This window comes from Schistocerca gregaria, chromosome 1 (genome assembly GCF_023897955.1).
Source record: "Schistocerca gregaria isolate iqSchGreg1 chromosome 1, iqSchGreg1.2, whole genome shotgun sequence".
Classification (NCBI taxonomy): domain Eukaryota; kingdom Metazoa; phylum Arthropoda; class Insecta; order Orthoptera; family Acrididae; genus Schistocerca; species Schistocerca gregaria.
Window position 1 is genome coordinate 132,688,140 of NC_064920.1, and position 144,179 is coordinate 132,832,318.

A 144,179-nucleotide genomic window follows, 5' to 3' on the forward strand; every position below is an offset into this window, starting at 1 on the left:
CCTTCAGTTTAGAGATCTAGTTGAACTCACTAGGGCTTAAGTCGGGGGAGTGCAGTAGGTGGTATAGCACTTAGCAGCCCCATCAGTCAAACAAATCAGTAACAGCTTGCACTGTACGTGCTTGAGCATTGTCCTGCAAAATGATGGTCAGGTCCTGCAGAAAGTGTCATCACTCCTGTCTCGTAGCTGGTCTTAGGTTATATTCCAAAAATGAACAGCATAGAAAAAGAAGTGATGACACTCTCTGCAGGACCTGACCATCATTTTGCAGGACAATGCTCAAGCCCGTACAGTGCAACCTGTTACTGATTTGTTTACTGTTGGGGCTCCTAAGTGCTGTACCGCCTACTGCACTACCCTGACTCAAGCTCTCGTAAGATCAGCTCGATTTATAAACTGAAGGAAACACTTCACGGCATTCGCTTCAGAACTGCTACAAATTCGTCGGCAATAGACAGCGCCGCTCGAACTGGCAACACAACTGGCACTACTAAGAGTATCATACGACTTCCATGTAGCTGGCAACGGGCTATACACAATGCTGGTGACTACTTTGAAGGTCAGTAAAACTTTGAGACACGTATCTATTTTGTATGAGCTGTCAGTAAATTGTTGCCACTATTAAAGTTCCAACCCTCGTATTTAATTTGGCCACTATACGCAAAGGATGACATTGTAACAGCAAAGCATAACTTGATGGCATAGTAGATTATGTTTCTAGTACCTAACCAGAAAAATTTAGACTCTTGCAATGGGAGCCAGTTCTACTTTTAAGAAAATCTGTATTTATTCTAAAGTTGAATGAGAAGATTCTGCTACGGTGGTCACTGATGGCTTCATGCACTAAACTGTAGCAGTTTGGGCTTTGAAGTTATTTGAACAATAATTGTAGTACACCAAGCAGTTACTGAACTTTTACGTGGTGAATTTTTTATTGTATATTGTCTCGATTGCACTGACTGACCTTCCTAATTTAATTCAGTTTCTCTTATTTGTTTCACTGCATAATGCTATTGGCTTACATTTGATATTGGGTGCGGAAACTGTGGTTACAGTGCTACGTCGGCTAGTAAATTTCTTATTGTTTCACTGTATTTAGATATTAGCCTGTGTAAGGTTACCATTCGAAGTAACTTTGTGAGTGATCTGAAAAAACTGATAGTGAGCTTTAACCCCGTAGGTAGGTTACATCGTTAGCCTTAGCGATCATTCGTTTTTTATCTCCTTTATTTAAAAATCCATTCATTTACTTATATTGCTTCATAAAATTTTCAGTAATTTTCTGCTGAGTATGTTATATGAATAATTGATGCGTCTATAATAGCTCAAAGAAACAGCGCATGACGCAGCTTGTGATCTGCAGACGAGACATATACAAATTGACGTCGTGTACTCGCGCTATAATGGTTAGGTAGCGACAAGTTGATTGCCACTGGCGATTAATCTTACAATAGTTAACAGTTGTCAAAAACCCCACTGATATTGCATGCTCAACAAAATAAATTATGTCCCGTCCAACCTCTGCTTAGTCAGTATTCTTCTTGTCAGCGTTTTTGACATCATTAAGGTTTCTTTCATATAGTAGCTGCTACAATAGTTAACGATAATCGCGATTACGCAACTCTCTGAAGCTGATGTTGCTATCCTTACTTTTAAAAACCTGTAACTGTGGTGATGAAAAGCTATGATTTTGCAAGGTTATTCTTCATATTACTCATATTATACATGACCTCCGCTCTCGCAGATGCAACCTGCTATGCCCGCGTTCGGGAGTGAGGGTTCTCTTAAAGCTGGAAGCGATATGAGATACGCTTACTGACCTATTCTCAAAAGGAAACAGATTTCTCAGTGTTAAGCTACCACTTCGCCCTAGTTTGTTCAGTACATAAGAAAGGAGTGAACTGCAGAGGGCAGCCATATGAGTTTACGCCTCATGACGGGTGTGGCAAAATGGTTCCGTTTTTGTGCCTTGCTCTGCAGCTGAGACCGCAAAGTGTTCAGTGCACCCACAGGGCAGACGCAAACGCAGCGAGCTGACCGCCGAGGGACGTGACTGTGAGGAACCGTTGCTGGGACGTCTCCCCCTGAGGCAGGGTGGCGACGCACTCGTTCGCAAGTTTTTCATCTTGCGATAGTCTGTTCTCATCTCTAGAGTCGCCCTAGTTGTGTAGTGAAAGGGGGATGTCCTGGTATTCAAGACAAACGACATTTTCTATAAAGACACTGCTACTGTATGACTGTATGCAATGACTTTACTGAATTTCAACAATGTTTGAAAAAAAAAAAACGAGCCAAAACATTCACACCAAGTTCGTAACAGAATAACATGAACCATTTGAGAAGTTGGAAACCCGTCTCTACGCTATTGCAGAAAGATATCACTATTGAGAATTGAGGGCAAAGAAATTATACACTACTGGCCATTAAAATTGCTACACCACGAAGAGGACCTGCTACGGACGCGAAATTTAACCGACAGGAAGAAGATGCTGTGATATGCAACTGATTAGCGTTTTAGAACATTCACACAAGGTTGGCGTCGGTGGCGACACCTACAACGTGCTGACATGAAGAAAGTTTCCCACCGATTTCTTATCCACAAACACCAGTTGACCAGTGTTGGCTGGTGAAACGTTGTTGTGATGCCTCGTGTAAGGAGGAGAAATGCGTACCATCACGTTTCCAACTTTGATAAAAGTCGGATTGTAGCCTATCGCGATTGCGGTTTATCGTATCGCGACATTGCTGCATGCGTTGATCGAGATCCAATGACTGTTAGCAGAATATACAATCGGTGGGTTCAGGAAGGTAATAAGGAACGCCGTGCTGGATCCTAACGGCCTCGTATGACTAGCAGTCGAGATGACAGGCATCTTATCCGCATGGCTGTAACGGGTCGTGCAGCCACGTCTCGATCCCTGATCCACAACTACGTGCACGAACAGTTTGACGACGTTTGCAGCATCATGGACTATCAGCTCGGAGACCATGGATGCGGTTACACTTGACGCTGCATCACAGACAGGAGCGTTTGCGATGGTGTACTCAACGACGAACCTGGGTGCACGAATGGCAAAACGTCAGTTTTTCGGATGAATCCAGGTTTCGTTTACAGCATCATGATGGTGGCATCCGAATTGGCGACATCGCGGTGAACGCACATTGGAAGCATGTATTCGTCATCACCATACTGGCGTATCACCCAGCGTGATGGTATGGGATGCCATTGTGTAGATCACCTCTCGTTCGCATTGACGGCACTTCGAACAGTGGACGCTACATTTCAGATGTGTTACGACCATTGGCTCTACCCTTCAATCGATCCCTGTAAAACACTACATTTCAGCAGGATAATGCACGACCGTATGTTGCAGGTCCTGCACGGGCCTCTCTGGATACAGAAAATGACTGCTGCCCTGGCCTGCAATTTCTCCAGATCTCTCACCAATTGAAAACGTTTGGTCAATGGTGGCCGAGCAACTGGCTCGTCACAATATGCCAGTCATGACTCTTGATGAACTGTGGTATGGTGTTGAAGCTACATTGGCAGCTGTACCTGTACACGACATTCAAGCTCTGTTTGACTCAATGCCCAGGCGTATCAAGGCCGGTATTACGGCTAGAGGTTGTAGTTCTGGGTCCTGATTTCTCAGAATCTATGCACCCAAGTTACGTGAAAATGTAATCACATGCCAGTTCTAGTATAATATATCTGTCCAATAAATACACGTTTATCATTTGCATTTCTTCCTGGTGTAGCAATTTTAATGGCCAGTAGTGTATATTAACTAAATATAAACACCTTTGTATGTATAAAGGCTCAGAAATAAATGAAGGAGCAAGTACGTTCATCGGCGACCTTAGGTAGCTGACACACTTCGGTCTTCAGAAAGTAAACACCAGTGGTGAAATATGGAATGAGAGCTTTTTTAAAAAAAATATGTCACTATTAAGGCAATTTTGAAGCTAGTACTACGACAACTGGCATTTGGCACCTCGGTCAGTAATTAAGAAATACGTGTTCCAACATTTCTGGAAGTTTAACCCCTACAGGGGTGAAAAAGTTGGTGAAAGTGTGTTTTAAAAATAATTCATTATTAGAAAACTACTAAGGCATTTTTATCGCTACTAGTATTTGACTTCTCAGGTATAAATAAAAAAAAACGTGTTTCAGTGTTTTCGGAAATTCATCCCCTAAGGGAGTGAAATAGGGCATGAAATTTTTGAAGAAAATATTTTGTTATACTAAAACATTTTTAAAGCTAAATGTATGACAACTGGTATTTCACTTCTCGGTTTGAAATAAAGAAATGTTTTAGGGAATAGAAGATTCCATGTAAACATCACCACAAGGACTTAAATTAATTATATTATTTAAATGGCTCAAATGAGAATCTGATGATTACGTGAATACTGGTACCTGAAAATAACTAACATTAACACTCCTCAAAGTGGAAAGAACAGGCTGCAAACATTGAAAAAAAGGCTTAATAGAATTCACGATATCTATGACACTTTTCTTCCTCACAAAATACATCTCACCACGTTCATGGGTTTATCTCATCACGTCCATGGTTAAACTTTTTGGATACTGGCTGGCATAACCAAAATTTTGGTTCGAAACCTACGTTTTTGTCATGCTAACGTAAAGTGTAGTTAGGACCTGTGCAGTACTAGATGAAAGTGGAAAATCTTCTAAACAACATTCAAATTGGGCGTTAGCATCGACTTTTAATGTCCTAGGGTTGTCTGCAGATTACCGGTGAAATTGACACCACGTCAAGAAACAAGGATAATTTCTCGTCAACGACGTGAAAGCCAAGGAAATCGCAAGACAGATGGCCTTTGCTAAATTCGTAGTACTTCCTGCTGTGCGTGACGAAAAAATGCTCATCAGCAGTGCAGTTGGTTCTTAGATATACTTCTGGTCAAAGTCGAGATAATGCTATAACACAAACAACAGAAAATGGTTCAAATGGCTGTAAGCACTATGGGACTTAACATCTGAGGTCATCAGTCCCATAGACTTAGAACTACGTAAACTAACCTAAGGACAACGCACATACACGCCCGAGGCAGGATTCGAACCTGCGACCATAGCACCCGCGTGGTTCCGGACTGAAGCGCCTAGTACCGCTCGGCCATCGCGGTCGGCACACAAATAACATGTAGGATCAGATTATTATAACTTGACTACGATGAAATACTCAACTGCATTCAGGAGAACGACGCGTCAAGAAACGCGTCCGGGCATCCTCATTTAGGTTTTACGTCATTTCTCTAATTCAGGCTAATGCCGGAATGGTTCTTTTGGAGACTTCCTTCTCCATTCTGGTCTAATCCGAGGGGACTGATGACCTCGCTGATTGGTCCCGTCCACCAAACCAACCAATCAATTCCTAACTCTGTAACAATGTATGGCCACAGGAATGTCATGTGCATTTGTTACTGTCACTGAACGCTAAGAACAAGACAATAATCTCTCCTCGCAATGTACAATTGACTGTAACTTTGCTACAGGGTTCTGTCTAGACGAAACAGTGATGCGATGGTGTCGTCTTCTGCGATTTTCGTAGATTGGGTTGAGAAGAACCCCGCTTTCACGTAAGTAAACATGCTGCAGCGGTGGCGTATGGAACTGCTGAGAGAGGATGGGAAGGGGTGGGGGGTGGGGGGGGGGTGGGGGGGCAGGTACCAACACCGTCATGGTACCTCATTCTTCGGTCGGCACCACAGTCCCCACGGTGACAGGAAATGTAGTTCTCCAGTTAAGTAACGTCACAGATTGTCAGTCATTGTTAGAAATTAGAGAGAATTTTGTAATTAATAAAACGTCAGTGCTCATATTCCAGGAGGGGACAACTGCTCTTGCGGAAGCCTATGTGCGAACACACATATCAGTTACTTTTAGAACGTTTACCACAGAACTCTGATTCGGTAAATCGCTTAAAAATCGAAATAAATTTTTAAAAAAGAAAATAAAACTGTTTGTACGTTGTCCTGGACGACAGCTTTCGAAGCTTTTAAAGTTAGATAGCTGAGTCTTGGACGCTGTCTTGCAGTGTTGTGTACGATGGCGTATTATGTTCATAAACATATAGTAAGAACATTAAATTTCTTGTGAAGTCTAAATAATTAGTTTGGCAACTACAATGTTTTGTGGCTGTTCCCGCGAGATAAATGCTGAGCTGGAAACAGCCACTACCGCCGTCCTTTTATGCCTGCACTTGTAAAGTACATTTCCGCCAAGTGAAACTATTACACTGGTCACCCTCGCTCTTTTGGTGAATGCAGAATCATATTAACTGTAGGTAGTATGCGGAAGTCACCGATTTATTTCTTCCCTTATGTCACCCTAGCACCCAAGTATAGGAACAACTGTCACACTGTCTCTACTCAGTCTCAGTCAGAGAGTCTACTATCCGATCATCGAATAACGATGTTTTGCCATCTAGAAGAGTAGATTACGTACGTATTACAGTCATTCTAACTGTAGGTAATATAAATATGTACAGGAAAAGCAACACCGTTCACCAGGGACCAAAGAATGAACGTGTTGGTAATACCAAACATATTTCGAAGCATAAAGAAAACTGTTACTACTAAACAACGTATAAACTGACAACGATATACACGTACCGTAATAATTAAATGCAATGATGCCAAAGGATAAACAAAGACAAAAAGACTTGTGTACCTATTATATTCATCACACAATAAACGTATTAATAACACCAAAGATGTTGCGTAGCATAAAGAAAGTTATTATTGATAAAGTAAGTATAAACTGACAACGATATATATTTTGTTAGCTAAAAGCGGCGATGTAAAAGAATAAATACAGACGAAAAGATAAAAATATTGACAACAGCACCTTCGCAGTTAGTGCCAACCCTTTTGGCGTACGAAGTAAAATCTGTGAGGGAATTAACGTAGAAAAGCTGTCCCCCCCCACGGATGCTACCATCATGATGCTGTAAACAGAACTTGGACTCATCCGAAAAAATGACGTTTTGCCATTCGTGCACGCAGGTTCGTCGTTGAGTAACACCATCGCAAGTGCTCCTGTCTGTGATGCAGCGCCAAGGGTAAACGCAGACATGGTCTCCGAGCCGATAGTCCATGTTGCTCCAGACGTCGTTCGCGTAGATGGTTGTCGTCTTGCAAACGTCCCCATCTGTTGGCTCAGGGATCTAGACGTGGCTGCACGATCCGTTACAGCCATGCGGATATGATGCCTGTCACCGCGACTGCTAGTGATACGAGGCCGTTGGGATCCAGCACGACGTTGCGATTACCCTCCGGAACTCACCGATTCCATATTCTGCTAACAGTCATTGGATGTCAACCAACGCGAGGAGCAGTGTCGCGATACGATAAACCGCAATCGCGATAGTCTACAATCCGACCTTTATCAAAGTCGGAAACGTGATGGTACGCATTTCTCCTCCTTACACGAGGCATCACAACAACGTTTGACCAGGCAACGCCGGTCAACTGCTGTTACTGTGTGAGAAATCGGTTGGAAACTTTCGTCATGTCAGCACGTTGTAGGTGTCGCCACCGGTGGCAACCTTGACTTAATGCTCTGACAAGCTAATCATTTGGATATCACAGCATCGTCGCGTCTGTAGTACATCATCTTCGTGGTGTAGCAATTTTAATGGCCAGTAGTGTAATACACAAAAGAGTTGTTCCCTGAGCTGGTATTGAAGTGCTGCTTCCAAACGTGGGCGTGGCAGGGGGGGCGCGCCACACTTTTAATTAATTTTCAGGAACTTCGGATTCGATTTTAACATTGAAACTTTGGGAATTTATTGTCCATGAGTTGTACTAACAAATAACAAATAAATCGAAAATTGACATTTTGGGTAAATTTCATCAAGGTCCCCCCTTATGTCCCATAGTGCTTAGAGCTGTTTGATTTGATGTCGCTTGAATAACGTATCCATCAGGGACATTTCGGCCCTTCTAAAGCTGCGCAGTTCGATTGTTGGTGAAGTGGAAATATGAAGGAACAACCACAGCTAAACCGACATCACGTAGACCTCATGTACTGACCGGCAGGGCATATGATCATTTCAGCGCGTGATTGAAAAAAATCATATGAAATCAACTGAAGAAAGCTGTCTTGAGTTCCAAAATGGTACCAGCAGTCCAGCTAGCGCAACGGTGGGGAGTCATAAAGAATGGGTACAATGGACAAGCAGTCCCTCATAAGCCACACACGTCTGTAGTCTGTGCTAAACCGACTCTTGGGGTATTTTAAGGACAGACTCCACTTGACAGTGGATGACTGGGAACGAGTGATTTGGAGTGACGAATTACTCTGTACAGCGTGGCAATTCGATCAGAGGATTTGGGTTTGGTGAATGCTTCGAGAACGTTACCTGTCATCATGCGTAGTGATAACAGTGAAGTATGGAGAAGAAGGTGTTACAAAATTGTGGTGTCTCTCGTTATTAGTTTGTGGTCCTCTTACAACGTTTCAGAAAACGCTCAGTGTGGTATGATAGCAACACATTTTAAGCGTTGCGTATTGGATACAGTAGAGGAACAGGTGGGAGATGACGATTGTTTGTACACTTCTGGAAATTTAAATAAGAACACCGTGAATTCATTGTCCCAGGAAGTGGAAACTTTATTGACACATTCCTGGGGTCAGATACATCACATGATCACACTAACAGAACCACAGGCACATAGACACAGGCAACAGAGCATTCACAATGTCCGCACTAGTACAGTGTATATCCACCTTTCGCAGCAATGCAAGCTGCTATTCTCCCATGGAGACGATCGTAGAGATGCTGGATGTAGTCCTGTGGAACGGCTTGCCATGCCATTTCCACCTGGCGCCTCAGTTGGACCAGCGTTCGTGCTGGACGTGCAGACCGCGTGAGACGACGCTTCATCCAGTCCCAAACATGCTCAATGGGGGACAGATCCGGAGATCTTGCTGGCCAGGCTAGTTGATTTACACCTTCTAGAGCACGTTGGGTGGCACGGGATACATGCGGACGTGCATTGTCCTGTTGGAACAGCAAGTTCCCTTGCCGGTCTATGAATGGCAGAACGATGGGTTCGATGACGGTTTGGACGTACCGTGCACTATTCAGTGTCCCCTCGACAATCACCAGAGGTGTACGGCTAGTGTAGAAGATCGCTCCCCACACCATGATGCCGGGTGTTGGCCCTGTGTGCCTCGATCGTATGCAGTCCTGATTGTGGCGCTCACCTGCACGGCGCCAAACACGCATACGACCATCATTGGCACCAAGGCAGAAGCTACTCTCATCGCTGAAGACGACACGTCTCCATTCGTCCCTCCATTCACGCCTGTCGCGACACCACTGGAGGCGGGCTGCACGATGTTGGATCGTGAGCGGAAGACGGCCTAAAGGTGTGCGGGACCGTAGCCCAGCTTCATGGCGACGGTTGCGAATGGTCCTCGCCGATACCCCAGGAGAAACAGTGTCCCTGATTTGCTGGGAAGTGGCGGTGCGGTCCCCTACGGCACTGCGCAGGATCCTACGGTCTTGGCGTGCATCTGTGCGTCGCTGCGGTCCGGTCCCAGGTCGACGGGCACGTGCACCTTCCGCCGACCACTGGCGACAACATCGATGTACTGTGGAGACCTCACGCCCCACGTGTTGAGCAATTCGGCGGTACGTCCACCCGGCCTCCCGCATACCCACTATACGCCCTCTCTCAAAGTCCGTCAACTGCACATACGGTTCACGTCCACGCTGTCGCGGCATGCTACCAGTGTTAAAGACTGCGATGGAGCTCCGTATGCCACGGCAAACTGGCTGACACTGACGGCGGCGGTGCACAAATGCTGCGCAGCTAGCGCCATTCGACGGCCAACACCGCGGTTCCTGGTGTGTCCGCTGTGCCGTGCGTGTGATCATTGCTTGTACAGCCCTCTCGCAGTGTCCGGAGCAAGTATGGTGGGTCTGACACACCGGTGTCAATGTGTTCTTTTTTCCATTTCGAGGAGTGTATTCGCACGAAAATGCACCGCCGGACGGAGTGACCGAGCGATTCTAGGCGCTTCAGTCTGGAACGGCGCGACCGCTACGTCGCAAGTTCGAATCCTGCCTCGGGCATGGATGTGTGTGATGTCCTTAGGTTAGTTAGGTTTAAGTAGTTCTACGTTCTAGGGGACTGATGACCTTAGATGTTAAATTCCATAGTGCTCAGAGCCATTTAAACCATTTTTTTTAATATGCACGCAGACATAAAGCAGCATCTGCGAGGCGAAGGTTTGTTGACAATAACATTCCTGAGATGGACTGTCCTGCTCAGAGTCCTAACCTGGACTCAATGTAACATTTCTGGGACGACTTAGAACGTCGACGTCTGTACAGATCTCTGCGTCCACTTCAGTCCCCCTCTGGGTTCGTCTCTTGAGAGTGAATAGACAGTCTTACCTACAGAGACATTCGAAAACCTTGCTGAAAGTGTCCCCAGCAGAATACAAATCGTCATTAAGGCGAAGGATTGTCACACTCGATATTAATCTCCACTTTGTTCGGATAGTTTTCATCAGATACTGTAATTGTTCGGAGCGACATCATAAAGACATGCCACAAGTTCATCACACGCCCATAACCGTAGTTGTATTTACGGTTACTGCTCCTGCAGCTGGTGCTATTGCACAACAGTCATGGTCTTAAGGCAGACGTAAAAGAAAACTCTTTTTGTACTTATTCTCATGTGTGAACTGTTACTAGGAATCAACACTTACACAGTCACGTTCTCTAATGCAGAAATATGATAAACGTAAGCTCCTGTAATTGCATGAAAAAGTTAAATCCTTTTGGGCGTTAACTTCTCTCAAATTCCCATACGATGATTTCAGAAGTGTGTCTAAAGTGCGGTATTTCCGGCAATTGGCGTTGGCTGCAAAAATGTTGTAGTATGTTGCTTGCACACAGTAGCCCTGTGATGTAATTTGCTCTGAACATACATCACGAATATTTTATTATGCCTGTTAGTTATTTTAGATTACAGTACAACTATAAAGGTTGAAGACATTGCAGTAATTGCAGTTAAATAAGAAACTATACATTAATACGAACGACAGACCAAAATAGCAAAACTCTTTATCCAATTGATTATTTGTTAATAGTGTTGTACGTAATTTAAAAGTGAGAATGTTCTACGAAATCCGGAACTGCGCAACACACGCAACGGACTAAAAATTTATCTGGTCGTAAAAACTCAGTTACATTCAGAAAAGATCCTAAACAATTTAGAAAGCTCTGCACTAAAAAACATACTGGAGTTACTAAATATGGAACAACATGTGCAACGGCAATGAGACAGCATTATGATACAGTATGACTTACGTGCTGAATATGCACACTACCTAAACCGACATAGGTACATGAATATCACTGTCAAGTTCAATACTTAAACACTTTCTCACTAAAAAAGAAGAAGCAACGCAGGAATTCTGCCCAATGGGTTAACATTGAACAACTGCATCCAATAAAATCACAAACATAGAAAAAACTTTAAAAGTTTATTGATGGGAAACAATATATTTCAATTAATAAATTCTATTCGTTCATCAGCAGTACTCAGACTGAAGGCCTATAATTCATTTAAGGCACTTATGAACCTAGTCAGAGGTCAAAACTATTGCTGTTTATTTTCCAGCCTTCATCTGCATATGCATTAGACACATCCATTGAACACTTCTCCTCCTCCCCATCTCTGTGTCCACCACTTCCTCTCCCTGTTTAGCTGATCTTCCCACCTCCATCCGCCCATCTTCTTCTCCCCAATCTGTCTGTCCATCTTCCCTCTCCCTCACTTCGTCTATTTCTTCCATCCCCTTCCTCTGATCTTATGTTCCCTCCACATCCCTCTGACAATATCATCCCACACCTCTCTCTTTCATTATCCACTCCCCTTCCACCTTTACCACCTGCCCACTACCCCTCTACACCCTCCAGCTGCCTCATGCATTTCCCTATCCATCCTTCTTTCTGTCCATTTCCAGCTCCCTCCTCACTATACCAATTCTCTCCTTTGTCGATCGCAACCTGTCCCCAACTGTTCTCATTAACACGTTTCGTTTCAGCAATGTAGTTCAATAAAGCAGGCTCATACTACTCCCACAACACACACAGGCTACATAAAAGGAGCTTCAAAATCATTTATTTGCTCCTGACATACAGGCTGCCATACAGAGCAGGGTGCTAAAGCAAACTAATACCATTCCAACACAACATGCCTGTCATGAAGTGCAGCATATATATTGCAGTCCAGAAAACCATTTCTTGCCCCAGATATGTAGGCATCCAAGCAAAGTAGGTTCTTTGGCAGGCTGATACTGTCCCCAAATAGTGTGCCTGTCATGCAGGGCACCATATATGCCAGGGGCTGGGGATAATAATGTTTTTTTTTCTTTCCAGTATCTCTGCTCATATTGGAGCTAGGGGGTTATAAACCCTATAGCGCTGATACTCATGACGCCTGCTATTTCTGCACAAACTTTAGTTGAAATCGATCCAGGGGTTTTGGAGGAGATCCCAGACATAGAAGATACACTCTGATTTATATGCCTAACAAATTCAATCGTTTTTTTTGCACACAGAAAGGAAAAACATAGGATATAGAGCATAATATACTGAATACAAAATCTTAAAAAGCAACATCTAGGGCATTTATGTATTCTAGTGAAATTGGAGTCTCCAGCAGGACGTCTTCTGATGTAGCATCGTATAATCACGTGGAAAATTCTTCTGTGATGTGTCTGATTGTCTGTACTTACCTGCAATCACGAACTGGGGATGGGTGCAACTGAGTACTGAATAAACTAATAACATAAATCAAAATGTCCAGATATAAACTATGGTCGATGTCTGAGTAGCAACTAGACTGAGTTGTAGCTGCTCACATACATTCAAGCTGCTGTTAACTAAGACCACATGCCTCTGTTGGTGAATTACTGAGTGTAGCTGTAATTGCTCTGCTTCACTATATCGCTAACATTTGCATGTCGGGATATTAAATTCCCCCCCCTCCTCGCCCCCCCCCCTCCCAACAGAAATCGGCACATTGGGCAAAAGGACCTGGCCTGTTCCAGTGATGTGGAGGAAGCCCTCACCACCAGTGGAACAATGACCATGACTCGAGGTCTGCTATGTCAGGAGGTCCAGTTGAGGGCTGTGGAAGTGGAGAAGGTGGTAGAGAGCCTCCATCTTGAGATAGTTCCTGTGCCTTTGGGGTGAGGGATAGTTGGCATAGAGGGAGCAATTAGCTCTCCATAGGTTCCCAACCATAAACCCTGTCACTGCCCTGCCTTCAAATGTGGGTATATGGGTATATATCATACCACTGTGCATGACATATTGGAGGGGACTGCGAAACCTGGCTGGTGGTTACCCTGGTGTGTGGTCCCATGAGGCAGAGGAGGAGGCAAGGACAGAGTAACGATGGCGATGGCTGTTTCGTCGCAGTCAGAGCAGGTAGAGGTTATGGAGTAGGTGACTTCCCCGGTCTCATCGTCCAATAGCTGATAATATCTAATGACAGTGGCGACCTCTTCAGTCCACCCCTAATGCTAGCCAATTGTGCGAACACAGTCCCAGGCGCCTTCTGCAGTGGTGGGCCTGAATGCATGATGGGCTTGTTGCACATAATGCAGGAGGTGCAAGCCTGTGCCCATGCAGAGTTTCGGCTGGACTAGCCCTGTTCTCGTGAGTGGAACAATATGTCGTGAGGAAGATGTGTAAGGCATCTTCAGCTGATGGTGTTTCCAAGGCATTTCGCAACTGAGCCTTGAAGGTGTGGATCATCTTTCAGCCTCTGCACTAAAGACAAGGTGGAAAGAGGCGATGGTTCAATGGCGTTGTGGTGACAGAAAGCCATGAACTGAGGCGACGTAAATCGAGGCCCATTGTCTGATACCAGAGTGCAAGGCACCCCCTCAATAGCAAAAATCCTTTCAAGATCTTAGATGGTTGCAAAGAAGGTATATGACTACATGCGTGCCACGTATCGGAAATTGGAAATGGTCACTGTTAACACCGATGCCGGACCAATAAACGCGCTGCCGAGCCTGCAGCTTCCTGTGCGTCATCCCTCAATGTGACTCTTGAGTAAGCTGAATTGTGGGGGGTCGGAGATGGGATGAAACGACGACCCAGCAGGCACAGGCTTCCATGGCCAAGTCAAGACCTTGTTAAAACCAACGTCTAGCACTGAACACATAGTGTTGTTTTTCCAGGAATTTAGGCCTATGCTTGAACAAGAAAACCAAAGGTTTGAGGTTACTCAACAGGTGAAATTTGCTTCTATACAAATACAGGTTACGTGAAAGTTTCGCCACCATAAATAATCGCTAAAGACTCTTTCTCAATCTGGGAGTAGCTGAGATGTGTAGATTTTAACGTTTCTGAGATTTTAAAGTTTCTGAGATGGAGGCTATTGGGAACTGCGAACCAATCGAGCACCTGTATCTCAAAACCGCTTCATGCCATACTGGGACACCCCCGTCGCCAACAGTAACGCCAGACTCTGCCTGTTGACAGGTAGCCAACCCCGTAAGTTTGACCCTTTTCTTGTACACCTGAATGAGAGGGTGCGCGATCTGTTCGACTTGGGGGATGAAATTGGCATCGTACGTGATTTGACCCAGAAAAGCTTGCAAATATTTACGTTGGAGCTGGCACTCTGATAATAGAATCAGATGGTCGCGAGTGGGTGTGATACCCTTATCACTAACAGTGTGGCCCAGGCATTTGATGCTGGGAGCAAAGAAACCGTGCCTTCCCCACCGAAGGTGTAAACCGTATTACTGGAGTACTTCAAAGGGGGAATAGAGATTCATTTAGGATCCGCATCGCTCGTCCGATTTACACAGTGCGGAGCACCCTGATTCAGTTGTCTTGAGTAGTCGATGTCGGATGCAGTCGCATCCCCAAAGAGTAAACAATAGTACCTATGTAGACGAAAAGGCAATTTTAAAACCAGTAGCTCACAGGCAAGCTCATCATACAGCAGTTGAAGGTACGCGTCCTGTAAATCAATCTTCGAGAAATATTGGCCACCAACTAACTTAGACAACATCTCTTGGCGAGGCAGTGAATATACAGGACAGTCACAAACAGCCTGAGAAACAGGTAAGGGTTTATGAAGGGAGGTTGTGCCGAAAAATGATTGTTAAGAAACAAATTCGGAACGTTACGCCGTTTCCAAGTTAATTAGCAAAAGAGATCGCTGCGGGCGAAATTCAAGCTCCCTGCAAGTTGTTCTCATAACGTAGATGATTGCACACGAGACTGCTCAGCCTTTTCTAGGGCTCCATCCTTACTACCATCCCATGTCTAATTTTTCTATCCCTCTCTTGTTCGGTTTTGAAACGAAATGAAAAATTCGTTTGACGACACACTCCCTGGTGGTCAGTTTGAACTTGCGGGCGCTGCGGCCTCATTAGCTAACTTCAGAAATAATAAAATAAAAGATGGTAATGTACCAGAATGCTGCTATAATTGCTAATTGATAGACGCTTTAGATTAGCAATACGCCTATTTCGGTATAATCATCATCTTCACGTTATCTATAACCAAATACGCTTTGTGAAAAGTGGTGGAATGTATCGAATTTTTTTCTTAAGAGTTTTTTCTCAGCACAACCTGCTCTGAAACACCCTTACAAGCTTTTCAGACTGGTCCTGGTCACACTACAAATCAATGTTTGACTGTGAGTCAACAGAGTACTTAAAATCAGTACCGTTCGGTTTTTTGAATGACCACCACAGATGTTGCACACTGACTGATGGAAACTGGCGAGGTAATACGTTGATCCTAAACTTTTGCGATTTCGACCTGAACAGCCTCGCGAACCACAGACGGAAGTGGGCCAGCTCAGCAAATCTTAGGCACCACAGAAGGCTTTACGGAAATACGAGCCGTAAAGTTACGGACACATCCGAGAGCTTGTACACCAATTTGTTCCTCTACTGTGTAACCAAGACAAGCAATGACGTCTGAGCCAGAAAGTGTTAGTAGCCGTAGGGGAGGGGAGGGGGTGCCCCACTAAAATTGCTCTTACACGTACAAGGTGTTTTTTTACTTAGCCGCCTGTGACAATTCGCCGAGCAGAGGAATGGTCTCGCGGCAGTAAGAAAGGACTCGTAGCGGAGGCCGTTCCATCAGAGGCGAACCGAGCCGTCAGTATGTCTCCTCGTTGATTAAGGAGGCGGCAGCACCGGTATCCAGCTGGACTTCCACGGACTAACCGAGTGTCAACAAGTCCAACGTGAGCTTCTGTGGCAGTAGAGAAACTGCCGGCCTCGCAGCCGTGACGGAATGTACGGCAGTGTTGCCTCTCACGCCGCAGCGTACGTACGTGTCTGGCGGGCTATTTGTTGACAGACGACTGCCAGGTGACCTCGGCTGCCGCAGGTCCAGCAGTTCGCAGGATGCGGGCATCAGCTTCTGGTATGCCCGCTGCAGTATCAGGGAAAACACTGTAGTTTCGGTGACGTGCGTAGCTGACAATGCGACGCTGAGGAGGGAGGGCCTTTCTGACCCTCTCGGTTATCATTAAATAATAGGTCATGCGATGCTGACGAGACCACAGAGTGACGTATCTAAGTCTCTCGCGAGACGCAAGTGATCCGCATGCCCATGAATTCGAGTGAGACTTAGTAGCCAGACTGGAAGATAAATAGTCAGAGTCATTGGGTGATCACAGCTTACGTATGTGAGAACGTGATAAATTTGAATGTCACTTGTAAAAGTATGCTGAGCTGCCAAAGTAAATTTTACCAATATTAAGCACTACACGAAGGTTAGGATCGGACTTGGCCATAGCTTTAGCTGTGAGATCACTGTCGGGGAGAAGGTCAAGGCTTACAACCAAATCACAAATTAATGATTCCATGTATAGAACGTTGCACTTCTGGCACTTAAAACTGGTGAATAGGCTGCCTAAGCTGCGTAGGACAGCAGTTAAACTGGGGCCGAGCAACATCTTGGTGCGTCTGCCGACCGTAGTCTTCGGTTAAACCATCACAGAGATGATAGAAAGGCAATTTACTGGGGTCCGAGAGTCGCCACGATTTCTGCACCATTACGTACAAACAACTACTAGAAGAGGAAACCAAAGTTCTTTGATGCCCACCAGCGATTTTGTAAGCAAAACAATGGGATTTGGAATGACAGAGGCAGACTTCCCATTTCTACGGTAACGAGTCGATTGTAGCGAGCGGCGGTAGGGGCGTGGCTACAGCCACCGACTGATGTGTTCGTGGCTGCCGAGACTCCTGCTGCAGGACAGCGGCTTGCTGTTGTCTGTGCAGCTGCTCTTGAGATGCAATTTGTAGCTGTTGTAGCGACAGCTGTTGCTGCCTCAGCTCCATAAACTAGGGGTCAGTAACACAGGAACCGAGTGCGAGTACAACGCCGTAAACACGAGGGGGGAAGAACTCATCGCCACTAAAGAACACTCACGTAATCCCAATGCGGCATCCGTGAACAAAGACCAAAATTATCGTAAGCAAAGTACGGAACAGACATCAAGACCGTAAACCAGAATATGCAAGTCCGAGGCGGTGTAGAAGTAGGGACGATACATCTGAGCGTATAGGGCGCTCGTATACATCCAGGCTGCTGTGGGGTGGGAACATGTGACGGCCGGTGACATCACTAGGGAGGGGTAAGTAGGTCTAACTGAAATACCTGTGCACCGCTATCGCTTATGTCCGTTGGCGGAAATATAATGAGAGCTTGCTGAAAAGTAACGCTCCGACTTTTTTTGTGTGGAAACTCTTAAAGCTTTTCAAATAAAATAAACGCCGCTACCATTCTACATCTTTAATCCACGTGTCTCCATGTTTGCAGGTCTGTGCTGCTAGAGGATTACGAATTCTGTCGTTTGACGTGGCGGTGTGTAACGCAACTAAGGGTGACAATTATTGAACTATATGATAAAGAACACGTAAGTTAGTTGCAGACAACGGCGTACACACATTTCATTCAGTATTTAAACGTCACTACAGATATTCAGATTCCGGCTAAGACATGTTTGATATGCCTGTAATCATTGGCGATGATGTGGCGCAGACGAATAGCGAAATTCTCCATGAACCGCTGAGGTGTCGGAATATCGATGCTGTCGGTGACCTCCTGAATGGCTGGTTTCAGCTCATCAATGGTTTTGGGGTTATTGCTGTATAGCTTTGTTTTAATATAGCCCCACAGCCAGAGCCAGAGCCAGAATGCGGTCACCAAAGTGCTCCTCCAGAACATGAAAACTTCTCTTGCTTCGATAGGGTGAGCTCCGTCTTGCTTGAACCACATCTTGTCGAAATCAGAGTCACTTTGTGTAATGGGGTTGTAATCATCTTCCAAAACCTTCAAGTACCGTTCGGTAGTCACCGTGACATCAAGGAACATCACACCGATTATTCCGTGACTGAAGATTGCGCACTACATAGTCACCTGTTGAGGGTGGAGGGACTTCTCGATCGCGAAATGCGGATTTTCAGTCCCCTAAATACGCCCATTTTACTTGTTGACGGACCCATTGAAATGAAAGTCGGCTTCGTTTCTAAACCAAACCACACACGCGCATGCTGCGAGTACTTTCCATCATACCACGTGTCCAAGCAAGCAGTTTGAACGTCCTAACGCAAACCGTTCATATGTTATTACGATTTTATTTATTATAGTTCAAAATGGTCAATCTGTGTGTTGGTGCATGAGAAACGGCGTGCTGTAATCGAGTTTCGAGTTCTAAGAGTTCGTCCACACGTGGAGCACCATGTCCTTCACCATGAAAATGCCACACAGTACACAAGAGCGCTGCGACGTTTGCGACAAATCGATGCCTTTGTCTCACAGACATCGATAATCCTCCTCACTGACCGGTCTTGGCCCCATCCGATTGTCATGAGCTTTCAAAACCTAGAGAACAGTTTCGAGAACTTCGCTTTGATAGTGATGAAGCAGTGCAAGAAGAGATGAGTTATGTGAGTCCTTAAAGAAAGTCAACCATTCTACAGTTACGGTATCAACGAACTGCTCTCTCGTTGGGAGAAATTAGTTCTCCGTTAGGGAGACTGTAACTTGACTAAGCAGTAAAGCAAGTCAAGGAGAATTATGGAAAGACAATCAAAGTTCAGCTAGAAGAAATAAATGTTTTGAGATTTGACGGTGTCACTGAACATATGTCACAGATGGGAAAGAACGCAGTGGTAACACCGGTTCCTGTCAGATCACCGAAGTTAGGCGCTGTCGGGAGGGGCTAGCACTTGGATGGGTCACCATCCGGTCTGCCAAGCGCAGTTGGCACGCGGGGTTTACTCAGCCGTTCTGAGGCAAACTGAGGATCTACTTTATTGAGAAGTAGCGGCTCCTGTCACGGAAACTGACATACCTCAGGGAGAGCGATGTGCAGACCATATGCCCCTCCATCTCCGCATCCAGTGGTTCAAAAATGGCTCTGAGCACTATGGGACTTAACATCTGTGGTCATCAGTCCCCTAGAACTTAGAACTACTTAAACGTAACTAACCTAAGGAAATCACACACATCCATGCCCACGGCAGGATTTGAATCTGCGACCGTAGCGGTCATGCGGTTCCGGACTGAGCGCCTAGAACCGCTAGACCACCGCGGCCGGCACATCCAGTGGTGATACCTATGAACTAAGGATAACACGGCGGCCAGTCAGTGCTTTTCGGCTATCATAGCCTGTTCGGGTGGAGTTTAGATTTTTTAGTTTAGATGGGAAAGAGAAAAATACAGTATCGAAAAGAGATTATTAGATTAACATCAACAAAAGTAAAGCAAGGAATGCTGAAGGGACTACACGTTTTACGTAACGAGACCATAAAAGCAACAGACTTATTTAGCTATGCTGCCTGACAAAATAGTGAAAAACCCAGAAAATTTGGTCAGTTGTCAGTGTAACTTTGTGCACCTACCCACCATCAGCTGTTACGCAAATGCAGTTGCAGTTCTCTGAGACAGATATAGAGGAGCCACCAGATTGCATTCGTGCTGTTCGTGGCCACTGTTGTTAGCAGTTTTTGCAGGGTATATAAACGTCGTGAACAGCGTCAGCTGTTGAGTGAGTCGCGGTGAAGGATAGGGAGGCCATGCATACACGTGTGAGATAGCGTCATCAGTGCCTGACATAGTTTAGAAAGGCCCATATTGTAGGTTAGGGCTGGCATACTCGTCGTCAAAGTTCTGCTCTCCAACGTCTGTCCACCAGAAGGGAGGTTCGCCCTATTCTGCCCAAAACATTTCATAACCGCTTCACATCTGCACCTACTATCCGAGAATAAGCAATGGAGTCCCTACACAGTCTGGGTCATCCCGCACCATTGTAATTTACCATCCAATGCCCAGTAAGTAGCCTGCTGTTAAAACAACAATAGAAACAGCTGCATTTGGGATGGTGCCTTGACCGGAAAAATCGACTGCTGATGAAAGACGTCGCACAATGCTGAGCGATGAATTGAAGCTCAGCGCTAGCTAAAATGTCCGTAGTTGGTGACTTTCGCGACAACGTTGAGAGAGGACCGATTCTTCCAGTGTTTTGGAGAGGCACATCCCGGTTCCTCCAGGCGTTATCGTCTGCGGCTACATGAGTTATGACTGTCGGCCACGCCTGGTAGTGATTGAAGGAACTGTGACGACACAGCGATACATCACGAACACCCTTCGTCCTCATCTGTTACCTATCGTCATGCCATGTTTCAGTAGGATAGTGCTCGTACACACATGGAATGTGTCTCTGTGACGTGCCTGCATGATGTTGAGGTGGTCACAGATTCATCAAGTCCGTCACTGATGGAACATGTGAGGGATTTGCTCGGACGTGAACTTCGTTTTATTGCCATTACCCATGATATCAACGGTCGTTTGCACCACTTTAGGCCAGCTTACCTCAGGTTTGGATAGAATGGCTTGATCACAACTACTCAGCCAAGTCAGTGGGTGCATCCAGGGCAGAGGGCGTGCAACGCCGTAATAATTCTGACAGGGTCCATTTTGTCAAGTACTTTGCAAATCTGACTGAAATGACGTCAAACAGCTTCTCTGGCCATGTAGTTTCATTTCATTTCTTCGTTCCCTTCTGGATGCTTAAGTTCTTTGTCAGGCACTGTATACGCCGTTATTGCAACAGGTTTGGCAAAACAGGTTTGGCAAAAAGCGAACTGAGTTGGACTATCCGTCGAAATACCAATGGAAGTCCCACTGAACCACAAAATTCTAACCCCAATTCTGGTAATGCGAACGGCTGAACCCAAGGGGAAACTACAACCGTAATGTTTCCCGAGTGCATGCAGCTCTACTGAATGATTAAATAATGATGACATATTCTTGGGTAAAATGTACCAGAGGTAAAATAGTTCCCCTTTCGGGACTCTGGGCGGGGACTGCTCAGGAGGGCGTCGTTCTCAGGAGAAACAAAACTGGCGTTCTACGGATCGGAGAGTGGAATGTCAGTTCTCTTAATCTGGAAGGGAGGATACAAAATTTAAAAACTGAAATGTATAAGTTAAAGTTAGATATAGTTGGAAACAATGAAGTTCGGTGGCAGGAGGAACAGGACTTCAGGTGATGTGAATACTTTGTTACAAATACAAAATCAAATAGGTGTAATACAGAAGTCAATTTAACAATGAATAAAAAATAGGAACGCGGATAACCTGGTATGAACAGCATAGTGAGCACACTATTGTAACCACGATAGACACGCAGCCCACACCCGCCACAGAAGCACACGTTTATATGTCAACTACCTTGGCAGATGAGGAGACGATAGAGGAAACGTATGATGAGATAAAAGAAATTATTTAGATAATTAAGGAAGACGAAAATTTAATAATTATGGGGAACTGGAATTCGATAGTAGCAAAAGGAAGAGAAGGAAAAGTAGTAGATGAATATGGACAAGGAAAAGGAATGAAAGAGGAAGTTGCCTGGTAGAATTTTACACAGAGCATAACTTAATCATAGCTAATACTTGGTTTAAGAATCATGAAAGAACTTTCTGCTCGTGAAAGAGACCAGGACACACCGGAAGATATCAGTTTGATTAAATTATGGTAGGTCAGGGATTTCGCAACCAGGTTTTAAACTGTAAAACTATTCCAGGGGCATATATGGACTATGACCACAATTTACTAGTTATTAATTGCAGATTAAAACTGAAGAAACTGCAAAAAGGCAGAGGTTTAGTTAGATGGGAGTTGGATAAACTGAAAGAACTAGTGGTTCAGAGGGAGCATTAGGGAATTATGACAAGAACAGGGGAAAAGAGTACGATAGAAGAAGAATGAGTAATTTTGAGAGATGAAAAGTGAAGACAGTAGAGGATCAAGTAGGGAAAAAGACGACGGCTAGCAGAAATTCTTATGTAATATAAAAGATGTTAAATTTAATCGATGAGACAAATGTAAGGATGCAGAAACATTATCACTATGGATAAGATATATGCTGCCACAGGAAAATTAAAGAGAAATTTGGAGACAAAAGAACCACCTGCATGAACATCATGTGCTCAGATGGAAAGCAGAAAGGTGGAAAGAGTATATAGGGGGTCTATACGAGATAGATGTACTTAAGGACAATATTATGGAAATGGAAAACGATGCAGATGAAGATAAAATGGGAAATATGATAGCGCCTGAAGAATTTGACAGAGCACTGAAAGACGTAAGTCGAAACAAGGCTTCAGCAGTAGACAATATTCCATTAGAGCTACTGATAGCCTTGGGAGAGCCAGCCTTGACAAAGCTCTTCCATCTGCTGAGCAAGATGTATGAGACAGGCGAATTACTCTCGGACTTCAAGAAGGGTACAATAATTGCAGTTACAAAGAAAGCAGGTGTTGACACATGTGAAAATTTCCGAACTATCAGTTTAATAAATCACTGTTGCAAAATGCTAACACGAATCATTTACAGAGGAATGGACAAACTGGTAGAAGCCGACCTCTGGGAAGATCAGTTTGGATTCCGGAGATATGTACTTAGAGAAAGCTTTCGAGAATGTTGACTGAAATAAACTCTTTCAAATTATAAGGATGGCAGGGGTAAAATACAGGAGCTAAAAGCTATTTACAATTTGTACTGAAACGTCAGTTATAAGAGTCGAGGGGCACGAAAGTGAAGCAGTGGTTGACAAGGGAGTGAAACAGGGCTGTAGCCTATCCCTGATGTTATTCATTCTGTATACTGAGCAAGCGGTAAAGGACACAAAAGAAAAATTTGGAGTAGGAATTAAATTCCAGGGAGAAGAATTAAAAACCCTGAGGTTTTCCGATAACACTGCAATTGTGCCGTAGAGAGCAAAGGACTTGGAAGAGCAGTTGAACGGAATAGACAGGGTGTTAAAAGGAGAATATAGGAGATGAACATCAACAAAAGCGAAACGAGGATAACGGAATATAGTCTAATTAAATCCGGCGATGCCGAGGGAATTTGACTAGCAAATGATAAACTTAAAGTAGAAGATGAGTTTTGTTATTTGGGCAGCAAAATAACTGATTATCGTCGAAGTAGGAAGGATATTAAATGTAGACTGACAGTGGCAAGGAAAGCGTATCTGAAGAAGAGAAATTTGTTAACATCGAGTACAGATTTCTGTGTCAGGAAGTCCTTTCTGAATGGATTTATATGGAGTGTAGACATGTATGGAAGTGAAACATGGACGATAAACAGTTTAGACAAAAAGACAATAGAAGCATTTGGAATGTGGTGCTATCGCTTTTAGGGGCCATTTGGTTGACGTTCCTGTCCATAGATCCTGACTAGTGGTTTGGTGTCTCTGTGACGAGCTTCATGGAACTGGAAATGATTCATGTAATAAGGTCACAGCATATCGCCGCATTATCTCAATGTCAATGATACATTGAGAGCCGGTCACTACATTAAACTTAAAACTTTGAGATCACAGTATACTATTACCGCAGTTTTAATGCCCTGAAACATCTCCCTTTAAATGAAATCTGACCCATAAATGAACAACAACGCGATGTGACTAACTTTCACCGTGTATGAAGCAGCGACCACCACCATTTTTTTATATCGCAACCGAAAAATAAAAGGCGAAATTAACATAGCCTAAAGCATGCTAACTTTAAACCACATCCTTCTTCCCAACAAATTTCATCTAGATACTCCCTGTAAGTGTTGTTGAATGACTGCTGGTAGGAATAATTCGTGCAATGCCGATGGACTTGCACACGGTATCGTACAACACATAATGAATTGAAAATGCAGCTAAATACGAGTATCGCTGTCGTCGTCACTGCACATACGTTACTTGAAGCTCCACAGCGACACTCACTTACTTTGTTGTATGAAAATTACATCCAGGCATATTATAGAGATGTATGTATGTATGTGTGTATGCTCGCATCCGCTCCTGAACCACTGAGCAGATTTTAACCGAACTTGGTACACATATCCCTTGCTGTTCAAATATTGAAATGTGTGTGACTTCGTAAGGGACCAAACTGCTAAGATAATCGGTCCCTAGACTTACACACTACTTAAACTAAGTTATGCTAAGAACAACACACACACCCAGGCCCGAGGGAGAACTCGAGCCTCCGGGCGGAGGGGCCGCGCAATCCGTGACATGGCGCATTAAACCTAGCGGCCACTCCACGTGGAGCTCCCTTACGGCCTGGCAACAATCGTTGTTGGGGTAACAACAACCTACCTATCATACTTCATGAGATGTGACGTAATGAACAATGCGATACAAAAAAGAAATGTCGCATCATGTATGAAATTTTAACACATTTATTCTTTACGACTGAGTCATTCCTACAGCCGAGTCAACTTAAGGAAATCCCTGACATCTGACAGCGCTTTTGACAGCTTTCAACTGTGAACCACAGATGGTTGTAGGTGAAAATTATGGCCGCCTTATAGAGCTGTGAGAGGTGTTACAGTAGAGAGATTTACAAAATAGTGTTGTAGACGTACTAAGCGACTGCTCCCAGCGTACAGAAACTGTTTCATAATTTCAAAATTGTTTTCACAAATGCATGGAAATGATCATGCAGAATCTGAAGCAATTAATTAAAACTTGTGCAGTAGTCAGGACCTGAACCCAGGTCTCCCGCTTACTAGGCAGGTGTGATAAACACTAAAACACCATAGCACCGTGGCTGCCACAGGTGTTTGGATTACTTTAGTCCAACATATGAATATATGAATATATGAAGATGGTTTCTGCTCTTTCGGTTATGTCTGAAAGAACAGATACCATTGGTGATGTTACAGCTCTCGAAGAATTAAATTTGATTTATCAACGACTGTAAGCAGCTAATGGTCTGGATTTCATTGTAATTTCACTTTTGTCCTATGTCCTCCCTAACACACACTTCAAGTAACACCTTCAGCCCATTTTCCCCTTCTTAAATTGATATTACACTACAAAAACAGTTCATTTTTTGTTTTCGTTTTTAATAGAAAATTGGCAAAATTAGTACCTGGGCAAACGAGGGTTTGTCAACTAGCTGAAGAACAAAACAGTACCCTGCGAAAGGCAGATCTTTCTCTTTCTTCCTGAAGTATAACGAAACAAAATGTAATTTTCTAGTGAATGCACTCCTTAAGTGTGCACATTTAAGTATTTACGCAAAGATCAGAGAAAGCAAAATGACTTCGCAAGAGTCGAAAATTAGAATACCCAATAACCTACACATGATACGCAGAGAAAGATACAAAGCCTCGTGTCCTAAATACAGACCACATGAATTAATGTCACCACTTAATTACAAAAGCTAGGGAAACAATCCTATATTCATTTTATTTAATGAGAGGAGAAGCAATGGTATATACTACCTGCAGGCTCGGAAGAATGAACAAAAATAAGATAGCATTTCCCACGTGTTACAACCAAGTTTGGACAGAAATAGAACTAGCGTTGCTCACATAAATTGTAGCCGTAAGGGATCTCGTATGAATTAATCTGGAAATAGCATAAGTGATTATTACTCAAGGGCACCACAGGCAAGCAATGACCTCGCCACAATCATGGCCAATGTTGCTACAGTGTGCCCATTTCATAATCACAAGACAGAAGTCTATACTAAATACTTTGACGCGTCCAACCAACTGGAAAGCAGAGCGTGCTTCACTGCAGCAGATGGAAATCCGGGCCCCTTCGTGCCACCAGCCATGCAGGACCTCGCTAACCAGTGTCTGCTCAAAGCAATACTATTCGTCGACTGATGTCAGAGTTTAAGCAGCGTTCAGAGTTTAAGCAGCTTGCTTTATAAGTGCCTTTGCGGTTCTCAATCAAAGGGGAAACTACTGTGCCGCAGAATTTTAGCCCAGAGACCCAGCACGCTTCTGGGGCTCCCTACAGCAGTCCTCTCCACCAGTCAGTGTCACTAACATCAAGAAGGGTTGCGCTCTAAGCAGCTATCTCGCCGACGCAGGAGATCCCTTGCTGTCTGCTTGATCACAGCGTCTGCATTACTCGATGTGAGCTACTTCTTCGATCGGTATTCCCAGTCACCCACAAGGTGGGTGCCACGTTGCGGACAAGGAGCTACCATCGGCTGTCGTTCCACTCCCTGTCTCCTCATTTAGATTCTTAATCGAGCCTCCCATTCACAGTTGTCACGTGATACAGCAATACAGGAAGAGGCTGCAGACGTTTCGAGAGAAAGAAGAGGTATGTCATCCGAAGAACGAGGTCCCAAGGCAAGATTTGTATCTTCCGAAAGAACCACAGTTGGCGCCAGACGCAACGAGAATGAACGAAATAGGTGTAGACACACCCTCATGAGTTCCACACGCCACCACTGCAGCATAGTTACGTAAGAGTAGAGTGCTGCTCAGTACAGTCTGCAATAATCGCCGAAAGCGACAGCCTCTTCTCACTACACCCAGCAGAGCGTGAGTTATATTAGACAGAATAATGTAGCAAAATTTGTATTCTTTTATACTTTGTCACAATAGAGTGTTATCTTTAATCATCTTGGAGTTGAAGCTCTTTTCTCCGTGTTTGCTTTAACAATACGTAAGTTTTTATGTATTTTTTTCAAATACATGTAATTACTCTTTAAAAACTAATAGTTACATGTATACAAACACTATAGAACATTCTTTATCTTTAACAGCCGTAAAATAAAAGCCCACTGAAGATGCTGCAATTGCAGTGAAACATGTTTGGGTTAAAAAACAAAATTGTGTTTTGCTAAAGGCGGACCCTATCCAAAAACATACATAGTGTTATCTTTGTTGTATCGTACAGACATTGTGTTCGCACACCAAAGGTGGCATCTGAACCGATACCACGGTATCAGTGACAGCTCGCTGAAACCCTCATCGACACATGGGCGGCTTACCTGAGTACCCCACCTGCCCTATCAGCTGTGCAGCGCACTCATGCTGAGCTGATTAGTTTCGAGCTAGCAAGAGCTCGGCCCTGTTCGAGACCTGAGCTTCAGCAGTCAACATCATTGAGTAGGACAGTGATATTTAAAGTTTCTGATGAAATGTTGTGTTGTAAATGTTGCATATCGTACTGCCAGTGAACAGATTGTTAATTAGTGCATCAGGGTAATACGTTAATAGTCAGTAACACTGGCAACAGACCCAGACATCCCGAGGCAAGAAAGTTTGTCAAAGTTAAGTAAGTCTTCTATTCATTTATGTAATTAAGTGAACTAATATCTCATATGTGTTCTAGTGTGATGAGCCATCCCCTACAACAATCAAAGGACCCACAGTTGTCGACACACAATAGTAGTTTCACGTGGACACGATGTTGTACTGTACCAATAATACGTTAGTGTTCAGTTCAGTAAAGATACACATGACATTCTTGTGGACACCGATTGTTTCAAAATTAGGTATTTCATCTTCTTAAAATTAGTATACAGTGATTCAATATTTTGTGTGTATGTTGTAGTAACCCCTCGGCCTCCTATACAGATAGATCAGAGAATCCACGACAGTGCCGACGAGTGTCTTTCCCTCTGGCACAACAATGGTAAACCCTTATATTCCTAGCCACGCGGTCTGAGGCGTCTTGACACGGTCCGTGCGGCTGGCCCCATCGGAGGTTCGAGTCCTCCCTCGAGTATGGGTGTGTGTGTTGCCACAGCGTAAGTTAAAGTTAAAGTAGTGTGTAGGCTTAGGGACCGATGACCTCTGTAGTTAGGTGCCATAAGACCTTACCACCAGTTTTTTACTTTATATTTGTTCGTTCCTTTTTTTTAAACTTGCTCTTTAAACTGTCGCTGAAGTCTACTAGAGTCTACAATAATGGCCAACTGCTCTGAGCGCAGGAAGTTGTGTCCAGTTGTATGTCGTTATTGTCGTCATAAAGAGAACAGGCGTAAAGGGAGACTTTCACCTCAAGTTTGCAACAGCGATGAAGATATATGACTGGGAACAAAATTGCGGCAAATTAATTTACCATTAATGTCTCGACATCGCGTGTACCTTATGGGTTGCAGAACACCCAAAGTTCGTACTTGCCTCACCCGCGGCGGTGTGGGCGGGCAGGAACTAATTAAGGACCTCAGTAAAAGAGGCCAAGCACGACAATTAACCCGGGAAAGGCAGTTCCGCCGGGAATTAATCTGCGGCGTCATCGCTGACAGCCACTCCGTCACGGCGCGCGATGCGGCCGGCGACGTGGGGAGAGGGATCAAAGGCTCGTGTCTGGCCGCGCAGGCCCTAACAATCGCTGCTGCAGCTCGGAGATCCGTCCCAGACAGGGGCGCGGCGTGCCCTGCCTAACCGCAGGCTCGCGGCGTCGTGGAGGGGTGAGCAGCGGCCGGCCGGCTGAGTTATGAGGGCGACGTTAGAGACGTCAGCGACGTCCTCCGGCTCTGACGTGGACTCTGCCGCGACCTTTGCGGTCAGCCGTCACAAGAGAAGACGGAACGCACTACACAGCGTAGAATAAGGGGTTGATTCAAAAAGAAAGAACAGATTTCAGTTGTTTTTTGCAGAGATACATTCGGCGCCAGCTTTCTGAAAACATGGGGGGAAAGGGGGGTGGGTGGGTGGGGGGGGATGGGACATCATCACGTTGGGTCGGCCGCTGTGGCCGAGTGGTTCTAGGCGCTTCAGCCGGAACCGCGCTGCTGCTACGGTAGCAGGTTCGAATCCTGTCTCGGGCATGGATGTTTGTGATGTCCTTAAGTAAGATAGGTTTAAGTAGTTCTAAGTCTAATGGACTGATGACCTCAGATGTTAAGTTCCATACTGCTTAGAGCCATTTGAACATCACTCAGGTTTTAGCCGTGAAGCTCGGCACAAGTGTATGCGAACTGAACAGAAAAAAAATGAAAGTGCTCACTAGCGCCGTAGATAAAATATCGGTGTATCGATTCTTTTCCAGAATCTTGCCGATACACATGGGTGGTATATATTCCACCGCGCTATCGATATATCGACATAAAAACGGCAATACCGATATTTGTATTCTATACTACAGTTTTTCGCAATTTTCGCAAAATATTTGAAGTGTTTCTTTTGAAATTGAAGTAGGACATAATCCTATTCTCACTGTGTGAAGGAGTCTTACTACGTTTTGAGCTTTCGTCACGTCCAATCTTCCTCTTTGACTGTGTGGAGCAAGTATATGTGGCAGAAAAGAAGTCTGATTGCACTGGGGTTGGCGGTGTGCATGGAATAACAAGCTTTCCGACGTGAAGAAATAGCATACCAGTTGCGTTAAAAAACTATTTGTAACTCAACTAGTGTGGTGTTTCTTCAAAACGCAATTCTTGAAAAACAATTACTCAAAACGATGAGCAAAAATCTAAATCTTATTGTCATTCGCTTATGTCATATTTTATTATATTTTGAGGTGACTCTTCCCATTCTACAAGTATATTTTTGGCTCAGTAACGAGGGGTTCGGGCAATAAGTGGTGTGAGTTCACGAACCTCTTGTCGACCTCTGTTCACGAGTCTAGATATTATGACATTGGCCTCTCAATACGTTTATTCCTTATTGTCGTTTATTGTTACCAATGTTAGTTTAATCCCAAGAATTAGCATCTTTCATTCGGTTAATACTCGGCAGAAATCAAACCTGCACTTGGAATCTGACTTCCTTCACTCTACTGCAAAAAGGAGTGCAATATATTGCTGCATCCATTTTCAGTAAGCTGCCACTGGCATTCAAAAATCTTGGCAGTAATCCGCGCTCTTTCAAATCTAAACTGAATAGTTCCCTCATCGGTCACTCCTTTTATTCTATCGAGGAGTTCCTTGAAAAATTAAGCTGATTCTTATTGTATTGCTGATAGCGTTTACTTAAACTTATGGACTGAATTTTTTCAGGCTCATGAACATTTATTTTTATCTGTTATTACTTTTATGTTGTAATTTCATGTACTGACACGTTTCATAACCTTAGAGAGTTGCTCCTCAATTTGGTCCTACGGAACTTGTCGTGTAAATAAATAAATAAAACGTAACAAGACTGGTCTTTGCAGTGGGTGGGGAAATGCTGACGTATTCAGCACTCCGCGCTGCCAATAGAAACTGCAACGTTTAGTTTCACCAAGCTATTTTGACACTACGACTGGTAGTTGGCTGCCGTTTACAGAAGTGAAAAAAACAAGAAGTCGACATGAAGCGTTCCGGACGAATCCGATACTTGATGAAGGTTGCGAGAAGATCGATAATAGGCGCTGGATAAAGCTCACCTATCAGGAGAGAGGCCAAAGACAAACTCACAAGCAACGCGCCGCAAACGTGCTGTCGACTGGAAGCTTTAAATCGCCGCCACTCACCGGAGCGGTCACTGACAGTCACAGTTGCAGTCAGCTCAGTCACTGTTCTAGACGGCGTTAGTCAGTTCACGCCACCAGTTATGAGAGTGTAGCGTTCATAGTGGGACTTTTACTTCACCAGCAATGAGGGTAACGTGGACTATTACGGAAGAGCTTGTACCAAACACATTAACTAGCTTTAAGATTAATAGATTCCTGTTCTGGTAAATAAAGAACCAGTTAATAGATGTGTGCAGTTGTATTGTTGACAGAAGATGCCAACCACCAACAACATCCTCTCCCTTCCTTCCCCTAATACAAAAGTGCACATTGGCAATGTCGGCACAAAAGATATTTTCTTAACTATCGATATGTCGGATTTCCAATGGTTTTTAGAAATACCAACAGTCGTAGTGCTCACCTTCAATCACTCTCAGGCAGCACAAATACTCCTTCCAGTTCAGCATCGTCTCCAGAGTGAGACTCACCTAATCACTTCCGCTGTCACTAACTACGCCACACCCATACGTACACTCCTGGAAATTGAAATAAGAACACCGTGAATTCATTGTCCCAGGAAGGTGAAACTCTATTGACACATTCCTGGGGTCAGATACATCACATGATCACACTGACAAGAACCACAGGCACATAGACACAGGCAACAGAGCATGCACAATGTCGGCACTAGTAAGTGTATATCCACCTTTCGCAGCAATGCAGGCTGCTATTCTCCCATGGAGACGATCGTAGAGATTCTGGATGTAGTCCTGTGGAACGGCTTGCCATGCCATTTCCACCTGGCGCCTCAGTTGGACCAGCGTTCGTGCTGGACGTGCAGACCGCGTGAGACGACGCTTCATCCAGTCCCAAACATGCTCAATGGGGGACAGATCCGGAGATCTTGCTGGCCAGGGTAGTTGACTTACACCTTCTAGAGCACGTTGGGTGGCACGGGATCCATGCGGACGTGCATTGTCCTGTTGGAACAGCAAGTTCCCTTGCCGGTCTAGGAATGGTAGAACGATGGGTTCGATGACGGTTTGGATGTACCGTGCACTATTCAGTGTCCCCTCGACGATCACCAGAGGTGTACGGCCAGTGTAGGAGATCGCTCCCCACACCATGATGCCGAGTGTTGGCCCTGTGTGCCTCGGTCGTATGCAGTCCTGATTGTGGCCCTCACCTGCAAGGCGCCAAACACGCATACGACCATCAATGGCACCAAGGCAGAAGCGACTCTCATCGCTGAAGACGACACGTCTCCATTCGTCCCTCCATTCACGCCTGTCGCGACTCCACTGGAGGCGGGCTGCACGATGTTGGGGCGTGAGCGGAAGACGGCCTAACGGTGTGCGGGACCGTAGCCAAGCTTCATGGAGACGGTTGCGAATGGTCCTCGCCGATAACCCAGGAGCAACAGTGTCCCTAATTTGCTGGGAAGTGGCGGTGCGGTCCCCTACGGCACTGTGTAGGATCCTACGGTCTTGGCGTGCATCCGTGCGTCGCTGCGGTCTGGTCCCAGGTCGACGGGCACGTGCACCTTCCGCCGACCACTGGCGACAACATCGATGTACTGTGGAGACCTCACGCCCCACGTGTTGAGCAATTCGGCGGTACGTCCACCCGGCCTCCCGCATGCCCACTATACGCCCTCGCTCAATGTCCGTCAACTGCACATACGGTTCACGTCCACGCTGTCGCGGCATGCTACCAGTGTTAAAGACTGCGATGGAGCTCCGTATGCCACGGCAAACTGGCTGACACTGACGGCGGCGGTGCACAAATGCTGCGCAGCTAGCGCCATTCGACGGCCAACACCGCGGTTCCTGGTGTGTCCGCTGTGCCGTGCGTGTGATCATTGCTTGTACAGCCCTCTCGCAGTGTCCGGAGCAAGTATGGTGGGTCTGACACACCGGTGTCAACGTGTTCTTTTTTCCATTTCTAGGAGTGTATTATTATTTTATCTATTTCATCATCGGAAGAGATTTTTTTCTTTTATGTACTCACTTTGCCAGAAAAGTTATATGAAGGTGTTTTTAACAATAGAAAATTGCATCTACCAAGTAATGATCCGAGCTCCTATCGAAGTAGTCGCCTTGGCTATCTGTACGCAATTGCCAACGTCTCTGGGGGTCTCGGAAGCAACCACAGAAATCTTTCACCTGCGATGCTTCTAAGCTCATTTGTCACAGCATGTTAAATGTCTGAAATATCTTGATGAAGCTTTCCTTTCAGTCGCCTCTTTATTCGTGGAAACAAGAAAAAATTCGCAGAGTGGTAGATCAGGTGAATGCGGCGCATGTGAGATGGCAATAACAGAATGACTGGCCAAATGCTCGGTAACAGAAGAAGCAGTTGGGGATCTTCCACTGTCATACAATAAGAACCACTCCTGAGAATGGCACAAATCAGGGCAGCGACTTCCAACTGCTTGTCCAAACATTTTGAAGCTTCCATATAAAGACTCAGGTTCACTGTTTCACCTATGGTATAAAGACTCAGGTTCACTGTTTCACCTATAGGAACATACTCGAGATGTACTAGTCCTTCACAACAGTTGATGCCTCAAACTAGGGGCTATCAAGTACGGGGTCCCACAGGGTTTGGTCCTAGGTCCTTTACTGTTCTGGATATTCATTAATGACTTAACATTCCATATTTATGAAGATGCAAAGTTAGTTCTTTTTGCTGACGATACAAGTATAGTAATAACATCCAAAAACCAAGAACTAAGTGATGTAATTGTAAATGATGTTTTTTCACAAAATTATTAAGTGGTTCTCAGCAAATGGACTCTTTTTAAATTTTGATAAAACACAGTATATACAGTTCTATACAGTAAATGGTACAACTCTAGTCATAAATATAGACTTTGAGCAGAAGTCTGTAGCTAAGGTAGAATTTTCAAAATTTTTAGGTGTGTCCATTGATGAGAGGTTAAACTGGAAGCAACACATTGATGGTCTGCTGAAACGTCTGAGTTCAGCTACGTATGCTGTTAGGGTTATTGCAAATTTTGGTGATAAGAATCTCAGTAAATTATCTTACTATGCCTACTTTCATTCACTGCTTTCGTATGGTATCATATTCTGGGGTAATTCATCGTTGAGGAGAAAAGTATTCATTGCTCAAAAACGTGTAATCATAATAATTGCAGGAGCCCACCCACGGTCATCCTGCAAACATCTATTTAAGGATCTAGGGATCCTCACAGTAACCTCACAGTATATATATTCACTTATGAAATTTGTTGTTAATAATCCAACCCAGTTCAAAAGTAATAGCAGTGTGCATAGCTTTAACACCAGGAGAAAGGATGATATTCACTATGCAGGGTTAAATCTGACTTTGGCACAGAAAGGGGTAAATTATGCTACCACAAAAGTCTTTGGTCACCTACTAAACAGCATCAAAAGCCTGACAGATAATGAACCAACATTTAAAAGTAAATTAAAAGAATTTCTAGATGACAACTCCTTCTAGTCACTGGCTGAATATTTAGATATAAATTAAGGGAGGGAAAAAAACTAACCTAAACATTAGTGTCATGCAATATTTTGAGTAATGTAATATCTTGTACAGACATCTTTCATTAACCTGACACGTTCCACATCATTACGAAATGTCGTATTCATGATCTATGGAACAAGTAATGATCTAATCTAATCCAATCTATCAATGATTACGATCGACATTGTCTTTGTTCTCGTAGGTTATCGTTTCGAGGCTGGTGATCCAGGACTCCGCCATTCAGCAACAACATTTAAACCCCGGAATGTGGAATGACGTCACATAAATTCTTCGTCTTTCCTCTTTCTGCTCGTCTGTCAGTTGTGTGAGAGAAGAGTTTTGCATTAAGTGTCCATTTCCCTAAATCTTCGAGTAAAATCTTATGACACAACTGACGATTCAAATTAAGTTATTCCAATTGTGCGCACAGTTACATGGTGGCCTTTCAATAACTGCCTTAGACGTTCCACGTTTGCATCGGTATGTGCTGTAGACGGGCTACTAGCTCTGGGATCTTTGCTTGCACGGAGGGTTTGCGGTGGCTGCCATCCCGGTACTTAGTCGGTTAAGGAAATCTCGGATACGTTCGACATTTTCATCAGACATACATTAACCAGTGCTCTTTCCTTTGCAAGATTTTCGTATGCCAGATATAAACCTGCCTTGCCAAGACTTGTGTATGCCAGGCATAAATCTGCTTATGCACATTCGGTGTTTTTCTGACTCGACATCGGAACGTACGTTCCACTTGAACAATGAATTGGCTTCGCGTAAATTGCATCACACAAAACGATTTCTCTTGTCGTGCAGTTGGCATGTTGGTGCTAGCAAACAACAGTGCAGCTCTGTCAAAATTTGCAGTCTTCCTCTATTCAGTGTCATGCGGAATGTGTTTCTGTCTTTTACAATGATCAACCAGAACATTATGACCATCGACCTACTATCGATGTGAACCCGACAGCAGCGTAACCTGGCAAGGAATATGACTGCTAGGCAGACAGACGCACGGTACATGTAGTACCAGTGAGCATGCTGTCCATGTATAGAATGGGGAAGACCCAAGATATATCTGAGTTTCACCGAGAAAAGACTGCGGCGGCTCGGAAGTTCGGTGTGAGCATTTTGGAAACTGCACTACTTGTCGGGTATTCGTGGAGTGCTCTAGTAAGTGTCTTCAGCACGTGGCGAAACCGAGGTGAAATAACGTCCAGAGCTCATGGAGTTGTGGAGCCACCCTTCATTACAGGTGTCGCATGTTGTAGGCTGGACAGACTGGTAAAACAGGACAGGCGGCGAACGCTAGGTGAACTAACATCATACTTTAGTACTGAGTGGTGTACAAGTGTGTGCCGGCCGCGGTGGTCTAGCGGTTCTAGGCCCTCAGTCCGGAACCGCGTGACTGCTACGGTCGCAGGTTCGAATCCTACCTCGGACGTGGATGTGTGTGATGTCCTTAGGTTAGTTAGGTTTAAGTAGTTCTAAGTTCTAGGGGACTGATGACCACAGATGTTGAGTCCCATAGTGCTCAGAGCCATTTTTGAGTACAAGTGTGTCTCAACACATAGTGCACTGAACACTCCTAACGATGGGCCTCTGCACCCGACGACCCATGCATATGCCAATGTTAACGACACGTGACACGTGATCACCCGCACTGGACGTTGGCGCAACGGTAGAGTACTACGTAGTCTGACGAATTCCGACATCTTCTTCATTAAGCCGCAGGGAGGGCGTGAATCCGTCATCTTCTAGAGGAACAGCTCCTTGACACCTATACTGCGGGGCGGAGACAAGATGGCGGCGGATCCATTATGATCTGGGCAACATCCACGTGGACTTCCATGGGTCCAGTGGACGCGATCGAACACATCTGTGATTGAAAGTGGCGTCAGATCTCATTGTCCCCCTCACCGGAATTTACGGGAATTAGGTGACTTGTGTATGCAGATGTGATGCCACCTCCCTCGAGCGACTTACCGTGGCCTCATTGCATCCATGCCATGACAGGTCGCCGCTGCTATCAGTCCCAAAGGTGGACATACCGGCTGTTATGTAGGTGATCATACACTATGTAATGAAAAGTACCTGGATACCTGTCTGAAAATGTCTTACAAGTTCGTGGCGCCCTCCATCGGTCATGCTGGTATTCAATATGGTGTTGGCCCCATTCTTAGCGTTGATGACAGTTTCCACTCTCGCTAGCATACTTTCTATCAGGTGCTGGAAGGTTTCTTGGGGAATGGCAGCACATCTTTCACGGAGGGATGCACTGAGGAGAGGTATCGATGTCGGTCGGTGAGGTCTGGCACGAAGTCGGAGTTCCAAAACATCCTAAAGATGTCCTACAGGATTCAGGTCAGAACTCTTTGGAGGCCAGTCTATTAGAGGGGTGTTTTTGTCTTATAACCACTCCGCCACATACCGTGCATTACGAACCGGTGATCGATAGTGTTGAAAGATGCAATCGCCATCCTCGAATTGCTCTTCAACAGTGGGCAGCGAGCAGGCACTTAAAACATCAGTGTAGACCTGTGCTTTGATAGTACCTCGCAAACCAACAAAGGGTGCAAGCCCCCTCCATGAAAAATACGACCATACCATAACATCACCACCTCCGAAATTTACTGTTGGCACTACACACGCTGGCAGATGACGTTCACCCGGGATTCGCCATACCTACACCATGCCATCGGATAGCCGCATTGTGTACCGTGATTCGTCAGTCTACAGAAAGTACTTCCACTGTTCAATCATCCAATGTTGACGCTCTTTACACCAAGTGAGGCGTCGTTTGGCATTCACGGGCGTGATGTGTGGCTTATGAGCAGCCGCTCGACTATGAAATCGAAATTTTCTCACCTCCCCACTAACTGTCATAGTATTTGCAGTGCTTCCTGATGCTGTCTGGAATTCCTGTGTGATCGTGTGGATAGATGTCTGCCTATTACACATTACGACCCTTTCAACTGTCGGCGGTCTCTGTCAGTCAACAGACGAGGTCGGTCTGTACGCTTTTGTGCTGTACGTGTCCCTTCACGTTTCCACTTCGCTATCGCATCGGGAAGAGTGGACCTAGGTATGTTTAGGAGTGTGGAAATGTCGCGTACAGACGTATGACACAAGTGACACTCAATCACCCGACCACGTTCTAAGGCCGTTGGTTACGCAGAGCGCCCCATTCTGCTCTCTCAAGATGTCTAAAGACTACTGAGGTCGCTGATATGTGGTACCTGGCAGTAGGTGGGACCATAATGCACCTAATATCAAAAACGTATGTTTTCCGGGTGTCCGGATACTTTTGATCACATAGTGTAATATTCTGGCAGATCAGTATATAATATGTCTGCTATAAACAATTGAAATCTGTTCTTTCCTTTGAAAACGCGCGGTACTGAAACTGCGGTATCAGAGGACGGCAAAGCAGACTAACCTTGGAACGCTCTGTTCGGAGGTAGCTGCCTCGAGTTCTGAGGATGGAATAAACCTTTATCATTGGTATCAGGCTTGCAAATGAAGGTGGTCGCGAGCAGTTCATGATCACCAGACCACGTTAATGTTTCGGATTAAACCCCACGCACTTTCATAGTGTCGTTTACTGTGAAGAATACGAATTTACCGAGAGAAGGGCCAGATTTGTCATTGTATTCCAGACTACGCAACCCATGGGATGCAACATTTCATACTCAAAAGGACGAAATCGACAGATATGAAAGTAACTTTTGGAGTTACCTCGTGAGAGTGTTCTAATGTCAGCGCAGGTTGCTACGATCATCAGTCCAAATACAGGTTGGTGCACTCAGCACGTTGCTGCACCCACACATCACTCCATAGATACTGCAACCTACATCCGCATGTAACTGATTTCTGTAGTCAAGCCGTGGTCTCAATGTACAACTTTTACTTCCCACAATTCCCTGTATTACCCTACTCAGTATACATTGATGCCTTGACATGTGTCACATCTACCGACATCATCTTTTTGTGAATCTGAGCCTCAGTTTATTTTCTACCCAGTCTACTCAGCTATTGTATATACGTGATGTTTAGCATTCTCCTCTAGCTGTTCTGTTCTCGTCTTGTCTGTACTGATCACTGCTCACGTTTCACTGCCGTACAAGACTACAAAATGGTTCAAATGGCTCTGAGCACTATGCGACTTAACGTCTGAGGTCATCAGTCGCCTAGAACTTAGAACTACTTAAACCTAGCTAACCTAAGGACATCACACACATCCATGCCCGAGGCAGGATTCGAACCTGCGACCGTAGCGATCGCTCGGTTCCAGACTGTAGCGCCTAGAACCGCACGGCCACTCCGTCCGGCTACAAGACTACACTCCAGATAAATATACCGTTGAGTTACATTAACGTGACCACCTGTCAAAAGCCTAAATACCCACCTTTTGCAGCGTGAAACACCGTGAGACGTGCAGGAAGAGAGTCACTGAGGTTCTGGAAACTACAAACAGGGATGTGGAGTCATGTTGGCACCAATGCCGTGGCCTGTAGCAGTAAGTGTCTCGGTTCAGGATCCATGGCGCGAACAACCCGATCGAGGTGGTGCCACATATTGACGACTTGGTTTCGGAGCGTTTGGTGGCCAGAGAAATACGTGTACATTAAACTCGTCATGGTGCTCCCCGAACCATGCACGTACCTTGCGAGCTGTGTGCCACATCCTGTTCTCCTGATAGTAGACTGTAGAGCCGAGGAAATTCAAACTGTATGTAAGAGTGGACATGGTCCCCAAGGAATGATGCATACATTTGTTGGTTCATTGTGCCTGTCCAAGTGACGAGATCACCCAGGTAATGCCACGAAAACATTCCCCAGACAATAACGCTCCCTCCGCCCGGGACACTTCCGACTACTGTTGCATGGTGTTGTCTTTCAGACATTTCATGCCGTACACGGCAACGGCTATCTGTACGATGGAGCAAACACAAAGGCTATTCATCTGAAAAGATCACTTGTCACCACTCAGCGGACGTCAATTTTCGGTACTGGCGTGCGAATTCCGGCCATTGTAAGCAGTCAGCATTGGTGCATGAAGCAGGCTCCTTCTGTGGAGGCTGAACGAATGATCGTTGAGGAGAAACATCTTGTAGCCCCTCGATTCATCTGGGCGGGCAGTTGCTCAACAGCACCCCTTCTATTCTCCAGCTGACATTTTCGCAGCCGTCGCTCATCCCTGTCATCTATAGCCGTGGAACATCACAGTTGAGTCGGCGTAAGTTTCGCATAGCGTCATTTTGCCATGCACGGTACACATTCAACACGGCGCCCGGGAGGAGTGCCTATACTTAGGCGTTTCGGAAATGCTTCCATCCTTGGCCCGATTGCTAATGACCATATCCTCTTGAACATCAAATAAATCGCTCCTTTTCAGCATTACGACAAAGACAGCACTGTTTCCTGCGTCTTCCCGAAACACGTTATATACCCTCCACTGCTAGTTGCAACTCGCCGTCTGTTAGTGGTCATTGCACGTTGACGTCCGTTATAGGTGATGGTCACATTAGTGTGACTGGTCCGTGTACGTACAAAAATTATTTCTCAAAATTAAATTTATATTAAGTGCAATTATACACACATGTACAGAAAATTGGAATAGAGATCACCACAAACATCGTTTCCGCCCTTTCTATTACTCATGAAGACCACACATTGCACATTGTAGCACCATACAGCGAGACTTTCAGAGGTGGTGGTCCAGATTGCTGTACACACCGGTACCTCTAATATCCAGTAGCACGTCCTCTTGCACGGATGCACGCCTGTATTCGTCGTGGCATACTATCTACAAGTTCGAGAACATCGAGTTCGTCACAACAGCTGGAGACAAGAAGAACCGCATACCAGTTAAGAGTGTTGCTGCTACTGCACTTATCGACGGACCGTGTGTTTTCTGTGGTTGCAGACTTAATTTTGGTATTGACATAAATGATACCTTTGATCATGGTAATGGTTGGCTCACTGTAGCCATTGCACGTGGAGGTACGGGAGTTCCTAACGTACCTGAACTTGAAAGTTTCGTTGATAGAGTCATTGTCGCGTATCGTACCTACCATGTGGCAGAAATTGCAAATAAAGACTTTGGTAAAGGAGCTTATATCCCCCCTTCGGCATTGTCTTTGTATACTCGTAGTAAGCGAAAATTATCTGTAAATGAGTCTGTATTCATTTGGATTAAAAGTAAAGAAGTATGTGAATATGTAAAGTTTGTTGGTGACTGTACTTTGTATTTTCATAAATAAATTCATCTTTATGCAAACTGATCTGTAGCGTCAGCCATTAACCGGACAAGGGTACATCACGAACCGGGTGGCACAAGGATCCCACTCCTAAACGGCAATTCGGCGTAGATCCCTTATTCAAAATGATGGCGCTGCTGTCAGGGTTCCTCCGAGCCATAATCCGTAGGTAGCGGTCATCCACTGCACAGTAGCCCTTGGGCAGCCCGAGCGAAACATATCATCGACAGTTCTTGTCTCTATCTCCTCCATGTCCGAACAACATCGCTTTGGTTCATTACGAGACGCCTGGACACTTCCCTTGTTGAAAGCCCTTCCTGGCACAAAGTAACAATGCGGACGCGATCGAATAGCGGTATTGACCGTCTAGGCATGGTGGAACTACAGACAACACGAGCCATATGCCTCCTTCCTGGCGGAATGACTGGAACTAATCGGGTGTCGGACCCCCTCCATCTAAGAGGCGCTGCTCATGCATGGCTGTTTACATCTTTGCGCGGGTTTAGTGACATCTCTGAACAGTCAAAGGGAATTCGTCTGTGATACAATATTTACAGTCCACGTCTGTCTTCAGGAGTTCTTGGAATCAGGGTGATTCAAAACGTTTTTTCATTTGTGTATTTTGTTCTCTAAAATCAGCTTTCATGACACTGAAATTCCACTTTCCATATCTTTTCCGCCTGGGCCATCGTCAGTTATTTTGCTATCTAAGAAGCAAAACTTGTTAACTACTTTGCAACGTCTCATACGCTAATCTACATCTCTCTCAGTAATCTGATTCAGTTCGTTTACATTCCGCTTCTCTTGCTATTAAAATTGCTGATATTCGTCTTGCACATTTTGCTCATTTCAGTACATTTTCCACTCCGTTCAGTAATCTTCTAAGCATCTCTGATAGAATTTATATGTCTTAGGTAAACTTTCAAGTTTTAATTATGATCACTGACTTCAATTTCTTTGAGAATATCTCCTTAGTTCATCTTACCGCTTTACCAATGTACAAATCGAATAATGAGGAGATTAGGCAACAACCCTTTGTCACTCCTCCCATTCGTATACTTCGACTCTTATAAGTGCAGATAGATAGATTACCTGTAGCTATCTACTAACGAAATATGTAAATGATGATGCGTGACAGAAACCGTGCTATGGGGTTTACCGACACGATTTCACAGAGTGCTCGTCAGAGGGAGGGCTGCCCTCTGTAAACTAATAAAATAACTGAGTGAAATATGCAACAATCACCTTGAAGGGGTTTCATATGACGTCTGACCAGGCCAACTGATGAGAAGGAAAAGGAGTAGCATCTTTGTCTAGAAATCAAAACATCATGTGTCTCCAAGTTCGAACTCTACCACTGATTATATATTTTTTTTTAATAAAATCTGCCAGCATTGACGGCCGAAGACTTCCGTCATATGAATTAACCGTCGCACTGCCAATGGCCTTGTCAAAGAGGGCGGATGACCGGCCAGGGCTTCAGGACACTCTCTCGCTCTTGGGGTGGGAAACTGCCACTACAATGCGGAAGAAACGGCATGAGGAAGCAGAAACGGCGGAAACCACTGCATTAAAGGTACATAATGCGTATCGACAGGACATGTGGCTTGTAAATGAAAAAGTGTCATGAACATCTTTTCATTGGCACAACATTCCGTTCCGGACTAATACACCATTCGGACCTCAAGGAGGGTTGCCGAGGGCGAGGTGAGCAAGACAAAGAGATGGATTAACCAATGAAGGGATAACTTTCTACGACTCGGGTGTCAGTAGTTTGAAAGTGGTAGGGAAGCCACAAAATCTGTAAATGGAAAATGCAAAGGCTCAATCAAGATATATTTGGAGCAGTGAAGTGAAACGGAAAGAAGGAAAGGATTTCTTGTCAAACGAATATTGGGTAATATCAGCAACAGTAGAAAACGCATAACGGCAGTAGGAATCTTTATAATAGGGCAGTAGGGTGACCTACGGTGAAGAGTTCAGTGATAGGGTTTTTCTCGTAAGATCAGACAGCAAACCACTGACAACAACGATAGTTCAGGTACACATTCCGATGCTCCCAGAAGAAGATGAAAAGTGTTTTTTTTTTTTTTTTTTTTTTTTTTTTTTTTTTTTTTTTTTTTTTTTTTTTTTTTTTTTTTTTGGTCATCAGTCTACTGACTGGTTTGATGCGACCCGCCACGAATTCCTTTCCTGTGCTAACCACTTCATCTCAGAGTAGCACTTGCAACTTACGTCCTCAATTATTTGCTTGACGTATTACAATCTCTGTCTTCCTCTACAGTTTTTGCCCTCTACAGTTCCCTCTAGTACCATGGAAGTCATTCCCTCATGTCTTAGCAGATGTCCTATCATCCTGTCCCTTCTCCTTATCAGTGTTTTCCACATATTCCTTTCCGATTCTGCGTAGAACCTCCTCATTCCTTACCTTATCAGTCCACCTAATTTTCAACATTCGTCTATAGCACCACATCTCAAATGCTTCGACTCTCTTCTGTTCCGGTTTTCCCACAGTCCATGTTTCACTACCATACAATGCTGTACTCCAGACGTACATCCTCAGAAATTTCTTCCTCAAATTAAGGCCGTTATTTGATATTAGTAAACTTCTATTGGCCAGAAATGCCTTTTTTTCCATAGCGAGTCTGCTTTTGATGTCTTCCTTGCTCCGTCCGTCATTGGTTATTTTACTGCCTCGGTAGCAGAATTCCTTAACTTCATTGACTTCGTGACCATCAATCCTGATGTTAAGTTTCTCGCTGTTCTCATTTCTACAACTTCTCATTACCATCGTCTTTCTCCGATTTACTCTCAAACCATACTGTGCGCTCATTAGACTGTTCATTCCGTTCAGCAGATCATTTAATTCTTCTTCACTTTCACTCAGGATAGCAATGTCATCAGCGAATCGTATCATTGATATCCTTTTACCTTGCATTTTAATTCCGCTCCTGAACCTTTCTTTTATTTCCATCATTGCTTCCTCGATGTACAGATTGAAGAGTAGGGGCGAAAGGCTACAGCCTTGTCTTACTCCCTCCTTAATACGAGCACTTCGTTCTTGATCGTCCACTCTTATTATTCCCTCTTGGTTGTTGTACATATTGTATATGACCCGTTTCTCCCTATAGCTTACCCCTACTTTTTTCAGTATCTCGGACAGCTTGCACCATTTTATATTGTCGAACGCTTTTTCCAGGTCGACAAATCCTATGAATGTGTCTTGATTTTTCTTTAGCCTTGCTTCCATTATTAGCCGTAACGTCAGAATTGCCTCTCTCGTGCCTTTACTTTTCCTAAAGCAAAACTGATCGTCACCTAGCGCATTCTCAATTTTCTTGTCCATTCTTCTCTATATTATTCTTGTAAGCAGCTTTGATGCATGAGATGTTAAGCTAATTGTGCGATAATTCTCGCACTTGTCAGCTCTTGCCGTCTTCGGAATTGTGTGGATGATGCTTTTCCGAAAGTCAGATGGTATGTCGCCAGACTCATATATTCTACACACCATCGTGAATTGTCGCTTTGTTGCCACTTCCCCTAATGATTTTAGAAATTCTGATGGAATCTTATCTATCCCTTCTGCCTTATTTGACCGTAAGTCCTCCAAAGCTCTTTTAAATTCCGATTCTAATACCGGATCCCCTATCTCTTCTAAATCTACTCCTGTTTCTTCTTCTATCACATCAGACAAATCTTCACCCTCATAGAGGCTTTCAATGTATTCTTTCCACCTATCTCCTTTCTCCACTGCATTTAACAGTGGAATTCCCGTTGCACTCTTAATGTTACCACCGTTGCTTTTAATGTCACCAAAGGTTGTTTTGACTTTCCTGTATGCTGAGTCTGTCCTTCCGACAATCATATCTTTTTCGATGTCTTCACATTTTTCCTGCAGCCATTTCGTCTTAGCTTCCCTGCACTTCCTATTTATTTCATTCCTCAGCGACTTGTATTTCTGTATTCCTGATTTTCCCGGAACATGTTTGTACTTCCTCCTTTCATCAATCAACTGAATTATTTCTTCTGTTACCCATGGTTTCTTCGCAGCTACCTTCTTTGTAGGTATGTTCTCCTTCCCAACTTCTGTGATGGCCCTTTTTAGAGATGTCCATACCTCTTCAACTGTACTGCCTACAGCGCTATTCCTTATTGCTGTATTTATAGCGTTAGAGAACTTCAAACATATCTCGTCATTCCTTAGAACTTCCGTATCCCATTTCTTTGCGTATTGATTTTTCCTGACTAATGTCTTGAACTTCAGCCTACTCTTCATCGCTACTATATTGTGATCTGAGTCTATATCTGCTCCTGGGTACGCCTTACAATCCAGTATCTGATTTCGGAATCTCTGTCTGACCATGATGTAATCTAATTGAAATCTTCCCGCATCTTCCGGCTTTTTCCAAGTATACCTCCTCCTCTAGTTATTCTTGAACAGGGTATTCGCTATTACTAGCTGAAACTTGTTACAGAACTCAATTAGTCTTTCTCCTCTTTCATTCCTTGTCCCAAGCCCATATTCTCCTGTAACCTTTTCTTTTGCTCCTTCCCCTACAACTACATTCTAGTCGCCCATGACTATTAGATTTTCGTCGCTCTTTACATACTGCATTACCCTTTCAATATCCTCATACACTTTCTCTATCTGTTCATCTGCAGCTTGCGACGTCGGCATGTATACCTGAACTATCGTTGTCGGTGTTGGTCTGCTATCGATTCTGATTAGAACAACCCGGTCACTCAACTGTTCACAGTAACACACCCTCTGCCGTACCTTCCTATTCATAACGAATCCTACACCTGTTATACCATTTTCTGCTGCTGTTGATATTACCCGATACTCGTCTGACCAGAAATCCTTGTCTTCCTTCCACTTCACTGACCCCTACTACATTTAGATTGAGCCTTTGCATTTCCCTTTTCAGATTTTCTAGTTTCCCTACCATGTTCAAGCTTCTGACATTCCGCGCACCGACTCCTAAAACGTTATCCTTTCGTTGATTATTCAATCTTTTTTCACATTGTAACCTCCCCCTTGGAATTCCCCTCCCAGACATCCGAATGGGGGACTATTCCGGAATCTTTTGCCAATGACACTTCTTCAACTACAGGCCACATGTCCTGTGGATACACGTTGCGTGTCTTTAATGCAGTGGTTTCCATTGCCTTCTGCATCGTTATGTTGTTGATCATTGCTGATTCTTCCGTCTTTAGGGGCAATTTTCCACCCCTGGGACAAGAGAGTGCCCTGAACCTCTATCCGCTCCTCCGCTCTCTTTGACAAGGCCGTTGGCAGAATGAGGTTGACTTCTTATGCCGGAAGTCTTCGGCCGCCAATGCTGATTATTTATCAAAATTTAGGCAGTGGCGGGGATCGAACCCGGGACCGAGTACGTTTTGATTATTTATCAAAGACGCTACCCCTAGACCACAGGTCAGAGCTAGATAGAGGCAATAATGAAGAGGTGATACAGTATGTAAAGGAAGATCAATGTCTAATAACCATGAGGGGTTGGAACGTGGTTGTAGGGGAAGGAAAAGAAGAAAAGTTTACACGAGATTATTGGCTAGGCTGTAGGAATGAGAGAGGAGAAAGACTAATTAATTTCTGCAATGAACTACCATTGGTAACAGAGAATATTCTGTTCAAATATCACAAGACGGTGAGATACAGTTGGAGAAAGACCTAAAGGCACTGAAAGGCTACAGCCATATCACACCATGGGCAGACAGAGATTCTGAAATCAGTTATTGGATTAAAAGGCGTACTGGGGAATGATGAAATGCGTTTGAAGTTCGGTCCGCAGCTCATGGTGGTGCGGTAGCGTTCTCGCTTCCCACACCCGGATTCCCGGGTTCGATTCCCGGCGTGCTAAGGGATTTTCTCTGCCTCGTGATGACTGGGTTTTGTGTGATGTCCTTAGGTTAGTTAGGGTTAAGTAGTTCTAAGTTAAAGGAGACTGATGACCATAGATGTTAAGTCCCATAGTGCTAAGAGCCATTTGAACCATTTCGTTTGAAGTACCCTAAGAATGGTGATACAGCGAGCGACAAGAAATATCAGGGCAGACAGTTCAGCTGATTGGGAGTGGACATCTCTAAAACTGGCTGTCGCAGATGTTGGACCGTCAGACATAGGTACGTAGAGAGTAATTCCGAAAAAACTTTGGGTAACAGATTTAATGTGTCGACTGAGTGACGAAAGGTGGACTTACAAAGAAGTTCAGGAATACACAGGAGTACAGCAATGTAAACCACTCAAAAATTACATAAAAAGGAACACCAGGGAAGCCAGGGGAAATGGCTTCTAGGAAGAAGGGGAGACACTGAAAAAGAAATGATCGTCGGAAGGACTGACGCAATACATAGGAAGTCAAAACAACATTCGTTGCAACGGGAATTCCACTGTTAAATGCAGAGGGAAGAGCGTGTAGGAAACCCTACAATGAAGGCCTCTGTGAGGGCAGAACTTAACTGATGACTCGACATAAGAAAAAATTTGAGCGATAAGGAAGACAAAGGGGATCGAGCATTAGATTCAGAATTTGAAAGAGCTCTCGGAGAGTTGAGATCAAAAACAGCAGAAGGATGGACACCATTCCACCGGAACTTCTAAAATAATATGGGAACATGGCAACCAAACAACTATTCTTGTTAATTGACGATCACTTCCTTAGGTAAAGGCACGAGACAGAAAGTTCTGATGTTACGCTTGATAATGGAAGCAAGAATGATGTAAAATCAGGATACACCCACAGGATTTGGCGATCTAGAAAAAGTGTTCGATTTTGCAAAGTGGCGCAAAAATGTCTGAAATTCTGAAAAAACAGTGGAAAGAGGGATTATGTAAAATATCTACAAGAATTGAGAAGAAACAATAGGAATGGAAGGCCAAGAACGAATTTCACAGATAAAAAGGGTGTAAAACAGGGATGCACTCTTTCGCCCCGACTGTTCAATTTATACATTGGAGAAACAATGACGGAAATAAAAGAAAGGTTGGGTCTAGGTTGGGGATAAAATACAGAGCGAAAGGATATAAATGATAAGATTCGCTGGGTACACTGGTACTCTACTGGCCATTAAAATTGCTACAGAACGAAAATGACGTGCTACAGACGCGAAATATAACCGACAGGAAGAAGATGCTGTGATATGCAAATGAATAGCTTTTCAGAGCATTCACACAAGGTTGGCGACGGTGGCGACACCTTCAACATGCTGACATGAGGAACGTTTCCAACCGATTACTCATACACAAACAGCAACCGACCGGCGTTGACTGGTGAAAAGTTGTTGTGATGCCTCGTGTAAGGAGGAGAAATGCGTACCATCACGTTTCCGACTTTGTAAAGGTCGGATTGTAGCCTATCGCGATTGCGGTTTATCGTATCGCGACATTGCTGTTCGTGTTGGTCGAGATCCAATGACTGTTACCAGAATATGGAATCGGTGTGTTCAGGAGGGTAATGCGGAACGCCGTAACGGATCCCAACGGCCTTGTATCACTAGCAGTCGAGATGTCAGGCATCTTATCCGCATGGCTGTTACGGATCGTGCAACCACGTTTCGATCCCTGAGTCAACAGATGGGGATGTTTTCAAGACAAGAACCATCTGCACAAACAGTTCGACGACGTTTGCAGCAGCATGGACTATCAGCTAGGACATCATGGCTGCGGTTACCCTTGACGCTGCATCACAGACAGGAGTGGCCGCTATGGTGTACTCAACGACGAACCTGGGTGCACGAATGGCAAAACGTCATTTTTTCGGATTAACCCAGGTTATGTTTACAGCATCATGATGGTCGCATGCGTGTTTGGCGACATCGCGGTGAACGCACATTGGAAGCCATACTGGCGTATCACCCGACGTGATGGTATGGAGTGCCATTGGTTACACGTCTCGGTCACCTCTTGTTCGCATTGACAGCACTTTGGAACAGTGGACGTTACATTTCAGATGTGTTGCGACCCCTGGCTCTACCCTTCATTCGATCCTTGCGAAACCCTTCATTTCAGCATGATAGTGCACGACCGCATGTTGCAGGTCCTGTACGGGCTTTTCTGGATACAGAAAATGTTCGACTGCTGCCCTGGTCAGCACATTCTCCAGATCTCGCACCAATTGGAAACGTCTGGTCAATGGTGGCCGAGCAACTGCCTCTTCACAATACGCCAAAGTTGCAAGGGCAGCTGTATCTGTACACCCCATCCAAGCTCTGTTTGACTCAATGCCCAGGCGTATCAAGGCCGTTATTACAGCCAGAGGTGGTTGTTCTGGGTACTGATTTCTCAGGATCTATGCACCCAAATCGCGTGAAAATGTAATAACAAGTTAGTTCTAGTATAATACATTTGTCTATTGAATACCCGTTTATTATCTGCATTTCTTCTTGGTGTAGCAATTTCAATTGCCAGTAGTACATTATCGGTGAAAGTGAAGACAAATTACAGATCTGCTGAAGGGAATGAACCTTCTTATGTGTAAAGAACAGTGACTGAGAGAAAATGGGAAAAAGCGAAAGCAATGAGAAGTAGCAGGAATGAGAGTAGAGAGAAAATTAGCATCAAATTTGCTGGTCACGAAGTAGACGAAGATAAGAATCTCTGCTATATTGCCAGTAAAGTAACACATGCCGGACAGAAGATGTTCAAATGTGTGTGAAATCTTATGGGACTTAACTGCTAAGGTCATCAGTCCCTAAGCTTACACACTACTTAACCTAAATTGTCCTAAGGACAATCACACACAGCCATGCCCGAGGTAGGACCCGAACCTCCGCCGGGACCAGCCGCACAGTGCACGAATGCAGCGCCGGACGGAAGAAAGGGGACATAATAGGCAGACTAACATAGGCGAAGAAGGCATTCCTCGCCAAGAGAAATCGACAGTCATCAAAGTTAGACCTTAATATGAGGAAGAAATTTCTGAGGGCGGACATTTGACAGCATTGTATGGTAGTGAATCACTGACTGTGGGAAAATCGGAACAGAAGAGAATTGAAACGCTTGAAATGTGGTGCTACAGAAGAATATTGAAAATAAGGTGAACTGATAAGGTAAGGAATGCCAGGGTTCTCCTTAGAATCGCCGAAGGTTGGAACGTACGGAAAACACTGTGAAGAGGAAGCGAGTTTAGGAAAATTGTTAAGATGTAACAGAATAACCTCTGTTTTACAAGAGTGAAGTGCAGAGGGTAAAAGCCATGGAGAAGTCAGAGATAGGAGTATATACAGCACATAATTAAGGTCGTACGTACGCTCTGTACAGTGCCGCCACCCACTGGAACTTCATGAAACTATAGAAGCTGAAGCGGGAATATTCCACGATGTCCCACAACGAATTCCACATCTTTAAACCGAAACTGGACGAGATAGTGTTGCATTACTGACTGAATTAGAATGCTGCAACAGAAGTCATTGCTTAGTGAGCGGCGAAGTGCGGCAAGCGAGATGAAAATCACTTTTGTAAATCGTCTGTGAGAATATACTGCATACGAAGAAACAGCGAGCTGCCACACGTCACATCCCAGGCAGTTAGTCCAGTATAGGGGCAACGGAGGCGCACATAAAGTGGGCGACGAACAATAGACAGGGCGACGACAGCCGGCTTCTGTTCCCTACAGGAAGAAGATTACAAACGTGTAGTGCAAAGGCAATGGGTTTTCTGAGTTCTTTCTAGACTGGGGGAACTTTCATTTGCGTGCCAGACCAGCACAATAGACCTTAGTACTGACAGATTCTCATTTATTCTGTTAGAAAACAACTTTTCTGAGGCACAGTGATTGTAATTTTTTTTCCAGAATACAGCCAGAATACCGATGTTCAGAGTTTCATCACTTTTGTTCCACACATCGAAAGGATGTGTGTGACTGTACCAGCGAGCAGTGTGTGGTTTTTCTTATTAGTAACTGCTACGTGAAGCTGGGAGAGCAGTTCATTGTTAGATGTAACACGAGGCACCCTTTACTTTATTAGAAGCCCGGAGGGGCGGAACTTAATTGGCAAAGGAAGCTGGACTATTAAATTGCAGTCACATCGCATACTTTAGGACCGCAGTACGACTTCTGCACTGCTATATTTACACTGGCCAGCAGTTTTTATCGTAGGCCCATATTAGTGCAAAACTGGTACAAGCAAAAACATACTTTCAGTCTTTTACGATACGTTCGATAACTGATGGTTGCGATTCCTGCAATTATACTCAGTCTTTCGGTCAAATAAGGCTGCCACCACAATATGAATGGTATCTGCAAACGCTCAGGCACTTTCTGGTAACACTGGCGGAAGCACACATTATATGGCATGACATCTTCTTCAACAATGCGTGACAAAGTTCTTGGAGTCAGCATCTTTTGAAACCATTTGTCTTTCGATTTGTTTTATACTGTCGTCCATATTGTATTAACTGGTGATAATCTGTTCATCTCTACGTAATTATTAAACACAGCATCACTTATAGCTAACCTGTTCTGCATATTCTAGTCCTTCCATCGACTGTTCCCTCCTGAGCAATGTTAACTAATCCTAGATGCCCAACTAAGCTGTTCCTTCACCAGGGAAGACCTTTCCCCTTTTCACCTTCAAGTAACTGAGTCCTTTCAGTATTTTTTCGTTTCGTCCTTATCTGTTCTCTTAACTTTTAACGTTCGTTTAGAGAAATAATGTCGGCAGACCAACGCTGGAATAATCAAAACATAATTTGTCGTGTGTAATACTAACGTCGAGATGAAAAAATAAGCACTACACTTCAGCTGTTTCCAGTTTCGTCATATCTGTTATTCTGGTGAGGAAAGATTCACTTCTGTACAACGCTGTTATCTATGCAAACATTTTCACTTCCATATCAATATCAGATATCAATTTTATGTGGCCTGTGCTTGTTATTTATCTGAAAGACATCAAATAAGTCTACTGAAATTTGCTCTGATTAAAATGCCCTTTGTATGTCTATGAATGTTGAGGGCAACAATACAATGATAACTCAAACTAATCTAACTTCATAAATAATCTAGCACTTGCAGATTTACTTTGCATTATGAACAACAGTGTATAGGGAATGGTTAATCCGCTTTCATGAGAAAGCTTCCTATGAAAATATATATATATATATATGGACGATGGACTGCTGCGGTCGCAGGTTCGAATTCTGCCTCGGGCATGGATGTGTGTGATGTCCTTAGGTTAGTTAGGTTTAACTGGTTCTAAGTTCTAGGGGACTGATGACCACAGATGTTGAGTCCCATAGTGCTCAGAGCCATTTGAACCATTTTTGAACGATGGTCTTGAAAAGTATTCATTCATAGAGATGCAGTGGGTTCTTATATAATATTCTCAAGATTTTATTTCCTTATTTCCCAGTTTTACAATCTTTTAGCGCATCTGCAGATAACATGCAGCGTTCAGTGAGTAAAGCGCTAGTGGAGAACGCACGTATTCTAGAGTAAGATTCCATTTCCCATGGTGGCTGCAGGAGCCTGTGCACCATATGGCGTTAACTGTGGGACAGTAATGAGAAGTTCTAGGGCCAGACATGAGAACACCCGTTACGTCAAATTGTTAGTTTTTTGTTAATGATTATTAATTGTGTCGATGTTATCAGTTTATGGTGTTTAGTAAATAAATACATTCCTTTTGAACGTTATTCCCAATGATACAGCATCCCACTTCCTCTCTTCGAATCACAGGAAGTGGAACTGCACTTTACAGAGAATCCGACGGCGCTGATACTGCTTTTGCGGGGGACATAACCTGCAAGAGCTTCTACGCAAAGGAGGCAGAAAGAATCCTACATAACATCTAAGATACTCCAACGACGGACTGTCTATTTTGTCCGTAAAACAAGGACGGAAAAGCACGAACAGACATACTGTACGCCTTTCACACCATCCGCTGCGGACTCACTTCCTAAACTGAGACATTTCCGGAGATTTACTTCATGTATGGTGTTCTTGCAAAGCTGCATGAATAAATATTGTAAAATCTTATACCACTTGACAGTTTTTGAGCTCAAAAGTACAATCTTTTCACATGAATGTGTAGTATCAGTGTTACAGATGCAAATGGTGGGTATGTCAAGGCAAAACAAAATATTCATGAAATGAACAAAATGCAGTGAGTTATTTGATGAACTAAGAATGTAAATTGTTCGCTTTGGTCAAGAATCGAATGCAACGTATGAAAGACAAACAATAATCGAAACAGTGTGTTCCACGATGTTGCTGACAGTGGTAAAGCAAAGGCGTAAACATCCTGTGTCAGTACGGCTCACCAAGCTACGCATTTCAGCAAATATTACCATGTCTTCCGGTGAGCGTACATAAATATATGCAGGTCGTAATTGGCTTTACAGAATTTCACATACAAATTCAGATCTTAATCATCAATCACTCTCCTTGTCTCTCAATATACAGAGCGGTGACATTATTGGTGATCCTGAAAAAAAGAAAGATTTTTATGGCTATATGCTATCTTTCGAGTGGTTTACCAGATAGAACGCATTTAATGTTAGTTTTGTACGTTGTTCTTGAAGAACTCGGAAACCGCGGCCTAGCGAAAAATTTTACCTGCACAAAATGAAACTGCATTATATTTTCTATAAAAAGGGTCTTAGTAACTTTTTTAGAAGTCTAAAGCTTACGAGAAGTGAGCGAGAGAATACTGAAAATGTCGTGCGATGCTCGTACGTTGTAGCTGAGGTAGCTTTTATAGTCCAGTTTGAGACAGTTTCCCAATTTGATAGACCACAAATGTCCTCTGTCAAGCTGTTCGATCCGATTTCCTCTACGCTACTATGGAACATTGTAAACAGTAACAGAAACTAAATAACAACGCACATTAAACGTTTCTGTCTCGGAAACCAAGATTTTTGTTCAGAGTCACCAGTTTCACTTCATAGTACAGGCCATGCTGCACAGTCTGTTGTTTGGACAAATCACCGCAGTTGAGCCTTGAGCCATCACGCCACAGTGGGCGTAGACTTTCGTAGTAAAATGTACTCACGAGTTCACGGGTGCATAAAACATGAGGAATTGGAAGGCAGCTTTCGAGTGCCGTTATTTTATTGGCGAATGATTTCCTAGCTTGTGCTAGTTTATCTCCGGTATCTTCCTTGCCTCGTCATCTTGCTTCCTCGAAACTTCCAAGTCTTCCAGTCCTGTTCGAAATTTTAAACTAAGCAGGTGGTTGTTTTCCATTCTGCAATTATGCTTAGTTTCTGCTTAGGTCATCTTATATAGTAGCCACACTCTATGTTCTTCTATAGAGGTCTTAGAAGTTTTGCTTATATCCGGCGGACGTTAGCATTCCCATTGAACTTTGTTTGCTTCTCTGCTTACCAACTTTTTCTTACTGCATTACAATTTTTCGGTAGAATACAAGTTTGTTTACAAGCAGATTCTCCAATGTCGTCGTTAGTTCTTTCGATTTTCATTCTTTTTACTCTGTTATTTGTCGGGTGAGCTTCTCGTAATCAATATGTGCATTAGAGTTCCGAATGTATTTCTATTCCCCATCTTTTCTTCGCCAACGTTGAAAAAAAGTATGTCTTTTCCTTGTGACTGAATTATTATATGTAATCGTCTGAATATTGTAGTTATAGATTCCTGATGGTATATTATTGTAACATAAAAGACTTCCTGAGATTTATTGTCCCGTTTTCCTCAGAATTTTACTCTCATGTTTATCGGTACTTGTTATCTGAGATTTTTTTTTAAATTAACACTATGTCTGATTCGCAAATTATAATTGCACAGTAATTTCGCAGTTCTGCTTTCTCTGATATTTATTTTGCTGTCGTATCTGTTTCAGAGGCACTTGTATTCTCTTCATAACTTATTTTCACACATATTGTTTATAACAGTAAACGCAGCAGATGAGTACACTATGCTGCCATTGGTACCATATTTCATTACTGGTCTGAAGCTACCCAGGCGTCTAGGGTTGCACTATGTGTGGGCAGATAATTCGTCAGATCCAAATAATAATGCTTTTTGTGGCTGGCAGACGGATATTTTATCAATGGCAATGGCTGTCATATTCCTACTAACGTCTTTAGCTTCACTTGATAGACAAAATCTTCCAGCTATGAGACAGGGAGCCATTCAGAACCCGCACATTATGAATTATGAAAGGTCTTGGACGAAAATTTGCTAATATCTTTTGCTACTCCTCCAAGCGCGCCGCGAGTCAATAAGACTTTTTTCGATGGATGACGGTTATCGCTGAAACAACCGGTTTTCAGTTATACTGTTTTTCCAACGCCATTTTGACCTGAGTGTTAAAATTGCTCAAAATAGTCGGTTCCTGAAGTAATCGGTTTTTCATTCTTACTATTTACCCGTTATAAACGTAGAAATCGAACAAGGATTGAACAGTTTTGGCTCCCCCAATTTCAAGCTACGTAGAATCAAAATATTAAAATAAATAGACAAGGAAAAGAAAATTCAGTCCGCCCACCTTTTGCTGCTTTTCTCGAAAAGTAACAAGTGGCTGAGTTCAACAAAAAATCACCACTAACCTCCTAATAAATCAATTTTTTTAAACTCAGTAGAAAAGTCATGCTGTAATCGACGATGGTATCACCATTTGTGCATTACGAGCAGTCAGTGCTAAAGTGTGAAAACTGAGATAGGAAAACTCTGTCTTTCGTGTTAATTTTTCATTTTCTAGGGATTCAAGCAGATAAAGTTATATACTGTAGACACAAGCAACAGATAGGTTACTTTCTGTTTTTCATGTAATGTACGAATAAGTTGATCTGTTTTTCTCCTTGTATGACGTCGCAGTTTGTCGTCACTCCTTCTGTTCTGTTTTTTTTTTTTTTAAAGAAAAAACATTTATATTTAATAACTGCTGCTATGGGTACTAATACACTTCTGGAAATGGAAAAAAGAACACATTGACACCGGTGTGTCAGACCCACCATACTTGCTCCGGACACTGCGAGAGGGCTGTACAAGCAATGATCAAACGCACGGCACAGCGGACACACCAGGAACCGCGGTGTTGGCCGTCGAATGGCGCTAGCTGCTCAGCATTTGTGCACCGCCGCCGTCAGTGTCAGCCAGTTTGCCGTGGCATACGGAGCTCCATCGCAGTCTTTAACACTGGTAGCATGCCGCGACAGCGTGGACGTGAACCGTATGTGCAGTTGACGGACTTTGAGCGAGGGCGTATAGTGGGCATGCGGGAGGCCGGGTGGACGTACCGCCGAATTGCTCAACACGTGGGGCGTGAGGTCTCCACAGTACATCGATGTTGTCGCCAGTGGTCGGCGGAAGGTGCACGTGCCCGTCGACCTGGGACCGGACCGCAGCGACGCACGGATGCACGCCAAGACCGTAGGATCCTACGCAGTGCCGTAGGGGACCGCACCGCCACTTCCCAGCAAATTAGGGACACTGTTGCTCCTGGGGTATCGGCGAGGACCATTCGCAACCGTCTCCATGAAGCTGGGCTACGGTCCCGCACACCGTTAGGCCGTCTTCCGCTCACGCCCCAACATCGTGCAGCCCGCATCCAGTGGTGTCGCGACAGGCGTAAATGGAGGGATGAATGGAGACGTGTCGTCTTCAGCGATGAGAGTCGCTTCTGCCTTGGTGCCAATGATCGTCGTATGCGTGTTTGGCGCCGTGCAGGTGAGTGCCACAATCAGGACTGCATACGACCGAGGCACACAGGGCCAACACCCGGCATCATGGTGTGGGGAGCGATCTCCTACACTGGCCGTACACCTCTGGTGATCGTTGAGGGGACACTGAATAGTGCACGGTACATCCTAACCGTCATCGAACCCATCGTTCTACCATTCTTAGACCGGCAAGGGAACTTGCTGTTCCAACAGGACAATGCACGTCCGCATGTATCCCGTGCCACCCAACGTGCTCTAGAAGGTGTAAGTCAACTACCCTGGCCAGCAAGATCTCCGGATCTGTCCCCCATTGAGCATGTTTGGAACTGGATGAAGCGTCGTCTCACGCGGTCTGCACGTCCAGCACGAACGCTGGTCCAACTGAGGCGCCAGGTGGAAATGGCATGGCAAGCCGTTCCACAGGACTACATCCAGCATCTCTACGATCGTCTCCATGGGAGAACAGCAGCCTGCATTGCTGCGAAAGGTGGATATACACTGTACTAGTGCCGACATTGTGCATGCTGTGTTGCCTGTGTCTATGTGCCTGTGGTTCTGTCAGTGTGATCATGTGATGTATCTGACCCCAGGAATGTGTCAATAAAGTTTCCCCTTCCTGGGACAGTGAATTCACGGTGTTATTATTTCAATTTCCAGGAGTGTATTTCGGTTTTTTAACCTGGACATCACTAAAAAAATTGAGAAAAAACCAGTTATTATCGTGACCAAACAAATACCGAAAAATACGGTTATTTAGAACCCCACTGGGATCGATTTTAGCTATATTATTAGTACTGTCGTCATTCAGTCTTTCAAAATTTTCCTGATCCTTCCTGAGTACTCTCCGTTGACGAAAATTTCTATATTATCATGTCTAATGTTGTCCAGTTGGAAAATGTCTAGGTATTTTTAGCATTCTGGCTGGTGGCATTTGTTGCTCTAACCATTTGGCATTGTGGTGCTTTCACTTTCTGACTTTAGGCGTTTCTTCAGCGCAAGCGTCGTGTGCTTGTCTAAGCAGTATTCCATTCTGATGGAATTACTGAAAATTATTGTTATATGTTAGTGTTACTAAACCATGTAACGTTCTTTAATAAAATGAATATAATGAACTTCAAGATTTCGTTGAATGAATGTCTGAACTGTGGAGTGGATACAGAACTCGAATTGTCGCGTGGCGTGTTGTAACTGCAAGTGTTGCGCTTACTCTGAGTCATTAACAGCAACTTTACACTGATCGATAGGACAATGCAACTCCCAATACGAATAAAGAAAAACAGTCACTGCAAAATACATTCAGCCCCTTACGCACTGAATCATCGGGCCCTGTTCAAAACTGATAACTCTTTTCCCTGTGCACATAGCAACTAAATTAAAGTGGCTTACCTATAAAGCAGCAACGGAGTAACGTAATATATTTTGGTCTGTCATAAAAAAATGTAAATGTACTAGCTACAGTCTCAGTAGTCCGCAATGCTGGCCATAATACTTTAAAATGTCCATGAAATTCTTTTGGTTAATAAACCAGAACATCTTAGAAAAACCAACTTATTTAAAAAAATATATGACCTGGATAGGGAGGCAGTAGTGATTGTTGTGAATTACGAACACTCAGTTTTTTAGCAAAATTGTATATTGCAAGTTAAATTTGTCTTTTCAAAAAGACCTGACAATTGAAGTTTCGTTACTCACAACCGATCCACAAACAATGATATTTAAACAGCAAGTATTATCGAACTTCATTAATCCAACATAAATACAAATCATCAAATTAAATACAGCTGTGTTAGCAAATCTTAGAAACACTACAAAGTGAAATATCTAACTAGCCTTTTTATCAAAATGGTTTTCGTACATTCTGGGGTTACTTAACAATTACAAATTATCAACCAACTCGTCTATACAAACGCGCTCGCAAAAACAGCATAAGACTTTTGCTTCCATGTTCAACAATATTGACGCACCCACATTACTCTAACAGTTGGTGGCTTCACCCAGCACACCCCAAAGACCGCCTACTCCATCCTCTTTCCCTCACAGACAGTTACCTACTACTGTGCGCCCAACGCTCTCTTACTCCAACACTATAATAATCTCAGACCGGAGATCTTTGGCTCTGCGGTCGCGCACAGTCAGAGATCTGCGTTATCGAGCCTCTCAGAGACACTCATCGTTTATAGTATACCAGTTTTATTTTAATTTATTAATATTCTTATCTTATTCTGGTGCCACACACAAGTGCGCCCCACTATACTCCTTTCAACCATTAATTGAATAAAAGTGGTTCATGTATTACTATTTGAAGAAACGAATGTCAATAACGGCCAGCCGGCCGGTGTGACCGACCGGTTCTACATGCTTCAATCTGGAACCGCGGGACCGCTACGGTCGCAGGTTCGAATCATGCCTTGGGCATGGATGTATGTGATGTCCTTAGGTTAGTTAGGTCCTGCCTCGGGCATGGATGTGTGTGATGTCCTTAGGTTAGTCAGGTTTAAGTAGTTCTAAGTTCTGATGACCTCAGCTGTTAAGTCCCATAGTGCTCAGAGCCATTTCAATAACGGCTTGTTAGATGTAAGGGAGCCGGTGAACCTCCCTCCCCACCCCACCGATTTTTGCCTTGTAGTTAGTAGGATAGTTTACAGATAAGTGTAAGGTTTCAACATATCTCTTAGAGCCAGACATTCCTACGTCGATTTTGTGATGTTTGAACGTTTTACTAACATTTTCAACCTGGTGAGCAAGAAGGTAGCCAAAAAGAGTTTTCTGTTGCTGACGTTACACATGTCTTACACCTGCATAACTCTTAGCAGATATGGTCACCGTCACCGTGCGAGTCCAAAAACTTCATGATTTATGCGCTGCAAGTAAGAAATCCGCACGCAGTCTCAGTTTGGAAACTGAAACAGGTTGCCTCGATATTTGACAAGCGCCGACCACTGTCCTCGTGCAGGAGGAACAGGAACACACGCCCCTCGCGTACTGAGCGACGTGTGGCAACAATAAGGCCTTGGAAATCGGAGAAATATATTTAATCAGTCGGCAGCGGTGGGGGGAAAAACCCGTCGCATTCGAGCGCCGCCTCCTTTTGCGGATCTTCGCAGAACCCGAGGCGTCCCCACAGCCGCGACTTTCGCCGGGCGTCTGGGAGTCGCGCCGTTTGGCGGTTCCTTATAGGAGCTCCGCACAAATCACTGACAGAGCCGAGAGCCGTTTCTTTTCTCCATTTTCGCCAAATGCGGCGGCAGTGCATTAGCACTCCGCGTTCCGCGGGTATGTGCCACTTGAGGGCGCACGCAGCGGGGACACTCTTTATCCGCCTCGTTTTTCCTGCTCTCGGGTTTCAACAGCAAAGCTCACTCGGGGCGAAGCACTCCACTGGCTGCCTGCAGTGTGTCGATGCTATCACGATGTTTACATCTGACGAAACTTCCGTCAGTCGTTTCGGAAACCTTTCTTAGCGGCCATGTTTACATATTGGACCTGAACCGACTTCGTCAGTCTGATCAGTTTTACAGCTATATGGGATTTGTGAAGCAAAACACTTTAGTATTTGTTTACTTATTTATTCATCAAGAACGACTCAGTCATGCACAGTGAAAGATGGCTTGAAGCGGGTTCAGTCGAGTACTTAGCTGTAATTTTCATCTGCTAGAGGAGAGTCGTGATCAGAGACATTCCACAAATAAGGTTAAGAGAATGAGATTTTCACTGTGCATCGGAGTGTGTGCTGATATGAAACTTCGTGGCAGATTAAAATTGTGTGCCGTACCGAGGTTCGAACTCACGACCTTTGCCTTTCGCTGGCAAGTGCTCTACCAACTGAGCTACCCAAGCACGACTCACGCCCCGTTTGGAAGGTAGAACACGAGGTACCGGCAGGAGTAAAGCTGTGAGGACGGGGCGTGAGTCGTGCTTGGGTAGCTCAGTTGGTAGAGCACTTGACCGCAAAAGGCAAAGTTCCCGAGTACGAGTCTCGGCCCGGCAGAGGCAGTATCAGGTTAAGAGAATGCTTTTCTTAATTGTTCTGTTTATTTCTCGAAGGTTTTTTTCTTTATATACGTTTGTACAGTTTTGTATATTCTTTTAGTAGTGTGAATGACACGTGAATGTCGGAGTAGCCGAGCGGTTTAAGACGCTGCAGTCAGGAACCGCGCGACCGCTACGGTCGCAGGTTCGAATCCCGCTTCGGGCAGAGCGATTTGAACCATTTTTTGTGGTCTATAGGACATATGTAGGTTATTGTTCTACTGATCAATGCAGACGATGTTGAATTTTGTATCATAAATATGTTTATAGTAAAAGGAAAGCTAATTCGAATACAAATGAAAATAATTAATAGGGTAAAGTATAAGCAAAATATGAGAAAGTTAAATATTTATTTCGGGGAAAAGTATAGTTCGAAAAAATGTTATTTGTTGATTGGTCAGCCTTGAAAAGGGTGGACTAACGCGGGGGAATAATGTTTCCCTATTGGCCTTAAAGAAACCTGACCAAACAGAACGGAGTATTCTTCGCGCGTCTTTTCTCTTGGAGATATAGAATGTTTACAGCAGTCTAAAACGTCGGAGCCCAACGTTTCAAACGTACGGTCGTGTGTAGTATGAGCTCCGAAGCAAGCTATAATTTGCCGGTTTTAGTTGTGTTACATGCCTCAAAAGTGACTTAAAGTGAAGGCATATTTATTCCGGCGTGTATTTGTGGAAAGTTCGAATTTATAAAGTAATTTTGTGTATGACAAAAGACAATAATTCCCCGGGACTTATTAAACAGATCGGTCACTATAAACTTAAGTGCATTAGACACCTGATGATGGCCGGACGTCTCTGGGCCGAAATATCGTGGCAGAATGTCGTCGGGATCCGGCTGCATACTCGGAAATTTTTGGAAGACGTTACCATAAACTTGCTAACGTGAATTGAAGGGTTTGTACATGGCTCTGTTAAGATTAGCACGGGCTTGGCAGTGTTCGTGTGCATTATCAAGATTCAGAATATACCGAAGTTTTTCCAGTATTTCCACCAGACCTTTACCCGATTCTAGGAATAGTTACGTTGCATGCTGTCTGGTGCGAGTTGCAGTACGGTAGGTTTCTGCTTGGCTTTCCTACCGACGATCTGCTGTAACGAGTTTACAGATAGGTGCAAGGTAAAGGAAACGCGCCACCGCACCACGTTGATTGAACGGCATGTAGCTGATTCTATACATAGAAAACCAAACTTTTGCACTTTGTTTGTGATTCAGAACATTACGCCATCTTGCTGTTCGCGTGTGTCGCGAGAGATGTATCGCATGTTGCGAGAAGGCTATGAAAACTGTGGGGTGAGTTACGACGACGTCCGTTCCTTATTTATGTCTCTGTGTGTGATGGAGAAGTGGTTCTGTTGAGTATGTGTGCTTTCTTTTCTTTGTCCTGGGTCAGTCCTCTCAGAGCGGTAAAGAATGTGTTGTGACAAAGTGTTGTGTTTTCGTTTATTACATTTTTCCCTTTTAGTATAGGCTTTTGTATATAGTAATTTTCTTCTGTTGTTAGTAGTCGGTAGAGACTGTAGCTGTCTTTCAGAATATGTAAATCGCTTTCGGTATTAGGGGGATTATGGATTTTGTTCATTAGGTGTTCTGCGAAAGTTGAATGTGTGCTGTCACTCTACAGCCGCTCGTACAGTTGCAGATGACATTATACACGCACAGCAATAACGGCAACAGGAAGAGCACAGAAAATATGCCGCGAACACCGTTAATAATTCTTAACAGCATGCCATAACATACAAAAATAAGGTAGTATGTAAGTATCCACAAAAAACTGTATTTCAAAAAAAGAACAGTAAAAATGAAATAATGTGTTACTGAGTTTGTATAACTATGCCATTATCTGGATGTTTTAGATTTAAAGAACCCACTGATGATGGCGATATTTCACACAGAAACTAGTTTGTGGATTAAATAAGTAAACAAATAACAAAGTGTTTTGCTCCAAAATGGCTCTAAGCCCTATGGGACCATCTGGGGTCATGAGTCCCCTTGCGGCAGAATTACTTAAACCTAACTAAACTAAGGGCAGTACACACATCTATGCCCGAGGCAGGATTCGAACTTGCGCCCGTAGCAGCAGAGCATTTCCGGACTAAAGCGCCTATAAATGCTCGGCTACAGCGGCCGGCAAAGTGTTTTGCATCGATGTTGTTGTTTTTCTATGCAAACACGGACCAAATGGAAGAGTTCCAATATAAAGTTACTGATCAGTTTTTCTTACACGAATGACATCTATGAACAATCTGGCAGAGTTCGCCTGCACGATGATGTGGGGTTATCAGTACTTTCGTAATATTCTTAATAAATATGGGGTACATGATCCTTATGGATGTGTAGAACCTCATAAGGAGGAGGTAGAAGAAGCTGTAGTTTGGAAGAAGACTTTTTGTTTCTGATACAGATTTCTGACTAGTTCGATGCTGTCCGTCACGATTCCTCTCTTGCTCGAATCTTTTCGTCTCAGAGTTACAATTGCAGCCTGCACCCTCAATTATTTGTAGGATGTATTCCAATCTCTGTCTTCCTCTACAGTTTTTAGTCTCTATATTTCCCTCGACTACCATAGAAGTTATTCCATGATGTCTTTACACTGGTCGTAACATCCTGTCCTCACTTCTTCTCAGTGGCTTCCATATTTCCCTTCTTCACCAGTTGTACAGAGAACCTTCTCATTTGTTATCTTACCACTCCACCTCATTTTCAACATCCTTCTGTGGCACCACAACGTCGACTGTCTTCTTTTCGGGTTTTCACGGTTTCACTATTGTATAATGCTGTGCTCCAAACGTAAGTTCTCATAAATCTCCGACGTTTGATACCAGCAGGCATAATTTGGCCAAGAATGCCCTATTTATCCAAGCTAGCCTAGTGTACTTCTTGTTTGCTTCATCCGTCATGCCTTACTTTTCTTCGAAGGTAGCAGAGTTCCTTGACTCCATCTACTTTGTGGCCCCAGTTTTAATATTAAGTTTATCGCTAATCTGATTTCTTCTACTCCTCATTACTTTCGCATTTCTTCGGTTTATTCTCAGTCCGTGCTGTGTGCTCATTAGAAGATCCCATTCCACACGTTCTGTAATTCCTCTTCACTTTCACCCAGGACAGCAATGTCATCATCAACGAATTTTATCATTGACATCCTTTCACCCCGAATTTTAATCCCACTCTTCTAAGCCTTGGTCTATTTTCACTATTTCTTCATACTGGACTCGCGTTCGGGAGGATGACGGTTAAATCCGCATCCGGCCATCCTGATTGAGGTTTTCTGTGTTTTCCCTAAATCGCGAAAACCCGCATGGTTTGATTTGAGAGAACACGGCCCACTTCCTTAGGCTTTCTTCCCTAATGTGATGGGATCGATGACCTAGCCCAAACCTAGCCCAAATCAACCAACGAAACACTATTTTTTCTTTGATGTGTAGACTGAACAGACAGCAACCCTGTCGTACACTCTTTTAAGCCGGGCTCTTCCATCTTGCTCTTACACTCAAATGTGTGTGAATTCATATGGAACCAAACTGCTGAGGTCATCCACTTACACACTACTTAAAGTAGCTTATGCTAAGGGCAACACACACACCCATGCCCGAAGGAAAACTCGATCCTCCGACGGGGAGAGACACGCGGACCGTGACAAGGCACCTCAAACCGCTCGGCTACCCCACGCGGCGCAATCCGTGACATGGCACCTCGAACTTCACGGCCAATCAGTGCGGCGGCCTTGCATTCTTATTGGCTAATTGAATCGTCAATTATTTAAGCCAAATAAGTCACTTTTTTACACTTTTCAGGAGAAACAAAAAAACTTAATACTGTCATATGTATTATTACTGCATTACCAGAATTTTTCAGTACTGGAAGTGACTTCATTCTGCTTCTTTCGAGAGAGCAATAATTAACTTAGGGTACATCAAAAATGGTTCAAATGTCTCTGAGCACTATGGGACTTAACATCTTTGGTCATCAGTGCCCTAGAACTTAGAACTACTTAAACCTAACTAACCTAAGGACATCACACAACACCCAGCCATCACGAGGCAGAGAAAATCCCTGACGCCGCCGGGAATCGACCCCGGGAACCCGGGGGTGGGAAGCGAGAACGCTACCGCACGACCACGACATGCGGGCTAGGGTACATCATTTCGATATTAAATGATTTCAGAGTTTTTTGACTGATTTGGTTCCAACAATTTACAAACATATTTTTTGCTTTTTTAGAATTTAATTGTATGAACACTTCATGATACATTATCATGTCTTAAGAAAATAGAACAAACTGAATTATTTTAACAGCGGTAATGATTACCTGTACATTAGCTGTAATTTTAGTCAATAATTGGCTAAGAAAGCACTTCTTCATAGAATGATTTCTTTCCAGCAGGCACATATTCAATGACTTTCTTCACATCTTCCGTCTTCATTCTGGAAATAAGTACTTGGTATGTTGGGTAAGCCATTGGAATGCTGTTTATTAATCCTGGAATGATGGGCTCATGTCTTTTTGTTAAGTAAAAAGTATGTGTTACTAATCTATCGATACACGGAAGGCCAACCACCTCTCCTGTCTCAAGGTATTGTACTTCTTTAAAGCTACTCGGCCCGAATAAGATTTTTTTTATTGTATTGTTTTCTCACTAAACAGCACATTTTCTAGAATATTTTGGCCACCAGTTTATGAAGTCTAGTTTTTCCTCTTCATTAAATAATTTTACTGTCACTTTCCTTATACTGCTTACTACCAGTTCCATGTATTCATAAGGGGTTTAAGTGCGGTAATGAGTTTTTATCTTCTGCTTGAACCATGCCCATACACATGCGTATGACGTGATTTTTGTTCTGGCCGACACAGGCATTAGAAAACAAAAGAAGATCAGTAACTTTTTTACTGAGATTGTTTTTTATATAACCAGAAACGAAAGATGCTACTTCGTTTGCCCTTCCTTTCTTAAGCCTTTATTGCGCGGCCACTTCCGGCTGAGGTTCGAGGCCTCCCTCGATCATCGCTGTGTGTGTGTTGTTCTTAGTATAAGTTAGTTTAAGTAGTGTGTAAGTCTAGTGACCGATGACCTCAGTAGTTTGGTGTCTTAGGAATCCACACATATTTGAACATTTTTTTGTTCTTAAGTCTTCATGATTCAGGTATACAGTGGAGTGCTCAGTTTTCAAATCATATATGCTGAAAGAGTACACCCACAGTTGGGGAAGGCAGAATATCTGTTGCATCGGGATATGTGCAAGTAACAAGTTTCGCATATAATCGAAAACTATGGCTTTTACAGTATCAATAGATTGGGCTGTTGGTATTCCGAAGTGAATTGTAAAGTTTAGAACTACCACGGTTACGAACATTTAATTCCGCTCTGGCGACAAACTTGGCTCTTTCATTTAAATGTGGATTTTTTTAGTTTCAGTTTAAGCTCTTCACATATACAACAGACATCCACTTGGAGTCTGGCAAACGAATAATTAATATTGCCCCGATAATAATTACGATAAACATCATAGTTTACTTTACAATCTGCATATCATTGAACATACTGTGCAATATCCGCCCACTTAGTTCTGATTTTAAATATGTTACTTCTTTTTCTGAACAATGTGAGATTTTTATGGGTCTAGACTTTATATGCTCGTGAATGAGTGCGAGGTTATTGTCTGGTGTCTTCTTGGTGTTTGGGTTTTTTCCCGCATTTATCAACTGGTGTGATTCCCGTAAGTAGCAATTTACAGATTCGAAACAATTTCGAATTCATCACTGCATGTATATTGAGGAAAGGTTTCTTGCAAACCAATTTCCCTTCACTTCCAAGCATTACATGCTAAAGAATCGTTGTGTCCCTACAGTTTTCACAACTTTCTGGATTAGATTTCTGAGGAAGCCTCTTCTTTACTTCCTTCGCTTCGACAAGGTGTTGCAGATGTAAGTCTTGGGCATCTTAGATAGGAATATCAAGAAATTTTGCCAAAATTTCATTACGTTGAATAACATCAATGCAGTCATAACATTTCATTCTGCAGCTGAAAGGAAATTAATAATATAAGATTGGTATTGCTGGTAATATTGATATTATTTACATCAAAATGGTTTGCTACGGCTGTTCCACGAAAGACTGATATTTACCTGCAAGATTCTCTAACAGCTTTTCGTGGAACATAACCTCCTCTGTAATTCCGCTAAGACAGTCCTTTGGTACATGCTGTCTACCTTATTTCTATCATAATCTGCACCTATTTGTTTGCAACAACAAACAGCGTAAAGTGCACCACTTTTTCTACCATTTTTAGGAGCATGTCGTGTTTCATTAATGTAAATCGCGCACTATTAAAACTTAATGACGCCCTGTTCTACGCTAGTATGCACATAAACAAGAGGCCCTACTCCAAGTCAGGTAAAATATGTGTGTGAATTTTTGTCTATAACTTTGAGCTCTGGTCTCATTAGAAACTTTACTGCAATGGAAAGTTATTCTTTTTTCTGACAGCAGGTTCCCTTTATTCAGGATTCCAGTACACCATACTATTCTCTACTCTTTTGGCTACAATATCTTATTTTTCAACATAATCTCCGTTGATTGTGATGACCTTACGCCATCTTGTTGGGAGGGGTTATAGGTAGGCATGGTACCACGCTACTGGGTTACGTCGGAGCCAAAGTCTTGATCCATCAACAACCTCTCAGTGCAGAAGATACAGTTGTTGAAAGGTTCAAAGAAAATTTGAGTTTGATTTCAAACACGTACCCGACTCATACGATAATAGTTGGTGGTGACTTCAATTTACCCTCGATATGTTGGCGAAAATACATGTTTAATTCCGGAGGTCCATAAAATATCATCCGAAACTGTGCTAAACGCATTCACTATAAATTATTAGGGGCAGTTAGTTCATGAGCCCACGCGAATAGTAAACGGTTGTGAAAACACACTTGACCTCTTAGCAACGAATAATCCTGAGTTAATAACGAGCATCAGTGTTGGTACAGGGATTACGTAACGCAGGGTCGTCGTAGTGAGATTGAATATTGTAATCCCCAAATCTTTCAAAAATAAGCGAAAAATATATCTATTGAAAAAACTCATTCCAGATTAAGAATAGAAGTGTAAAACAGATGTGGCTTGAATTCAGAGAAATAGTATCGGCAGCAATTGAGAGGTTTATACCAAATAAGTTAATGAACGACGGAGCTGATCCTCCTTGGTACACAAAACGGGTTAGAACACTGTTGCATAAAAAGCGAAATTAACATGACAAATTTAAACAGACGCAAAATCCCAAAGACCGGAGATCTTTTACTGAAGCTCGAAATTTAGCACGGACTTCAATGTGAGATGTTTATAACAGTTTCCACAACGAAACTTTGTCTCGAAACCTAGCAGAAAATCTTAAGAGGTTCTGCTCGTATTTGAAGTATGTTAGCGGCAAGAAACAATCAATGTCTTCTCTGGGCTATAGCAATGGAGATATTATTGAAGACAGTACTGCCAAAGCAGAGTTACTAAGCACAGCCTTCCGAACTGCCTTCGCAAAATAAGACGAAGTAAATATTGTAGAACTTGAATTGAGAACAGCTACCAACATGAGTAACGCAGAAGGAAATATCCTCGGAGTAGTGAAGCAACTTAAATCACTTAATAAAAGCAAGTATTCTGGTCCAGGCTGCATACCAATTACGTTCCTTTCCGGAGTACGCAGATGCATTAGCTCCGTACTTAACAATCATATACAACCGTTCGCTCGACGAAGGATCCGTATCCAAAGACTGGAAAGTTACACAGGTCACACCAATATTCAAGAAAGGTAGTATGAGTAATTCACTTAATTACAGGCCCATATCATTAACGTCGATATGCAGCAGGATTCTGGAACATATATTGTATTCGAACACTATGAATTACCTCGAAGAAAACGGTCTATTGACACAGAGTCAACTTGGGTTTAGAAAACGTCGTTCTTGTGAAACACAACTACCTCCTTACTCACATGACGTGTTGAGTGCTAATTACAAGGGATTTCAGATCGATTCCGTATTTCTGGATTTCCCGAAGGCTTTTGACACTGTACCAAACAAGCGGCTCGCAGTGAAATTGAGTTCTTATAGAGTATCGTCTCAGTTATGTGACTGGATCTGTGATTTCCTGTCAGAGAGGTCACAGTTCGTAGTCATTGACGGAAAGTCATCGAGTAAAATAGAAGTGATTTCTGGCGATCCTCAAGGTAGTGCTATAGGCGCTTTGCTGTTCCTTATCTAAATTAAGGCTTTGCGAGACAATCTGAGCAACCGTCTTCGATTGTTTGCAGATAACGCTGTCGTTTATCGTCTAATAAAGTCATCAGGAGATCAAAACGAACTCCAGAACGATTTAGAAAAGATATCTGAATGGTGCGAAAAGTGGCAGTTGACCCTAAATAACGTAAAGTGTGAGGTCATCCACATGAGTGCTAAAAGGAATTCGTTAAACTTCGGTTACACGATAAAGCAGTCAAATCTAAAAGCCGTAAATTCAACTAAATACGTAGGAATTACAATGGTGATCAACTTAAATTGGAAGGAACACATAGAAAATGCTGTTGGAAAGGCTAACCAAAGACTGCGTTTTATTGGCAGGACACTTAGAAAATGTAACAGACCTACTAATAAGACTGTCTACACTACGCTTGTCCGTCCTATTTGACAATACTGCTGCGCGGTGTGGGATCCTTACCAGATAGGGCTGCCGGACTGCATCGAAAAAGTGCAAAGAAGGACAGCACGCTTTGTACTATCGCGAAATATGAGAGAGAGTGTCACTGAAGTGATACAGGATTTGGGCTGGACATCATTGAAAGAATGGCGTTTTCCCTGGCGAAGGTATCTTCTCACAAAATTCCTATCACCAACTTTGACCTCCGAACGCGAAAATTTTTTTTTTTTTTTGACATCGACCTACATGGGGAGAAACGTTCACCAAGATGAAATGAGGGAAATCAGACCTCGTACGGAAAGATATAGGTGTTCGTTCTTTCCGCGCTCTGTACGAGATTGGTATAATAGAGGTTTATGACGGTCGTTCGATGAACTCTCTGCCAGGCACTTAAATATGATTTGCAGAGTGTCCATGTACATGTAGACGAACATCCACATTATCCATGTACTGTTTCCAGGAAAATGCACCCTTCATTGGGCCAAACACATGGCTGTGCGAATTCCAATGAAGTTTTACGAGTTGCTGTCGGTTGCGGAGACTTGAGTTTATGTCTTTGACTGTCATGTAGGAGGAGAAATTTGTTTGTATTTTCGTGGCTACGATCACGCTGAAGCGTTTTCTTACATTACCTGAGGGTAGCACAACACACTTGAGAGTTGCTTGTTAGATCATGAAGGAGAACGTCAGACAGAATAACCCCTCCAGAGTCCCAGAAGATCGTCACTGCGACGATACCAGCTAAGGGTGAGGCTTTGAATACTTTCTTTGTTACATGTGAAGTGATGAACCCATGTTCCATCGCCTGTGAAGACGTTTGACAAAAAAATGTCACGATCAAACTCGTAGCGGAAAAGCAATTCTGCATAGATGCTCCTTCGCTGTTCTTGATGGTCTTGACCCAGGCGTCGAAGAAACCCACTGGGCACACACCATTGAGCGGACGAGTGTGTCCGCTCTACCAACAGAGACGTCCGGTTCAGCAGCGAGGTGCTTGAGTGTCATCAGTCGGTTACCTCGAATGAGTATGTCCGCTGGTTCCAACATTGCAGGAGCTACAGCTATGTGCAGCCAGCTAACACGCGGGAGAGCACACAGGTTTGACCGACCGTACTATGATCTACATCTACATCTACATGGTTACTCTGCAATTCACACTTAAGGACCTGGCAGAGGGTTAATCGAACCATTATCATACTACTTCTCTACCATTCCACTCTCGAATGGTGCGTGGAAAAAGAACACCTAAGTCGTTCAGTTCGAGCTCTGATTTCTATCATTTTATTATTATGATTATTTCTCCCTACGTAGGTGGATGTCAACAAAATATTTTCGCTTTCTGAAGAGAGAGTTGGTGATTGAAATTTCGTAAATAGATCTCGCTGCAAAGAAGACCGCCTTTGTTTCAGTGACTGCCACCCCAACTCGCGTATCATATCAGTGATGCTATCACCAGTATTGCGCGATAACAGGAAACGAGCTGCCCTTCTTTGCACTTTTTCGGTGTCCACCGTTAATCATACCTGGTAAGGATCCCACATCGCGCAGCAATATTCCCGGAGAGGACGGACAACTGTAATGTAGGCTGTCTTTTTAGTGGGTTTGTCGCATCTTCTAAGTGTTTTAACAATAAAGCGCATTCTTTCGGCTTCCCCAAAATATTACCTACGTGGCCTTTCCAATTTAAGTTGCTTGTAATCGTGATGCCTAGGTATTTAGTCGAATTGACAGCCCTTAGATTTGTGCGATTTATAATATACCCAAAATTTATCGGATTTCTTTTAGTACCCATGTGGATAACATCGCACATTTCTTTGTTTAGTGCCAATTGCCACTTTTCGCATTATACATAAAGTCTCTCTAGATGACTTTGTAACTGGAATTGATAGTCTGATGATTTCACTAGACGGTAAATTACAGCGTCATCTGCCAACAATCTAAGGGGGTTACTCATATTATCACCTAGATCATTTATGTAAATCAGGAACAGCAGAGGGACTGTGACACTACCTTGCGGAACGGCAGATATCACTTCTACTTGATCATTTACCGTCTATCACTACGAACTGTGACCTCTCTGAGAGGAAATCACGAATCCTGTCACACAACTGAGACGATACTCTACATTTACGAAATTTGACTAATAGCCGCTTGTGAGGAACGGTATCAAAAGCCTTCTGGAAATCTAGGAATATGGAATCGATCTGAGATCCCTTGTCGACAGCACTCATTACTTCATGGAAAACAACGATATTTTCTGAATCCGTGTTGGTTATGTATCAATAAGTCATTTTCTTCAAGGTGATTCATAATGTTCCAGTAAAGTGTATGCTCCAAAATTGACAAGACGCCTCGCCCAACGACTCACTTAGCTTTTTTTTCACTGAGAAGCGTTCATGTATATTCCTCAAGAGTCCACTAATGTCTGTGATTCTCAGGTTTACGGCCAAAGAAACTCAGTGACAGCTCCTTACTTGGGTCGCGTCTCTGTTACAGATGTCATTTTGAAGTCTCTCGCAACTTCACGAAACATACGGGTTGAAGCGGGAATTTAACTCGATCTCCGACAAAAAATTAAGAATTTTTTCAGCTGAAAGTGACCGAGAGCAGAAAGTGTTGCATTATTTATTGAGCGCCCCTCGTAACAGTAGTCGGCCTTATATAAACTTAAACGATCTTTCGTTTGTCATTCCAACATTCTCGAGACATATTGATGACTCAACTCAAATGATTCACACTCAGTACGAATAGACTTCTGGCCGCCATAGTGCCGCTGGTGGAGAGACGTGGGAACACGACCTGGCAGTAACAGATGAGATGGGAGATGGGTAAATAACGGAGAGAATAAGAGAAACTGAAATGGCACGGAGAAAGGAGTGCGGTGTGATAGGCGGCACAGGAAAATAGAGGTATCCGCATTAGCGCATCCGGCAAAGAATTGGAGGCGCAGTGGTGTGATTACCGCTCGCATTCGTATAGGAGCAGGCCGGTAGGGAGCTCATACACACCTCGTACCGCAAACAGCGGTGCGAGATTGATCTACGGCGCAGATCGGCCGCGGTCGGCTGCTACGTGCGCACCGGATCGGCGGGATCTGCGCTGGCAGCGCTAGCTAGCTAGCCGGCTGTGTTGTGCGCCCCGGGCGCCGGCGGCCGACGCAATCTGCCGACGCAGATGAAAGCACGTCGCCACGTCACCGGCGCAGGCGCAGACGCGGTGGCTTCTGATTGGCTGCTGATAATTCACCGCTCAATGGGGGGAAAACTCTGCGTCGACGGCTTCGGCGGGTAACGAGCTCCCAGCCCTTGTTCCCGGAACAGCGAACGTCCTCAGCCGCGGGACGATATTTACGGCGCATTCCAATCTGCGGCAAAGTAAAGATGTTCGCAGTACAGAGGCTCAGTCTGCAGGTAGGAGTACAGCTGTACTTTGTCTGCTTCTCTCTCATCGAATCTGTGAGCAGATTGCTTGTTCTACTGAGAATCTGGACAGAGACTTCGCAGAATACTAATGCACGCTGTCAGGAACTTCTGGTGCTACCTTCAATGAACACACAAGCATCTCCCAAGAAGTAACGGACACCGATGGTGCTCCAAGTTTCTTTACATATAAGACGTCCGACTTCTCTTTTTGTGGTTTTTGGACATGACCCACTCAGCGAGCCTTTGTTACGATGTGCATGTCACTAACAGACAGAAACGATCTCATCAACTTGTTTTTCTGTGCTTTCTTTACTGACTGGCTTAAAGCTATCCGCCACGGATACCTCGTCTGTGCCTACCTCTTCATCCCAGACTAGCACTTACAATAGCCATCTTCAATTATTTGCCGGATGTATTCCAGTTCTGTCTTCCCATATAGTTTTTATCCTCTACAGCTCCAAGTACCATGGAAGTCATTCCCTGATGTCTTAACAGATGTCCTACCATCCCGTCCCTTCTCGTTGAGACCGCTACGGTCGCAGGTTCGAATCCTGCCTCGGGCATGGATGTGTGTGATGTCCGTAGGTTATTTAGGTTTAAGTAGTTCTAAATTCTAGGGGACTGATGACCTGAGATGTTAAGTCCCATAGTGCTCACAGCCATTTTCTTCTCGTTGTCCGTGTTTCCCCACATACTTCTTTACGATTCTGGGCAAACCATCCTCATTTCTTACCTTTGTGGTAAGCCTACTTTTGAACATTCGTCTGTAGCACCACATCTCAAGTGCTTCGATGCTCTTCCGGTATTCCCACAGTCCATGTTCCACTGGCATACAATGCTGTAGTTCAGACGTATATTCTTAGACATTTCTTCTAGAAGACTTCTCTTGGCAGAAATGATCTTTTGCAATGTCCTTCTTGCTCCGGCAGTCATGGGTAATTTTGTTGCCCAAGTAGCAGAATTCCTTAACTTCATCTCCTCGTGATCACCAGTCCTGATAAGTTTCTCGTTGTTCTCATTCTGCTATTTCTCATTACTGTCATCTTCTTTCAATTTACTCTCTGTCCGTATTTTGTAGTCATTTGACTGTTCATTCCATTCAGTAGATCCCGTAATTCTTCCACTAAGGATACCAATGTCATTAACGAATGTTGTCATTGATATCCTTTCACCGTGAATTTTAATTTCACTACAGAAACTTCCTTTTATTTCCGTAATTGCTTCCTTGATGTATAAATTTAACAGTCGGGGTGAAAGACTGCATTCCTATCTTATGGCTTTCTTAACTAGAGCAATTATTTCTTGATTTTCGTGTTATTCTTCCCTCTTGGCTCTAATACATAATAATATCAATGTATGAAAACGAAAATTGAAGTATCGATTCTTAAAATCAATTGTACAAGGAGACCAATGATCTATATATAATTCGGAAAGTACTTTGCCATAGATGTCCACTAAGAAAAAATGTGTGTATGTACCCATTAAGAGAAGTAAACGTACCGGCCAGAGTGGCCGAGCGGTTCTAGGCGCTACAGTCTGGAACCGCGCGACCGCTACGGTCGCACGTTCGAATCCTGCCTCGGGCATGGATGTGTGTGATGTCTTTAGGTTAGTTAGGTTTAAGTAGTTCTAAGTCTAGGGGACTGATGACCTCCCCACGTGAGTCCCATAGTGCTCAGAGCCATTTGAACCATTTTCTTTTTAGAAGTAAACGTAAATAGCCGCTTTGGCATTCATAGCAATGATGTTACATTCTCTGTCACGCATTGAAACCTCTAATACCCGAACATCGAAAATTGAGGAGCTACCAACCTCTGTCTTGTGCACCGATCAGGTGCTATGGTAGAAATGACGCACGAAAGTAATCGTAATCTAGGGGCATCCACGTTAACATGGTTTAGTTTGCAATAAAAGATACATACCGTGGAGGTCCCTTGCCATCTTCAGATCCCTATGCACTCCAGGATAGACAGTCAGATACATCGGTACAAGTACAACTGGACCCGCCTGTATTTGGATTCCGTGATTTCGTGTTTGGAGTGTTTACTTCGAAAATTTGACAACAAATTGTTGCCAAAACTGCGAAGTGATGAACGTAAGTACCCTGATGGAAAAACACCCCAGCACCAAGAAGGAGTTGTGCGATATAAACGAAAGTTGATAATCGTGTTTCTACATCAAAAAGAAGACGTCTATTCAAATCTCGTGCCAGTGACATAAGAGTGGCGTTAGTGGCGCCACTATGACGATGTAAATCAGATTTTCTTTAAATACACGCTGTAGTGGTCATGAGCCTTGCTTTCCTTTGAGATTGGACGTGGTGAGTTGATGTTAGTCGAGAATGCCTTTGAGCAGACCAAGACACCATTATCAACACCTCACTGAATTTGAAGGAGCCGTGTAATTGGGCTACGAGAAGCCGGATTTACTCCTGCGATACTGCAAAAAGATGCGTTAGAAACATAGTGACCGCACATGATTGCTGGCAGTGGTATTCACATCGGACTCTGGACGACCACGTGGCAGTACCGAGACAGAAGACCATCATGTTCGGCGTGTTGCTCCGGAGCATCGTACTACATCTGCAGCGATAATCTGAGCAACGGTCGACACCACAGTAACACAACTAACTGTTACAAAAATCGGTTAGTTGTTGCACAGCACCGAGACAAGACGCCTCTGACGTACTTTCCACTGACCCAAACCACTGTCATTTGCAACTTCAGTGTCTCAAGTGAGAGCTCGGTGGAGAGCAGGTCCGTTGTGTTTACTGATGAAAGTTGACTCTGCCATTTTTGGCCATGCGTTGATTCGGAAAAGACCAGTTGTAAATCTGCAGCCGACCTGTCTGCGTGCAAAGTACACTGGACCTACACCTGGAGTTACGGTCCAGGGTGCGATTTCGTATGTCAGCATGATCACTCTCGTTGTTATCTCACGATTACTAATAGCAAATGTGTACTTCAATAACAAGATTCAGCCCGTTGTGCTGCCATGCATGAACAGCATTCCACAGGGTGTTTTCAAACAGGATAACGCTCGCCCACACACCGCTGTTCTCATTCAACATGCACTACAGAATGTCGACATGTTGCCTTGGCCTGTTGATCACCCGATCTGCCTCCAATCGGGCACGTATGGGACATCATCGGACGACTACTTCAGCGTCGTTCACAAACAGCATTGACTGTGCCGGTGCTGATGTAAGTGGGCTGCTTCTGTGTTGGCAGCTCTGTCTAGCCCTTCGTATTGGATCTCTGACTACGCTTTCTCTGTAAGAGACTCTGTAGCTGGTCGGACTAGCAGTTGGAAGTTAACAGTCAGCGGTGATGGAAGTTGGAGGTGAACAGCCAGCAGTGGAGGAAGTGGGTAGCGAGTAGTTAGCATTGTTCGAGGATAGATGTTTGAAGTGTTAGCGAAAACGGACGATTTGGACGTGTCCGACTTGAAGATTCAATATTATTCATGATTATGCAATTTTTGGAAATGGATGTCACTGACGATTGTATATTTTTTGTACTGTATGTCACATTATTAAGGTAAAAATACATTGTTTCCTTTGTAACAAAATCTTTCCCTTGCTAACCACATGCCTATTAGTAGTTAGAGCCTTCAGTAGTTAGAATCTTTTATTTAGCTTGCTGTATTGGCGCTTGCTGTATTGCAGTAGTTCGTGAAATGAAGATTTTTGTGAGGTAAGTGACTTATGACATGTGTAGGTTATTGTTAGGATTTCTAGTAATTTAAAGCCATTCTTTTGTATTAATTATTTGAAGTCAGGTTATCATTTTTGAGCAACCAGATTGCGTTGAGCTAGGATATTGCTGGTCAGTGCTGAAACGATAAAATAGCAAAGAGACAGTATGGACAAATTCACTCAGCAATAAAAGTAAAACTTTAATTTAAGAAGTTTCACAGACCGGCCAAGTGCCAACAGGCATCGAACGTAATTTCACAAATTGACCTGCGACACCCGTATGACATAATGCGTCAAGTTTGCACGACTATATGGAATGTTTATAAATGAATGTCGAGGTTTTGACGCTTCATAATATTTATTACATTAAACTTACAGTTATAAATGATATGTCAAATGAAAGTGCAATTCAAACAGTTTTAAGAAGAACCTTATAAATGTTCAGTGTGAGCACCATTTGTAACACGGCAGATATCAAGTCTATAGCCGAGTTCTTCCCAAACATTGATAAGTGTGTCTTCAGTGATTGTAGTAACAGTTGCTTCAATGCGGTTTCTTAATTCAGGGAGGTCTGCTGGTAGCGGAGGCACGTACACACGATCCTTGATGAAGCCCCAAAGGAAAAAATCGCATGGCGTTGGGTCGGGTGAACGTGGAGGCCACGCAGAGCAAGCCCTGTCATTGGGCCTCTTGCGACCTGTCCAGCGCTTGGGCTACAGACTTGATCTACATCTACATTTCAACATCTACATTTATATTCCGCAAGCCACCCAACGATGTGTGGCGGAGGGCACTTTACGTGCCACTGTCATTACCTCCCTTTCCTGTTCCAGTCGCGTATGGTTCGCGGGAAGAACGACTGCCGTGTGCCGTGTGACAAATGGTGCTCACATTGAACATTTATGTTTCTTTGTAAAACTGTTTGAGTTGCTCTTTCATTTGACACATCATTTATAATAGTAAGTTTAACGTAATAAATATCATAAAGCGTTAAAGCCCCGATACCCGTTTATAAACACCCTGTATTCAACATTCTGGAGGTTACGCTGGTTACTAATGTATCGGTATTTCACATTTGGAATTCCTTATCTCGTGCTTAGATTAACCTGCGATTTTGGAATGTTAAACACGTTACCTGGTCAAATGCATTCCATAAATTTCATTAGCCTACATTTTTTGGTGTTACTATTTTTTTCAGTGTAACTACGTTAGATTGGATCCGCACGGAATCTACAAAACGATGTTTCCCGTGCGGTGATGTTTCTGCGGATAAGACTATAACAGGTAGTATGACACGAGGACGCTGGACGTGATATTCAATACCACCTTCTTTCCCCCGGGCTATGTTACCCAAAGGAGATGTATCCTTTCTTCTCTTGTTTTTGTTCTATTCTTAAGGTGTGCCATAAATTTATGATTTCCTATTGCCAAATTCATAAACTTTTCTTTATAAGTAAGTATGGTTGCTGTAAGCAAATAAAATACAGTATCACAGACCAGGCAAAAGAACTGCAAGCAGTCCCATCTACACGTGTTGTAACATGGATGGTCTCCACTGATTAGTACAGTTCTGCCGCACGGTGGGGCAAAGGGTACTGGCTAAGAGGATATGTGTAGAACAGTACTGTCTGCAGAAGGTTATAAGATGGCTGGCCCTAGTAATCATAACGCAGATTGAAAGAAAAGCAGAAAATACTGCTTGTCTATCTCCTCCTCCCCAGTCTCTGTCGCCATTTGTCTGCCCTCTCAATGCCCATATTCTCCTCTAAGTCTGCCACCTTTTCCACCCTCTCTCCGTTCATCTCTTAATGTCCCCTCTCTGTCTGTCCATCTCCTCCTTCCCCCTTCGCTCTCCACGTTATTACTCCCAACCGCAATAGGAGATTAATGGTTCTTAGCTCCACGTTATTTCTTTCCGGATTGCTAGCATTGTGTGCACCAAGTTTGGCTGAATTCGATTCAGGACTTTAGGAGGAGCTTTATGACCGCAGCCTTACTAGTGGTCTCACGTAACACATATATTTCACATATATTTAACGTATTTCACACATATTTCTAAAAATATTATTTCACCTATATCTCTAGCGAAATTTTCCCTAAATTTTCTTTTTCAGGCAACTCAACGTTTACGACGACTTATCTCCTGAGCTGAGAGTGATATAATTTTGCAGGTACATTTAGAATTATATGTGGATACTGTCTGATGAATATGTTGCTGATGGAGTTAGTAAAAAAGAAATAATAAAGTATAACGTGATGCATGATGCGTCAGTTTTTCACGCATCTCAGTGACAAAAAGGTTGTAGCTACTGAAATATGCGTCGTGCAACTACACTCCTGGAAATTGAAATAAGAACGCCGTGAATTCATTGTCCCAGGAAGGGGAAACTTTATTGACACATTCCTGGGGTCAGATACATCACATGATCACACTGACAGAACCACAGGCACATAGACACAGGCAACAGAGCATGCACAATGTCGGCACTAGTACAGTGTATATCCACCTTTCGCAGCAATGCAGGCTCCTATTCTCCCATGGAGACGACCGTAGAGATGCTGGATGTAGTCCTGTGGAACGGCTTGCCATGCCATTTCCACCTAGCGCCTCAGTTGGACGAGCGTTCGTGCTGGACGTGCAGACCGCGTGAGACGACGCTTCATGCCGTCGCAAACATGCTCAATGGGGGACAGATCCGGAGATCTTGCTGGCCAGGGTAGTTGACTTACACCTTCTAGAGCACGTTGGGTGGCACGGGATACATGCGGACGTGCATTGTCCTGTTGGAACAGCAAGTTCCCTTGCCGGTCTAGGAATGGTAGAACGATGGGTTCGATGACGGTTTGGATGTACCGTGCACTGTTCAGTGTCCCCTCGACGATCACCAGAGGTGTACGGCCAGTGTAGGAGATCGCTCCCCACACCATGATGCCGGGTGTTGGCCCTGTGTGCCTCGGTCGTATGCAGTCCTGATTGTGGCGCTCACCTGCACGGCGCCAAACACGCATACGACCATCATTGGCACCAAGGCAGAAGCGACTCTCATCGCTGAAGACGACACGTCTCCATTCGTCCCTCCATTCACGCCTGTCGCGACACCACTGGAGGCAGGCTGCACGATGTTGGGGCGTGAGCGGAAGACGGCCTAACGGTGTGCGGGACCGTAGCCCAGCTTCATGGAGACGGTTGCGAATAGTCCTCGCCGATACCCCAGGAGCAACAGTGTCCCTAATTTGCTGGGAAGTGGCGGTGCCGTCCCCTACGGCACTGCGTAGGATCCTACGGTCTTGGCGTGCATCCGTGCGTCGCTGCGGTCCGGTCCCAGGTCGACGGGCACGTGCACCTTCCGCCGACCACTGGCGACAACATCGATGTACTGTGGAGACCTCACGCCCCCCGTGTTGAGAAATTCGGCGGTACGTCCACCCGGCCTCCCGGATGCCCACTATACGCCCTCGCTCAAAGTCCGTCAACTGCACATACGGTTCACGTCCACGCTGTCGCGGCATGCTACATTCGACGGCCAACACCGCGATTCCTGGTGTGTCCGCTGTGCCGTGCGTGTGATCATTGCTTGTACAGCCCTCTCGCAGTGTCCGGAACAAGTATGGTGGGTCTGACACACCGGTATCAATGTGTTCTTTTTTCCATTTCCAGGAGTGTATATATTTTGGCAGATACATTCGTTAATTTATGAGACTACTACTACCAAATGTTGCTAGTAAAATTAGTAGCGAATAAATAATAAATTAAAAGGGCCTGACTGATGCGGTAGTTTTATTGTGTGATCAGCAAAAAATGTAGTAAGCGATAAACATTTTTTTGTCATCGTTTTGGGCGGCAGAGGTCAGCCAGAATGTGTCTCCTGAAGATTTGAGATTGTGTGTAAAGTTTGTTGTAAGTCATTAAGCGCACTTATTCTCGAATACTGAATGAACGTAATCTGGCTATTTGTGAGACGTGAGCTATACTGCTTTTTCACTTGAGGGAGAGATGGGTCTTACCCCATAGTGGTTCCTCCCAGACGGTAAGTCATATGTGTATCAAGGATAGCTGAAATCGATCCAGTAGTTTAAGAGGATATGTGGAACGTACATACATACGTACATACAATTTGATACCTTACTAAGTACTGATTCGAACGTTGATAACTGTCAATTGTGACTATACTTCGAAAAGAAACGCTTCTGTACTGCATTTGTCCGACGATATGTGTTCATTACTGTCGCAGCTATGCTTAAAGTACCTGTTGGTTACAACTGAAGTGCAACTATTCACTAATGTCCAGTGTGGACTGTAATTATTGTATGGTACTGAATCTAGGTAGATATGCTAATTTGTTAATGCAAGATGTACTTAAGCTGGAAAAAAATTAGTTCATATTTTAGCTACAAGATGCATGTCTGGTGCTATACATCTTCTCGCAGACGTCTCCGCTGCTCATGATGAACAAATTATGTTAGCTCCGGTTAACAATGACGTCAACATGATGTCTTTCTCCCTTGTTTGACCTTTTCTACCCACGTACCATTGCTAATCGATTACACACGGCAACACTTCTATACACCTTTCTTGCAGTCACAGTGCCCGACTTGTAACTGGTGGCCAAAACTGGAGCAAATTTTTTTTCTATCGAAAATCGTTTCTGCATCAGCGCAATTCCTACCAAGTTTCGCTGCCATATCATAATTACAGCTCAACCTGGACATCTGTGAGTAGCTGCACTTTAATTATAACTACTTGGTACAAGTACTTACATAAATCATTATTGATTCCGAGAAGGTAGTAACATCGTATTGAAAGTAAGTAAATAATAAAGTTCTACTGAGCGCTGTTTCTGATGAAGAGCAGTGGTTTGTTACCGTTCCTACAAAACACACGCGACTGGTTCAAAGTGACAGCAGATTTTGAGTGAATTTTCCTCATTGCCTTAGCGCGCTACACGCCGAGCACTTTGTCACACAAGCTCCATTAGATAGTGAGAGGCTATTTATAATTACAAAGGAAAGCAAAGCGTTTCTGCTTAAACAATGACAGGTACAATTTATAAATTGGTTGTCAGGTTAAATTATAGCGTTTATAGGCAGATATCATATGGTTCAAATGGCTCTGAGCACTATGGGACTTAACATCTGAGGTCATCAGTCACCTAGAACTTAGAACTACTTAAACCTAACTAACCTAATGACATCACACACATCCATGCAGAGGCAGGATTCGAACCTGCGACCGTTGCAATCACGCGGTTCCGGACTGAAGCGCCTAGAACCGCTCGGTCACAACGGCCGACTTAACGGATTCCTTTTAGCACTCATATGGATGATTTCACACTTTTCATTATTTACGATCAATAGCCAATTTTCGCACCATGCTGATATCTTGTCTAAATCCCTTTGCAATTGGTTTTGATGTTCTGATAACTTTGACGATAAACGACAGCATCATCTGCAAACAACCTAAGACGGCTGCTCAGATTGTCACCTTAATAATTTTGTAGATCAGGAACAGGAGAATGACTTTAACACTTCCGTACGGAACGCCAGATATTATTACTATTGTACTCGATAACTTTCCGTGTGTCACTACGAACTGTGGCCTCTCTGGTAGCAAATCGCGAATTCAGTCGCGCAACTCAGACGATATTCCGTAAACATCCAATTTTATTACAAGCCGCTTGTGACATGCGGTGTGAAAATCTTTCTGGGAGTCCGGAAATACGGAATTAGTTTGAAATCCCTTGTCGATAGCGCTGATTACTTCGTGCGTACGAGTAAAGAGCTAGTTGTCTTACACAAGAACAATGCAGAACGAAGACCAAAAATATATCACACAATAAACACGTATCCCAAAAGTTGCAACACCGGTACAACTCCGGTATCAAGATCAAAATGGACCAACAAGAGCAAACACTAAAACAAAAGAAATGCTAAAAGAGAAGAGCACGAGTTAAATTAAATGCACAAGTAACCTAAATTTTCCCTCGTTCTGTGACATTTGGTAACGGCATTAAACCTCATCCAAGTGGTACCTAATCAGCACTGCTACTTATTATGTATTGTGCTGTCATTTATTGATCAAACATTCAATAGTTCGATTTCACACAATTCTCCACCTCAATGCCAAAGCCCTGACTGCATACCAACTGATTTAATCATGACCGGTAAATCAATTAGTGAAATACGGCAACCAGGCTGGACATGCCTTTTGACAACCACAAAAATCTGTATCTGTTACACATTCCGAGAAGCAGATCGCTCCTCATGTTCTTAGAAGCGGTAATGAAAACTGTTGCGAAACGAAATAAAGAGATGAAAAGTGTAGCCATGGAAAATGGATCATAGGTATTGATTCTTTCAAACGCATTAATAATACCAATAAAAGGGGTTCACCTACCTACCGAAATCAGCTATCTCTCCAAATTGACCCCAGTTTATTACAAACCCTTTGTGTCAATACTTTACGCCATTTTTAAGCAAAATAATATCGAGAGTGATAGTACACTCTAAGAAACAGAAAAAGTCCACGCATCACGAAGAAATTATTCGAACGGGACAAAAAATGGTAGATGTGACGTAAATGTACAGACAAACAAACGATTAGAGTTTCACAAAAATTGGGTTATTTATTCAAGAGAACGAGCTTCACGCACTGAGCAGTTTAGTGCCGTTTTGGTCTACCTCTGGTCCTTGTGGAAGCAGTCATTCGGCTTGGCACTGATTAACGGTTTTTTGATGTCCAACTGGCGCGATTAGTGGTTAAAATCTCGAACTGATTGACCCTGCCCATTGTGCACCATACTTTCTTAGTTTGGGAAAGCTCTGGAGATCTTGCTGGTCAAGGTAGAGTTTGGCAAGCACAAAGACAAGCAGAAGAAACTATCGCCGGATGCGGGCGGGCATTATCTTGCTGAAATCTAAGCCCAGGATGACTTGCTACGAAGGGCACCAAAAGGGGGCGTAGGATATCGTCGACGGACCAGTGGGCCTCGGATGAGAGTCAAAGGAGTTCTGCTATGATAAGAAATGGCATCTCAGGCCATCGCTCCTGGTTGTCCAGGAGCGACGGCCAGGTCGGTATCCCACCTCTCCAGACGCGTCTTCGCTGGTGATGAGTGAGATTTCAGGCTAAATATGTCCAATACCAGTGCAAAATTTCTTGTTGGTGTACGGGGGTAAATGGTAGTCGGTGCGAAGGGCGTCATGAACCCAGCCCCCTTCTTGCGAGCCTTCTATTATTGGTCGCTGCGGACGCTGAAACCCGAGTTGCACGTCAGATCGATGACAATGAGGAATCTGGGTATCTGAATGCCTCTTTGACGACTGATCAGTTCTCGCGTTCTGTCGTCTCTGTAAGTGGACCCCTCCACCCTGACGCTGCGTTCGGCGACAGTTCAGCCATTACTGCCAACATCGTCGAATACTGGCATCGCTCCTGCTCAAATGTCGAGCGATTCGCCGATTACTCCAAACGGCTTCTTTGAGCTCCACTACACGCACTCTCTCAAACGCTTACACCTGCGTCTATTGTTCATGGGCTTGCTTACGAGGCATGCCCTGCTGATTATACAGAATGAAATTCGCAAAGACGTCATGCCATGGTACCAACATGTCCTCTTTACTGTCCTTGCCAGTTACTCTGTGAAGTTGCGCTGTAGCATCACACAGCCAATCATCCTCGGCTACAGTTTACAATTTTGCATTTTCCGTCGACAGCTGTGTGAACGACAGTTTGTGACCAGCCTGTCTAATTCCTTCGTGGAGCGTTTTATTTTTTCCTTAATGGCTACACAGAGCAAATGAGACAACTATTCTTTAGGGATAATGAGTAAACTAATTATTGGCTTACTTAAAGAAGTCCGTGGGAAGTAGCTAAGAAGGGCACATTCATCTTCTAACAAACCACTGATAAAAATAAATTATAGAGGTGCCCACACCGTGGTAGCTCCAAATGTGCCGCAAGTCACAGGATTTCACATGCTACTACTATAGCCAAATAAAACGTACCGAGATCCCATAACCTAACGTAGTCATAACCATGTGCCTACCGAACGGCTGATAATTCTGATTCCCAGCCACCAGGCTGCAGATTCTCACCATGATCTAAGCTGTGGGGTGGAGTTATGCACAGCTGCCAATAGACTGGCCGCTGAATACCGGCTCCTCCCTCAAAAGAAGCCCCGTCTGCAGTCAGGATTACAAATGGAGCTGCAGGAAACGGTGCTCTCTCTGAAGTGCAGCCCTGGTGTGTTCTCCCAGAGCTGCCGAATCTGACTGCCGTCGCAGAACTGTCTGCCCGCTGCACTTCCTGAAGTTCACGTAAACTGTCCTTCGACAATGGTAATGCTCCATTAAACTCTGGCCAACGAAAATGTTTGTAGCAAAACTGCCGTACTCAGCTCCTAGCAAGGAAGGAGTAGGCAAAATACAACAAGGAATAACAATATTAATCTGCTATTAGTAAACTGTAGGAGCGTCTAACATTCATGGTGGCGTCTGATTGTTCTATATCATGTCTCCCTACCACTTTCGCGCAACGACGCTCTGAGCGTGTTTTTTAGGGAATTGACTAGTTTGAACCTGGGACCTGTTGCTGGTAAGGAGATGCCAGAGCACACATGACATGTAGAATTCAGAAGAGTTCAGTGAGACTAACGATGATATAACCAAATACTTAATGATTTCAGGGTCAGCTCCGCTGCACTCCTTGTAAAAGAATCTTAATACTAGCTAAATTTAGTGGAAGGGGTTCAAGGTTTTTCCTATTTTTAGTTAGCTGGTAAAATAACGTCGAAAAAGCAGTTAAGTTTAGCATTGGAAATTTTATTCTACTCACAAAACATCGTTTATAAATTGCACTATTGATAAAAGGAGGTGTTTCAATACAGGATGGTAAAAAACCAACTGCGTTCAACAAAATGTGAACGAATATTCCCTGAATGGGTTTCCAAGTTCTACAATGGATCGAAGGATGACCTATGCCATATCACCTCTATAACCTAGGTTTAAATTAAGTTTCACTAAACAGAAGAGCTATCAAAATCGTCTACAGTGACCATCAGTGACCATCAGTTATCTTCAATAACTTATCTAACTTGTTGTAAATTACAGTGGCTGATGTGGCTTCTCAATAACTATATAACAGAAACATCATCGCGTTTCAGATGTAAACACCATGAGCTTTAATTAACGATAGACACTAGTATTACGCAAAAAGTGGGTGTAACAGATGAGACTTCTGCAGTACTGAGTGAAGCTTTACGCGCTGTTATGCGGCATCGCGTGCGTTCATTACCTTGTCGGTGTTTTGGCAGCGTCAGGGCGGCAGCGGCCCGCGCAGCAGCCATCCAGCTCGCCGTCTCGGAACTAACCTACCTCTCCTAACTTCTCCTTACTACCACTTACCGAAGTTGGTTTAAAAAAAAAACTATCTGGCTGTGTTTTCATCTGACCAATCAGGGTCTCAGTGTTAACCTTAAGCTCCGCCTACAAAAATTCTGTCTATCCAATGAGAAACGTTACACTTTTCGTGGTGAGGCAATGTTTTTAAAGTTTGCAACGTAACAGAGACACGAAAAAGTCTCACGCTAAAACGTGCAGCTGGTGTGGTCCTTTTAGCGTTATCGTAAGATCTATACTATTCTTCTGGAGGGGTCTATCTTTTAACATGGACTGGGGGGTGGTCGTAACGTAACAGAGACGCGAAACAGTCTCACGCTAAGACTTGTGGGTGGTGTGGCCCTTTTTGTGTTATCGTAGGATCTATACTGTTTTTCTGGAGGTCTCTAGCTTTTAACATGGGCTGGGGTGTGGTCCTTGACGTAACATAGACGCGAAAATGTCTCACGCTAAAACTTGGTGGTGGTGTCGTCCTAATGGTTAGCTGGCGACGTGGGTATCCAGTCCGTCCCTTATCGTAGGGCCTTCTAGCTTAACACGGTTCTGGTCTCGGCTTCTGTTCTCGTTTCTCCCCTCGGAACTGCGTCTGTCTCACGGTGGGAAGGTATGACATGCATTTAGGCATTCTTGTGTTAGTCTGTGGTATTCCATTTGCTCACTCGTTACTCGTATTAGTTTGGTTAATTTAATGTCACGATTTATTCGGAGCTGTGTGACATACTACTGGATTTCCTTATCATGTCAGGGTTTTCATGGAAGGTGTTGGATTTGACTGACACCTTACAAGCATCTATAGAAAGGTTCCAGAACTATTCCCATTAATAAACTGTCACAATGCCCACATAGTAATAGGGACAGAATGTTGGCTGGAACCAGATGTAAACAGTAATGAAATTCTAAACACAGATTGGAATGTATACCGCAGAGACAGGCTGGACAGTGAAAGGGGAGGCGTGTTTATAGCGATGAGAAGTGCAATATTACCGAAGGGAATTGACGGAGATCCGAAATATGAAATAATTTGGGTGAAGGTCACTTTTAAAGCTCAGAAATGGTAATTGGATGTCTCTATAGGCCCCCTGGCTCAGCAGCTGTTGTGGCTGAGCACCTGAAGGATAATTTGGAAAATATTTCGAGTAGATTTCCCCACCATGTTATAGTTCTGGTTGGAGATTTTAATTTGCCAGATATAGACTGGGAGACTCGAACGTTCATAACGAGTGGCAGGGACAAAGATTCCAGTGAAATTATTTTAAGTGCTTTAACTGAAAACTACCTTGAGCAGTTAAACAGCGAACCGACTCGTGGCGATAACATATTAGACCTTCTAGTGACAAACAGACCTGAAGTATTTGAAACAGTTAACGCAGAACAGGAAATCAGCGATTATAAAGCGGTTAGTGCATCAATGATTTCAGCCTAAATAGAAATATTATAAAAAGCAAGAAGATTTTTCTGTTTAGCAAAAGTGACAAAAAGCAGATTTCAGAGTACCTGATGGCTCAACGCAAAAGTTTTGTCTTAAGTACAGATACTGTTGAAGATCAATGGACAAAGTGCAAAACCATCGTACAATATGTCTTAGATGAGTATGTGACAAGTAAGAGCGTAACACATGGAAAAGAGCCACCGTGGTACAACAAACGAGTTAGAAAACTGCTGCGGAAGCAAAGGGAACCTCACAGCAAACATAAACATAAACATAGCCAAAGTCTTGCAGATAAACAAAAATTACGCGAAGCGAAGTGTAGTGTGAGGAAGGCTATCCGAGAGGCTTTCAATGAATTCGAAAGTAAAGTTCGATGTACTAAGAAATTTTGGTCTCATGTCAAAGCGGTAGGTGGATCAAAACAAAATGTCTAGACACTCTTTGACCAAAATGGTACTGAAACAGAGGACAACAGACTAAAGGCCGAAATACTAAATGTCTTTTTCCAAAGCTGTTTCACAGAGGAAGACTGCTTTGTAGTTCCTTCTCTAGATTGTCGCACAGATGACAAAGTGGCAGATATTGAAATAGACGACAGAGGGATAGAGAAACAATTAAAATCGCTCAAAAGAGGAAAGGCTGCTGGACCTGATGGGATACCATTTCGATTTTACACAGAGTACGCGAAGGAACTTGCCTCCCTTCTTGCAGCGGTGTACCGTAGGTCTCTAGAAGAGCGAAGCGTTCCAAAGGATTGGAAAAGGGCACAGGTCATCCCCGATTTCAAGAAGGGGCGTCGAACAGATGTGCAGAACTATAGACCTATATCTCTAACGTCGATCAGGTGTAGAATTTTGGAACACGTATTGTGTTCGAGTACAATGACTTTTCTGGAGACTAGAAATCTACTCTATAGGAATCAGCATGGGTTTCGAAGAAGACGGTCGTGTTAAACCCAGCTCGCGCAATTCGTCCACGAGACTCAGAGGGCAATAGACTCGGGTTCCCAGGTAGATGCCGTGTTTCTTGGCTTCCGCAAGGCGTTCGATACAGTTCCCCACAGTCGTTTAATGAACAAAGTAAGAGCATATGGACTGTCAGACCAATTGTGTGATTGGATTGAAGAGTTCCTAGATAACAGAACGCAGCATGTCATTCTCAATGGAGAGAAGTCTTCGGAAGTAAAAGTGACTTCAGGTGTGCCGCCGGGGAGTGTCGCAGGACCTTTGCTATTCTCACTACACATAAATGACCTTGTGGATGACATCGGAAGTTCACTGAGGCTTTTTACGGATGATGCTGCCGTATATCGAGAGGTTGTAACAATGGAAAATTGTACTGAAATGCAGGAGGATCTGCAGCGAAATGACGCATGGTGCAGGGAATGGCAATTGAATCTCAATGTAGACAAGTGTAATGTGCTGCGAATACATAGAAAGATAGATCCCTTATCATTTAGCTACAATATAGCAGGTCAGCAACTGGAAGCAGTTAATTCCATAAATTAACTGGGAGTACCCATTAGGAATGATTTAAAATGGTACTTCGATGCGAGATGCCTTTAATAGGTTCCACAACGAAACATTGTCTCGAAATTTGGTAGAAAATCCGAAGAAATTCTGGTCGTATGTAAAGTACACAAGCGGCAAGACGCAGTCAATACCTTCGCTGCGCAGTGCCGATGGTACTGTTATCGACGACTGTGCCGCTAAAGCGGAGTTATTGAACGCAGTTTTCCGAAATTCCTTCACCAGGGAAGACGAATGGAATATTCCAGAATTTGAAACACGAACATCCGCTAGCATGAGTTTCTTAGAAGTAGATACCTTAGGGGTTGCGAAGCAACTCAAATCGCTTGACATGGGCAAGTCTTCAGGTCCAGATTGTATACCGATTAGGTTCCTTTCAGATTACGCTGATACTATAGCTCCCTACTTAGCACTCATATACAACCGCTCGCTCACCGATAGATCTGTACCTACAGATTGGAAAATTGCGCAGGTCGCACCAGTGTTCAAGAAGGGTAGTAGGAGTAATCCATTTAACTACAGACCTATATCATTGACGTCGGTTTGCAGTAGGGTTTGGAGCATATACTGTATTCAAACATTATGAACCACCTCGAAGGGAACGATGTATTGACACGTAATCAGCATGGCTTCAGAAAACATCGCTCTTGTGCAACGCAGCTAGCTCTTTATTCGCACGAAGTAATGGCCGCTATCGACAGGGGATCTCAAGTTGATTCCGTATTTCTAAACTTCCGGAAAGCTTTTGACACCGTTCCTCACAAGCGACTTCTAATCAAGTTGCGGAGCTATGGGGTATCGTCTCAGTTGTGCGACTGGATTCGTGATTTCCTGTCAGGAAGGTTGCAGTTCGTAGTAATAGACGGCAAATAATCGAGTAAAACTGAAGTGATATCAGGTGTTCCCCAGGGAAGCGTCCTGGGACCTCTACTGTTCCTGATCTATATAAATGACCTGGGTGACAATCTGAGCAGTTCTCTTAGACTGTTCGCAGATGATGCTGTAATTTACCGTCTAGTAAGGTCATCCGAAGACCAGTATCAGCTGCAAAGCGATTTAGAAAAGATTGCTGTATGGTGTGTCAGGTGGCAGTTGACGCTAAATAACGAAAAGTGTGAGATGATCCACATGAGTTCCAAAAGAACTCCGTTGGAATTCGATTACTCGATAAATAGTACAATTCTCAAGGCTGTCAATTCAACTAAGTACCTGGGTGTTAAAATTACGAACAACTTCAGTTGGAAGGACCACATAGATGATATTGTCGGGAAGGCGAGCCAAAGGTTGCGTTTCATTGGCAGGACACTTAGCAGATGCAACAAGTCCACTAAAGAGACAGCTTACACTACACTCGTTCGTCCTCTGTTAGAATATTGCTGCGCGGCGTGGGATCCTTACCAGGTGGGATTGACGAAGGACATCGAAAGGGTGCAAAAAAGGGCAGCTCGTTTTGTATTATCGCGTTATAGGGGAGAGAGTGTGGCAGATATGATACACGAGTTAGGATGGAAGTCATTACAGCATAGACTTTTTTGTCGCGGCGAGACCTTTTTACGAAATTTCAGTCACCAACTTTCTCTTCGGAATGCGAAAATATTTTGTTGAGCCCAACCTACATAGGTAGGAATGATCATCAAAATAAAATAAGAGAAATCAGAGCTCGAACAGAAAGGTTTAGGTGTTCGTTTTTCCCGCTCGCTGTTCGGGAGTGGAATAGTAGAGAGATAGTATGATTGTGGTTCGATGAACCCTCTGCCAAGCAGTTAAATGTGAATTGCAGAGTAGTCATGTAGATGTAGATGTAGAATGATCATATAAAGTTGAACGTCTGTAAAGCAGATGCCAGACTGAGATTCATTGGAAGAATCCCAAGGAAATGCAATCCGAAAAAAAGGATGTAGATTACTGTACGCTTGTTCGCCCACTGCTTGAATACTGCTCAGCAGTGTGGGATCCGTACCAGATACAGTTGGTAGAAGAGATAGAGAAGATCCAACGGAGAGCAGCGCGCTTCGTGACAGGATCATTTGTAACCGCGAAAGCGCTACGGAGATGATAGATAAACTTCAGTGAAAGACTATGCAGGATTGACGGTCAGTAGCTCGGTACGGGCTTTTCTTGAAGTTTCGAGAACATAACTTCACTGAGGAGTCAAGCAGCATATTGCTCCCTCCTACGTATATCTCGCTAAGATACCATGAGGATAAAATCAGGGAGATTAGAGCCCACACAGAGGCATACCGACAATCCTTCTTTCCACGAACTATACGAGACTGTAATAGAAGGGAGAACCGATAGAGGTACTGGAGGTACCCTCCAACACACACCGCCAGGTGGCTTGCGGGGTATGGATGTAGATGTAGATGTAGAACCAGCCAGTTTCTTGTGTGTCCACGCACATAGTTCCTAGAAGTTTAGCTCAAAATTCTCGCTCTTCAAAAACATGTTTATTTCAGCTAAGCTGCAATTCTTCTGCGTCTCTCTAATTCTTGGAAAGCGGCTTGCTGTCTTCTAATCTCTGGTAGCACTTTAAGGGGAAACCAATGGAGCTCATTTCCGCATTTTCTATGACAATAGAAGTCGTTCACACTGTGTGGGGAAGGAGTCCAGCTGGCGGCAGCTCGCCTCCCCAGAGGGAGGAAAAAAAATTCTAAGCGAATTGCTCTAATTCTCATCCCAAGGAAAACACAGAGACTTTTATCTGCGAGCTGCGTCTCATCCTCCTGCTTTCCAGGAAGGGTGCCGGCCTCAGCAAACAGTATTGTATAGAGCCGTTCTCTGAGTGAAAATCTTTGGTTTGTAAAAACAGGCAGTATTTTGCACAGGGCCAAGTTTTCGTCACAGTTCATTACACTGCCGTTTTAAGGCACAGTCTATAGACTCTCACGCTGTGCTGCCCATGGTATTCAGAGAAAAACCTTTCGACTTCTCGACCGCAAACGACTGGCACCTGGCCTAAATGAAACAGACAGTGGTCTACTTGTCTTGCACGTGGCACTTCTCTTATAAAGGGTAAGAGATCTTCCGTGACAAGCTTGGAGGCATCGAAATTCGCCTGTCCGTAACGCAGCTCACAGCATCACCCGGACATGCGTCTACAGAACAAAACAACATAGACTAGCTACTCAGTGTGGAGGGAACTTTAAAACTGCGACTGACAGCTTAATCGTTGCAATCAGTAAGACTGCTCATAATCATCAGTGCTACACACACTAACACTAAAAAAGAAAAAGAAACGACACACCATGAAGGAATTATCCGAATGCGATTGAAATTGATAGATGTGATACACATACAGAGGCAGAGAAATGGTTATAGTTTCAGAGAAACTCAATGATTTATTGAAGAGAAAAAGCTTCACAAATTGTGCAAGACAATAACGCGTAGGTCCATGTCTGGCTTTACATTGATTGACAGAGTTACAGGATGTCCTCCTGAGAGATATAGTGCCAAATTCTGTCAAATTGGCACGTTAAATCATTGAAAATTCCTAGCTGGTTGAAGGCCTGTGCCGAAATTGTCAAACGTTGTCAATTGGGGATAGATCCAGTGACCTTGCTGGCCGAAGTAGGGTTTGTCAAGCACGAAGAGAAACAGCAGAAACTATTCATACAGTGAAGGCTTTCACGACCGGATGTTTCAGCTGCCGAGAATACTTCCGGGTTCTATGGCCGTGGTCCATGGAATTCTTCAATCCGTGACGTTTCGTCCAAAGCTACGTTGGACTTCGGAGGTGGTCCTGGTTGTGCTGAGTCTTGCCGACTGACGAGCCGGACGTCGAAGAACGGCCTAAATATCGTGGAAAGTGGGTGTGGCTTCGACTTCACGTGATAGCAGAGATAAAACTTGTCAATGATAAAATGTAACTATCGGTCATAGTACGTGAAGAAAAAAAAATTCTCATCGATTCTGTAGCGCCACTGTCCATATATCGCTGAGTTTCATAGCTTCTTCTTTTCTGTTAAAATTATCCCCATCTTTATATATTTCTATGGCTTCTCTATATAGCCTTGGATAATGTAGTTCGTCATAGTACATAAAACTTCAGGTTCCGAAAATTTCACTACGTGATCACCCGACTGAAGAGCATCTTCCGCCACGGCTGACTTGTCTGTTTCCCCCTAGTCAGCAGAGACTTTTATGTTACTTCGACCGTGTATTCACACTTCTCTTTGTGGTTCCAATCTAGACCCTGCCACATGTACACGGAATCTTGTATACACCACCTGCAGACAGAGGAGGACGTTTATCCTTGACGGAACGAAGTGCTTGGCCTATTTCCTTAGTTGGTCTGAAAATCGATCGAACGTTATGTTTCCTTAAAATCTTGCCGATTTGATACGTTACTTTTTTGATGAAGGGCAGAGAAACTGTGTTCTTCCATCGCTGGGTCCTATCGTTGTCCTTAGGCCTTCCGTTATTCGGTCGCAAAACTATTTATTCCCTTACTAGAGTACCCATTCTTCTCAAACGCCTGCTTTAGATGTTTTAACTCGGCGTCCAGGTATTCTGGCGCACAAATCCTTTTAGCTCTGTCCACTAGATTTTTAATTACACCTCTTTTCTGTTGTGGATGATTATTGAAATCCTTATGCAAGTATCTGTCGGTATGTGTAACCTTCCGAAAGACTCTATGTTTCAAACTGCTATCAGTCTGTCTCATAACGAAGACATCCAAGAAGGATATTGCATTGTCTTTCTCTATTTCCGTGGTAAACTGGTTTTTAGGATTTATACTATTTAAATAACAAATGAATTCCTCCAAAGCTTTTTCGTAATGTGACCAAACCATCAATGTATCATCCACGTATCGATACAATCGACATGGTTTCTTATTCAATTTTTCCAGAGCTAATTGTTCGAAATTTTCCGTGTATAAACTGGCGATCGTATTATCCATGGCCACACCATCAAAATATATAAACATGGGGATAATTTTAACAGAAAAGAAGAAGATATGAGACTCAGCGATATTTGGACATAAGCGCTACATAATTCATGAGAAGTTTTTATCCTTGACGTACTAAGATCGACAGTTATATTTTATCATTGACAAGGTTTATCTCTGCTATCGCGTGAAATCCAGACCACGCCCACTTTCCACGATATTTAGGCCGTTCTTCGATGTCCGACTAGTCAGTCGGCAAGACTCAGAACAACCAAGACCACCTCCGAAGGTGTCCAACGTACGTTTGGACGAAACGTCAGAGATTGAATAGTTCCATGGACCACGGCCATACAGTCCGAAAGAATTCTCGGCCGTGTGCGGGCGGACATTATCTTGCTGAAATATTAGCACCGAATGGCTTACCATGAAATGCAACAAACGGGGCCTAGAATATCATCGACATGCCGCTTTGTTGTAAGGATGCCGTGGATGACAACCAAATAGCTCCTGCTATGAAAAGGAACGCCACCATAGACCATCATTCCTGGCTGTCGGTTTTTTTGTGGTTTTAGGGCGCACAACTACAGTGGTCATTAGGGCCCAGACTTAATTATGAATGCACTGCGAGGTACATTGTTAAAATAGCAACTAAAAAGGACAACACTATAAAAGGCACATTAACAGGCAAGGGATTAAAATAAAACAGCATAACCAAATTTCCGTAGACAGGTTTGTCAAGTGGACAAAACGAAGAACGCGAGCAGGTGCTTCCGGGTCATCCGCTAGAATTTCATCCAGAGTACATGGCAGGACCAGATCAATGCTCAGTGTATTAAATTTCGGACCAGACGTTAAAATGTGGCGTACCGTCAGCAATTGCCCACATGGGTAGAATGGCGCCGGCGCAGACGTCAGCAGATGGCGGTGGCTGAACCGGCGGTGTCCAATCCGTTACTGAGCCAAAACGACGTCCTCCCGCCGAGAAGGGCGTGAAGAGGTCGGCCAAGCCGTGGGGAGAGGTTTCAAGTCACGAAGCTAGTTTTCAGTAAGTGTAGACCAATCGGCATGCTGTCGAGCAGTAATGTGGACGACAATGAGGTTGGTATCTCACAGCTGTTTACGGCGTATCCAGACATGCCTTCCCTGGAATCTCATTGACTGGAGTAGAATTGTTTTCAGTAATGAGTCCCCCTTCGAATTGAGCCCCGACGACCAGCGGACGTCCAACTGAGAACATTTGGACCATTATGATCAGGGTCTTCCAAACAGCTTGGGATTTTGGCGATATAACACGCCAGCTGGACAGTTTGTGGCACGATATCCCTCCGGACATCCACAAACTCTATCAATCAATGCTAAGCCCAATAAATTCTTCATTAAGGGCCAGAAGTGGACCAACGCTTTATTCACTTGCACAATTTGTGAAGCTCGTTCTCTTGAAAATTCATCCTACTTTTCTGAAACTGTAATCATTTGTTTGTCTCTTCATGTAAATCACATGCACCGATCTCTGTCCCATTCGGATGATTCCCTCGTGATGCCAGAATAGCGACTAATTCCAGTGCTTGTGTTTCTTGCCACGTAGGATCGTAATACATCGGCGTAGGCCGTATGAAAGTGTAACAGAAGTGCTAGGTGAACGTATGTGAAATGTCTTGGACAAAACACGGCATGGCTCCCGCGAAAACCTTTTGGGTCAATTTAAAGACCCTGTATTCTACAAATACAGTGGGCTCGTTATACTGTCATCATCGAGCATCTCGCGCAGGGATTATGACGATAACATATGAGAGGTTAGGACACCTGCAGAGACATATTGCATTCATACCGATCTCGCAGAGTATGCGAGTAGAACTGGAACGGAAACTAATAATATTGCTATGGCGTGGATTCCAGCACGATCTGTACAGTGCCTTGCATAGCAGACGAACCAGAACTCCAGCGACAAATTTTCGGAGATACTTCATGGATGTAGATTAAAACTGAAGAAACTGCTAAAATGTGGGAAATTAAGGAGATGGGACCTGGATAAACTGAAAGAACCAGAGGTTGTACAGAGTTTCAGGGAGAGCATAAGGGAACAATTGACAGGAATAGGGGAAAGAAATACAGTAGAAGAAGAATGGGTAGCTCTGAGGGATGAAGTAGTGAAGGCAGCAGAGGATAAAGTAGGTAAAAAGATGAGGGCTGCTAGAAATCCTTGGGTAAAAGAAGAAATATTGAATTTAATTGATGAAAGGAGAAAATATAAAAATGCAGTAAATGAAGCAGGCAAAAAGGAATACAAACGTCTCAAAAATGAGATCGAGAGGAAGTGCAAAATGGCTAAACAGGGATGGCTAGAGGACAAATGTAAGGATGTAGAAGCTTATCTCACTAGGGGTAAGATAGATACTGCCTACAGGAAAATTAAAGAGACCTTTGGAGAGAAGAGAACCAAGTGTATGAATATCAAGAGCTCAGATGGCAACCCAGTTCTAAGCAAAGAAGGGAAGGCAGAAAGGTGGAAGGAGTATATAGAAGGTTTATACAAGGGTGATGTACTTGAGGACAATATTATGGAAATGGAAGAGGATGTAGATGAAGACGAAATGGGAGATACGATACTGCGTGAAGAGTTGGACAGAGCACTGAAAGACCTGAGTCGAAACAAGGCCCCCGGAGTAGACAACATTCCATTAGAACTACTGACGGCCTTGGGAGAGCCAGTCATGAAGAAACTCTACCAGCTGGTGAGCAAGATGTATGAGACAGGCGAAATACCCTCAGACTTCAAGAAGAATATAATAATTCCAATCCCAAAGAAGGCAGGTGCTGACAGATGTGAAAATTACCGAACTATCAGTTTAATAAGTCACAGCTGCAAAATACTAACGCTAATTCTTTACAGACGAATGGAAAAACTGGTAGATGCGGACCTCGGGGAGGATCAGTTTGGATTCCGTCGAAATGTTGGAACACGTGAGGCAATACTGACCTTACGACTTATCTTAGAAGAAAGATTAAGAAAAGGCAAACCTACGTTTCTAGCATTTGTAGACTTAGAGAAAGCTTTTGACAATGTTGACTGGAATACTCTTTTTCAAATTCTAAAGGTGGCAGGGGTAAAATACAGGGAGCGAAAGGCTATTTACAATTTGTACAGAAACCAGATGGCAGTCATAAGAGTCGAGGGGCATGAAAGGGAAGCAGTGGTTGGGAAAGGAGCGAGACAGGGTTGTAGCCTCTCCCCGATGTTATTCAATCTGTATATTGAGCAAGCAGTAAAGGAAACAAAAGAAAAATTTGGAGTAGGTATTAAAATTCATGGAGACGAAGTAAAAACTTTGAGGTTCGCCGATGACATTGTAATTCTGTCAGAGACGGCAAAGGACTTGGAAGAGCAGTTGAACGGAATGGACAGTGTCTTGAAAGGAGGATATAAGATGAACATCAACAAAAGCAAAACGAGGATAATGGAATGTAGTCAAATTAAATCGGGTGATGCTGAGGGAATTAGATTAGGAAATGAGACACTTAAAGTAGTAAAGGAGTTTTGCTATTTAGGAAGTAAAATAACTGATGATGGTCGAAGTAGAGAGGATATAAAATGTAGACTGGCAATGGGAAGGAAAGCGTTTCTGAAGAAGAGAAATTTGTTAACATCGAATATAGATTTATGTATCAGGAAGTCATTTCTGAAAGTATTTGTTTGGAGTGTAGCCATGTATGGAAGTGAAACATGGACGATAACTAGTTTGGACAGGAAGAGAATAGAAGCTTTCGAAATGTGGTGCTACAGAAGAATGCTGAAGATTAGATGGGTAGATCACGTAACTAATGAGGAGGTATTGAATAGGATTGGGGAGAAGAGAAGTTTGTGGCACAACTTGACTAGAAGAAGGGATCGGTTGGTAGGACATGTTTTGAGGCATCAAGGGATCACAAATTTAGCATTGGAGGGCAGCGTGGAGGGTAAAAATCGTAGAGGGAGACCGAGAGATGAGTACACTAAGCAGATTCATAAGGATGTAGTTTGCAGTAGGTACTGGGAGATGAAGCAGCTTGCACAGGATAGAGTAGCATAGAGAGCTGCATCAAACCAGTCACAGGACTGAAGACAACAACAACAACAACAACAACAACAACTTCATGGATGTTAACATTTTGGTAGAAGGGCTTGTGGTCTCTGACGCATCGTCAAGAGTAATTATATTTAAAAAAACTTCATGGCTGATTAAAACTGTGGGCCGGACCGAAACTCGTACTCGGGACCTTTGCCTTTCGCGGGGAAGTACTGTACCAACTGAGCTACCCAAGCACAACTCACGCCCCGTCCTCACAGCTTTACTTCTGCCAGTATCTCGTATCCTACCGGCCAAACATTACAGAAGCTCTCCTGCGAACCTTGCAGAACTAGCACTGCTGAAAGAAAGGATATTGCGGAGACATGGCTTAGCCACAGCCTACGGGGTGTTTCCAGAACGAGATTTTCACTCTGCAGCGGAGTGTGCGCTGATAGGAAACTTCCTGGTAGATTAAAACTGTGTGCTGGACTGAGACTCGAACTTGGGACATTTGCCTTCCGCGGGCAAGTGCTCTACCAACTGAGCAATATCCTTTCTTTCAGGAGTGCTAGTCCTGCAAGGTTCGCAGGAGAGCTTCTGTAAAGTTTGGAAGGTAGGAGTTGAGATACTGGCAGAAGTAGAGCTGTGAGGACAGGGTGTGTGTCGTGCTTGGGTAGCTCAGTTGGCAGAGCACTTGCCCGTGAAAGGCAAAGGTCCCGAGTTCGATTCTCGCTCTCCACGAACCGTCGGCAGAGGTCCACTTTCTTCGGACATGACGTGGCGCCCCTGTTTTCTGGAAGCTATGATCGCCTTATCATGGGAGGCGATTTCAACTGTGTCCTCCATCCGCAGGACCAAATGCCTGGTTATTCGCCATGCCCGGCGCTTCTCACCTTAATCGAAGATTTTCACCTAGTGGACGTTTGGGAGAAAATTCATGGCAATACCCCCGGTTTCACCCATTATACAGCACATTCTGCGAGCAGACTGGACCGGTTATATGTCTCTGCCCACCTTGGCAATGACGTCGCCCAAGCTGAACGGTGGCCCCTTGCATTCTCGGACCACTGCGCCGTCATTTGCTCCCTGGCCCTGCCACCTCAGTCAGTGTGGCGCAGCAGAGGTTACTGGAAGCTTAATACCTCCCTCCTTAATGATCCACACTGCCGACAATGTATTGCCACTACGTGGGCGTCTTGCGAAAGACGCCTTCCGCAGTACACATCCACGTTCCATTGGTGGCTCAAATGTGCCAAACCTGCGATCAGAAAGGCCTTCATACAATGTGGCAAGGAAGCAGCAGCATGGCATCGAGACACCACAAATTTTTACTACACCGTCCTCCGTGAGCTCGATGCACTCCCTCCATCACCTGACACCCATAGGGAACGACAACGTACCAAAGCTCGTCTCCTCTCTCTTCAACGTGCACGACTGCATGGTGTCGTGGTGCGTTCCCGACGACAAGACCTCCTCCACGACGAAACCCCATCCACAACCCATGCCGCATCCGACCACAGTCGTCGACGTCGACTCTTCGTCTCCCACATCACGACCTCCGATGGTGTTCACCACACAACACAGGCGGCGGTGGTGTCTACCTTTGCTGAACATTATCGCCAATTTTATGATGATGAACAGATGGCGACGCCCATTCCTGATGATCTCCGTCCTTCCCCTGACCGGACACTCACCGTAGCGGAGTCAACGTCCATGATGTCTGCAATCACCGCAGAAGAGGTAGTAGATGCGATCAACAGAGGGGCCAAGAACAAATCACCAAGACCAGATGGTCTCCCAGTGGAGTTTTACCGGGCGTTCACTACGTTGATGCTTCCTCGCTGGACGGAAATGATTCAGGAACTCTTTACTCCATCCTTCCCAATTCCACCTGAATTCGTCACTGGCATTCTTCTACCTGTGCCTAAACCGAAGGGAGGGTCTCATGTCTCTGGATATCGCCCCCTTACACTCCTGAATGCAGACTATAAAATCTATGCACGCCTCTTAGCAGCGCGCATGCGCACCGTCTTACCTACGGTCCTTTCACCTGAGCAGACTGCACGTGGTTGTGGGGCCACCTTACAAACAGCCCTAGGAGAATGCCGTGACCTCATTGCACTGGCGTCGGTTTGTCGCCTTCGTGCAGCACTGGTATCCGTCGATTTCACGAGTGCCTTTGATCGCGTTCGACACCCATTCCTCCTCATGGTGGCGACACGTATGGGGTTCCCATTACTTTTTGTCGATACCATTCGCTGGTTACTACTTCCCGCCGTCTCGATGGTACAAGTCAATGGGAGGCTTGTAGGACCGATTCCTATACGCCGCTCTGTACGTCAAGGATGCCCTATGTCTACTTTACTATATGCCATTGCACTTGAGCCCCTCATCACTGGACTTACCTCTAGACTGCAGGGCCTCATTTTGCGTGACTACACTTTTCACTGTAGGGCTTATGCGGACGATCTTCTCCTTCTCACCTGCTCCTCCACGGAACTCAATAACGCCATCCAATGGATCCACCAGTATGGACATCTTTCTGGTAGCATTCTTAATGTCCGTAAATCGACTATGATGCACATTGGGCGCGGCCTCCCGGCTATGGTGCCGAACCCACTCCCAGTCAGTACCACCCTTCGTTACTTGGGTATCGAATTTACGAGCTCCACACACCGCACAGTGGCCCTGGCATACCGGCGGCTTTTGCAGTCGATTCGGCACCATGTCCGCGGTCAAGTGCACCGTAACTTAAACCTACTCCAACGTGTGTCCTATGTCAACATGTATGTAGCTCCTAAACTGGTACACGTCGCCCAGATCCTCCCAATGCCGTTACTCCTTGGCCGCCGCATCCAATCAGCCTTTGGATATTTCGTGTCAGCAGGGGCACTTTTCAAAGTCCGCTACAGCACTTTAACATTGCCTCCTGCAAAAGGTGGCCTCGGACTCGTCAACGTGAGAGCACGATCTTGTGCACTATTTGTCCACACTCTGTTGCGGCACTGGCAGGGGACGGTTCCGTCCTTAACACGTAGTCTCTTAGATATCCTCCGACCAGCTTCTCTCGATCCACCGATCAATGTGGCACCTATTTCTCCATTATTGTACCACGTCGCCAATTGTTTCATAGAACTCAGCTACGTTCGGGCCGATCTTCCAGTCAACCGACCTGGTATGTTTTAGTTTATGGAAAGTTCCCGACTAACAGTCGACTTTATCGCATAGGACTGGCCACCTCCCCACTCTGCCCTGACTGTCAGCTCGAAGACACCGACGAGCACCGTCTCACGTGCCCCCTGAAACAAAACGTATGGCTCCTCATCCAACGAATCGTGGGCTTTTACCCCCGCGCCCCGCCACCGACGGTAACCCCGGATTTCCTGTTGTTGCCCCACACATTTCACTACCCTCTTGCTAAGCACCATACTCTCATCTGGTTTCGAGGACTGGCTTTAGAATACCTCTTTCAAAATGGTCCGCATACAGTCCTTGACTTCTGGTACAAAGTTGTGACGTCGCATAGCACCCTCACCCGCAAACCATCTTACCGACAAACTTTTGCCGGTTATCTCCGCAGCGTCTTCCTTGACCCCCCTCAAAGCTGGGGTGTACCATGCATACCTGTCACATGATGCAACATCCTTGTCCACGATCCCATGCATCGAACAAAAAAAAAAAAAAAAAAAAATTAAAAAAGCGAAAAGACAGAATATGTTATACTTTGTTGTATTTAATGTTTTTTCTTTTTAATGTATTTATTTTTTTTTTGCTTAACTAACAGTTATTTGTATATGTTTAAATGGAATGGTACCTTGAAGAACTCTTGCATAGTGAATATATATGTACTTTTAGTTTCTAAAAAAAAAAAAAAAAAAAAAAAAAGTTGGCAGAGCACTTGCCCGTGAAAGGCAAAGGTCCCGAGTTCGATTCTCGGTCCGGCACACAGTTTTAATCTGCCAGGAAGTTTCATATCAGCGCACACTCCGCTGCAGAGTGAAAATCTCATTCTGGAATTACATTTAGTTTTATTTCTTAGCCCTTGTAACAGTATTGCTTTCAAAATATCTGCACAACGGTGCAAATGTCAACGGTTTGCGCTGTGTGCCTTACTTACGAAGAAACCGGTTCCGTTCACTCACGCTATTAGCTGTTGACAACAATAAGACCTACTTTACTCTTGGTCCTCAAGCTCGCAGTCAGTACTGCTGGATCACGCCTCGGGTGCGCTTTAGTGGCAGCATTAGTTGTACATTAAGAGTGATATACAGCAATAGGGGCAGGTTTACTGGTAAAGAATCGTCCGATATGGATCTCGAGTGTGGGTTCACTGAATGCAGTGGAAAGGCGGCACAGCGACATAGGCGCCCGCGAATAACCGGATGCTTCCTGCTACTACGTCTTGGCGATTGCGTATTACAAGTTTTTCCACTGTTGTGAAACTACTGTCATCGAAACGAAGCTAATCCTAATAATAAAGTCTGACAGATCATTGTTAAATTATTACTCTGAACCAGGCATCTGAGACCGTAAGTTTCATGTACCAAAAGACTCAGAAAGTTTCTGTGAACAACCTCCGTAACGTTGTCGGTAGAGTTCTGTTTCACCCTCTCTTTATCTGTATATGGTGAAGTATTTGTCGGATCTATGTCACAGAGTCCCATGGCATGTTTATAACTCGTTACTGCATTAGGAATGTCTGCTGCGTGAACCAGTTGTACTTCGTGACTCTAAAGACGGCAGTTCATTGTTGAAAAGGGCAGGTCATTAGACTTTCGTGCCTCTACTTTCGACAAGATGACTGAAAACAGCAGCTTTCTGCTACCCAATATGTGGCAAGTCTGGAAGACTGGTCTGATTAAAGTACTTATTGACAGTACTTGCATAGTGTACTGCCTTACGGGCCCTCATGTTGCCAAGGGCCACGCGGGTTTAGCCGAGCTGTCAGGGGCGCTGCAGTCATGGACTGTGCGGCTGGTTGCTCAAATGTGTGATATTTTATGGGACTTAACTGCTAATGTCATCAGTCCCTAAGCAGACGCATTACCTAACCTAAATTATCCTAAGGTCAAACACACAACCATGCCCGAGGGATGACTCGAACCTCCGCCGGGACCAGCCGCACAGTCCAGGGCTGCAGCGCCCTAAACCGCTCGGCTAATCCCGCGCGGCTGTGCGGCTGGTCCCGGTGGAGTTTCGAGTCCTCCCTCGGGCATGGGTGTGTGTGTTTGATTGTCCTTAGGATAATTTAGGTTAATAAGTGTATAAGCTTAGGGACTGATGACCTTAGCAGTTAAGTCTCATAAGATTTCACACCCCATTTGCTGCCAAGGTTATTTTGAGTGTGCTGCGGAAGTTTCACTGCGGAGTCTTTCCAATCCCAGTCTCTCCACATGTGATTTATTTATTTTTGAGAGACCTGAAGAAAGACATTCGTGGCCATCGATTTCATTCGGATGAAGATGCGCACGCCAGGGTACAATCATGGTTCAGTAGGCAACGGCAAACTTTCTTCCATGAATGCACGGTCCGGCTTCTCTCACAGTGGAATAAGTACATTTATTCGTTTTGAAATGATGAACAGGTTACTAACTGTTTTCCATCCGTCTCGATATCATTTGACTACCCCTTGGGTAAAGTCGTCAGAATAGCTTGTAAAGCTAATACAGGATACAGTGTGCTGATAATTAATTGTTTCAAAAAAATCCGATACGTTGCACCGTTTCCGAGTTAATTAACTCCGTTCTTAGCCGGTTAGGCCACTGCAGGCGGAAATTAAAGTGGTGCGCCAGAGACAATAGCGCACGAGAATGCGGTCTCTTTCGCTCGGGTTGGATCCTTACTGCCGTCCCATGTCCATTTTTTGTATTGCTCTCTTGTTAGGTTTCGCGAAAGCAAACAAAGAAGTACGGGCTGCTTGAATTTGCGCTCAGTGTCTTTATTGGCTAACTTCAGTGCTAGTTAATTCGGAAACGATGCAGCGGATCGATTTTTTTCTCAATAATTATTTCTTAGCACAGCCTACCCTGCAACACCCTTACAAGCTTTTCAGACTGTTTCTGAGCACCCTGTGTATACAGAAGATATTTTCAATTGTCCGTCCACAGCTCGTGGTCGTGCGGTAGCGTTCTCGCTTCCCACGCCCGGGTTCCCGGGTTCGATTTCCGGCGGGCTCAGGGATTTTCTCTGCCTCGTGATGACTGGGTGTTGTGTGCTGTCCTTAGGTTGGTTAGGTTTAAGTAGTTCTAAGTTCTAGGAGACTGATGACCATAGATGTTAAGTCCCATAGCGCTCAGAGCCAAGCCAATTGTCCGTCCTGCCGATACACATACATTGTCAATGAAAGGAGCCATATGCGTGATGCCCTTTTCAGGAAACAAACATGCATTTGGCTTTCAGTAACGGAAAGGTATGTAGAACAATTACCAATAAGCTACATTGGTATGAACATACGCTAACCCTCAAAATTACCGAATGAAGATGTACTTCTTCCAATGAGCGATGAGGTACAATGATTTCGTCTGTGCAGAGAACCCCAGAGTACCCACACTTAATATTATGCTTTAACAGTTAACATAAAAACATTCATGTTCCACTGCAAGTTATCTATGCAGACACTGTCGTTTTGGGACATATTGTCACCAGATACATCATCAGTTTGGGAACAAAGTTAATACTTCGACTGGATTTGGGCTTTGCGTGGAAAAGAGACTGCCAGACAGTTACCGACTGTTACAAGAGGACTTCACCTGACGTAGCTGAAAATTTTCACTGGGAGTAGTGGCATCGTGGCAATAAGCAGAGTCCACTTGTAGCTGCAGGAAGCCTATATGAATATTTCTTTTTCCTTTTATTATTATGTTTTATTCATTATATTTAGTAATAAATTCCATGAACATGACATTTTTCAACGTATCTTTGTGCATATTTGGTATAAGAGAACCTGTTTCGGCTGTCCAGACTGAACAATCGAATGGTAGGTTGGGTGACGATAGAGCGGGATTGCTTTTCCTTAATCTATTTTCTAAGATAAGTCGTTTGGTGAGTATTGCATCATGTGTTCCAACATTTATACAGAATCCAAACTGATCTTCCCCGAGGTTCGGCTTCTACCAGTTTTTACATTCGTCTGTAAAAGAATCGTGCTAGTACATTGCAGCCATGGCGCTATTAGATTGATAGTTCGGAAATTTTCACATTAGGCACACCTCCTTTCTTTGGGATTGGTATTATTATATTCTTCTTGAAGTCTGAGGGTTTTTCGCCTGTCTCACACATCTTGCTCACCAGATGGTAGAGTTTTGTTAGGCGTGGCTCTCCCAAGGCTGTCAGTAGTTCTAATGGAATGTTGTCTACTCCCGGGGCCTTGTTTTGACTTAGGACTTTCAGTGCTCTGTCAACCTCTTCACGCAGTGTCCTATCTCCTAATTCATCTTCATGTACATTCTCTTCCATTTCTATAAAATTGTCCTCAAGAACATCACCCTTATATAGTCCCTCTATTTACCCCTTCCACCTTTTCGCCTTCCCTTCTTTGCTTAGAACTGGGTCTCCATCTGAGCTCTTGATATTCATGCAAGTGTTTCTCTTTTCTCCAAAGGTCTCTTTAATTTTCGTGTAGGCAGTATCTATCTTACCCCTAGTGATATGTGCCCCGACATCCTTACATTTGTCCTGTAGCCATCTCTACTTAGCCATTTTGCATTTCATGTCGATCTCATTTTTGAGACGTTTGTATTCCTTTTTGCATGCTTCATTTATTGCATTTTTATATTTTCTCCTTTCATCAATTAAATTCCATATCTGTTCTTTTACTCAAGGATTTCTATTAGCCCTCGTCTTTTTACCTACTTGATCCTCTGCTACCTTCACTATTTCGTCTCTCAGAGCTACCCATTCTTCTTCTACTGTATTTCTTTCCCCTAGTCTTCTCCATCGTTCCCTAATGCTCTCCCTGAAGCTCTCTGTATCCTCTGGTTCTTTCAGTTCATCCAGCTCCCATCTCCTCAAATACCCACCTTTTTCAATTTTTTCAGTTTTATCTACAGTTCGTAACCAATAGATTGTGGTCAGTGTCCACATCTGCCCCTGGAAATGTCTTACAATTTTAAACCTGGTTCCTGAATCTCTGTCTTGCCATTATATAATCTGTCTGATACCCTCTAGTACCCCAGGCTTCTTCCATGTATACAACCTTCTTTCATGATTCTTGAACCAAGTGTTAGCTATACACCGTATATAGGATAATAAATTCGAAATCAAATAGGAGCAATGCAGGAGTGGGCTTAATAATGAATAAGAAAATAGGAACGCGGATGAGCTATATGAACAGCATAGTTAACGCATTTTTGTACCAAAGATTGCCTAAAATCCATGCCTACCACTGAAGTGCAATTTTGCATGCCAAATAGCTCCGCAGATGATGAAGAGATTGAAGAAATGTAGGATGAGACAAAAGAAATTATTCAGTTAGTTAAAGGACACGAAAATTTAATTGTGATTAGGAACTGAAATTAGATCGTTGGAAAAGGAAGACAAAGAAAAATATTAGCGGAATATTAACTTGGGGGAAAAGAATGAAAAAGGAAGCCACAGAGCATAATTTAATCATCGCTAACACTTTGTTTATAAATCATAAAACAGGACTCTATACGTGGAAGGTACCTGGAGACACTGGAAGGTTTCAGACTGTTTGTACAATGATTAGGCAGAGATTTCGTAACCAGATTTTAAATTGTAAGATATTTCCATGGACCAGATGTGGACTGTGACCACTATTTATTGGTTTTGAACTGTAGATTGAAACTGAGGAAATTGTAAAAAGGTAGGAAATTACAGAAGTGAGACCTGGATGCTTTAAAGGAACCAGAGTTCGCTGAGAATTTCAGAAGGAGCAATAGGAGAAAGTTGACTACAACAGCAGAAAGGCAAACTGTTGAAGACGAATGGGTAGCTTTATAGGTGAAATAGTGAAGGCAGCACAGGATCAAGTAGGTAAAAGAACACCACCTAATAAAAATCTTTGGATAACATAAGATTACATGATTTAACTGATGAAAGGAGAAAATTTAAAAATGCAGCAAATAAAGCAGGCGAAAGAGAATGTAAAGGTTTAAAAAATAAGATTGACAGAAAGTGCAAAATGGCTAAGCAGGAACAGCTAGAGGACAATTCTAAAGATTTAGAATCATATTTCATTAAGTGGAAGATAGATAATGTCTATAGGAAAATTAATGAGGTCTTTGCGGAAAAGAGCAGCAGCTGTATGTATATCAAGAGCTCAGCCGGAAAACCAGTCCTGCGGAGAGAAGGGAAAACTGAAAGGTGGTAGAACTACATAGAGGTTACATACAAGGGAGATGGAGGGAAAATTATAGAAAGTGAAGTTTATATAGATGAAGACGAGATGGGAGATATGATACTGCGATAAATATTTGACAGAGCTCTAAAAGATCGAAGTCGAAACAAGGCCCCAGGGATAGATGATAGTCCATTAGAACTACAGATAGCCTTGGAAGAGCGAGCCATGACACAACTATTCCATCGGGCGTCCACGATGTATAAGGCAGGCGAAATACCCTCAGACTTCAAGAAGAAAGTAGTGTAAGAGGTCCATAATTAAAGAATTTGTTGCTAGCGCACTCCAGCTGATGTAATTTCGATGTATTGCTCACGCGCTGCCTGAGATATGTAAGCTAGAAGAGAATCTGAGACCAAAGAGCAGTATTGACTGCAGTAAGAACTGTGTGTCAGTAGCAGTAAGTTGTTGCTAGCGAGCAGTCGTGTCTGGTGTATCGTGTTGGCTGGGCCGGTCGTGTGCAGCGATGGCGGAGCCTCAGCGTTGTAGGATAAGGTAAAAGCAGCCTCGCGCATATGTAGTATTGTTACATCAAGTCCCATGTAAATGTTCTTAAAAAAATCTGTTAATAATAATCTTTCCCATAAAAAGTAACTTTTGACATTCATCTCAATTTAAAGAATTCACTAATTTCTCTAATCCTTGCCCATCCCGATTATTGCAAAGAAAAATCAGTTCTTTCCATTTATATAAGAAAAATCTATCGGATTAAGGTAAGATTTTTCAGTTTATTCAGAATGAGGTATCAGGGCCATGACGCAGCATTGCTGACGTCCAAAATTTACCAGGTTAAATTCACTGTCAATTACTGAAAGGTTGTAAGTGACCCACATTTTGTTATTGAGAGATTACTCACATTTTATTATTGATACGTTACGCAATTTTCCTGTTGGTAGGTTATACTGAATGTGAACGACATAATTATATTTTTTTACTGTTGAGAGGTTTAGGAATTTTTCTGTTTTGAGGTTACACTAAAGGAGAATATTATTCATATTAAATTATTTTTGTGGGGAGGTTACAGTAGTAATTCCAATCTCAAAGAAAGTCGTAGCTGACAGGTGTGTTAATTACTGAACTATCAGTTTAGTATGTCATGGTTGCAAAATTCTGACACGAAATGTTTACAGAAGAATGAAAAAAACTGGTGGAAGCCGATCTTGGGGAAAATCAGTTTGGATTCCAGAGAAATGTAGGAAAACACGAGGCAATGACGACCCTACGACTTATCTTAGAAAATAGGTTAAGGAATGACAAACCTTCATTTGCAAAATTTGTAGACTCAGAGAGAGCTTTTGACAATTTTGACTGGAATACCACTCTCTTTGAAATTCTGAAGGTAGCACGGGCTAAATACAGGGAGCGAAAGGCTATTTACAACAGGAACCAGACGGCCGTTACAAGAGTTGAGGGGTATTAAAGAGAATGAGGGGCTGAGAAGGGAGTGAGACAGGGCAGTAGCCTATGCCCGATGTTATTCAGTCTGTATATTGAACAAGCAATAAAAGAATCCAAAGAAAAGTTTGGAGTTGGAATTAAAGTTCAGGGAGAAGGAATAAAGACTTTAAATGGATCTTCAGGTTTCGACGGGGCAAAGACAGTTCCATTAAGTTTCGGGTGTGAAGCCGCAAGAATTCTCCTTCTTCTTCTAATATTTCGTCTGTATAACGTTCAGCCATCTTCACAGTGAGCCGCAAGACTGCGGCTCCAGTGCTTGCTTCGTCCCTTTATCCTCGTGTATGTATATATTATAAGAGGAAGAATTCCTGTGGCTCCATACCCGAAACTTAATGGAACTAAAACTTTAATGTTTGCCGATGACATTGTAATTCTGCTAGAGGCTGCAAAGGATATGGAAGAGCAGTTGAACTGAATGGACAGAGTCTTGAAAGAAAAGTATAAGGTGATCACCAACAAAAGAAAGCTAGGATAATGGAATGTAGTCGAATTAAATCCAACGATGCTAAGGGAATTAGATAAGAGACACTTTAAGTAGTACGCAAGTTTCGCTATTTGGGCGGCAAAGTAAGTGACGTTGGTGAAGTAGAAAGGATATAAAATGTTGACTGACAATGTCAAGAAAAGCATTTCTAAAGAAGAGAAATTTGTTAACGTATATAGGGAGGTTATAATTAGACTTTCCCTATTTAACACTTTATATCATGGAAACTAATTACCGTATTAGTACCAAACGTGGTAGCATTTATGTCCAGAGTATGGGGTGTATGACTTACATGCGTCACAGCGCCACCGTCCAGTTCCAATTATGGCCACCAGGTGCCGTGTTCAGTCATCGTCATTCGCAGTCTCACACACCTGACCAGTCGCACTTGTTAAGGTGTCAACGTGAGCTTGGACAAAAGGAAGAGGGCATTATTGGTTAAGCTCCATTATCAAAACAACAGTAATGCTGCAGCTACACTTCGAGGATATCGCCCGCTGAAAGGACTACGGAAGGGTTTTCTTTCTCCACCTGCTGCGCGGAGCATGATGAAGTTCGAATCAGCTGGTGAACTGGCCGTCGCTCCGAGATCAGGCCGACGACCGGTTGCACCGCAGGTGGTTGATGAAGTCGCTGTTGCTATGGCAGACAACGCTGTGCGCACTTCCGTCAGGCAGTGCGTGTCGTGTGTCACGACAACTGGACATTCCGTGGTCCGCTGTACGGAAGGTACTTCGAACCATTCTCAAGTGGTATCCGTAGAAGAAAGATATCGTACAGTAGCTTGCACCACAGGACGCACAACGTCGTGTTGACTTCACTCCTCACTTTCTCGCAAGGACTGAAATTGACGAGGACTGGCCCTGAACCAACCGATGGGCAGACGAACCTTATTTTTCTCTGACGGGTGAGATGTACACAAAATTGTCGAGTATGGGGATCTTCATCTCCGGTCACAGTGCATTAAGTTCCTCAGTGTGGCGAACGTGTCGCCGTATGGTGTGGCTTCCAGGCTACGTTTATCGTTGGCCCATTCTGTACTGATCAGATTGGCGCTCAAGGACCAAAGACGTGCAGTGTGACTGGCCAGCGTTACTGCGATATGCCTCGCCAGTATGTCATACTCGACCTACAGGGGAGAGACGCACTGAACAGTTTTCGTGCAAGATGAACGACCAGAAGACTTGCTTTTATTAAGTGATTTAAGGTGCTTCACTACTCCGAGGATATTTACTTCTACGTTACTTATGTTGGCAGCTGTTCTTGATTCTAATTCTGGATTATTTAGTTTGACTTCTTTCGTGAAGGCATTTCGGAAGGCTGTGTTTAGTAACTCTGCTTTGGCCGCACTGTCTTCGATAGTATCTCCATTGCTAACGTACTTCACATACGACCAGACTCTCTTTGGATTTTTTGCCAAGGTACGAAACAAAGTTTCGTTGTGTAAACTGTTATAAATATCTCATATTGAAGTCCGCACTATATTTCGAGGTTCTGTAAAAGATGGCCAATCTTGGGGATTTTGCGTCTTTTTGAATTTCGTTGTTTCCGCGACAGTGTTCTCACCCGTTTTGTATACCGAGGAGGATCACCTCCGTCGTTTGTGAATTAATTTGGTATAAACCTCTCAATAGCTGCTGATACTGTTTCTTTGAATTCAAGCCACCTCTGGTCTACACTTATATTATTAATCTGGAAGGAGTGGAGATTGTCTCTTAGGAAGGCGTCCAGTGAACTGCTTTTTTGAATGGGTATATTTTTATTTTTATTTTTGGCGGATACAATATTCAATCTCGCTACGACATCTCTGTGTTCACTAATCCCTGTATCCGTTATGATGCTCGTTATTAACTCAGGAATATTTGTTGCTAAGAAGTGTGTTTTCACAACCGTTAGGTAAGCAGATCCTGAAGGATGTAGCTTGCAGTAAGTTATTCGAAGATAAAGAGGCTAGCATAGGATGCAGTAGCGTGAAGAGCTGCATCAAAGTAGTCCTTGGACTGAAGACCACAACAGCAGCAACCCATCTGCTGTCCTTGTTAACCAATTTCATTTAAAGAAAAACATTAATTTTATACCATCAAAACGGTATTTGTAGTAATCTGCAATTTTTCCGTCCGTTGCGACGCAGAAGTCATAGAAAAAAATGACTGCAGGATATTTATTTCAGTTTAGTTTCGTACAGGGAAAAATTTTCCCTAGAAGCTGCGGTTTTCGAAAAAAACATACTAAAGTAATTTTAAAGCCACCAACGCTCACACCCGAACAGTCAGGAGATTTATTATGTTGTTGAGGAAGCTCCCTCCTCGCATTATGCAAAAATTGGGCAAATACACAAATTTTCTCCCCTAATCGGCTTTTTCTGGTCTTGATTCGCTGATCTTTTATGTAAGTGAGCGCCGACAAAATATTTTCTAATACGCAGGAGAAAGTTGATGATTGAAATTTCGAAAAACGAAAAGCTCTCCTCCGTTTCGTCATAATGCAAAACAATCTGCCCTCCTCTGAAGTTTATTGGTGTCAGTTGTCAGTCCTATTTGATGCGGATCTCACACCGCAGAGCACCAAGGATACTCCCAGAAGAGAAAGTACAAATGTAGTGTAGGCAGTCTCTTTAGAAGACCTTTTGCATTTTCTAAGTGTTCTGTCGATAAAACTCAGTCTTTGGATAGCACTCAACTCGTCATTGCCTATGCGATCGTTCCAGATTAAATAATTCGTAATTGTGATCCCTAATTATTTAGTAAAATTCACAACCTTTAGATTTGTGTGGCTTATCGTGTAACGGTGTAACCGAAATTTGGCGTGTTAATTTCAGTACCCAAATAGATTTTTCATTATTTACAGTCAATTGCCACTTTTTTCACCATAGAGATATCTTTTCTAAATCATTTTGCTTTTGGTTTTGATCATGTGATGATTTTGCGAGATAGTAAATGAGAGCATCATCTGCAAATTATCTAAGAGGGCTGCTCATATTGTCTCTCAAATCGCATATATGATCAGGAATAGTAAAGGGTTCTATAACACTTCCATGGGGAACACAAGATATAACTTTAGTTGACTCATGTCTTCCCGCCAAAGACTACGAACTGGACACATGCACAGAGTTGGTCTATAGGATGTACGTAAAGAGCAGGTGGATGTCTAGCATTTAGGAGATGGTCGCAGGAGGTGAAATTAGAAATGCCACAATTGCCTATTAAAACTGAAATCATGGCAGAGTTTATTGCCATTCTCTAAGGGATACAGAAATAAAGCCTGACGTCTCTCGTACAGAGTGGGGCCCTCGTGACCGGAGCTCCTCTGCTCACGTGATTCATTTTGCCCAGCACAGTTCCTTGTCTCAAGGCGTCAGCGAGCCATCACGTGAACAGAACGTGAAGAGCTGGCATCCGGTTAATATCCGGTGTCAACCAGCCCAGGCCCTGCTGCAGCTTAAAAAAAAGCTTCACCAGTTACCCATAAACGAGAATTTAAAGAAATAAATCAATTTGTACCCTATTATGCCCGTCGATAGCATTACTACTTCGTGTGTTTCACAAGAACAATATTTTGTGAGTGCATGATATTTCTCAATGAATTGGTTTCTTTGAAGTAATTCATAATGTTTTAATACAGTATATATTTCAAAATCCTACTGAAAGTCGACGTTAGTGATGTGGGCCAGTAATTCAGTGGATTACTGCTCTTTTCTTTCTTGACAATTCACGTGACCCGTGCATCTTTCCAGTCTTTGCTTGTGTATCTTTCTTCGAGCGAGCAGTTGTATATGTTCGGTTACTTATTAGTATGAAGCTATCGTGTCAGCATACTCTGATTGTAATGTAACTGGTATACAATCTGGAGCACTTCCCTTTATTAAGTGATTTACGCTGTTTCGCTACGTTCAGGATATCTACTAAGTGGCCCATGTCGTCAACTATCCTTGAATCGAATTTGGGAATACTTTCCTCGTCTTCTTTGGTGAAGGAATTTCGGAAAACTGTGTTTAGGAAACTCCGCTTACGTTGCGTTGTCATCGGTAACATTACCATTCTTCTCATGGCGCAAATATGTAGACTGTATCTTGCTACTGGTGTACCTTACATATAAGCAGAATCTATCTGCATTTTCTGTTGCATTTCGAGACAGAATTTCTTGGCGGTAACTGTTAAAAGCATTCCGCTCTGACGTGTGCGCTAAATGTCAAGTTTCAGTAAAACATCGGCAATCTTGGAGATTTTGCATTGGTTTAAATTTGGGCTCCTTTTTTCGTTGCTTGTGCAGCTTGTGTCCTGACATATTTTGTACACTATGGGGCTCCGTACCATCTATTAATAATTTATTCAGTGTCTCTCTCTCTCAGTTGCTGTCGATACTGTTTCAGTGTAATGCAGCCACATCTGGTCTCCGCTTGCACAGTCAGTGTGGAAAGAAGGAAACGGTCTCTTAGGAAGCTGTAAAGGGAATTTTTATCTCCTTTTTCCAATTCACACATTTCGCTTATATATTTGGAGAATTTGGAAGTCCTATTACAACGACCATATGGTCACTAATCTATGTATCCGTCATGATGCTCCCTATTTGGTCTGGGTTATTTGTTGTTAAGAGGTCAAATACGTTTTCGCAAACATTTACATTCCAAACGGACACCTAAAAACATTCCTCAAAATAATTCTCAGAGCATTCAGCACAGTTTCGGACGATATTCTTATAACTGCCACCGGCCATCTTCTGACTGTGTAGATGCACCCAGCTAAGAATTCCTCTCCTCTGCCAAACTCTATCTCAGAGAAGAACTTGCAACTTACGTCCTCGAATATCTGTTAGATATATACCAGTCTCTGCTTTCCTCTGTAGCTTTTACTCTATACAGCTCCCTCTAATGCCATGGAAATTTTTCCATGATGTCTTAACGGAGGTACTACCATCCTGTTCTTTCTTCATGTCAATGTGTTCCATATACTTCTTTCCTCATCGACTCTCTGAAGAACCTGCTCATTCCTCACCTTATAAGACCACATTCCCCAACATATCAAGAGCAGACTGAAGTAATCTATTTGCATTTTCTGCTGATTTCGATACTTTCCTGTTTCACATGCAAGTCTTTTAGTACTGTACAGCAATTCTATTGTCTGAGTCTAGGGGTCGGTAAAAGGAGCAAATTATTATTTCCTGGTGTCAGGTATAGCCTCTACCAATACTAACTCACAAGAACTGTCTATATGAATTTCACTACAAGTTAAACTACTTCTGACAGCAATAAACATTGCATCACCAACTGTATTTAATCTATTCTTCGCAAACATGGCTAGATCTCTTGTAAAAATTTCAGCAGAACTTTACTCCAGCTTTAGCCAGCTTTCCGTACCTAAAACGGTTTGATTTTCAGTTCTTTCTATTAGTGCTAGCAGCTCTGGATCTTTCCCAACACAACTACAACAAATCACAACTATAATATCGATTGTTGCTAGGTCGGTCCTCGCCCCGTGTTTGCCCTGCGTCTTTTTAGACCCTGCCCTTTCTGTAATTTCCCAGGACCCTCTGACCTAAAAGCCGCCCTGTCCCCTCCACACTGGCCCCAATGCTCTTGTAGCCGATTCCTTACCTATTAAGCGAAATCTGGAACCACACCACCCTATGGAGCAAGACGGGAGATCTCCAGACTATACGGACACAGAAACGTGAGCCTCTGATTAAATTTCTCCTTCCGGTTCTCTACCAAATATCCGAGGTCGCTCCTGTCGACAATGTTAGGGCCCTCCCTTCATCTCGCAAGCAAGACAGACAATCTTTGCCACTTCATCTAGCCGCCCAAAACGACAGACAATCTCTTTCTACCCATGGCGACACACATCGTTACTGCTGACACGATCACCAGCTGCAGTTCGCAGTGCTGTGTGTTCTTCATGGCACCCGAAAGTCCTGTGACTGCCAAGATCTTGCAGGTCGACAGTCTTTCCCTGAAATAGAGCAAGCGACTTCATTCGGCTCAGGATCTTTATTAGACACAGATAGTGCCTGAAACCTGTTTGTCAGATGATCCGGAGAGGCCCTTCGATCATCCCCCAGAAAGCCGTTCTCTGCCTGTCACACCTCAGAAGAACGTACGAGTTGACCACTGGTGAGGAGCCCACCTCATTGCGGCAGTAAGCGATACGGCCACAGTAGTAGACCGATTGGGGACAAGTTGGTAATGCTGGACGTCCCTTGGATCCCCATGTTCGGCCCCCACAATGATTTCCATTGGCAGCGGCTTCAACCTGCGAGACCAAAGCTAGCACAGCGTGGAGCTGTGAGCGCAAGATCACCAACTCATTAGACATCTGATCTCAGCAATCACAGACTCTATCCATACTATATGAGGGAAAATATAGACTAGACAGTTGTTAAAACTCGGAACTGTGCCTGATAAACACACACACGCACAAGTAACTTTCTCGGTGTAAACTTGAAAAGACACGGGGAAATCAAAATATGTCGCTTCCAGTTAGAAACTGTGTTAGCTCACAAACAAAATGGTGGACTCTGATACCCTGCTGCCCAGATGGAAGCTGCCACCTACTGTGGTTTTATTCCTGGATCAAAATCTTCAATGTCATCGCATATTTTCATTACCTGACGAATAACTGAAAGTGTTGTTAAGGTAAATAAATCCACCTTGAAGTCAAACCCAGCTTTATGTTGAAATTCGATTCGGTAAATCACCAGTAAGAAAAGGAAATTGCTTGGAAGAGTACTTTACATATCGGTAAAACATGTGAAGGCATTTCTTCACGTCAGTGAAAAGTGCACGGCGTGGCTCCAGGGCACGAATCCGCGGCAGAGGTCACGGCACAGCAGCGTCTGGAGAGCAAAAGAGAGAGGGAGAGTGCTGGATATGAGAGTGACGCCGCCGCAATATATGGAAGTGCCAGAGATATACTAAGATATATTGAGATATATTCAGATAATTAGACAGAATACTGAGCAAACAATATGGGTTTGACTCTTGAATAAGAAAATTATTGATGAGCTTTTATTTTTAAAAAGTGAAGAACAAGGTGAAAAAATGTGATTGAATTAGTGGTAAAGATGTATGACAGCAGTTGGCGCCAAAAACTAACTGAAAATAATACGTAATAACTGAAAAGGAAAAATTATACATCTACTTTTTTATTCAATTACCTACCTACAAATGAGCTTTAAGGAAAGATCGATGCGCTCAAGGTAAGCTCACAATCATCCTAAAGGCGATGCAGAGCAGATTATAGACATTGTAGCAGAGTAGCTCTACCAAGAGAAACCCTTGGCAATTTCCGTGGTCGGAATTAAAAGTTTAGATGGATTAAGATCTTTCAATAACATTGTATAGTAGTTAAATTACAACATATGAACGTACAAAAATCCGATGCACAAAATGAAGTTAAAAATTAAGACTTAGAAGTTCATGAACAGTTTAATAAAGTAACGTCGTGTTACATAAGGATCCACGTGGCTGGATTTTCACAGACTGAAGCGTTACACCTATACAGGGTCAGGCAGTTATGGTAGGCTATATGTGAATTTTCTTTAGTTCGAAAGTAATTACGACACAGACTTAGTTCTTTTCTGATAGAACTACACACTTTTTCTGTGTCATTTGAAACAAGCCTCTAAGAGAACTTCAACGAAATAACGTGTAAGGGACTTCATCAAATAGTGTCAAAATAAGGGCGCCGCAAACCATTTTCCTGCTGTCAGGAGGAGAGCGTACACAAACGTCTGCTTTCTTATACCAAGTAAGCAAGCACGCAGCTCACTTACGATTTCTGTGCTTATTATGACGGCTGTCATACCAAGTGCTCAAATTATTTACCTAGAACATTACTACACGCTATAAAGTGATTCTGGAGAAACAATTATTCACGTTGAATTTCATCTGGAGGTAACGGCAGTAGAGGCCCGTGTATTTCATGCCTTCTGGGATCGTTGGTGTATCCTAATAAGCCTTTAGTTTTAATTTCCGCCACAGATAAAAGTATAGAAGCCCTTAGTTTGGTGAATGTGCCGACCAGTTTGAGTTCACTGAACGACGGTTCCAATGCTCTCCAAATTTTCTCGTGAGAGGGTCTGTCATTACATGTGCAAAATGGGAGGGATATCCATCATGTCCGTGCCACACTAACTGCTTTATGTCCAGCAGGATGTCTTCCGATAACTGCAGCAGTAGCAGACCTTAAGACCTCGAAATGCAGCACTGTATTTACATTCCCATCAATAAAACAGAGACCAATGATGCGGGTCTCAGAAAACGCACATCAAACATTGAAAGGTCAAGAGCGTTATTTTTGTTGTGGTTGGCAGGAGAGCCAGCCCGTATAACTAAAGCAGACCGAAATGCACGCGTTTTATCTCACGCAGGCTGGCGTGAGGTCTGGAACATGACAAGGGAATTAGAATTGAGAAAAACGGACGTAGCTGGTCGAATACTTAACTTTAATCCATTAATGACGAACGTCGCTCTTGACGGTACATGATTTACAACATCAATAGAAACTGATCATGGCGCCTTGCTAGGTCGTAGCAAATAACGTAGCTGAAGGCTATGCTAACTATCGTCTCCGCAAATGAGAGCGTAATTTGTCAGTAAACCATCGCTAGCAAAGTCGGCTGTACAACTGGGGCGAGTGCTAGGAAGTCTCTCTAGACCTGCCGTGTGGCGGCGCTCGGTCTGCAATCACTGATAGTGGCGACACGCGGGTCCGACGTATACTAACGGACCGCGGCCGATTTAAAGGCTACCACCTAGCAAGTGTGGTGTCTGGCGGTGACACCACAATTTTAATCCACTTCTTTGACTCAGTGCGGCTTTTCAACTGAAGATAAGTGTACATTGAAAAGGAGGGTTGCCCATGGTTTGTAAACAATGCCTATTTGTTAATTTTTTTTGCTTCGATATGTCGTCTCACTTTGCACTTTTCGTACATAACTTCCGTATATTTGTAGAAAATTTCGAAAATCTCTGCCAACAGGCCGTGGATGTAGCGAAATGTGAAGAAGAAAAAATCTGATGGAATGTAGTGTTTGCAGAACACTCGTTTGGTTGACCATCCTCATACTTCCGAGGTGCCACTTAGTGAAATTTGCATGACCTGTTACTACCGCTAAAACTTTCATTTGATTTCTTTTGTCAGTTGCTCTTCCTTTTCTTTGGCGTATTTTATCCTCCACACTTCGAGTTTCTAGAACTGTTTTTTATAACGTTTGCAGAGATACATCGCGAGTTCTTCACACGATTTGGATTCTCCATTACATATAATCGTACCGCTACTCTGATAATTTGACGACATAAACGATATTCACTTTACATTGTGAAAGTCTCAATAGTTTTGCGTGCAAGTTGACTAACAGATACGTCAGAAGAACGCAGACTGACGGGCTTGACTTGAGTTACGTGTTGGATTACCTTCGGTATAATAGTTCTGACATTTCTGGAAAGTCTCCTCCCCGGCCGCTGTGGCAGAGCGGTTCTAGGTGCTTCAGTCCGGAATGCGCTGCTGATTCGGTGGCAGTCCCAGAGTGCTCAGAGCCATTTCAACCATTTCAAAATCTCCTCGTGATGGCGGAATAGTAGTTTGCGGCGCTGTTATCTTGGTACTATTTGATCCAATCTCACACCTGTTATGTCGTTGAAGTTCGCTTAGAAGCCTCTTTCAAATGTCGTGTAAAGAAGTACATTGTTCCACTGTAAAAAACCAAGTTGGCCTCGTAATTCGCTAACTGTAAACGAGGCATATTACAATAGAACGTCAGGTGATTCACCATATTCGCCGCTATAGGTTAGCTGAAACCACAGCTCGATGTGTTTATTCATTCTGGACGGCCTGTCTCAGCTACCCCACCTTTATGTCGTTGCCAAGGCAACATAACTGAAAGCCACGTTATGCCGCGTGTGCAATGGTCGTATATCAGTGGGTCTCTGTGTACGATTTAAGAGGACTATGCTTTGATGTGAATAAGTTCTGAAATATGCTGTGTCCCACACTGAAATGAACATGTTCCGCGGGCTTCACGGAATAGGACATTGCATACACAAATAATAGTACGTAAATACATCCGTGACGGGTTTTTCAAATTAAGGTCACTGTGAAACTGTAGTCGGACGAAATCAAGCTCCCTGCGTTTCAATGCAGAATCGTCAAATACTAGCATCGGGCATCATCGTAGTTACACAACCTTGGTATCCTGCAACGAGATGAGGTGCAACGAAAGTGGAAATTTTTGGAACAGACTGGTAAATGCGATCATGCTCTCAGTTACATACGGTGTGTATTGTTTACTCTTTAAAATAAAATTTTATTTCGCTTGTAATATTATCTTAGGTCGACAGCATTGCCATTGCAGCAGCACCAACGTATAAATGTAAAAATTAATACCTACCTGCAATTTTTACTGTTAATTTGCAGACTAGAAGTCATACACGCTTCCTGTCATTCAGCGGAACTAAAATGTTCCACAGTTCTGATTTAGCAAGTGATAAATAATTTAAACTGATATCTGGGTAGATATGTAAACCGCCAATATTCGGGGTGAGTCTGAACCGATCATGAATTTACTTTGTGCCGACTGGTCGAAAATAGCAGAAAGCGCTGTACTGAAATGTGACGGCTGCTGTACACTTGATTGTAGCTGCTTTGTGTACAAGTTATACAAGCTTCTTGGATTGGACTCGTCACCGTATTTCAAATGACAGAGCGCATTTCTGAATGCTTGAATAGTTACTACTCAATGACACTGGTACCATATACTTGTGGTAACGTTATACAGAGTGTACCAGAAAGAATCATCTGATTTTTAAAAATCGTTACTATTGTACTATTTGAGGTATATGGGTGAACAAAGTATTGTTGGAAAGAGCAAACTCTCGAGTTTTACGTGGTTCCCACTAGGTAGCAGCACTGTGCGCTCACTTTAATTCTAGTAAAAATGGCGTCGGGACAACAGAAAGCGTTTTGTGTTCTACGTTTTTCGCAGTGCTGGTCAGCGTGACATTTGTACTACATATGGTGTGGATCCTCCTACAGCTAAAAGCATTAGATGATGACATGAAGAATTCCGAGAAACCGGTTGTTCGTGTAAAGGCAAATAAATCGCCGTGCCGTCCCCGAGTATCTGACACAGAGTCGAACGCACATGTACAGTTTCACAAGGAGTCTGCAGAAATCAGTTTGCCGTGCAGCTCGACAGCTCAACATGCCAGCGATGTCCGTCAGTTATGTGTTGCGTCGGCGTTTACGCATGAAACCATACAAAATTCAGCTTCTTCATGAAGGTGACAAACAACAACGCGTGGAGTTATGTAATTTCGTTTTTTGCAAGAGGGTTACAGTTTTCTTCCACGCTTAGTGTTCAGTGACGGGGCAACATTCCATTTAAGTTGAGACGTGAACCGTCATAATGTGAGAATATGGGGTACTGTACAACAACATGAAGTTGTATAACATGAGAGGAACTCTCCAAAATTGAATGTGTTTTGTGCAGTTTCATGCGAAATGGTGTATGGTCCATTTTCCTTTGCCGAGACCACTGTTGCAGGAAGCACATATCTCTATATGCTTCAGAACTTTCTTATCCCACAGTTGGAGACTGATTCGAACGACTTCATTTACAAACAGGGTGGGGCACCGCCACACTTGTATCTGGAAGTACGGGAATTTTTTAATCTAAGGACTACTGTACGGTGGATCGGTCGCACTGGAACAAATGATTCAGTCTTACATTCCTGGCCTCCAAGGCCACCGGACCTGACCCCATGTGATTATTTCTTATGGGGGTTAATAAAAAACTTCATTAGTGTCTCCGTTGCCAACAACAGTGACTGACCTGAGACATCCCATAACAGCAGCCGTGGAAGCTGTAGCTCAAGATATGCTCGCTGCAGTGTGGGAATAGTTTGAATACCGCATTAAGATATGCCATGCATCTCAAGGAGGAGATATTGAACACCTATGAAAACGTTAAAAAAAATTTTCAGTTTATCGTTCACCAAAACACTAAATTCATTCTATGCATTTATTAGTTTCAGAAATATACACGTGCAAAATCGGATGATTCTTTTTGATACACCCTGAGTTTCAGAGAATATTGTTTAATAAAGTCTCCTTTTTCGAGTAAAGATACAGGAGGAGTTTGTGAGGGTAGTATAATTGATTTTGAGTTGGACGGTAAATTAATTTCACTCTTCTTACCCCAGAAACACACACGTGAAATTAATCACGCTTGACAAACACGGTTAATGTTGTGCAGCACAACAGAACAAGAAACGTTCAGCACTGGGTTACACGCTGATCTACACTTTTTAAGCTGGCCGGGGTGGCCGAGCGGCTCTAGGCGTGGAGTCTGGAACCGCGAGACTACTACGGTCGCAGGTTCGAATCCTACCTCGGGCATGGATGTGTGTGATGTCCTTAGGTTCGTTAGGTTTAAGTAGTTCTAAGTTCTAGGGGACTGATGACCACAGCTGTTAAGTCCCATAGTGCTCAGAGCCATACACTTTTGAAAATGAGGTCGACTATCTCGTTTTGCAATACACCGCCACGAACCTCAGTAAATATGGGGTGTCCCAAAAAACGTAAATATTCTTTTACAGCTCATAACTACAACTTTTTTTCCTTTTTCAGGCGCGATGGCTTGAAAAACGACTGAAGGGAGGGTGAAGATCGAGCAACGAAAGATCTTTCTAGTGCACTACTGGAATACTGAGAATGTAAGCAAAGTGCAAAGTCAGTTTGGATGATGTTTCAACTAGATGCACCAACGTGACTCACAATTACTCGTCTGCGAGGAAGTAGGAACTGTCCATAATATCCACAAGAACAATTCTGGAAGACCGTGATCATCTACAGACCACATAAGAGACAAAGAAGTCATCGAAAGGTTTGGGCAATCTCCTAGAAAGTCTTTGCGGTAAGCGGCTAATGAGATGGAGTTCCAAAAATGAGTGTCCATCGCATCCAAGATGCGCACAGGACAAACAATTGGTTGGTTGATTTGGAAGAGGGGACCAAGTAGCGAGGTCATCTGTCGCATCGGATGAGGGTAGGGTGGGGTAGGAACTCGGCTGTGCCCTTTCGAAAGATCCTTCCCTGGATTTGCCTGAAACGATTTAGGGAAAAATCACGAAAAAACTAAATCAGGACGACCGAACGAGGGTTTGAACTGTCGCCGTCTCAAACGCGAGTCCAGTGTTAACCACTGCGCATCCTCGCTCGGTGACTGACAGTTTCCACACAAGATAATTAGGAGTCATGAGGTCAATTTTGACTTAAATTAACCGTCAGAACTATTCCTGCTGGGCAGCTGAGACTCCTCACGTGACAGTGCTACTCTCTGTGAACCTGTTAAGAGTTACAGCGTGATGTGACAGCGTGATCAGTATTTGATTTGACTGTGCCTTTCATTTTTGAGCGTACAGTGACTGATAAAAATTAACGAAACTTACTACAGGTATATACCATACAACGCATCCAAGAGACGTTTCAGGTTGGGGAATGGTATTTCTAGCAGGAGGGAGCAACCCCCCTCCCCCTCCAGTAGCATCAATACGTAAGTGGCTACCTTCACGAGCACATACCGTACGGACGGTCACCAGATTTGGTCCCTATAGAATTTTTTTCTATGGGGGAATGTGAAGCACAATGTTTATAGCACAAGACAAATGTTTTCACAGCAGCCATTTGAAACTGAATGTGGCAAAATACCAATTGCGACGAACATGTTTGATTCCATTGGTCAGCTGTGTATGATCCACAGTGGTCATCAATTTGAATACTTTCGATAAATGTCTGCTTTCTGTATTTGTTCAAATTATTGTTAAATTAGAAATTTTTCCATATCTTAAACGCTTCTGTTACAGTTACAAAAAGTGTGCATCCGTTTTTCTAGGACTCCATGTGGCTGGAATACTGAAGAGGTAATCTCAGCAATGCTTGGGTCTCCACACTCCGAAAGGCACCTAAATTGCCGAACAACTTTTAGCCATCGACCGGAACAGAGATTTCTTAGCTGTTTCCTTTGCAGACAAAACACACATCTTCGAGATTTTGTAACAAAATCTCAGCCTGACGTCTACCTTCAAGCAAATTAGAATTATGTAGTTATTTCATGTTCCAGATTAACCCTACATATGGGACCGCAGATTGAAGGCATTGAGTTTCACAGCATTTTAATTGAATAGGTTTATATCACGTTTAGTTGATATCGTCGGTCAACCTGTGCACCAAATGCTATTCAGATGCAAGTCTTCATTCTCGAGCCAAAATTTTTTTTATCGATGTAATGCAGAGGTATGAAGAGGTACAGTTCTTTGACAGCTTGAGACACCCATTCCCACATTATATTGTGACTGCTATTAGTCTTCTCAAACTTCTTTGAGACACAGCAGGTGTGTCATTAATTCCTAATAGGAACTGGTTAGTTGTTGGGAGCTTGAATTAATTATGCTGTTGCACTAGTGCAGCATAGTGGACAGCGACACTAGACCTATTTAACAGTAGTAATATTACCCTTTCAGCTGTGCAAAAAATTATACCTATTTAGTGCCTTGATCAAATAGAGTTTGGCTCCTACAGTGAAGCATTTGCGGGAAGTATCACTCTCCTGTTTTCATTTCAAGGAATCTGCTGCGGGACTCCATCGTATAGCTAGTGTAAGCGAATGGAGAAGATGCTCTATCCCGAACAATGTGCACAGATTAGTTTCGACCATTGCAAGACAAAGATTTTGAGGCCCGAGGGAAAATGCGTCCTGGTCGGCGTGGTGTACTATTAGCTGCTGCAACCGGTCAAACGGTGAATGCTGAACGCTAGGAAGCACAGTTACTCAAGCTGAATTGCGAACTTACAGACAAACGCCCTCAATATGCTCAAAGACTTGACGAAACAGTTTTGCCTTATGTCTATGTCTATGTTGCAAACCGAGTGAAGTAAAACCTTGAAGGGACCTCTTTGGGATGTCTCATCCTATCTCCCCTCACCCCTCCCCCCTCACGGGAATATTAAACAGCTATCACCTCGATGAAACTTCCTGGCAGATTAAAACTGTGTGCCCCACCGAGACTCGAAGTCGGGACCTTTGCCTTTCGCGGGCAAGTGCTCTACCATCTGATCTACCGGAGCACGACTCACGCCCGGTTCTCACAGCCTTACTTCTGCCAGTATCTCGTCTCCTGGAGCTATCACCTCTTCCACTTACCACTTTTTTCGGTCCATGCAGTATGGTCTTTCTGAAAACACTTTTAACGCTCTCCGCTAACCAGCTCCATGAATGGAAGAAACTGACTTTTTTTAACGCGCAATCAATTTGTTACCCGAAAAAAACGAAATGTGGGAAAAGATTGTAGCTGGCGAAAGGCACTACTTTCAATAATTTATCTTGTTCCAATCTATCTATTGTAGTAAATATGTGTTTTCTGTCCAACAAACTGAGAGTATTAATTCAAGTGGGCAATATAGTCCCATAGCTCGAACAGTGAATGATGGTAATAAAATGTCTTATTCAGCCGAGTGAAGGAGTTAGCTGCTAAAAAATCCAGATGGAGAGCAACCAGCTAATTGAATGATTGACATCGGAGAAGTACAAGATTTCGTCGAGTCATCTCGCTCCAGGTCCGGTTGCTCGAAGATCCACTGACTTATCGCTCTACTCGTAAAGTCGCTGTAGCCGTATAATTCTTATACCGGATCCTGTAGTGGCATTAGATGCAGTTAATGCTATTTCTCGTGTAAGTAGGGCCTAATCCCATTCGAGAAGCCCTGTCGGGACGTCTCTATCAGAAGCTGTGTTAATGCAGAGGCGACTCTCAGTTCCCCGACAGACATTACTGCGTGTTTGCGACACGTAAGGGACCGAGCCGCGGCGGTGACTGGCGCCAGCGATTCGACGCCCACTGCCGCCAGTGGACCATTTCTGCCGGCATGTGCCACCGCGAACAGCCGGGGCTTAACGAGGCGCGCGCTGCAATTGAGACGTCTCGCCACCGACAACCCGCCAATTTGGAAACGGGCGGCTACCGGCCGTCGCTCCTCGTTATGGCGGAATGCTGCCGACGGCGCAAAACCCCGCGAGAGTGGAGCACTTAAGGCCCCCTTGTCAAAGGAATTACTGCTTTCCGAAAATAATGGTTCTTGTGTTATAATTGCAAGTGCAGCGCAGTTAGCGCGCGACCGCGAGAGCACTAAACTAGGCGTTTACGGTCCTGTAATCGTCAGCAGATCATTGCTCGCCGTTTCGACGAGTGGCGGTTCAATGCCTCGAGGGGTACACTGAGCTTTTCTTACTGCGTTATGACTAGCCGCGGAGAGACAGCTTCCAGTTGTCTGCGATGGGTTATTAACCAGCTGTTGCTGCAGCTGTTTTGCGCTTTCAGAGTGGAAGGAAGGGCAACCGTTTCGTGAATGTTATGAAGTATGGACTCTGTTCTCCGCAAAAGGTAGCTCAAGTCTGATCTCAGTTTACAGCGAGACAGGCGTAGCAATAGTCTTAAAGTTATCAGATTACCTTTCTATTATACTGAAGGACCAAAGATACCATTACATCTGCCTAATATCGTGTAGGGCCCCCACGAGCATGCAGAAGTGCCGCAATACGACGTGGCGTGGCCTCGACTAATGTCTGCACTAGTGCTGGAGGGAGCTGACACCATGCATCCTGCAGTACTGTCCACAAATTTACAGAAGTACGAGGGAGTGGAGATCTCTCCTGAACAGCACGGTGCAAGGCATCGCAGATATGCTCAATAATGGTCATGTCTGGGGTTTGGTGGCCAACGAAAGTGTTTAAACTCAGAAGAGTCTTCCTGGAGCCACTATGCAGCAATTCTGGACGTATGGAGTGTCGCGTTGTCCTGCTGGAATTGCCCTCGTCCATCGGAATACACAATGGGCATGAATAGATGCAGGTGATCAGACAGGTTGCTTACGTACGTATCATCTGTCTGAGTCGTATCTAGATGTATCAGGGGTCCCATACCACTGCAACTTCACACGCCTCACACCATTACAGAGCCTCTACCAGCTTGGACAGTCCCCTGATGATGTGCAGGCTCCGTGGTTTCATGAGGTTGTATCCCTACACGTCCATCCATACAATTTGAAACAAGACTCGTCCGACTAGGCAACATGTTTACAGTCATCAACAGTCTAAGGTCGGTGTACGGGCCCAGACAAGGCGTAAAGCTTTGTGTCAAGGGTACACGCGTGGATATTCGGCTCCGAAAGCCAATACAGATCATGTTTTGTTGAATGGTTCGCACGCTGACACTTGTTTATGGCCCAGCATTGAAATCTGCAACAATTTGCGGAAGGGTTGCACTTTTATCACGTTGAACGATTCTCTTCAGTCGTCGTTGATCCCGTTCCTGGAGGATGTTTTACTAGCAGCAGCGATATCGGAGATTTGGTGTTTTACCGGATTCCTGACATTCACGGTTCACTCGTGAAATGGTCGTACGGGAAAATTCCCACTTGACCACTATCTCGGAGATGCTGTGTCCCATCGCTCATGTGCAGACCGTAACACTACATTCAAACTCACTAAAATCTTGATAACCTGCCAATGTAGCAACAGTAACATATATAACAACTACACTTGTTGTCCTAAATAGATGTTGTCTGTTTACATATCTCTGTACTTAAATACGGATACCTATACCGTTTCTTTGGCGCTTCAATGTAGTTGTCGTATCGCTGGCATGTCGAGGCGAAGTTGGGTGACGGTACGAGGATACAAGATGACTTAGACAAAATTTCTAGTTGATATGACGAATGGCAGATAGCTCTAAATGTAAAAAAAATCCTAAGTTGATGCGGAAGTGTGGGAAAAATTGTCCAACTGCGAGTAGGACTGCCGCACTGAGGTTTCCGTAAAAGCTAAATTATGTATATCGGAAGCTCATCTATTCCGGGAATGGAGAACTCGACAATTTTTGCCTGTTATCGGCGCTGGTACTGGCAAGATATCGGTCCCAGAAAGCCCAAAATTTTCGAAAATTTATTAATTTCAGTAATATGAATGTCACGGAGGTCATCCAGGAGGCAGACACCAATTATTATAATAATCGTCAGTTCTCCATTCAGGCTGACTGGGTCTCAAGGAATGGTTACTCAACATACAACTTGAAATGACATGTGTATGTGCGGTAATCGCTCTTCCATATCGCTTGATGGATTAATTCCGAAACGAGACATACGAGCAATAAAGTCATTCCTTGTCTGTTGTCAGACTTTTGCCATTGCGATACAGATATCCTGATGCCAAACTACTGATTATTTTAATTTACAGGTTGGCGACGGATAGCAAATGACAATCTTTTTGTGTGATATAATTACAGATTTATAGTTTACGGATTTTTTTCTTTTGTTTGTACTGTGAAACCTCCCTTGTAGCCAAATTTCATGATTCTAGGCCAACGGGAAGTACTTTACTAGTTTCAATTAGGTAGATGGCGAGTATCAAAATATGTGACATAAATGACTGCATCTGTGACTCCACTGACTTAGAAGCTTCAACTTCTTACACCGCCAAGGGACCGTAGGCCTTACCGTGTGACACAAATGGCAACTTACTACGTCAATCCCTTTCTGACGAAAAGGTTTTGTAGCACTCAGGTAGCTAGACGGACGACAAAGGGTCAGCTAAGCACATGGCAGGTAGGACAGGTTGTTAGCAGGAGTCGACACTCCGACTCATCACCTATGGTGAGATCGTCTGTAGTGCAGATAACAGGAAAAGAAAACAGTTAGTCGTTTTTCGATCCATTGTTTCTACACTTCGTTATATGCTGTGATGTAGTATCTGTTTAGCTATTCGATGGCTCACTCTTGACCAAGCAGACTTAGTCATTTGGACGCGGATTTCATACGTCTCTCTGGTATTATTGATCCAGTCACTACGCAACCATCCGCGACTGCGTATTCTCGAGAACGACCGATGCAGATGATAGTCCCACTTGATCCTTGCAGACTTTGCCAAACCAACCCACCAATAACTTAAGTGCATGTAAACGTTCATAATTTTTAGATTCTCTTACTTTGTAATTTTTTACTCTCTTTCATGGCTAATTATTGGTTTGTTTATTATGTATGTGCTTACAAGGAATGATTGTAATACATTGGGGTTAAGTTGAGATAAGACATTTAATTGAGTGTTGTTGTTGTTGTTGTTGTTGTCTTCAGTCTTGAGACTGATTTGATGCCGGTCTCCATGCTACTCTATCCTGTGCAAGCTTCTTCATCTCCCAGTATCTACTGCAACCTACATCCTTCTGAATCTGCTTAGTGTATTCATCTCTTGGTCTCCCTCTACAATTTGTATCTTCACGCTACCCTCCAATGCTAAATTTGTGATCCCTTGATGCCTCAGAACATGTCCTACCAACCTGTCCCTTCTTCTAGTCAAGTTGTCCCACAAGCTCCTCTTCTCCCCAATCCTATTCAATACCTCCTCATTAGTTATGTGATCCATCCATCTAATCTTGAGCATTCTTCTGTAGCACGACATTTCGAAAGCTTCTAGTCTCTTTTTGTCCGAACTATGTATTGTCCATGTTTCACTTCCATACATTTTCTACACTCCATACAAATTCTTTCAGAAAGGACTTCCTGACATTTAAATCTATACTCGATGTTAACAAATTTCTCTTCTTCAGAAACGCTCTCCTTGCCATGCCACTCGACATTTTATATCCTCTCTACGTCGACCATCATCAGTTATTTTGCTCCCCAAATAGCAAAAATCCTTTACTACTTTAAGTGTCTCATTTCCTAATCTAATTCCCTCAGCATCACCCTATTTAATTCGACTACATTCCATCATTCTCGTTTTGCTTTTGTTGATGTTCATCTTATATCCTTCTTTCAAGACACTGTCCATTCCGTTCAACAGCTCTTCCAAGTCCTTTGCTGTCTCTGACAGAATTACAATGTCATTGGCGAACCTCAAAGTTTTTATTTCTTCTCCATGGATTTTAATAGCTACTCCTAATTTTTCTTTTGTTTCCTTTACTGCTTGCTCAGTATACAGATTGAATAACATCGGGGAGAGGCTACAGTTGAGTACTTACATAAATCCCTTCGAATTAATCAAGCATTTACTGCTTTTAGTAAGAGCCAGCATCTGGAACTCCTTTAAAAGAGCCATTCCTTAACGTCCAATCATTGCACGACAAACTGACTTCCATATCTGAGTTCAAGCGGAGTGAACTGTGTCTTGGCCTGTTCAACCGTTTAGTTTATCATAGTAACCAAAAGACTCACTAGGTCCCCTCGAAGACTCGATATAGTTCCCTCAGTATTAATATAACTGCATGATTCCGCTGTAACGAGGAATACGAACTCTGAATAAACATTAATAGTTATAATTCAATTTTAGTGAAAATGGTTGTTTTGTAGCAATTGCGACTGTACTACGCACAAGCCTCTGTATCAGCAAGCTGCTGCATGTTACATCGGTCTTTTTCCAGAAGCCAGTGAGGACTTTGGAGCACAGTGAAGGTGTATGGCGGCCTGTCGGTTGCAGACGAAGTCGCCACATTGACAGGCCAGGGCCGAATTTGTCACACACTGTGCGAGATCACGCGCGTCGTCAAACCGGTTACTCTGTCGCACCGGCGTCTACATGCCACAGCGGCGCCGATACGTCGATTCGCTGCGAGCAACAACCGGCACCTACTCGCTGTAGATCTAGAAGATATAGATTTCTTTACGTGTACTATAGAAATTTCAGCGTCCTCTAGGAGAGTAGTCCTACAGGCGTGTCTCATCCTCCGAAAGATGATTTTCGGGTAGTCCAGTAGTACATGTGTCGTTCACGTAAGGGTATTTAGGGTTAGAGAAATCTACTAGCGTATCAGATTTGCACTAAAGCGTGGCTTTGCCACGGTTGCCGTCAGATGACCGAAGTCTCGCACTGGGGAGGGGGAGCGGTGAGGGAAGGGGGGGGGTCTTGGCTGGTACTAGGATGGGTGCCGAGTGCTGTTGGCAAGTGGGGTGCACTCAGCTCCTGTGAGGCCAATTGATGAGCTACCTGATTTTTTCAGTTGACGCCACATCGGTGACTTGCGAGTCAATGATGATGAAATGGTGATGAAGGACAAACAACACCTAGTCCCCTTCCGAGGATCCAACTCGGGCCCCCGGCGTGGTAGGTGGTAACGCTACAGCTGCGCTACGGAGGTAGACTGTCTGTACAAATTCAGTACCAGGGAACCGAGGGTGCACTGCACTGAGGCTGACGATACGAACTGCACTGGCACAACGCCGGTGAAAGTGATCCACTTTGTTTAACGGCATGTGAGCAGAAACAACAGTTTCATACCGCATTCTGTTCCGTTAATGTTCACAATTGTTAACACGCGTGTGATGTGTATGGTAAATTAATTTTATAACGAAACATCAACCACGTCCAGAAAGTGTCGCGCACTGACGTACAAGCTTAATTATGTATGTAGACAGTTAATCCATTCCAGGAACCGAAAATCTCGACCTTTTTTTCCTGTTACCGATATTCATAGGGACAAGATGTCGGTTTCTGGGATTCCAAGATATTCGTGAATGTTTTAATGTCAGTAATATAACTATGTGAGAAAGTGATTTAGGAGGCAGGCGCCCACTGTTATAACCATCAGTAGCTCTCCTTTCAAGCTGACTTTGTCGCAATGGTGAATGTTATCTTATTAATTTGTTTTCGAATGATATGATTTTGTAATCGTACTGGCTTCCTTGGTTGGTTGTAACTTTGCTGTTGTTTAGCTTTGGGATGACTGTGCATTTTCAACTGCGAGAGAAACCAAATATATATACGTACGAGAATATAACATGAAATGGGCCATGTTTTGTAATATTTCTAAAACAAATGTGCAAATTGATGCAATCCTTTAACTTTACCATTAATCTCTTTACTTATACAAAGTGGTCCTTGTCCATGATCTGCCTCATAATGCTGTTCAAGAAATTGTCCATGTGTGTTGATAATTTTCGTAGAAAACTGATCCTGAAGTGAAAATATCTTAGCTCGTAATGTAATTGCTTGGAAACCTATTGCTTCCTGCTCTCTTTGCGTCAGACGCAAATTTCTAACTACAGTTGCTGAGAGCTTAGTGCAATGTTCAGACAACAGGTAAACTATTTTACACATATCACTGAGTCAGACACTTCTTTAAATAAAAATGACTTGGATCAAGAATATAGGCAAAGCCCTTAGATGAAATATTCCTTTAGTCAACTGTTTTTAAACTGTCTGATATATTATTAATTGTATGTTTTGTTTTGTATGTTTTGTTTGGTTTTGCTTTAGGGCGCAAAAAAACTGTTGTGGTCATACGCTCCCAAGTCAAAACTAGAGAACACGAACACACACAGAGGAGTTAAACGACTATGCGTCAGTTCCAATGGACAGAATAGGAGACAGCTAAAAACAGACAAGCGGAAAAAGAGCTAAAACACACCATAACGTTATACAGTTCCAAAACTAAAAATTAAATGGCTTTCGCCAGATTGCTGCGGCGGACGAAAAGTAAAAAACGGTCGACAGTCCGCGAGTCATTCGCTAAAACGGCTGATAAATCAGGTGCTAAACCCTAGGTGTAACGTAAGTGTTTAAAAAAAAAGGGCTTTTCAGCAGGAAGTGGCGAACAGTTAAAATTTGTGTGCAATGTGGACAAAGTCGTGGGGTAGCGCCACCGAGCAAATGACGAAGGCTAAAAAGGCAGTGCTCAATACGCAGCCGAGTTAAAATAATCTCCTGCCGGCGGGAGGGCCGAGAGGAGGTCGTCCAAGACGCTTGGAGATGCTTATTCCCACGAAGGGTGGACCATTGCGCGTGCCAAAGGGACACCGCCTCCTGACAGACGGCAACGCAGAGATCATCGGAGGGAATAGAGGTACTCGTGGGCTGAGGTACGAGGACTGCAGCCTTGGTAGCAGCTTCAGCAGCCTCGATTTCCGGCAGATTGACATGGCCAGGGACCCACAGAAACATGACACTGGCTCAACCAACAGTGAGAAAGTGACAGTTTTCGTGCACCCGCTGCACTAAGGGATGGGCGGTGTACAGCACACATAGACATTGAAGGGCACTGAGTGAGTCTGAGCAGAGGACACAATTGGAAAGGCTGTGTCGCTGGATGTACTCCGTGGCCTGATACAATGCCAAGAGTTCGGCTGTAAATACTGAGGAGTGTGCCAGAAGCCGATATCGAAACACACGGGTGCCAATAACGAAGGCAGACCCGACCCCATGGCCAGTCCGATAGCCATCGGTGTATACAAAGTTCCATGCGAAGGTCGTGAAGCTGGTGGCGATAGACCGAGGTTGGAGTAGTGTCCTAAGGAAGCGAATGAAGGCCAAGGTTAACATGGGCCACTTCACGAAGCCAAGGTCGTAAAGGGTTCACACCCACTGGGAAAGTTGCAGGTAGTGTGAAGTTAAGCCGCCATAGTAAGTGGCGAAAGCAGACTGAAGGAGGTAACAGAGATGAAGGCGAGCAGCATAACGACGATAAAGGAATCATCAAATATGGAGGCATAAGGTGGTTGGACATGCGTGGCAGACAAACGGCATGCATACCTGCAGAGGAGAAAGTCACAGTGGTAGACAGTGGTAGACAGCAGCTTCAGGATACACTGTCAACCAGGCTGGTGCAAAAGGTGCCCGTGGGCAAACAGATGACATGTTGGTGGGTAGTGTTGGGAAGGTGTAAAGGCGACGGGTGTGGAGACGCATAAACAAAGCACCCATAGTCGAGTTTCGAACGGACAAGTGACCAGTAGAAATGGAGGAAGTACCAGTGAGGACATGTAGGAGATTGAGGGACCACGTACAGCGGGCTGCCAGGCAAGAAACATGGGAGGACCAAGTGAGTTTCCTGTCGAGCATGAGCCCCAGAAAAGTCGTAGTTTCAACGAACGGAAGGGCAACAGGCCCAAGATGTAGAGATGGTGGGAGAAACAATTTGGGCGGCCAGAAATTCAGGCAGACGGTTTTGTCAGTAGAAAAGCGAAAGCCATTATCGATGCTCCAGGAGTAAAGACGAGCAAGACAGAGATGAAGACGCCGCACAGTGAGACAGGTCCGTGGAGAACTGCAATAGACGGCAAAATGGTCAAGAAGGAGATGACCGGTAGGAGACAGGCCATGATAGGTTTAATGGCGATGGCAAAATTCATGTTACAACACTCGCTGACAAAGGGAAACATTGATGCCAAACTGTTCCAGCGTAACGACCAGCGCCAGCGCGAAGATCAGGAACGATACAGCAGAGAGGGCTGTGAGACTAGGACGTCACCACGACAGGAGCGGCCTCTACGCGAAGAGAATAAAAGCGACGCGACACTTATACTCCATATGGCGAGAGAAGAGCTCTGACAACTGACGCGGCCTTGGCGTATGTGCTTCGTGCATCCACGGCGGCAGTCAGATCTTGAGCTTTTGTTTGCATTACCGTGGAAACACCCCAGTGTTGCCGTAGTGCTGGGCGACCACTCCTTTCAATCATTTGCTACCTGTGCTATGTTCAAGTTTGTGTGTATACATGTGCATTCGCCAACTTCGGTGAGTTTCTTGCCTTGTGTATAAGTGAAAAAGTGTGTATAAGTGGAAAATGGCTGCCTGTAGTATGGAGAAGAGGGCTTTTGGGAAAGGAGCAACGCTGAAATCCCAAGCACGTGAATTTATATACAGACTGCTTGTTTTCTTTGAAAGGGAAATGGGACAATGATGAGCCTTTGATATCAGTGAGTAAAGTGGTTGACAGAGTGGCAGAACGAGTGAACATCTCTACAGCGACAGTGAAGAGAGTCACAAATAATAATGAGGCTGCCAATTCATCTGCGAGCCCTGTTATTGTGACACCTGAGAAGTCAAGGAAGAGATTGTGTAGTGTGACAGTAACAGACAACTTTGACGAAACTGTTATCAGACAATATGTATACGCGTACTACAGCAGGAAGGAGTCACAGACGTTTAAAAAAATGATGGAGTCACTGTCAGACAGTGGTTTATTCACAGGCAGAACGGCAAGTCTCTCCATTGTTTGGAAAAATCTTGTCTTCCTTTGGAAAAAGTTCTCAGGACGATAGATATTAATGAAATGCGGAGACATTGTAGATGTAGATGTCATTTCCTGTACGAGTTGCTAGCAGTGAACCCAGAAAATGTAACATGGATTGACGAAACATGGGTCAACGTGCGACATACGCGTTACGTTGCATGGACAGACGACGCGTCACGGAACTAAGGGTGTACCAACTGGTAAGGGAGGGCGACTAATTAGACAGTCAGGCTCATAAATTAAGGATAATGCTGATACATGGTGAAACGCTCTGTTGGGCGGTTTGCTGGTTTAAATCACCTCGGGGTATGACCATTCGGTGCATTTGACCTGAGGTCGTCGCACGGTGGCGCCGGCAGCAGTCCACATACGCAGAGGTGTGTTGGTACATGTCAGAGTATGGTGCAGCGATTAAGTTTGCAGACGTTTTCAAACGTGCTAATGGTGACTGTGTGCTGAAAATGGCTCAAAGAACACATATTGATGACGTTATGAAGAATAGAATACTAGGGGGACTGGAGGCTGGTCAAACACAGTAGGTCGTAGCACGGACCCTCCGTGTGCCACAAAGCGTGATCTCAAGATTATGGCAACGATTCCAGCAGACAGGAAACGTGTCCAGACGCTACAGTAGGGGATGTCCACAGTGTACAACACCACAAGGAGACCGATATCTCACCATCAGCGCCCGCAATACGGCCATAGAGTAGTGCAAGTAGCCTTTCTCGGGACCTTACCGCAGCTACTGGAACAGTTGTCTCCAGACACACAGCCTACAGACGACTGAACAGACATGGTTCATTCGCCTGGAGACTTGCAAGGTGCATTTCACTGAGCACTGGTCATAGGAGAGCCCGTAAGAACACAGTACATGGTGATTGGGACAGTGGTCCCAGGTGATGTTCACGGACGATTCCAGGCTCGCTGTCCGTCCAATACTGGCAACTGCGCTGCCAGCCGTCAGAGCTCTTTTCTCGATGTATGGAGTCTAGCCGTGGCCGCACTAGTAGACAGGCACTAGCAGAGCAGCACTAGAAGAGCAGCAGTGATATTAGCGACAGCAGTGACTTACGAGCTTGTGTGAATAGCTTGCATGAAAATTGTATCTATCAAAGGACATTGATTATTTGCATGTCGCCAGTTGCTTGCGACCTATCATGTAGAAACGAAAGTAAAGTATTGTCAGTTCAGTTACTGTAATAAACTCCATTAAAGGGACATTGTATGTGAAATTAGTTGAAATTTGACATTTTCTGTGTTTTACCACATAATGTACTTGGACTTTACTGAACATTTTGCTGTGTAATACATTAGAATCAGACAATTGCTTATTTTTAATGTTGATGTGTGACGGTCAAATTTCGCGGGTACGCATATTTTGGGAACTACACAGTTCTAGGCGCTTCAGTCTGGAGCTGCGGTGCTGCTACGGTCGCAGGTTCGAATCCTGCCTCGGGCATGGATGTGTGTAATGTTCTTACGTTAGGTAGGTTTAAGTAGTTCTAAGTCTAGGGGGACTGATGGCCTCAGATGTTAAGTCCTATAGTACTTCGAGCTATTTGAACCATTTTGGAACTACACAGTGTAGAAGGCTGTGAATTGCTTTGTTTGTGCCTACTGTTACGTCACAGAAGTTGGCATTACGAATAAGCATATCAGACCTTTGTTTCTGATACTGTGTGACGACAAGACAGTAAAATTTGCTGCAGAACTAATAGACAAAGTTATTGACGAATTATAGGAATATTATGGGAAGGCCATTAGAGATAACTGCGGCAATTTAGAGAAGATGAAAAGAGCTGTGTGGAGCACTTTCTTTCATTGAATAGCAATCGATGAGAAGTCATGTCATTCTTTGTGTCCATCTCCACCGAACACTTGGTGTAAATATAGACAAGATGAATTTTCTGGCATCCTGCATTAATTTCCTTTGGCAGTAATGGAGGCAATCAAATCTATTTGCAGAGATTTGGCAAATCCTGAGCGGCTAAAGAAGCGTTTACATGGGAAGAACCAGAATGTGAATGAGCCCTTCAGTAATGTTGTGTGGTGCCGTATTCCTAAAAATGCTTTTGTTGGCGTAATGACTCTAACGTTAACAGTGTCTCATGCTGTAATAACTTTTAATGCCGGGAACTATGAAAGACTTAAGGTTCTGGAGTACTTAGGGGTAAGATTTGGACAGAAGTCAGCTAAAGGACTGCGGGAATCTGATGAGCTTCGTGTACGTGAAGCAGGGTTAGCTGTTCAGCAAAAGACAAAAGAAGCAAGAAAGAAAAGGAGGAGGCAAGCACTGGGCTGTTGTGATACTGAAGAAGACACAGACTGTGGGCCACGGCAGTTCTAGTGCATAAAAGACTCAGAAATGAAAGTCTGTTGAAGAATTTGTAATAAAAAGAGGTTTTAAACCTCAGTATCTCTGAACTGCATTTTTTGCAATAACTGACCTGTTTTCTAAAACACTACTGATGGCAGAGGCATGAAATTTGCACAGCATGCCAAGTGTGAGATTCAACACCTATGGAACTAGAATAATTAAAATATCCTTAGTTGTTTTTATGTTCATTTATTTACAAAATTGTGTCAAAAATTAGTGTTGGAAAAAAAATGATAAGATGCCCCCAATACAATTTTAATAATAATTCTAGTTCAGTGTATCTAGAAAGCTGCATTCAGTAATCATAATTTAACATTGGCGGCATAGGACATACAATGTCCTCTTAATATGATTTGCTTGCATGTTTTCTAGTTATCCGAGAAACCAGCTTCTTAGGCGCCCTAGAAGAGAGGAGTGGGAAGGATAGCATACAAATTTTTACTCTGACAAATGTCAGACAAGTAAGTGATAAATATGAAAAATTTTTTACAGTGAAAATTACAGGGCCTTTGTTGAAAAATATGAAGTTCCCTGATATGGATGTCTCATACAACCATGATCCTAGACTACGTGCGACTGCAGTGCACTAAATACAAAATACTACCTTCATTTCTCTTCATACGCTTTTGTAACCTCATTATATGTCATTTAATTCCAAATCACTAATCTAATCTTTCTCCTCTGTTTCACAATATTTAAACACAAATCATTTCACTTAAACAAAGTTTCACTTAACTTTACGTCTACATTGCAACAAATACCCTCCTCAGAGTATGTTCCACTACTCGCTGTAGCAATAGCATACCGCGCGCCTCGCTGCCAAGCAGCGATGTCAAAAACAAGCACATCGTCCAACGACACATCTACTCTACCGAAGAATGTGTTCGAATAATAAGCAATTCATTATTGCCACTTAGCGTTTGGGACATCGAAAGTATGTACAAATTCCAGACACGCAAATAAAAAACTCCCAATAGACCTGTTTCAGAGGGGAAAGTGAGACGTCGATTAAGGAATGACTTTATTCCTCATATGATGTAATTCGGAATCTATCCATCATCAGGTGTACAGCAGCGATTACTTCACGTAGGTATGTTGTTACAAACTGTATGTAAAACACAGTGTCTACGTGCACTAATAGCTCCTAGATATCGTATATTGGATAAATGACGAAACGCGTTCTATGAGCAATCACGTAATTCCTAGCTCGGTGTCTGGCTTTTACCTTTGCGACCCAGTCACCATGAATGCAGAAGTACTGACTATTTTAATTTCAATTTCTAAGTCGCATAACAAACGATAAATATTCTTTTCGTGCGATATAAATACAAAAACAATTTCGGAATTTTTCCTTTACTTGTACTCTGATATTTTACTTATTTCCTAATTTCGTCATTGTACATCAACCGGTTTTGATGGCTGAGTTTGCAGGTCTCTAAACTGGCCATAACGTTTGGTTGCATTGAGTAAGAAGCTTAAGTTTATTATAGCACCAAGGGACGCTGGACCTCAGTAACCTCAGCATACGACATAAATTACAACTTGAAACGTCTACCCATTCCTGAGAAAAGGGGTTGTTAAGAGTCAGACAGACAAACAACAGAATGATACTGTAAGGGTTCCGTTTTTACCGGTATAGGAACGCAATTATATGAAGAAACATTAATGTGTGAGTCCAGCTACAATGCATTACAAAACCGTATGAGAATGTGTTGTTACTTCATGATATCGGAAAAACGTGTTTCGATCAGCGTGTTGATACACTCGACCAGTCGAACATGATCTGTATGAGTGAATGGAAAGTTCGCAGGAGAATGTGTAATTTGCAATATTCTGAGTTTCGTGTTATTAAAAAAATTATAAAATTCATGTTTCTTCAACACAACCTCTTAGACAACCTTGTGGTTGTAATTAAGATGCAGCTACTCACAGAGGTCAAATTTAGGCTGTAACTATCGCATGGCAGCAAAACTTGGTAGATATTTTAATGCGTTATTGCGGAACCGATCAACACGTGGAAAAAAATAGTTCCACTTTTGACTATCACGTGCAAATATGACGCCATGTAAGCAAGAAGGGCCTATAAAAATGTTGCCATATGTAATGTATTAGGAACGGGACGTGAGCAGAAAATGTCAAACAAGTGAGAGAGGCATAATAATGAACTTATTGTTGACCGCCGCTTACGTAATTTGCTTAATATGAGCACTGGAGACGTCGGCAAGATGCTGTACAGAGCGAGATTTGCACCTGGTCGTCAATTTTGAACTAATTTTTTCCAACGTAAATTGGTTCCGCGTTATCGTATTAGCATATCTACCAAGTTTCGGTGCAAACTATAATTACAGCCCACACTGGACGTCCGTGAGTATCTGCTCTTTAATTATAAGCATCCTATAACAATCTGCATTACTGGTTTACAAAACTGAATTATTCTAAAGACAGCTGCCGTGGCGAATGTAGCTGTCCTGTATATTCATTACACATATATGCCATTGAAAAATGATGAGGTGCATTTGCGGAAAGAAGCAGTCGATTTTACACATGCGCGTTAGGTACCACGAACTGGAAAAACTCAAATGTTTGATGATGGCTTACCTTGCGACTGCTGTCGTTGCTCCGTGCTGTTACTGTATTACACATTTTTCCTCAGGTTTGCTGACTGGCGACAGAGGTACTCATGTTGCTCGCCAAACTCCTCGTCCTGGACTGATGCTACGCAACGGTGTCGGCGGCTACAGGGACCATTCCATTGTTGCGAATAGCGACACGTCGCGTTTCGTCGCTTACTCTTAGAGGACGTGCGGGAAGTACCCACTTCATAATTAAAATAACTATGCAGTGATAATAGTGGCGTACTAGGTTTTGGAACCTAAGGCAAAGACCAGGAATCTCGCAGGAGAAAGAGAATGAAGAAAAGAAAGGAAAAATGAAAACTGAAACGAAAATAGAAATACAGCAATTCGATCAGTCAAGTGAAGTAATGTTCAAATAACCGCAGATGGTTCTTGAAATTTTTCAGAGGTAAAGATAGGCGAACCATTTACGTCTTTCGCCGCTCTCTGTAGCCGCGCGGTCAGAGGTGTCTTGTCACGGTTCGCGCGGCTCCCCCCGTCGGAGGTTCGTGTCCTTCCTCGGGCATGTGTGTGTGTGTGTGTGTGTGTGTGTGTGTGTGTGTGTGTGTGTGTGTGTGTGTGTGTGTGTGTGTCGTCCTTAGTCCTTAGCGTAAGTTAGTTTAAGTTAGATTAAGTAGTGTGTAAACTTAGGGACCGATGACCTCCTCTGTTTGGTCCCATAAGACCTTACCGCAAGTTTCCAATTTCCATTTGCCTCTTTCATGCAGGTCAGAGATCAATCTCTATTAAGACTCGCACATCAGTTGACTGGATCTATACACCGAAGAGGCCTAGACATTTGCAAATGTTGTGACCAAGCCTGTGGCAGCGCCTCCTTAATTAGTGGTGTATACAGATGCTTGCAAACAGAATCAAGTCACGATATAAATTTTGTTATTAAAAGCAATGTAGATGTTAATTAAAAAGCAGCTATGTGTATCGGAACAGGTGGTATCTGAAAATGTTTTGGCCTAGAAGCTCTATGCTGGCAGGATTTAAACGCTCGTTCTGCGAGAACATCCAAATTAGTGCCTAAACGCTTTGAGATGGGAACACGTTGAGCTGGCATGTACGAAGCCGTCTGTGCACTTACAGACATATTCATTGATATTATTCTTGCGAGTAAGAAACGAAATGCGGCAACATATTTCAGAAACATGACTGAATCTTACAGCTTTGTTATTCAGTTTAAACTATCAGAAAGGTTCAATGTAGTACTTAACGCCATCGTATCTGTGAGTATGGACGTTGCAGCTACACGTGACCTTTTATATGAACTCTCCTGTTACAAAGGACCATTAGAGAAACCTCATGACGAAACTTACAAGATTTGTGAAAGAGGAAGCATCTAGAATAAGTCCTCTAACGAATGAACAACAACAAGAAAGAAGGATGCCATTGCACTTAATCATACGTCGAGTACGATTTATTACCCAATAATTCACAAGATTTATTTGCAAACATATATCCAGTTTTAAGTAATGACGTAAGCTGCAGAAGCATACCGTGCGGTGATATTAATAACAACTTCATCGAAACTGCTGGGTACACGACACATCGCAGCTGATATCGGTTATCCCGGCTATGTACAACAGTGCTGAAGTGGCTGTCAGAACTCGTGGTTGTTCCCAAAGCTAAGCGTTCCCGTTCCAAGGTGCAAATAACTCAAAAAGTGTGTTCGTTAGACTCTGAGCCAGAGATGGTTGTCTGGTTTGCCAATACTGTCAAGAGAAGTAGGGTGCTGCGTATGGTCACAGCATTGTTCACCTGGCGAATGAGTGTAACAAAAATTTTGAAAAAAATGTCATAGTAAGGCAGTGCACATCTGGTTTAGAACGTGTGTGGAAAATTCTAAGAACCGTCTTTCATCGCAGAAACTGCAAATGTTCTTCAGGCAACTACACAACCGGCCATTAAAATTGCTACACCACGAAGATGACGTGCTACAGACGTGAAATTTAACCGACAGGATGACGATGCTGTGATATGCAAGTGATTAGCTTTTCAGGGCATTCACACAAAGTTGGCGTCGGTGGCGACACTTACAACGTGCTGACATGAGGATAGTTTCCAACTGATTTTCATACGCAAACATCAGTTGACCGGCGTTGCCCGGTGAAACGTTGTTGTGATGCATCGTGAAAGGAGGGTACCATCACGTTTCCGACTTTGATAAAGGTCGGATTGTAGCCTATCGCGATTGCAGTGTATCGTATCGCGATATTGCTGCTCGTTGCCCGAGATCTAATGACTGTTAGCAGAATATGGAATCGGTGGGTTCAGGAGGGTAATACGGAACGCCGTACTGGATCCCAACGGACTCGTATCACTAGCAGTCGGGATGACAGGCATCTTATTCGCATGGCTGTAAGGGATCGTGCAGCCCTGAGTCAACAGATGGAGACGTTTGCAAGACAACAACCATCTGCTCGAACAGTTCGACGACGTTCGCAACACCATGGACTATCAGCTCGGAGACCATGGGTGCTGTTACCCTCGACGATGCATCACAGACAGGAGCGCTTGCGTTGGTGTACTCAACGACGAACATGGGTGCACGAATGGCAAAACGTCATTTTTTTCGGATGAATCCAGGTTCTGTTTACAGCATCATGATGGTCGCTTGTGTGTTTGACGACATCGCGGTGAACGCACATTGGAAGCATGGATTCGTCATCACCATTCTGGCGTATCACCCGCCGTGATTGTATGGGGTGCCACGTCTCGGTCACGTCTTGTTCGCACTGACGGCACTTTGAGCAGTGCACGTCTCATTTCAGATGTGTTACGACCCGTGGCTCTACCCTTCATTCGATCCCTGCGATACCCTACATTTCAGCAGGATAATGAACGGCCGCATGTTGCAGGTCGTGTACGGGCCTTTCTCCGTACAGAAGCCGGCCGGGGTGGCCGAGCGGTTCTAGGCGCTACAGTCTGGAACCGCGCGACCGCTACGGTCGCAGGTTCGAATCATGCCTCGGGCATGGATGTGCGTTAGGTTTAAGTAGTTCTAAGTTCTAGGTAACTGATGACCTCAGATGTTGAGTCCCATAGTGCTCAGAGCCATTTGAACCATTTTGCATACAGAAAATGTTGGACTGCTGCCCTGGCCAGCACATTCTCCAGATCTGTCACCAAGTGAAAGCGTCTGGTCAATGGTGGCAGAACAACTGGCTCGTTACAATACGCCAGTCACTACTCTTGATGAACTGTGTTGAAGCTGCATGGGCAGCTGTACATGTACACGCCATCCAAGCTCTGTTTGATTCATTGCCCAACCGTATGAAAGCCGTTATTACAGCCAGAGCTGGTTGTTCTGGCTACTAATTTTTCAGGATCTGTGCACCCAAAGTGCGTCAAAATGTAATCACACCTCAGTTCTAGTGTAATATATTTGTCCAATGAATACCCGTTTATCATCTCCATTTCTTCTTGGTGTAGCAATTTTAATGGCCAGTAGTGTAAGTATCCAGCTGTGTGTTCGTGCGTCAGCTGTTGTGAGAAGCTCGTATTGATGAGTTTTTACAGAAATGGGGCAGCTTACGTTAGAAAAGCGAACGGATTTTGTGAAGTGTTACATAAAGGCAGGCACTGTCAAGGAAGGTAAAGGAATGTTTCAAGCGATGTATGCTGGTAGGAAACTCCCAATGAGCAGCACTATTCAAGATCCGTACAAGGAATGGACGGCTGATCCGTTCATAATGTGCAGAGGATTAACTCGCCGAGAGTTAGGACCCTTAAAACTATAGACAGAATTCGCGAGATGTACCAGCAAGTCGGTAAGGAGATTATCCAAGAGGGTTGGTGTACATAGTACGTCGTATCATTGCGTACCAAAAGATACGAAATAAAAAGTCTATCTTAGGGGTGCAGTTTGAAATGGTTCAAATGACTCTGAGCACTATGGGACTTAACACCTGAGGTCACCAGTCCCCTACACTTAGAACTACTTAAACCTAACTAACCTAAGGACATCACACACATCCACGCTCGAGGCAGGATTCGAACCTGCGACTGTAGCTGCAGCGCGGTTTGGGACTGAAGCGCCTAGAACCTCTGGGCCACTGCGGCCGTCATGAGTGTTGTGAAAGCGTATTAAGTTTCAAGATCAGGAAAAAGGAGTTCATTATTGTAACTTGCTCTTGACATCAATTGCTAACGGTTATTTGGACCCCTTTCTTTTCTTCAAGTCAAATGAAACCTGGATTAATTTTTCAGGGTATGTAAACTACCAGAACTGGAGATGCTGGTCGCAAGATAACCCACAAACTCTTCATTAACTCTCTCTCCACTCAGAGGAGACAGATATTCGGTGTGCACTGTCCGGTATTTGCATTTTTATACCTTAAACAATGCCAGATATCGAGAGACCTTTCATTCTTTCTTTGCACAAGTAACAGATGCAGAGAAGCTGCACGCAGTATTCAAAGAAAATGGAGCAGCTTCTCACTGATCCAACCAAAGTGTGGCCCATGTCACAACGTGTTCTCTGATGGCAGACTTGTGAGTGGAGGCCTCTGGCCCTCAAGGTCCCCTGTCATAATATCAACTGATTTTTATTTATGGAGCACACTAAGAAGCAAAGAATCTGCCAACAGTCCTCGTAAAATAGACGATCTTAAACGGAACATTGCTAGAGACATTAACAACAAGAGGCCTGCAGAATTACAGTAGCGTTGTCACACGAAGTCAGCGGTTCCTGGATGCCAATGACCACCACTTCCAGCATCTGTTACAAGCAAATAACAACATGTTTGTAAAGTTATTGGTGAATCTCGGGCGAGAGGCGTTCCGGGTTTCCTAAAAAATTGTTCAAATGGCTCTAAGCACTATGGGACTTAACATCTGAGGTCATCAGTCTCCTAGACTTAGAACTACTTAAACCTAACTAACCTAAGGACATCACACAAATCCATGCCCGAGGCAGGGTTCGAACCTGCGATCGTAGCAGCAGCTCTGTTCCCGACCGAAGGGCCTAGAACCGCTCGGTCATAGTGGCTGGCCTTCCGGGTTTGTGTGGGTCGACCTGTAGGTTGGGAAAGTAAAGAAATATGAAACCAAAACACCTCGTCTGATTCTGAAGGTTTTTCTGCATAAACAGCGTAAATGTAGTAAGTGATAAACGTTGATCCCTTCATTATTTTATAGGGTGAGGAGAACAGGTGCAAAAGAGGAAAAATTTCTAAAAGTTTCAAATTGTATTTAAAGTTTTCTGGAAGTGGAGTGCTCTCATTCTCAAATGCTTGGTTGAATAAAGCCAGAGTAGTCTGCGCGGCCTGAGTTACGCAGCCTCAAAACATGTGCACAGTTTCTAACTTTAAGAATGTCCTACTGTGCCTCTAACTTAAGATAATGCTTCTTAACCAGGACATTATGAATAAAATTTAAAATTTTTAAATTCAGCCAGTAATCATATGAAACACAGAAAATCACATTTTTGTTGCCCCTTGAGGTAGTTAGGGAAACAACCTGCAATGGGGACGTGCTGTCCAATTCAGCCACTTGATAATATGCTATTTTTTCATTAAAATTTGTGAACCACAAAAACGCCCTTTCAAACATGT